Source organism: Doryrhamphus excisus, linkage group LG3, assembly GCF_037039965.1.
Source record: "Doryrhamphus excisus strain RoL-2023G ecotype Guam linkage group LG3, RoL_Dexc_Guam_v1.1, whole genome shotgun sequence".
Classification (NCBI taxonomy): Eukaryota; Metazoa; Chordata; class Actinopteri; order Syngnathiformes; family Syngnathidae; genus Doryrhamphus; species Doryrhamphus excisus.
Genome location: NC_136359.1, coordinates 15,121,829 through 15,243,724, shown reverse-complemented (window position 1 = coordinate 15,243,724; position 121,896 = coordinate 15,121,829). Strand labels below are relative to the sequence as shown.

Below are 121,896 nucleotides of genomic sequence, written 5' to 3'. Positions count from 1 at the left end.
CTGTTAATAAAAGCTCTAAAGCATCTCTATATGCAGAGGTTGGATGACATCAAGATCAAAATGTTATCTGTCTGAAGTCTGTTTGTTGACTGGGAAATCATACAAAGAAGATTGTTTTCAATTGATTTTGTCACGCACTACAATAGGCAGTGCAAGTTTATTATGTTCAGCATTGCAATGGTTACCATGGAGTCTCGCTGCAGTCGGGAACAACCCAAAACTGCAGTTGAACACATTCGGGGTGTAACAGTACAGCCTGTACCTTGGTTTTTGGGCTATGTTTTTGTTGCGTTTTTGTATGTTTTTTGGTGTGTAAAGAGAACAACTTTTTTTCCCGTCAAATTCTCTATTATTTCTTCCTATTATTATTAAATGATTTTCTACTGGCAGAAAATTCTCCTCTACATAAAATTCTCAAATAGAATGTTTACCACTGAACTCTGCACTGTGGCCGGCGACTACGCTACTTTTCACATGCTTTCAACCCTCCGGCTTATACAATCAGTGTTTTTCTTCAGTGAAATTACTTAAATAATTAAATTTCTCCATTTTGCACACCCCAGTGTGACATCCCTGTTTATGTCCAGCATTGGCCATATGCCGAGTGCCTCCCAAAACCCTAGATGACACTTATGTTTCTTTCAGCAGAAGTGAAGGCTTCTCGGATTGATCTGTTACATCACATGGGTGTACACACAAAGTAGCTTAGCCAGTGTTTCCTTATACGTGGCTTGGGCTTGTTGTTTTGTAACGATGCTTGTTGTTTCCTTTTGTTTTTGGCTTGTTTTCAGAGAGCTAGTCTCTGCTGCCAGCAGCTGCATATAGTATGCATGAGAAAGACTCCACATTTTGCCATCAACCACGTCTCAGTTGAAGTGATTATGCAAAACAATTACCTGCCAGACACAACTGTCACCCTCGATTCAATTTAGATAAATAGATAAGAGACTTTTTACATCTCCAAGAGAAATTCACATTTCCAACAGCTCTACAAAAATGTCATAAGAAATTTAAAACACTTAAAAAACAAAATAAACAATGAACGATAGGAGAGATAAGAAAACGAAGAAAATAGGATCACTTCAAATTCAATACTTTATGTAATAAGTCAAGCCTTGTGTGTGTTTTTATTATTTATGACAAGCATATTGACCTGGATGGTTAACAGTTTGCACAGAAACAATATAGGGCGCCGCAGTGTGATGGCGACTCAATTTCATCACAAAGCTTCCTGCATTCATATGTACACATATGAGCTGGAACGGCGACTAGCGAATGTGTGGGGACATTTAGCAATTCCTATGCAATCATGACCTACTTGGCCACATTTAATTCTGAGTTCCATCCCGCTGTGGAGACTAGTGCATGCACAGAATGCTGGCTCCACTCATGCTAGAGAGAACCAATCCCATAATCTAGGTATGTTAGTCTGACTTTTAAAAAGCCAAACACAATCTAATTCAGGTGTTTACATGAATCATTAAAAGCTAGTTTTATGCCAGTTCATACAATAATCTTGTTTGTGCGAATGTAAATGTACTGAAAATGTACTTCAGTAAGAGTTTAAACAAGGCGGAGCTGTGCTACTGCGTCACACGGCGATAACTTCAAGCTATCGTGAGAGCAATAAGCCACTTTAAATATTACTTGTGTGGTATCATATGTTGTAGAGTGGATGGTAATGGATGATAATGCTGATGCTATGTCCCGGCACCTTTGTGCTCTTACCGGCTGTTATTGCGAAAAGAGAGAAGGCCGACAGAAAGAACTGTGTGGAGAGGAACAAGAACCCATGTATGACGGGGATGTCCCTGTGTGTATGGAGGTGCAAATTTTGGACACACCTGATTGGAGGATACAGCAGGAACAGGATGCCGATCTGCATTAAGACCATGGGGTGAGGTGGCACAGTGATTGCCTCCCAATGAAGGACTGTGTGCACAGTTTGGGGCTCTTTGGGTTAAGGATGGAGTACTCCAGAGAGCCTGGAAAGAGCCGGCCACCGGAGAATAGAGGTGGCAGGTGGTGGCCCCCAAGTCTTGGAGACAACAGGTGTTGAAATCCTCCCGTGGGATTACCGGGGCGGGTCAAAAACGCTTTGTTGACTACGGCAAGGTTTCTATTGGGGACAGCTCATGAGAAATGTTGAGGACTTCGGTCGACAGTATGACCATCAGTGGGCGTAAAACAGAAAAGGAATTACGACTTGGGGGCCAGGGGCAAAGACTTGGTTTGGGTGTACAGTTCAAAGAGGAAGAGAGGTAGGTGCCCCAAGTTGGACAGCCACTGGGTAGGGCCTTGTGAGGTTTTGGAGAAGATGGGTGAGGTGCTATACAGGGTTCAACTTCAACCCAGGGGGAAACGGGTGGTCCTCCACAGGGATATGTTGGACACGTACGTAGGCGATGCTCACCTGCACCAGCGCCATAGGCCTCTGGCACCTTCCCGGCAGCACCAGAGAGCCACACCCCCATGTCTAACGTTCATCTCGAGATTTATCACCCAATGTTTTCTTTTTGGTATGTTGTGTTCAAGAGTGAGTTGAGGAAGCGCCTTCGTTGTGGGCGGGTGTTTTTTAATGGGTACGGCGGACATTATTACTATTATTGTGTGCATTAAAAAAGCTTTTAATGTTAAAATGTTAATGACCACAGTCTTGTGACTTCAATAGCTACAATATGAGTTATTGTGCCAACATGTTATACACATCCACTTCCTGCTCCTTTTTGGATATGTTAAATTGAGCATGTGCATTCATGTGATGCTCCCTTGTTTAGCTTGTCTGCAACACTAATATCCAATACATTTATGATTCAGAACCGCTGCAGCAGGAGCACACATCATTTGTGCCAACATATAGAGTGTAAATAATTTCTTTCAGTGCCTGGGATGAGTGATTTAAAGAAGCAGTTTGACATTCTGGCTCTGTCTAGCGGGCAAATATGACGCTACAGCCTGGGAGCCAGTGTGCTTAGATCCTCAATAACCTGCTGTGACCTCTCACTGTTGCAGCTGCTTGCCTGCAGCCTCACCAAGCTAACTAAGGTCAATATTCTGTTCATCTTTTTTTGTGCTATTGCAAATAGTTTCAGCACATTGAGCTGGACTTAGTGGTTTATGTATAAGTGGTGAGACTTTCCCAAAATGCAACGTTGTCCAAAGCTGTAGCACCACCATCTGGATGGAAAGGCTCAGAGTCTTTGGAGGACATTTCTTTTCCTTGCTCAGTTATAGAACCAATGCTTGGTTTCTTTGCTCATTCCAACTCTGAAAATATGAAGCCAGTGCTGCCTTGAAATAAAGCAGGCTTGACAATTCAACTTGACAATCTCATCATGTTTATATTTATACAGTTAGGTCCAGAGGTGTTTCGACAGTGACAGTCTTTATTATTTTTCATTCATAGACAGATTTGAACCAAAATTACAAATACGCAATTCAAGCACGTCTAGCATTTACTGTTTAGGAATTACAGTCAACCCTCATTTAGCACAAAACTGTTTCCAGACCTGACCGTGGTAAGTGAACATCCGTCAAGTCGAATTCCTTAATCATAAATACAATATTTTCATAATTAAAACATAAAAAAAACATGTTTACAACCTTCTGAATACACCTAGTGACCAGTGTGGGATAATTCATAATTCATATCATTAACATCGTCTTCAGAATGCCTTGTAATTTAGTTCATTCGGCCATTTTTATTCTTAAAAAATCTTAATTTACGTACATAAATACATAAAATGATTTTGCGTATTGTTTAACAGAGTGACGTATGAATATATTTTTGAAAAGCCATGACGCCATGAAATTCTAATCACAAAGGTTACATTAATTTTTTTCTGAAAGAAAAAAAAAACTTAATTGATTGTGTGCCACAGACATTTGAAGAAAACCACAACAACCACAACATTTTCATATTTTTATTTGTCAAACTGAACTGAGTTTTTGAGTTGAAGCATCATTTTTTTCTTATTCCATAACTGTACATACCTTCTGTTATTCCTTAGCTGGCTTGAACATAACCAGCATTTATCATAAGTACATTTTCTAGAAGGACACTCAGGCGTAGATGTAGACAAAGATGATTAACTTTTGTTTACAGACCCCAGGTGTACATGTACATCACACAAGACTCACAATGATGAGTACAAAAAGTAAAAGGTTTGAGACGCAAGAACATGATGAGCCTGTAGACATTAATGTACTGTACACTTCAAAGTCATCATGCAAACCTGCCTGCTCACAAGCAATGTGGTTGAAGGGATTTGGATGTAAATATATATTCTTTGTCTTTTTTTATTTGTCAATTTTGAAATTGGCATTTATCTGACTGACAAATAAGAAACAGTCTGCTAAAGATCCTGAAATATAAAATTTTTGTGTCAAGATAGGAGGGCAGTAACTTGTTTTTGTGCTGGACTTAGGTAAATCGTTGAAGCTTTGAATAAAAAGCGAATGAAACAACCATTTCATCATTTGTTGAGCTTGAAGCATTAAATGAAATACTTTTTTTTCTCTTATTTGATTATCATTTTCCATTTCAGGGTCTACTTCCATCTCAGATTGGATGTGTTGCATTTGTACAATATGAAATAATTGGTAGTTGCATTTGTTAAAGTTCATCAGTCATGTGATTCAAGGGAGAAATTTGAATAAATATTCCAAGGAGGAGATCCAATTGTCATCATTGTAGACAATTATTAAAAATGCACATAATGCCATTCGGTAATCAACCAAGCCAACTAGATATGTCGGATGGGATTGGCATCTTTGTTGTTCTTAAGCTTATTTTCGACTGCATAGTACCTACTTTGCTCCACATTAGGAGCACAGCAAACCCTCGTTTAGTGAGGTTAATTGGTTCCAGATCCGACCATAACAAGTGAATTTCCACCAAGTAGAATTCATTGGAAAGGAAACCTGTTTACGGCCTTGTAAATATGGTTTTCAATATTATTAGAGCTTTCTAGACATTAATTAACACCCCTATAGTCTATAATCTATACCCGTATTACCCCAAAAAGTAAACATAATTAAGAGTAAATAAGCCATTTAAGACATAAGAGTCGTGCTCATGTATAATGCTATACAGTAAATATACAGAAAATAAAATGAAGTTATTTGGACATAACAAAGGGCATAGGTATGCATGGCGGATGAACACAGCATTTCAAGGCAAACACTTGCTACCCACAGTAAAATAGTGTGGTGGATCATTGTGCTGTGGGGCTGTGTGGCCAGTGCAGCTTCAAGTTGAAGTTTGCGTGGATTCCAGCCAGTATCAGCAGAATCTTGCCAACAATGCTCAAGAATCAGTGACAAAGTTGGAGTTGCGCGGGGGTTGGAGACTGCCAAGAATACAATGACCCTAAACACTGTTCAAATTCTACTAAGGCAACACAACGTTCTGGAATGACCATCTCAGTCCCCAGACCTAAATATTATTGAAAATCTGTGCTGTGATTCAATGTTGCAACTGGAGATGTTTTGGAAAGAGGAATGGTCAAAAACACCTTGAACCAGAATCCAGAACCCAATTGGAAGCTATCGGAAGCATTTAAGTTAAGGAAGCAAAGGAGGATCTACTAAAATTTGATGTCACTTTTTGTTGGGGTGCCCAAATTCATGCACCTGCCTTCTTTTGTATAAATCATTATTGCACACTTTCTGTAAATCCGATAAACCTTATTTCACTTCTCATCTATCACTGTGTTTGTGCCCAAACGTATTCATAAGTGTTTCATAGGGGAGCAGAGTGAGTGGCAGACAGGAAATGACGTAGGGGGTTCAGGGTTTTTGTTTTAGTTTGCCCTGGTTTGCAACAGAAGCCCCATGTTTGTTAGTGATTATTATGATAGTTCAAATCTGCAAGTAAAGGTTGCTGTTCCGGTGATCAAAGTCTGGTGCTTGTGTGTCTCACCCAACAGTACAGACACCTGGTAACCAGTATGGAATACCACATATCCTTTGCAGCGTCTTTGAATGTGTAAGAAACAATACATAATTCCTTCCATTTCTATACCGCTTATCCTCACTAGGGTCATGGATATGCTGGAGCCTATCCCAGCTGTCTTTGGGCGAGAGGCGGGGTACACCCTGGACTGGTCGACATCCAATCACAGGGCACATATAGACAAACAACCATTCACACTCACATTCATACCTATGGACAATTTGGAATTGATTTTAGGAATGTCCGATCCCATTAACTTTAAGACAGAATTCATAATCGGTTTGAATAAGCAAGAGTGTCCCTTGGTAAGGGATGTGACATCGCATGTTCAGATATAATGATCTATGATAGCGCTCGTTTAAATATACCACTAATTACAGTTCACTTCAATGGTTCAATTATGAAATTTGTCATTACAGCTGTCTATCACAGTCATTAAATGATGCACAGATACAACATATTAAAATACGTGTCCCGAAAGTGTACATTTGTGGGTTTTATGAGTGACATACAGTACTGTATATCCTGAGATTTTGAATAGATGAGCTTACATTTTTGCAACAATGTTCAGGGATCTGAAAAAAAATATTTTAAACCAACAAAATAAATACAAAATGTAAACAAAATGTCATATCTAATGATGATCAAGTGACACTGATGATCAAATGAAAAGAAACGTTAACATCCTAAGTCTCAGTGTCAGTGTTGCGATAATATATGAATCAATGATCATGACTATTTTGCAATTACGCTTTTTGGAGTGCTTCAGAATCATTCAGAAATGTACATTAACATAGTTGCCTAAATCAAAGCCATCACTTTTAGGGCTGGAAGTTTTGAGGTTTTCCTTTTTTTTCTTAAATTCACACACCATGCAATGTTTTAGTCTTTTACATATAATACAAGAGCATTAATAGTGTTTTGATTGAAGCAGTAATGCAAGTGTGCATAAACATGAAAGCTTGGCTTGACAAAGTGGAGTTATCAAAGTAAAAATATTATTTGAATAATATTTGACAACATGAAGGCATGTAGTGGTGTGTAGGTGTGTGTGTGTGTGTGTGTGCATGTGTGTTCGCATCCAATGCAACATGACCCACAGTTTGTTGAAAAAGTGACACTGTACAATAGTTTCCATGGCAAAACCACAGTGCGACCCACCCCCCGCACAAAGCCCTCACATATATATTACAGTTCTCAAGAGCAATAAAAAGACACAAATCACGCTGTAAACAAGAAATTAACTGGCATAAGAAAAAAAAAATCCTTTAAGTTATTGTACAAAAAATAAACTAAAACAAAAACAAAATAGCGACCCTTCACAAGTTTTAAAAAAATCTACAGGGAATCCATTACTTTTTACAGGTTTTGCACAGTTTATTTTTCCACTACCGGGTGACATATTCCAGTATGCCGTGAGACGGTGAGATGGGGCCCGGGGGGGGGGGGGGGGGGGGGGGTGAGTTAAGGACTTCACTCTTCCTCAGTGCAGCCCAATATTTCTGCACGCAGAGTGATCCTGCCATACCACGACCAAGGAAGGATCCGGATGAGACGAGAGTAGATGGGTGGATCTATCACGTTCTTTCTGTGTGTGTCGTTGTCAAAGTTGCCCTGAAAGACCTGCAAACACAAGGAATGGATGAAATCAGGGTGAGCACCAATTGTTCTTGATTGTTTCTTCTATTGTTATTGTTAGTAGTGCAATGCAGGTTGGGTACTGATCAGATAATTGGAAGGAATAACTGAAAAAAATAACTGTATATAGAGTATAGTGGTAAATACAGCATGACACTCAGTGAAAGGTTTTCATTTGATAAACAGTTTGGCCTTGCTGGAGGTGTGTACTCTAAATCAGCATGTTGCTCGGGTGGCACAGTTGGAGATCCCAACTTAATTATTACACAATTTTTGTTTTCCTACACTAGCCATGTTTACTTGAGGAGTTTTTCGCTTTCCGAATGGAATCTTTCCGAATGGAATCTTTCCGAATGACCTTTCCGAAAACAATGGTATATATGGAAAGGAATATTCCAATCTCCTGTCGACATGCGCCGCTATAATCAAACAGAATAGTCGTAAATATCAACATCACCGACTTCCCCAAGTTTTTCTTTCACTTGTTGGAATAACTCCGTATTGCGAGTTTTTCGTTTGTCCAGTCTTGAAATTAGTTTGGATCAAAAACAAACTTTCCGCAGCAGTCCGGTGCCGATTGCTCGCTTCCACTTTTAAAACTGAAGAACATCTCAAGCTGATGTACGCACCCGGGATAAATTTAAACAGGAAAAGATAAAATTCAATCTTGCTAATATTTTATGACTAAACATGTTTTATATAGATATGATTTTTCTTTTTTAATAAAACTGGACTTGTGAATAAAGTATAGAAGGGTTTAGATTCTGTTCCACAGGTGGCGGTAATGCACACAAAAGCTGCTTGCCAACCGGCAATAAACAACAGAAGAAAAACACAACGAAGAAGAACGCACCCTGACAACTTTCCATTTGAGCGCTTACAAGATTCCTAAATCGGATTGGGGAAAGTGAATCCGTCAATCCAATTATATACTCATTCGGATTAGCACTTTTCTTTCGGAATGAGGTGTATACAAAGGTTAAATTCTTAAATTCTCCAAATGCAATTGGAATATTTGGGTCCATGTATACGTGGTTATTGTCATGTATTTTTTCCACCCTTTTCTGTCATGAAACAAAAGCTTTGTTGCCTGCCCAAAAAAATCCCTGTTATTGGCTTAGCAACATAAACATTCAATCAACATAACACTTGGTGCAGTGCAGCCATTGAACTATCCTGGATACAAATGAGAGGCTAAATTAAGTATGGTAATTAATTTATGAACCACTTTTGTTGCAATAAACCCCTAAACAACAGTGCAGGGTCCAAGTAATGGCTACAAACATGCAGGATGTGGCTTTGCTTTTGCATGTGCTTAATTGACAGGAGAATGAAGTATATTAAAATTAATTGAATCAATAGGGGCAGCTCCATAGAAAGATATGATCATTGCAATTAAAATGACATAATTAGGTCTGTGTAATTGGAATGTAATGGGACTCACTGTCACAAAATGAAAGAAAAAACAACGGGCCAAATGCTGATGACTGGAGTGTATGAATGTGTACTGGGATTTCATATATAGTACTTTTTGTAAACATTACCATACAGGCTACTTTTTAACAAGAGATATCATGCACTGAAAAACACATGCACACTTGTAGAGTATATTAATCTCGTTGATTATTAAAGCCTTCCTTCACCTAAACAACGTTAGACAGTTTTAAACACTTAGCCTCGTTATAACATCCAGCATGTAAATGTAAGGGTCATGCCATCTGAAATATAAATATATGTATCATAATTATAGTAATTATTGAGTCAGGCATTGTTAGCATTATTCATTCTCATTTATTCATTGTAGCTGATGCCTGTCTCGTGTTATTATACTTCATGCTATTACTTGACGATCCTCAGTGCTTTGTATTGTGAAAAATGGGAGCAAAATACAAAAGCGATGCATTCACATTTTTGTTGAGTGTAGTATCAAGTCACTGCCACCTACTTTTTATTTATATGTCACATATTGCTTTTGGTTGCCTTGCTTACTGTCAGTGTTGCTGTGTTTATGACGCAAAGAAATAAAATCATGTAAGAGCTGTACTCTTTCATTATTTTCCCATGTCTCATTGAAAAAATGTCTTTTCTCATTAAAGATTCTTTTTCATCATGTTGCCCCTGCAGTGAAAGACTTTCTCACTTGTGTCTGTAAACAATGTTACTTCACACAAACGGTATTTCAACCCTGTGTTTTATTGTTAATGCAATTGTTTTGTGTCACTGTAGACATAAGCTGATTGGTATACGATACTGTTACCACTGATGAATGGTGACTGTGAGTTATACTTATTATTAAGGCTGTATTTGCAGTTTAATGTGCATTATGACATTTTCCTTATGGAGCCGCATATCTGCTGACTGAGTATCTTTAATCAGCCTGAGGGCTGAGACAGAATTTTAATCCTTAATTGCACACCAATTTGCAATCTCTTCTCCAGGGATCTGCAATCTGGAGTAATCAGGACTAGATGGATGATTTAAAAATAGACAATAGTGCAACTTACTCCCGACTGACCCTGGAGCTGCTTTGCTCTACTATTGATTTTGGTGGCTGGTAGAGTCGGGGCTTCACATTGTCAGGAGAGGCCTCACGTGTGCCTCTGGAAATGCTACATTGTCAATTATTTAAACCTCCTGATCAGGTCAAGAGTCGAGGCTAGGCACATTTATCTGCTTGTTAGCCTCAGTATCATCATTGAGAAACACTGGCAAATTCAGGTCTACACTGAAAGGTCAAGAACGGGCACTTTGACTCTATTACATGGACACAGCTATAAATTCTTCACAAAATACGGCCTTCATCTTTGTTTAATTTAGAATTTTTATCCAAAACTGCAAAAAAATGGTAAATTGATAGTTGAAATTGAATTCAAACCATTATCATCCATGCCACCAAAAAAAACCTTATGGCTTTACCTCATTGAACATTGAACACTTGGCGGTATCAAAACCCTTCCTTCTTCCAAGCTTTGGCAACTTCCAGGAGTAGTTAGCGGTAAAAGAAGAAGTAGGAACAGGATGAGGAACATTCATTCATTCAGTCATTTTCTACCACTTATCTTCACAAAGGTCGCGGGGGTGCTGGAGCCTATCCCAGCTGTACTTGAGATGAGGAACAAATAGATGAAAATGGCCGACTACAGCATTCACACAATAAATGTTTCCCTCAATGAACCGTAGCTTCCCAGTGCCGGCAGCTTTTATGCAGCCTCAGACCTTGACAGTATCATGTGTACATGATAAAATGTACACAAAGCACCAAAAAATGTGAACATGAATATGACAAGAGGCTTTGCATATCGGACAAGCACAGGTATCACTCAATTGTGTTTGCAGCTGTGTGTGTCTGTGTGTTGACTTTTTTTTCAGTGCATAGTTCATCTGTACTACTTTGCCAGCTGTACACTGACTACTGGTGATAAACATGTTTCATTTGGGAAGATTTGCAGAAATTGGAGGAATGTGCTCACTACTGTAATTGCTCAAAAGGTCTTGATTAATTAATATTACAGTATGTATGATGTGTGTCCATGCAGTGTACCATCATGGCAATGCGTATGTAAAATGCAAACTGTCTATGGATACGAATATGAGTGCTAGTGAGCTGCCAAGTGACAACATCTGTATTCTGACAGAGGCCCCTCTCTAAATCTCCATCTAACCGCCTGCAGCCGCTGCCACACAAGAGCTGAAGGTGGGAGCTGAGAAGAATACTTACAAGCGTCTAAAACTGTGCCCAAACCAAACACCCAGGCATCCACACACACAAACTATGTATGCCTGTCAAGTCCAGTATTTTGGCATGGCAGGAGGAGCCTCAGGAGCCCAACAGTCAAATGTGTCCTCTGGCATTAATGGGAACTTGAGCTGTCTGAAGGGGGGAACACCTTGAAGACTCATGCTTGTGAACGGTCCCCTGGCTCAGTGTCAGGACAAACTGATTGACATTCTCCACAGGCCCACTAAACAAACCTCTCCTCTAATACAGAGTGCACACTCTCCAGCTGACTGGTTGTCCTTGTTGTGATCTGAAGTACTGTATATTACAAAAACAACAAGGAGCAGATGGAGTATATACTCAAATAAATCACTGTTATCAAAACCTATGACAGTGGTCTATATATATAATCCATGGGTGAAATCGTCTGATAACAATACCAATACCAATTTTTTTCTTGTGAGAGCTATACTTTTACAAAATGAAAATTTGGCATTTTGGTAACATTTATTTTCATAGCTTATTTCAAGCCAAACAAAGAAAATATGCTTGTTTTACCAGAACATAAGCAAAATGTTGATATCCACATGTACTACGTAAAGGGATATGAATGGAACTCACAAAAGGTACGATAATCACTAACAAAAGCCCCCCCCCAAAAAAAAACAAGCACACTTTTGCAGCCATTTCCCACACAAAGCTGAAGATCAACTCTGTACCCTAGACTTCACTTCCTGTCCGCCTCTCAAAGTAAAAGTAAATATCCATCTATCTATCCATTTTCCTCCGCTTATCCGGGTTTGGGTTGCGGGGGCAGCAGTCTTCCCGGTCCCCGGCCACCTCCAGGAGGCCGTGAGGGACACGGTCAAATGCCTTTTCCAAGTCCACAAAGCACATGTAGACTTCCATGCACCCTCAAGCACCCTTGTGAGGGTTCCGCGACCAGGACAAAAACCACATTGGACCTCTTGTGTGTAGCAAAGGTTCGACCAACGGTCGTACCCTTCTGTCCAGCACCCTGGAATAGACTTTCCAAGGGAGGCAGAGGAGTGTGATCCCCCTGTAGTTGGAACACACCCTGCGGTCACCCTTCTTAAATAGGGGGACCACCACCCCGGTCTGCCAATCCAAAGGTTCTGGTTTAAAGTAATATGTATATGGGTAAATATGTATATGTAAAAATCGATCAAATATATGGATGATCAATAGCATCAGCAAGTATTTTCGGCAGAATGATTTAAACATTGTCATGACTTTTTGTTCAATTTGAAAAGGTATTTAAGATTCTCCTGATTTTCACCACAAATAATCCAAAGTAGTGCTTATCTGTCAGTAGGCTAAGTGAGCAAAGTAAACATTTCCACACTTGCAGGCAGTGTCTGAAAGACAAAGGATTTTAGTTTCGGCCTCAGCCCTTGTCCTATCACCAGAGAGGCGGCTGCAGCCCCGCACTGTCTCTGATGTTGAGCCCGATTGGAGGGGACATGTGTACTCTGCTGAAGGGCCGTAAACAAGATTTTCTCAACAGGACTGGCCAAGCTTGGTTGACACAACAGTCTTATCTGATGCTAAAGCAGACAGGCAATATGACAAGCTGGGCAAGCTCAGTTTGAGGCCCAGATAAGGAGATGCTAAAAGGAAAATCTGACAGAGTCCAGAGTGGACATTTTTAGACTGCGTCACACTTCTGTTGTCCCTTCATTTCTTAGTTTTATCTGGAACGTCCACAACCTTAATGTTGTGATACTATATACTAAGATAATTCAAAACTTCATTGTACACAATACAGCAGTGGTGGCCAAACTTTCAAACTTTGTTAATTAACTTGAAATGTTCAACATAATTCAACGGTTGATTCATTTCATAGTAATTCCAGGTGAAAAATGTATATTTTGCATGGTGACATGAGGATAAAGTTTGACATGAGCACTGATAAATAGATAAGTTATCATCCTAGATATATTTTACTCCACTCTGATTCCATTTGAGTCGATTTAATTTGAACTTCACTTTTTTGTCCACTCAGGATGGCTGTTCATTTCATACCAAATTGAAGGGGAAACTTTAACAATCATGATAAAGCATTATCAGTATCTGGTTTGTATTGGTGTCTGTTATAACTATAACATTTTGTAACATTGTCTTATTGTTGTATGAGCAACACGTGGTTGATTTTGTCATTGGCACAATTTGGCTCACGCCATTACATTCCAGTGAATTCCAATAGACGGATTGTTTGTGACATTTAGTTCCACATGGTGGACACTTCACGCCGATTGCTTGATATAAGTGGCGCAACACAGATTTTAAACATTTTGAAATGTTCTTGCCGCCAAACTCAATTTTTGCTGCTGTTACGGGCCACCACGAGCCAGTTGGGAGGCAGTTTGAGCCACTGCATGCCACTAGGCACCTTATTGGCGACACTAGGCGCCACAGCAAATTGCATTGGCGCGAACTGGCACCAACGGGCACCAGCCCAGTGGACTCTTAGCATAAATATCACGTACATGTACTTAGGGCTGTATATGCATGTGTAGGTGTGTTTGCTGTGGTTTACAAGTGTCCCTGAATGCAGCAGAAACTTGTGTCCGTGGAGTTTGTGATGCATAAGAATGCACCATTTTAGAAAAAGCTGGAGCAGCACTGACAAGCAGTTTACTAGTCTTGATCCTTCTTGTTAAGTATGAAGTGTCCATTATCTGACTGGGATTCTTGTATTCTTACGGATACATGCAAAACATTTAAAATTCCATCATGTTTTTTAAATATATGTGTGTATGGTTAGTGTTAAAGGGTGAAAGCTACCGACCTTGTCCTTTCTCTGCTTCTCATCTTGATAGACTTTCCACCGCTCTCCATCGTTACTGTATGCCAGTTTGTATGAGCCAACAAACTGCACGTGACCAAAGTCTTTGGCTCCCTGGGTGATTATACCTGTGATCTTGGTAGGTACCAGCAAGTCCACCTGAGAGGAGCCATGTACAAAAGAGATAGAAAAAGAAGAAATATGAAAAGTTTCCAAGTGAACCACACTTAAACAGCAGACATGCAAAAATGTAATTCTTCTACGCTTGTCAGCATTTTTCCTCCTTTTCATGTAACTAGATAATTTATTTGAATAGAGGCACCATTGCGAGACTTCAATTTCAATTTTTCCCAGATATTCAACGGCAAGCGTGAGTTCATAGGCTTGCCTAAACAATAAAGAACTCACATTACAGCTTCAAAGAGGCACACATTTAAATTTAGCTTCATTTTAAATAGGTTCTTACATGTTTCTAGTGAGTAATATTGTATGTTACAGCATTTGGGGGCTTTGAAATATTTGTTACTTTTATTGACAGTCTATTTTGTACACACTTCCTCTTGAGCTTTAAATTCACACTGAAATAAATTGTAAACTGAAATCAATAACAACAATAATATATTCTCAAAGTATATTCACTGCAGTCATGGCAGGTGAAGTCCCTATTTTTCATTAAGAATAATGTAGACAATGCTATTATAAGAGGGAAGCTTTCCTTTTAAGGCCTGTAATTCAGTAAAGTGGAAAAAAACAGCAACAGCAAAAAACACCAATAGCTCTTTCAAATAAATAACAGAGTGTTGTCCTGGTAATCTTTCCACATACGCGTAACAGCTCCTGTATCAGATATTTATATTGATTAATCTTGTGAATTTAGGGTGGTACATTTAATACAGTAATAAACCAAAATGTACCCACTGGCCACCTGCAAGTACGTAGGACATACGGAATTTTGCTGAACGAGTAGCTGAACGGTTTAAAAGCATAGCGAGAACAAGCAACACAAAAGGTGAGCGTGCAGATGCATCCCTTCTGCTAAATATACACAACAGTCAAGAAACATAGATCACACTAATTGGCCTAGCCTACATAGTGTGTATGATGCTGGAATGACAAAACACAATCTGACCCATGTGTTGATTACAACCAAAGCAAAGCAGGGCTCTACATTAAAAACCAAAATGACTTGCCCATAGAGAATCCTTAAGGTTAAATGAAAAAAACTGCCATAATGATATCATGTAATTTTTTGTGGCATCACATGAGAATCTCAAATAAATAAAATAATAAAATAAATAATACCTTACACATCGTAGTCGTAGTAAGCAGTGATATTTATAAGTTGTGCACCACAATGAAACATTATTGAATAGACACATTTGTGTACTAGTAATGTGTTTTTAATCCAGAAAAAAAGCTCAATGGTCAAACAATAATTTGTGAAGCAAAGGTGAGAAAAATCCACAGAGAAATGGAAGCGCTAGATTTTGTAGCTTGTGCAAAATCAGCACTCGGTATTGGATCTAATCGGTGGTGTTTCATTGTGACCACTTCAAATTGTCACAGCAATGTGATTGACTCCCCTGTGCCATCATTTGATTTGCTGCCGCTAATAAAATACTTGTTTTGGAGGCACTGGTTCATCACTTTTTGGTGTTTCCTTCAGAATTAGACGATGTTGGCCGCAACGCCATGATGGATGTTTTCGTAGTCAAACGATCGCTGATTGGTTGATCGCGAACAACGGGTGTGGGTAAAACGCGGATTGTGGATTACGGACCGCGGTCTAAGTAAACGATTCTGATTGGTCCATTTCAAGATTTGCAAGGATTGCTTTGCAAATTACCACTGGAATTACGCAGTCCGTGTTTTACCAACACCCAACAAGAACCGCTTTAAAAAAAAAAAACTCTTGGCAGTATGGCATGCCAAAGTGCACTTGCCCGACGGGAATATCACTGATTAGATTTACTTGCCCGAATTTTGTTTTAACTTGCCCCGGGCCATCGGTACATCGTTATTGTCGAGCCCTGCAAAGTGTAAGAATACGTGAGAAATTGAAGGCTCCACTTTCAGCTTTCAACACATGACTGAGCACCGTAGTGACTTACATCATACTGCACTTTCATTTCCTGAAGTAGCCTGCAATCTGTGAAATATACATTTTAAGATATGCAAAGCACTCACTATTTTCCTATGAAAAACACTGCTCAAGAAAGACCGTCTCTACTCATGGCTATGAGATTGCTAACTGAAGGTTTTTTCTTAAATGCACACCGAGGCCCTGCTTACATGTGATATCAAACCATGACACATCATGATTCACTTCGTTCAGATATGAATGGAGACCCTACATATCAATATTTTCAACACCTGCACCTATAGATATACTCTATAATGTGTCAAACTTGATAATTTAATTTAGCATAGAACAATTCCAAGACAAATAAAAATAATAATTTCTTTGGAATGTCCTCATTTCCTCCTTTCAAGTTCCATTTGATCTTCCAGAAACTGTTACGGTATCTGCATGTAAATTCAGCAAGCAAATGAGCATCGACGTGGATCTGACAGGCCTAGCATTGGAGGTACTTTGCAGCATCTCTACAATTAAATTTGCAATGTAAACAATGATGTATTTCTCTGCATGCAGAGCAGGTCGGTGTCATCCGATTGAAGAATGTCAGCCAAGAGGAATATCATCACACATTCTAACAGAGCTGTCCACACTGAAAATGATTTGCCACTTGCCAAGATTTAAAATGGTATTTCTAGACAAGTTCGATCATTAGCCTTGTTTTACTTATTGACCTTATAGTATAGCCTTCATTTTAGAATGAGGGATTACTTTTAGTCTACTTTATATACAAGTTAGTCTTTTTTTACCAACAAATAAAATGTTGTAATAAGTTCATACAACATCCACAGGATGCTTCATTTAAGAAGTGCTAAAGGACAATGTCTGAACATTGACTTTATTCAAAAGAACACTGTGAATGGCATACTGTAAACCATCTTTGATGACCAATATCGACCAATGACGAAATGAGCAACTTGGTATTCTGCTTAAGAGAAAATAAATATTGATAATGGGAGGCACGGTTCAGGCGGTAGAGTGGTCGCCTCCTTGTGCCTTTTTGGCCTACTTGTAAGACGAATTTGGGCTTATTCCAACATCAGTCAGTTTAAGGATACTGCGTATTCATATTGCACTAATATGCCATTTCCTTTTGGCTTGTTTTACTTTTAGTTATTAATGTCCAAGGGAAATTCTACATTTCCAGCAGCTCTGAAAAAATGGGCTTCGGTATTTGCGCTGTGCAAAAGGTGACCTCATCAAACCGCCTCTCAAGCATGTAAACAAATAACAGTCACCAGTAGCAGATTAGCTGGCGCCCTCAATCCATCCATCCATTCTCTAGATATGCTGCCTATCCTCGTAGGAATTTAACAATTCCCGAAAGTAAGCAGTGTGTGTGCGCTTGATCAGGAGAATCCATAGGGACTCCTGTGAAAATGCTGTTTGTTCATATGATATGGGGTGTATTTTCAATCCTATATATGTTTGTTAGATAGATTATGTTTCCTCTAAACGTTTGCATCAGATTTACACTGAGAGCTGGACACCTCGAGTCATACGACGGCTTTGAATGTTAAGTCCAACTTTAAGCCTTTCAAACTCATGGATTGGAGATTCAAGGTAGGATAAAAGGTACAGTGAAGAAAATAAGTATTTGAACACCCTGCTATTTTGCTATTTCTCCCACTTAGAAATCATGGAGGGGTCTGAAATTTTCATCGTAGGTGCATGTCCACTGTGAGAGAGATAAACTAAAAAGAAAAATCCAGAAATCACAATGCATGATTTTTTAACAATTTATTTGTGTGATACAGCTGCTAATAAGTATTTGAACACCTGAGAAAATGAATGTTAATATTTGGTACAGTAGCCTTTGTTTGCTATTACAGAGGTCAAACGTTTCCTGTAGTTTTTCACCAGGTTTGCACACACTGCAGGAGGGATCTTGGCCCACTCCTCCACACAGATCTTCTCTAGATCAGTCAGGTTTCTGGGCTGTCGCTGAGAAACACGGAGTTTGAGCTCCCTCCAAAGATTTTCGATTGGGTTCAGGTCTGGAGACTGGCTGGGCCATGCTAGAACCTTGATATGCTTCTTACGGAGCCACTCCTTGGTTTTCCTGGCTGTGTGCTTCGGGTCGTTGTCGTGTTGGAAGACCCAGCCACGACCCATCTTCAATGCTCTGACAGAGGGAAGGAGGTTGTTCCCCAAAATCTCACAATACACGGCCCCAGTCATCCTCTCTTTAATGCAGTGCACTCGTCCTGTCCCATGTGCAGAAAAACACCCCCAAAGCATGATGCTACCACCCCCATGCTTCACAGTAGGGATGGTGTTCTTCGGATTGTACTCTTCATTCTTCTTCCTCCAAACACGCTTATTGGAATTATGACCAAAAAGTTCTATTTTGGTCTCATCTGACCATAAAACTTTCTCCCATGACTCCTCTGTATCATCCAAATGGTCATATGCAAACTTAAGACGGGCCTTGACATGTGCTGGTTTAAGCAGGGGAACCTTTCGTGCCATGCATGATTTCACATCATGACGTCTTAGTGTATTACCTACAGTAACCTTGGAAACGGTGGTCCCAGCTCTTTTCAGGTCATTGACCAAGTCCTGTCGTGTAGTTCTGGGCTGATTCCTCACCTTTCTTAGAATCATTGAGACCCCACGAGGTGATATCTTGCATGGGGCTCCACTCCGATTGAGATTGACCGTCATGTTTAGCTTCTTCCATTTTCTAATGATAGCTCCAACAGTGGACCTTTTTTCACCAAGCTGCTTGGTAATTGCTCCGTAGCCCTTTCCAGCCTTGTGGAGGTGTACAATTTTGTCTCTGGTGTCTTTGGACAGCTCTTTGGTCTTCGCCATGTTACAAGTTAAAGTCTTACTGATTGTATGGGGTGGACAGGTGTCTTTATGCAGCTAACGACCTCAAACAGGTGCATCTGATTCAGGATGATACATGGAGTGCAGGTGGACTTCTAATGGGCAGACTAACAGGTCTTTCAGGGTCAGAATTCTAGATGATACACAGGTGTTCAAATACTTATTTGCAGCTGTATCACACAAATAAATTGTTAAAAAATCATGCATTGTGATTTCTGGATTTTTCTTTTTAGTTTATCTCTCTCACAGTGGACATGCACCTACGATGAAAATTTCAGACCCCTCCATGATTTCTAAGTGGGAGAAATAGCAAAATAGCAGGGTGTTCAAATACTTATTTTCTTCACTGTATGTAAGCATATACTGTAAATTCATCAGTAGATTAAATGTCATTCTAATCTGATCAAAATATGTTAATTTTGGCTAGATGTAGTCGTGACCACCCCGCAGGTTATTATTAGACCAGCCTTGTTTCTTCAATTTCTTGTTAATTGTAATGGCTGGTACCGCTACAAGTGTGTTTCCTGAATATAATGGACATGAAACCATGGAACCATGGAATTATTGGTGTAAGAACTTCTGTGATTTTGGTTATTGTCAAGAAAACCATGGATTATACTCTTGCAAGTAATTTTTGTTGTCATTATATTTGTCAATTTTTTTATTGCCATTATTATTTGGCAATAAAACAAACAAATAACTGAAGAAGGCTTTTGTAAAATTAGTTTTCCATGACTGTATGAGTAATGGTCTCCTTGGCCACCCTAATGAAACATTTCTGGCTACGCCACTGCTGTTGCACGAACTAGGCCTACATGAAAACCTTCCCTGGACATTGTGATGGTCAAAAACAGCCCAAACCTAATGGCAAGTATTTCTCAGATGTGGTACAATGTAGTTTACAGCCACCTTGACAAGATAATCGCTTATGCTCTATCCATTAGCTTCACAATATACATGTGTTCATTCCACCACGGGAGATACAGTATGTCATATTACACATATCAGTGTCAGTATCTGATGATGTTGGTATTGCAAATTGAGAGTTGAACAATATCAGGATATCGGTTATCTGCAAAAAAAAAAACAATGTATATATTGTATATATTGATTTTAAGTAACAAAATGTTCCATCATCATAATATATGACTTGTAGTATGTGATGTATTCCATTGTAACATGCATGTTCAACTAAATTAAACCATTGCCCTTACCATTTCCATAAGCCTTCAGACAATAATAGGGTGAGCCACAAAAAAAAAATGCCAGTTTGGTTCTGTTCCAGCTACACAGGTTGAGCTCATGTTCTACCAAAACAATCGAGTTTGCCATCCAAACAAAGGCACGCTTGAAGTAGAAGCTGTAATTGTTGTCACAGGCAGTGGTCAGATAATCCAAACAGCTTTTGTAACGCAGGTGCTCAGCACTTTGATGGACTAAACTAAATCCAGGTGCAAGATAAGCATGTTAAACCAAGGCTGCTCCTCCTACCCCCCAGCCTCTGTTCTCTTCTCCACTCACTCTTTTAGCATCTGGTGCCAACCAATTATATGATTCTCTCATGCATGGAAAAATTAAAAACTAAGATTCATATGCTTCTTCTCCAAGCTTGTCATTTCCTACAAAATGTGTTGCACAAGCAGAAGAAATCGTATTTGTATTGGCAGAAAGCAAAGGCGCAACATTTGTACACTTGAGCTGAACAAACGCTCATCCCCTCTCCTCATTAGCATGAGATTTGGTGGGCAAACTTTGTGTCCCTATTAGAAGTAGCTTTGCTGGTGCAGAATAAACAGATTAATGCAGCGAGGGCAGCCAGAGGAGGCCCACTTTTCCTATCTTATAAATACAGAGCATGCATGCATAGCATATTGCTGACATTCCCCTCCAGCTGTGCTGCTTTAACTGTATGTGGCGAGGCCTCATTTGGTCTTCCTAGCCTGCAGCAAATGTGTGTGCTTGTGTTTGTTTGTGTGTGTCTGTGTGATGCATACTCGTTGGTGGGCAGTCTACTAAGTCGTAGTGCAAAGTTCAGAATTGTCTGCACACTAAAGTCACTGTAGCATGAAAAGAACGGTGTTACGGACCATCAACCCCACTAACAGGGCATCATTATTGCTTACATCTGACAAGGGGTTGACAAGTTTACAGGTTTTGTCTAAACAGGCAATCTGGAGAACTTCCATTTTTTATAATGCTTATCCAGTTCAGGGTTGACTGGGGTCTACAACATATCCCAGTTGAGATCCAAGGTACAGTCAATCACAGTGGAGACACATAGAATACCTTAACTGACCTTTAGACCGCTTGAGGGCACATGCAATCTATTTTAGAAAAAATATGAGATTTACAAATTCAATAGAAAATGCATTCAAACCTTATGTAACAAAAATAGTTATTTCACAAAGACATTTGAGGTCTGAGTTGTCTTACATGGGTGAAAAACAAAGCCTACTAATTTGAGTGAAAAGTAATGAATTTATTTTGTCTGATTTAATACCATAACAAACATCCAGTGTCCCTCCTCCTGATGGACAACCAAGTCCAAATAATGTATTCATCTGGAAAACCAAGGTACCCCTGATAAGTAACTGTGGGTCTGAAGTTGTGACAGAAAGAACACAAGGTTTTGACAACCTTGTAGATATAAGACTGATTATGACCAAATTCAAAGTATTTTTATAGTGTGCACAATGTCTGTGGCTTTAGTTGGGATAATTTTTAATTTGCATGCAAACAGGGGGAATTACAGCCAAGATAAAATAATAAATTGCATTTATTTAATCGAGGAAAAGCACATAATGCTTTGTGACATAAAGCTTTCGAGGGATGAGTTTTGCATATTCCACCATATGTATATGGTATTAATAATTTCATAAATAATTGAATAGGAACACATGATGCTTTAACAAGAGGCCTACATGGATACGAAATGATTTTCTTTAAATTAGATTGGCTGAATGGCTTCCAACAGATGAAAAAAGGTGTTTGAGAATTGAGAATTCACCATTGACTCTGCATGACAATGAAAATGGCTGCTTTATTTCCAACTATTCCTCCTGTACCACAGACTAATTGGTGAAAACTACGATTATAGCCATCACGTGTTAATAACATGTGAGTTAAAGAAAACTGAGTGAGTGGTATAAGTCTTCCTCTTTGGATTCTCTGTGGACTTTCACCCACCCACTGGCTGTTAACCATTGTCAATCTTCAATCAATTTTCTGTTGCTAGTGATCATACATACAGCCGCAGAGAATATTGCAAATGAAGCAGTAAAATACTACTACAGGAGAAATATGTTTTAACAAGGATACAAAAATGCAACAGTGCAGCGACCAGTCCAGGGTGTACCCCGCTTCTCGCCTGAAGTCAGCTGAGATAGACTCCAGCATACCCACGACCCTAGTGAGTATAAGCTGTATAGTAATGGATGAATGGATGTTTGAGTGCAGGCCAGCGATGCACAGGTAAGAGAGGGATATCCTTGCTTTAGCATGGTGTGAGTGCACCCTAAGTCAGCTGGGATTGACACCAACGTCTTTGTGACTATATGTGTTAAAATGGCCACAAAAACAGTGAATGTATTTTGAGCAGCAGTCTGACTCATTTCTGTAGAGCATCCTCCCCTGCCAGCATCTCATGGAGTTATGCTGATCAGGGTGATGCTGACCAGCCAGAACATTATCTCTGTGAAATGTGAGTGAGGACTGTCAGCCAAATGTGGAATGTGACTACAAGGAGCATCTCCATATAGAGTGACTAGTCCTGACATGAGGATAGACCTATTTGTTACACAGAAACATGACTTGTTTTGGCGGTACATTATAGTGAAGTCGGCTTGTCGACTGGTCAAGGCACATCTCTCTGCCAAAATTGTAAAGGGATAAAAATGAGGAGAAAGCACAGTGGTGAATGGTGGCAAGCACACAAACAGTTTTACATGGCATGGACATCACTATGCATTAGACATCCACTCCCTCCTCATCACTCTGTCCCGAACACTTCCGCTCTCCCTCTCCTTATGCCTGTGCAATGGATGGAGCAATATTGCATGCAATTACTCATATTTCAGACTTCGTAGTGTCGTTAGAATTCTTAAGCAAGCCATTCATTATTGATAACACTCTACTATTTCTAAAAAAAAACAAAATTCAAAAAAAATAATCATAATGTCCAAGGTTTTTCTTCTCTTCCCTCCGATGAACTATAGTCGTGCCTCGCCATTTTGTGGCTTCACTCTATCACATTTAAATAATATATATATACAGTGAAGAAAATAAGTATTTGAACACCCTGCTATTTTGCTATTTCTCCCACTTAGAAATCATGGAGGGGTCTGAAATTTTCATCGTAGGTGCATGTCCACTGTGAGAGAGATAAACTAAAAAGAAAAATCCAGAAATCACAATGCATGATTTTTTAACAATTTATTTGTGTGATACAGCTGCTAATAAGTATTTGAACACCTGAGAAAATGAATGTTAATATTTGGTACAGTAGCCTTTGTTTGCTATTACAGAGGTCAAACGTTTCCTGTAGTTTTTCACCAGGTTTGCACACACTGCAGGAGGGATCTTGGCCCACTCCTCCACACAGATCTTCTCTAGATCAGTCAGGTTTCTGGGCTGTCGCTGAGAAACACGGAGTTTGAGCTCCCTCCAAAGATTTTCGATTGGGTTCAGGTCTGGAGACTGGCTGGGCCATGCTAGAACCTTGATATGCTTCTTACGGAGCCACTCCTTGGTTTTCCTGGCTGTGTGCTTCGGGTCGTTGTCGTGTTGGAAGACCCAGCCACGACCCATCTTCAATGCTCTGACAGAGGGAAGGAGGTTGTTCCCCAAAATCTCACAATACACGGCCCCAGTCATCCTCTCTTTAATGCAGTGCACTCGTCCTGTCCCATGTGCAGAAAAACACCCCCAAAGCATGATGCTACCACCCCCATGCTTCACAGTAGGGATGGTGTTCTTCGGATTGTACTCTTCATTCTTCTTCCTCCAAACACGCTTATTGGAATTATGACCAAAAAGTTCTATTTTGGTCTCATCTGACCATAAAACTTTCTCCCATGACTCCTCTGTATCATCCAAATGGTCATATGCAAACTTAAGACGGGCCTTGACATGTGCTGGTTTAAGCAGGGGAACCTTTCGTGCCATGCATGATTTCACATCATGACGTCTTAGTGTATTACCTACAGTAACCTTGGAAACGGTGGTCCCAGCTCTTTTCAGGTCATTGACCAAGTCCTGTCGTGTAGTTCTGGGCTGATTCCTCACCTTTCTTAGAATCATTGAGACCCCACGAGGTGATATCTTGCATGGGGCTCCACTCCGATTGAGATTGACCGTCATGTTTAGCTTCTTCCATTTTCTAATGATAGCTCCAACAGTGGACCTTTTTTCACCAAGCTGCTTGGTAATTGCTCCGTAGCCCTTTCCAGCCTTGTGGAGGTGTACAATTTTGTCTCTGGTGTCTTTGGACAGCTCTTTGGTCTTCGCCATGTTACAAGTTAAAGTCTTACTGATTGTATGGGGTGGACAGGTGTCTTTATGCAGCTAACGACCTCAAACAGGTGCATCTGATTCAGGATGATACATGGAGTGCAGGTGGACTTCTAATGGGCAGACTAACAGGTCTTTCAGGGTCAGAATTCTAGATGATACACAGGTGTTCAAATACTTATTTGCAGCTGTATCACACAAATAAATTGTTAAAAAAATCATGCATTGTGATTTCTGGATTTTTCTTTTTAGTTTATCTCTCTCACAGTGGACATGCACCTACGATGAAAATTTCAGACCCCTCCATGATTTCTAAGTGGGAGAAATAGCAAAATAGCAGGGTGTTCAAATACTTATTTTCTTCACTGTATATATATTAATAAATCATGCTGTTTTGTGGTTGAATTAGTAAAAAATTGCACATTGATGTGAACTGTATGTAATTATTACCAAAGTCAAGCATTTTAAGCATACAAATGCAGCATAAAAATCACAAATGTGAAGACACATTCAAAGACACTGAATGATATCTAGCATTGTACACTGGTCACGAGGTGTCACTACACACAATCACTAGACTTGATCTCCGGAACAACAGGCTTTTATTCAAGGTTTATTGAATTATCTCAAAACAGGCACAATAATCCTCAAGATAGATCCTTAATTAATTTTATTTCATTTCATTAATTTCAGACATTTCTTGTCTGCCCGCCACTCAGCTCTCCTAGGGAACACATTTATAGTCGCACAAGCCTTATTTATGTCTTACATGATTTACTCTTAGTACATACTATATTGAGTAATACAAGTCTAAACGTGACTATAAAGGTGCTATTTCATATTTAAATGGCTCTAATATAAATAAAACAATAAATAACAATAATAAGGATGAAGATAAGTGGTAGACAATGAATTAATGAATTATGTACACTCCACTCCTGTAAGTTCTTGCCTTTTACATCAATCATTGGGGTCTGACAGTACATAAATGACAATTTATGTACAAATATAACACCATGGACTATTGACAATTTTCATATTTGGAACTCTTTTAGAGCATTTGTTTTATGAACTGTGGACTTCACTATCAACATATTTTACTTAACAAGCTCCAAATTAAAATAGCATATGCATTTACTTGCTACGTATTGCAGTGAAATTGACTTGTTTACTTTGCACACTGACAATATGCGTATCATCTGAATAATTTTCCCATTTGTGACTAGACCGGACAATAAAAATGAATTCTTAGCTAATATTGAATTCATATTTTCTACAACAATAGAGCCAATTTTCAGCACTGTCTGAGATTGTTAGAGCGACTTTAAGCATGCTTGCAAAAAAAAAAAAACAAAAAAAAAAACAGATGGAACCTCAGTTCAGGTTGTCAAATTTACTTGAAATGGCTGCAAGAACAGATGAAGAGAATTGGCCATGGCAACACCAACAGGAAGGAAATCAACCATGATGCCGTGGGTCATTTAAAGCTCTCACAGCAAGGAGAACAACATCTGTGACTTTCATTGTGTGTCAGTATGAGTGAAGAAGAAAAATGGCTTTGGTGCTACCTTTGTACGAGACCTGGTAGATTTCACTCTGCTTAATGTTTACCGTGACTGCACATGTGATGGACACAGTAATGATATTAGCAATAAGGAGCCTGTCTAAGTGCCTAATCTTGCCTGGAATCAAATCTGTAATACAAACACACACACCAACACATAAAGGGAAGTATGCTGCAGCGATACTTGCAGAGAAACCATGCACATATTTTGGATCACTCGGATTGTGATGCTTTTCATACAGTACAAAACATGAGCATTTTGGGGTATTCAACACACACAAACAAAACTGATTAAGGCTCTGTCACCTGCACTTTTGACTATTCCAGCAGATTCCCTGATTAGAGCTCGCACTGCTACAGACTCATGAATCCATCACGGACAGATAAAACCGATACGTGCATCCTAAGTTGGCTGAGAGGCAGCGAGGGGAAGGTAGTGAGGGATGTAAGCAAGATTCAGAATGCGAAGTGGAAAGATAAGATGCTGTTCTTGGATAACGGAAAGAAAGAAACATTACACAGACTCCTCCAGGCATGTATGGAATGTTAAAGAATGACACTTTTGACACCGGGGACGCTAAAAACCACCGAAGTGAATCGAGGAAGCAGATGGAGCCACTGTCTATTTTATAATTTCATTTGGTAGCTAATTCAATCATTATACTAGCTGCAGGTAAATTGAATAAAATAGTAAGAGTAAGGAAGTGTTATATTGAAGAGGAATACAATAAGGCTGTAGCAATAAAGTCTTAATAACATTTTCAACATGCATGTAAAGATACGGTAAGGACCTTCCTGAATGTCCTGTTAGGAAAACAACAACAGCGGCCAAGGGCAATTTAAACACCAATTTATTTTTCAGTATGTTAAATGGATCCAAACAAACAAAGTTGATGGTCTTTTCTCTGCCATCCTCCGCAATACTCTTCTGCCAAGTTTCATAAAAGTCAACATAGTTAATTTGCATAATTCTGTTTACTGAACAATTCCCAACTAAGACAGCACCTGACTTCTGTAGTAAAGGAATCTCTAAGTGGCTAACCAGCATTTAGAGGGCTGTTATCCCATCTGTCTGTTAATGATAATGACCACAATCCCCAATCATAGAGCCTTATAATAATGCACACACATTGCATGTCGGGTAGTGTCCATCTGGGCTGACAATCTTTAACACAGTTGTCACATCTGGATGGCAGAACAACAACATATGTATACATCAGAGAGAAGGATTCAAACTTGGTATCTTGCTTGGAAATGTGTAAGAAACAAGAATTATACATAGTATCTCACAAACGTGAGTATAATCCTCACATGGAGGCAACCTTTTACTATACTGGATATTTTTCAATAATATTTTGTATTAATATTAATTAATTATTCAATATTATATGAATTAAATTTGGATATAACTTAAGAGTAATTGTATCTTAGTCGTAACTTAGAGTAGCCGACAAAATCCAGTATCAGTACCGGGTTCTGATACCAGCGTAATCGGAAATTGCCAATACTACCTGCAGAGGTTTCTGATCCATGAGCCATGTCTGTGCTTTAATGTTGTCAGAAAATGTGAAGAGTTGCTTCTTATTGTTATATATACAGTAACAATACTATAATACCATGCAACAGCTAGTCTGTCCATGCAACAGTCTGCATATATTGCACGCAGTATTTAATATGATGTGAACGTTAAGTAGGCAGACACGCCTTTATCTAGTTCCAACTCGAGCTATACAATGTGACAGCAATAAGAATGCTGGTCTCGGCTGCAAATGTAAGTCATGTTTATTTATTTTATTGGCAGGATGAAGTTTGAAGAAGGCAGACAATGGCTCAGTGATGAAAGTCATGTATATTTTTCACTGTCTATTTCATATTCACAGCAAAGAAAACATATTGTCTCTTGTTTCTTGAAACAAAAAAAACAAGACACTTGTGATTCAATTTGATCAGAATCCACATTGAAGCCTTTTATGCTATGATGTTTTTGTGTTTCATGGCCAGATTTTCTCTTTTAAAAAGTTATGCTTTGTCTTTTCTGCTTTAACAGGAGATGAGAGTTTCCAAATTAAAGGCTTTCGCCTGTATCGAAGGATGAAGGAAACACCCAGCTAATTCTACTGATTAAAAGAAGTTTGTTGTCAGTGGCGCTCCATTTGAGGTGACGATCAGATGAAGAGGACGTGTAAAAGTATCAGCAAACTGATAAAAGCCACAGTTTGATTACAACCAGATGCTCACAGACACAGAACTTGTGATCAGTCACCCATTAAACCATATTGGTCCCGCTGGTCTCTGCAGCAAACGGGACAGAGCTCCATGTGTTGCAATACTGCTTTAAGAGACCACTTGAAAACAGATGGTTTATTTGACAGTTAAAATATATCCATAGGCATGAATGTGAGTGTGAATGGTTGTTTGTCTATATGTGTCCTGTGATTGGCTGGCAACCAGTCCAGGGTGTACCCCGCCTCTCGCCAAAAGGCTTACTTACATTCACACTACAGGTACCTGGACATCAGCTCCTCTGGGGAACACATTTTTGATGGTTTATTTACTCTTATAGTTTAATTCAACCCTCGGCCATCTCTGTGTGGAGTTTGCATGTTCTCCCCGTGCATGCGTGTGTTTTCTGCGGGCACTCCGGTTTCCTCCCACATTCCAAAAACATGTTAAGTTAATTGGCGACTCCAAATTGTCCATAGGTATGAATGTGAGTGTGAATGGTTGTTTGTCTATATGTGCCCTGTGATTGGCTGGTGACCAGTCCAGGGTGTACCCCGCCTCTCGCCCACAGACAGCTGGCATAGGCTCCAGCACCCCCACGACCCTCATGAGGATTCTCATGAGGGTCCTGATCTGGTCACCAGTCAATCACAGTGTAATTAGGCACAATTGTGAAACTAAATGGTAGTCAGGTGAAGTACTACACTACTAATGGATAGTCAATAAAACATTTGCCTCATTGGTTCTTTTGCACATAATCTACTCTTGAATGTTTTGTTTTGTATCTTTATTTGTACTTTTTGCACAAGTGAAACAATTGCACTGCTTTCCTTGAGAGGCGGTATTACTTTCATTCAAAAAAAGCGTTATTTGAATGAACCTAATACTGCCTCAAAAAGCAACACTGTTTCAGGAGCATTTCTGTTGCGGTTCGCTAGAGTGCATCTGAGGGATTCACAGATCCATGGTAATCCATCCAGACCATCCAGTGTGTCACTAATACCTCAATGATCAGACAATCTATGCCACACTTGCAGGCTGACACGATGCTAAAGTACTTAAAGTGTTAGGAGCCTGTTGAGTGGTCCCAGTAGCGTCTAACCTTGTATGCGTTTGTCTCCCCCATCTTGTATTATGCACCTTTCATCTTATATCATATTCAACTCAGTCAAATGGGTGCCAGAGGAGAGGCAGTGCTATTTACTCCAATGCCAAACTCTCCTCTCATGGATGTCATTTGCTTAATTATAGTGTTATCTTTGAGTGTTGCTGAGTGTTGAGTGTGCTGCCAACACAAAAACAGGTGAATAAACCACACATCAGTGGGCGGCTCTGGAACAGCTGCTGCTCTTTTAAACTAAGCATATGGATACAATTCACATCAACACAAAATAGTGTGTAAAAATGTCATATAAACAGATGGATTGCGTCACGTGACACCATTTACTGCCATGGTTCAATATGCAAAAGGAGCCTGTTGCAGCAATGAGAAATATATTTCAGACATTTTGGGATCAAGGACACAATCAAACAGGAGCATGTGAGCAACAAAGTATTCGTACTACAAAAAAAACAAAACAAAACAGTGTTGTACCAGACTGAGTACTAGTGGATTACTACGAGAGTACTTTTTTTTAGATCACTGTTGTTGACCAGAGCTGATTGAGATTGACCTTTAATCAGGACTTGTACTTCGTTCCCAAATACGACAAGTGTCAAGAACACAATTTTTCCATATTTACGAAACATAAAGAAAATCAGAAATTACTGCCACTGCCAGATGCAGAAAAACTTATTGGATTATTGTAACTCTCTGCCCGAATAAATCTTTAAAGACCCTTCAGTTAGTCCAAAAATACTCCTGCACGAATCTAAACCAGAACCAGAAGAAAAAATCATATCTTACTTGGATTAGCCTCACTGCACTGGTTACTTTTGAAATTCAGAATTTTATTTAGAATTCTCATTCTTGGATATAAAGCACAACATGGTCAGGCACCAGCACATCTTAAAACATCCTATCTCTATTTAAGTCAACTCAAAACCTACCTCTTTGCTGATGCACTTAGTGAGAACGGAGCCCTGATACGCTGATATGTATTGGAGACACTCCTAAAGACTAAAACAAAGACTTCTGGCTTGATCTACCATAGATCCTTCTACTCTATTTTTGTATCTTAACCCAACTGGTCGAGACAGAGCCTTGGTTCTTCCCCAGATGGCGTTTTCCTTGCCTCCGTGCTTGCCCATGCGGGCTTTCAGTTGGTTCTTTGTTTTCCGTTTATGAATGTAACTGATGAATGTAAGTGCCATTAGATAACTGGTGTTGTGAATTGACACTATACAAATACATTGAATTAGATTGCCGCGTGAAGTCATTGATTTACTAGATTGCATGCCCAAATTCACATTGTTTGTTATGGGAATTTTTTTTTAATTTTTCGTATGATTCGGTCTTAGACAAACACTTTAGAAAAGAAATGTAAAAAAAAATCTGCAAACCTACAGAAGATGTTTTATTTACAGAGCTGAACCAACAAAAGAAAACATACTCCTGGATTGTATCTTGCATTTGATGATTGCCACATGGGAGTGTCACAATGCAAGAAGGCTTTATGCATTCAGATATCAATTGCACCTATTGACCAAATGGTTTGAATAGCTAGTGAATGCATTGTAGTTAGTTGTAAGAGATAACCTTGGTGTGATGAACTCGCCTCTACAGGCTGTAGAACAGGTGTTCTGCAGTTTTCTATATTAACAGGGATACGAATAAAGTGAAAAGCAGCAAGGAGGTGTTCAAGTGTATAATGAACTAATCTGCTCCTACCAGCTGCAGTTCTTGGCAGTGCAGTCTGACAAGCTTCAGCTTTCCTCTTTAAAACATCTTGAACGATGATTTCCTCTCCTAGCAGCCCAAAATAATTCTGTCTTGGACAAGGCCCAGACAGGCACACTTTCATGTTTGCTTAACATTTTAGAGCTTCCTGGCACCACCGAATTTCAACTCTGATTTGGTTTGGAAATATATGATCAGCTTTTCAATGCATGATTACATTCAGATAGGGAATCACATGCTTGAGCTGTCCTTCCTCCATGATAGAAAGACCTGCTGTGCTGATATCAATTATCACACATATTTAGGCCAGACGTTTACTTTTACTTTTACTTACTGCAATGGGAATGACACATAATTTGGTCTTCAACCAAAATTCTGAGAACAGATGTGCCATGTATGTCTAATAATAATAACTAGGGATGAGCCGTATCCTCGTTATAAACAATTATCCATTACGGATAATGCCTCACCCAATTTTACAAACATTACACCCACTTCTGTTTTATGCTTCGCCCATTCAGATACAGAAACACACAATTTTGATACAGATACAGATAGTGGTGTTGTCACTCATCCCTGCCACCTCACCGAGGGCAATACCACACAAAAATCAGCCCATGATGCAAGAACTCCACAAGTATGAGCCTCTGTGTCTCGAACTCAAGGCCCAGGTGTATAAATAATGCACTTCACCTTTTTCTTTGTAAATGTGTTTGTTCTTTCATTTTGACAGCAAGTCCACCCCTGAAGAAAAACAAAATAAAGACTTCCGAGTGGCTAGTCAAAGTCCTAACCTGAATCCTATTGAGATGCTATGGCATGACCTTAAAAAGGTGGTTCAGGCTTGAAAACACTCCAATGTGGCTGAATTACAACAATTCTACAAAGATGCGTGGGCCAAAATTCCTCCACAGCACTGGAAGACACAAACACTTGACTGCCGTTGTTGCTGCTCAGATATTTTTCCCCTGAGTAATAAAAACGTTTTTTTTAAACTACATTTTGTGTTCAGTTTTGCACTTGACACCACTTCAACCTGCATAGCATGTGTATGTATGTATGTACATAGACAGTTAAAATCACTTTGCACTGCGTCATGACATGAGAGCCTTTAGTGTGCACAGCAATACTCGTGAGCTCCTATGAGTCAGACCTGAAATGCTATTTTTCACCAGTTCAACAGCTGCCATCGTCCAAGTAGAAGCTGTAGTATTTCTGCACTTAATCAAACTTAAGCCTAAATTGCAACAGGTTGTCCGGGCTCCTACAGCTGGTCTACGTGCAAAAACGAAACGCAGAGGTTCCTTGTCATGTCAAACAAACTCTACTCTTTCTGGTTGCAACAAAAATTTACTAGGGTTCACTCTTTTCTGGAGCGGCACTCTTAATATCATGGGAACTGTCGTTTTTTTTAGCCATGTTTTCACCACATCACTGTTTAAACCGCACGGTTCCAAGCAGGAACGAACGTACCACAAACAAACTTATGGACCATCTCATTCATAGTTCAACATGTGTTCAAAAACCCAAAATCCTAAAATGACATTTTATGCCTGTGTGGTTGCCTAGAGTTCACAGGAGAAGCACTGGGTGTCTTAATTAATTGGAATACTTAACTCGTCATTAAGGATGATTTATTCCATTCATTTGTAAAGTTGAAACCAATTTAGTATTGTGGCTTGGAATTAATTATTTGCAAAGACAACAGATGGGCTAACGCTGATCAGTAAGGTTTAACAGCGGTGGACGGATAAATGTTATACCACCACCCAAAATACCAAAGTCTTTATGTCTACTCTTTTAAAACATGATACTGTGTCTGCCTCTGTGCACAAAAAGGTTCCTTGTCAGTAAGCATCGATTTTCTCAGTGCAACTATATAGCGTCTAAAGATTCCTGCAGGCACAGCATGTAATATGAGACAAGTTTTCCTTTACCCACAACAATCAATTTTGCTCAGCCGAGCTCTGTAGCCAAGATGGGGCCTACCAAAGGACCTGTCTCTTTCAGCACACAACCTTCCATAAACCTCACCCTCAACAAAAGCTTTCAGTGTAATCAAAAACATATCTGACTGGAGCCCAACCAATCTAATAACGTCAGTGTGACTATAGAACGGTGTCATTCTTGGGCATGCGCTATGCATGGAGCGGCGAGCCCAGCAGAAAGGCCAATAAATCAAAGAAATCACTCTGATCTTCAGTTCCCTGGGAGGATGATCCACATCACCATTCAATATATGCTATCGGTTTTACTGATTGAACTAAGGGCAGAGGTCTAAGTCGAAAAAGCAGTCAGCATTTTCTGATTTTTAAAAGGCAACACAACAGATCTTATATACAAGACTTAACATGAGGACATGCTGCTAAATGGACACGATTCTTACAATGTACTGGTCTTATCTTGTTAAAGGAATGCAATCATTCACTCAGAGGCAAAAAACCTTCCCATTTTCAGATATAGTTCCAGCTATCAGAAACTGTAATAAAAACAAATGGATTGGCTGCCTTGATGGAGTAAAAACCCTCAGCTGAATCTTATGATAAGAGTCATCATGCAATTGTGGCAAAGTGCAATAAACTGCCAGAAACAAGATGCTCAACACTGGCTTTCCTATCAAAATCCAATATTTACTGATACCGACAGAGGCAGCAGTTTGTAATTTGTACGTTTTTAATGAATCAGCTCAGGATGTATATCTCTTTGTGATAGACGCTTTGATTAAAATCTAGATACACAGCTTACGATGTGATTCAGAAACGGTCCGCTACAATTCGATGCAGTGTACAAACAAAATGATATGGTTTGATTCTGCAGTTAACGTTTGTTGATGTAGACACTAATCTTACATTATGAAATAAAGATGGCAATTATACGAAAGTGACATTCATGCAGTATATTCAGAAAATTGGAATTAGCATAATAGGTTGCTGTAAGTATTACAGAAAGACCCCCCCCCCCCCACACACACACACGTCCAAAACAGTGCGTTCATTGCAAACTGCATATTTCCAATCCAAAGGCTAAACTTGGAAATAATTCCAGACCGCAGACATACTGAGATAGCAAGAGCTTCCTGTATGGAGCACCTCATCACTCGGCAGCCGATATTATTGGACAGCCATAGTTGTAAAGCATTTATATCCCTAGCTACAAGATTCAGTCAGATAGCTGTGCATCATGAGATAGTAATATTTTCAAGGACTTTAAAGTGATCCAAATGCAAATAATTCCCAACAGTAAAGCATTATCATGAATTACAAGGGAAGTGTTATGTGCCGCTTGAGCTCCTCCACTGCCACCTATCTGCCCTGTGCTGCAGTGCACATGAGGTTATTGTCCGAGGTGAAGCCATCTGGTCACACCCGGGAGCAATATTCTTATTAGACCTTCATAAGCCATGCAGCCTATGCCTGCCTACAGCGTGCGGTCCTGTTTTCGTGTTGCTATTGCTTGTGTAGTTTGATTTTTGGCCAACCTTTGTTCCTGGACTTGGTATTATAATATATGTATTATATTATATGCATTTTAGGTTTAAGTCATACTTAATTTATTTTGTTTTAGTCATATACCGCACATTTCACAACATTGTAGTGACATACAATATAACTATGAAGTATAAAGGATGAGGTGTCACGGTCCGGCTTGTGAGTTGTAAAGTTTGACCCCAGGATGCAGAGATTAGGACCCAAATGCAGGTAAATGTATTTATTTTCGCTATGGCGCAGTAGCAAGGCAAACTCAACATAAGACAATGAACCGACAACGAAGGGAGCGTGCACCTGAACTAAATAGCAATCACCGATTGAAAACAGGTGCGGGAGAAAATGGAAAGAAACGGAAAGCAGGACAGAGCAACAGAGGAAGTGAATACAAAATAAGAGCACGAATGAGGAACAGAGAGGAAATACAAAAACTAAGGAAGCTGTCATGAGGCACCTTTTAAATTTCCTTGAAACCAGCTTTATCGAGGTTATCTGCAAAGCATCCCAACAATACAATTCAGAGAAAAAAATAGACTTACTCTCACTGACTAATTCAATAAACCATTCACATTTCACACTAACCATAATTTTATAATTTTTTTAACTGCCAAGAAAAAAAATCTAATTTTTTCAGACGTTGAGTAATCCTATGCGAATAATACGACACAATACAACAACTGTATGAAGCCATAAATCAACTCTACATAATGCACTCGGCATCAATAATGCAACTCTGCTCTTCATCAGCAATAAAACAGCAGTAAACATAACAGATTATTGAGCAAATTGTCATTTCCCTTCATTTCACTTGTAAAGATGAGTCTCATGCAGATGCCTCTTCAAATTAGTTTTGTTTTGAGTGGTGATATCCCTCCACATGGTTTGCACAGTGTGTTTTTCTTCATAGCGTCAAATGTGAAATGTGTCCATATGGTTACTTTTGTCGTTCTCATAGACAGATTGCAGTCTGTAACTTGTTACATTATTGCCGCATATGGTTTTGTTTTTGCTTTGGAAAATCCATTTCATTTCTGTCAGCGTTTTTGTCTCATTTTTATTCATGGATACAACTGTCACTTCATTTTGTCAGCTTTTCTGTCAACATGCATTTGCTTGATTAGTTATGTCTCTTTTTCCAATAGAAAAAAAAAGTAGTTGTTGACACACACATCCTCGTGGCTGTCATTGTGAAAAACAAAACTAAACTAAAGAAGTCGCTCTGGAGTACAAGCCGCAGGACCAGCAAACCATTAAAAAAAAACTGTGACTTAAAGTCTGTAAAATATGGTATTCATCGATTAAACGCATGTAAAGAGAATTGCTGTTGCATAAAGTAAATAAACTAGGGGTAGTTTGTCATTTGTGTCATAAAGATACAAGGTATACTGCAGCCACTAACTGGCATCAAGCATTAATGTAGCTAAAAAGAGGTTCTGGGCATCCCTCACCTGTAGCCATTGTGACTGGTCACTGTGTCCTGCTGTCCAAGCATTCACCTTGCCCTGCTTGTCCAATCGGGCTTTTCCAGGTTCCCAGGTGAACATGTCCATGTTGAGTGTCCTAAAGATGGAAGAAGCTGTGACCTGGTAGTCCTGGACGTGGCCCGACTTCATCCCTAATGGTTCAGAGCAGCCTGGAGACAAAAAACAGTTTGCAACAGTTTTCCCAATCACATTAAGATTAATTTGTGCTCGTCTATCTGCTCACTCACCTGTTAGCTCACATCCAAGCAGTTCCATGCGTAAAGTGCAGTGCCTTCTGCACACTTGGGGATAAATGCGCACATACTGGGCTTCAACAGGAGGGGTGAAGGAGTTGGCTGACGGAGCGTTGTTATCGACATTTCCTCTGAAAATCTGTTGCAAAGGATACAATAACAGCAGATGGAGGTGAGGAGGGCACTGGAACTGATTCGTTTTTACCATAATGTAGCAGCCTATCTGGCTTCATGTCTCTGGTGTCTACTCAACACTCAGCAAATTGCTCTCATTCAAGGTCAATGAGCGCCAAGTACAGCCAAAATAGACAATTTCTCGCACTATTTCAGGCGGTAATTCATAAAGACAGTGGTGTGTTTTAAATTAGTGGTCTGATTAATGTAACTATACCTTCGGAATTGTTTCATCCAAATGTCCCCAGATACTCAGACATATATTTTAAATACATATAATATTAATATATATATTTTTTAAATGCATACATGTAAGAGTGTATGTAATCGTACCCGCCAATAGCACCTGTGTAGAATTACTATTGTTGATTAGAGTAAAAAAAAAATACTGTTGGATTGATGCACAAATAGTTTGATCTTTTGAAAATGCATAATGAAAATGAACATACATGTACATTCAAGTATATTGCATATGTAACCACACTAATTTGACAGATATTTTGTCAGACGATCCTAAAACTCCAGACTTTGTTGCCATGAGCCCTTCATTTTAAAAGTTTCAGGGTTATCCACAGCGCAACAGAGGACAGGGGCGTGTTGTCTGGAATGACAGAGTGCTTTGTGACCTATCTAGTGTCTCCTCATGTCCAAATAGCATAAAAATTCAATATAGAAGTCATAAAAGTGAAGGAGGTAACAGGAAGCAAGATATGTGCGGTGTGGACTAGCTAATTAAACAGACATCTCAGCTTGTTCTCTGCCCTGCCCTTGAGTGAGTGGACAGGTTCTCGCTGCTGTGAGTAGCTACAACAATGGAAGCACGTCATAGTTGTCTGCGACTGCGTTTTGTGTGTTTCTCACCATGTCCTCATCTTTGCCCTTGACTTTGTATGTTCTCCATGTCTTTCCATCGTCACTGTAAGCCACTTTGTATGATTTAACATACTCCGGGCTGCCGATTCGCTTTGCACCCTGGGTAATAAGGCCTGTGACCCTCATTCGCCTCTGCAGGTTAATCTGTGGAAATGAGCAAGAAAAAAAAATGTATCATGTAAATGCCAGAATTGACAAGATTCACAGGGAGCATGCATACGTCTCCAGTGCACTGATGCGAAACATGGGAATCACTTCACCCCCTTGAATCTCTCCTGTCAGGGCCATCCATCTTTTTCAGAAAGTCTGTGATCAGATAGGGCGTTTAATCAATTCTCACATTCCAGATCCAATCTGCCATGTCTGTGTAGACCGTCAATGTAGTGCCAATGTATATCACATGGCGGAAGAAGAGCGTTAAAGAGAGGAAAGTGATGAATACCTGAATACATTTTCTCATTCAATATCAAAGACAGAGTTATACATTTTCATAAACACCAACACCTGATGCCAACAGGTGACATGTACATGTCAACATGTAATTATACGTCTTTTACGTTTTTTTTCACGAGGCAAAACAGCATATTCCATGTTTTGTGGTCTTGGTTTTACTCCTTTTGCTTTTACTCACTTGTTTGCGTTGTTATTCTTCAGGATGGTACTTATTATTAATGACACCTTCCAGTACATACTGGTGAGATCAGCAACATGAACGCCATCTTAAAACTTTGGGACGACTTCTTTCTTGAAATCAATAGTGTCTTCACATTCTTTGCAATGTTGCTGTCACTCACAACCTTCTTTGGATTCGTATTATCTCATTTAGAGTTCATTGCACTCAATTAAAAAATGCACGGACAAGAGGGTACATTGTTTCACCAATGCAGATGCATGATGCCTAAGTATTGTGAAATCCTGACAAACCAAGCATGTAACAGTCTGTTACATGCACCATATTGCATGCTAACCCGTTGGGGGATTGCAAACAAAGGCAAAATTTCAGCATACATTTTTAATATTAAGCAGAAAGCACACTAACATTAACGGGGCGAACGTTAACCAAGGTACCACAGTATAGGAATGACGGCTCCGAGGTCTTTAATGTATTCACATCTTTTCTAGTATGTCCGTCCATCCATCTTTGATCTCAGCTGACTTCGAGTGAGAGACAAAGTACATCCTGGCCTGGTTGCCAGTTAATTGCAGTCTTCTAAAATATTTTCATTGTAAATTAATTTCAACGTTAAAGCTAGACTCAGTGTTCAGAAACATGGTGTTTCTTAAGCTACATCTTTGCGAATATCCAATATCTCGTACTTGCAAATGCTAGATTAGTTCATCAGGATGAAGCACTGTATGACAGTCTAGCAAAATCATGTACAACATTATTCGGTGCTTTGTATAGTGCTTATTAGCTCACTTCAACTGTCAATATTTTGCCTGTATTATATTTGTGGATTTTAGGATTCAACATCAAATCATCAAATCATTCATACCAAAGGTATTTTCACTTACAGGAAAAGATTTTACCAGCTAGACTGCATTTCCACCCTAACCGAGCTATGCCTTTCAGAGCAAATCAGCCTTAGAAACTCGGGTATAATTCCTTGGAGTGCAAAGTCTCCTCCATTCTTATTGACTTAAAGTTATGCCCTACATGAAGACCCATATACAGCAGAGTTAGACAGCTGTACATACTGTACAATGAAGCAAAGGCTTATGTGGAAGTGGACTGTCCCTTATCAATTCAATGAAATTTATCCTCTTACAGTCCTCCCTCACCACATTGTGCTTTGAATCTCATGTGTCACTCTATCACAGTATTCGTGGTTGAATACGACGTATTATTTGTGAAAAAATATGCATGTTGAATTTGATCAATTTTTGCCCAAATGAATCATTTTTAAGCATACAAATAGCTGCTGTCTTACTGTTACTGTCATGTTCGAGGAGACACCCACATGCCAGGCTGTTATCAAAATCCCTCATGATAAAATTTGATACCCTCCCGAGTGAAAAGGCCACAACAATTCCTACAGTGCATGTAGCAACTACCATGCATGCATAATGACATTGTCATTAAGAATTCCCTGACAATACAATGATTCACAGCTGAACACATTGTGAGATTCCAAAGTACACTACCAATGTGACAATTTCTAAGATCTCATTCAGAGATGAGATCATGTTCCAAACTTTTTGCTTGACAGTCAAATTAACCTATTTTCAGATGAAACCGGTGCAAAAATGGCCAATTAACAATGCTACAGTAGACCAGTGTGGAAAGTAAAAATAAGTAACTCTTTATTAGGATTTGAATTCAGTACTGTATTGTGGGGTGCAATTCTTGTCTTGTAGCAGTTATTTCTGCAATTTTCAGTTCAAAAGACAATGATTGAATAGTACACCTTTCCTACCAACTTAAACCAATATATAAAGTTAATTATAAGTAAGGACACTGTTTAGTACCTAAACAGTGCTGCAGTGACCCACTCTTTCTCATTCAGGGCATTTCTTCTCTCACTTCCCTCCACAGAGACAGATACTTCTTCCACTAATTAGACGCCCAGTTACTACAAGGCCACTGCCGAGGTAATTGGGGTGATCCTTCACATTTTTAATGAGCACTCAGAAACACACCTCTGACACTTCAGTACTAATGGTGATGCATATATTTGTTTGAGTGAGACATCTTTGGAAACAGGCTGTTGAGACTTAGCTTAACAGACTTACATGACCCAAATGGACGGAAACTAGTCACTAGGAGGGACAATTAACCTGAAATTTATTCGCTTTTTACCGGATGGGTGAACCTCAATGTACGATTATTGGTGTCTGTGTAGCCTTATAAACACCAAACCTAAAGTATCTTACTGTGATGCAGCAATCTTTAACAATGGTGATGATAACTCAATTGATATTAGTGGAATTCAATTGCTTTTTTTGCCAAATCATTAACATAGTGTTGTATGCCAATATGCCTCAATAAAAGAAGGTTCAAGGTTTGTAGTTGAGTGTCTAAAACATTGCATTGGGTAGCAGTGACAAACGCTTACAGAGTTAATGTGCAGATTAAATTAAATAACACTCACAGGATAGTTAAGAGATGTAAGCTGCCCTTGACACAATGCGTTTTTGTCAATTTATCAGTGGGGATAAGGGAGGCAGGTGGAGAAAAAAAAAAGAAGCAAGTGCAGGCAGGAGACTAAACAGCTTTATATTCCCAAACTGAAACTCTCAAGAGGGAGGAGCAAACACTGAAACTAGTATGACTTTTTGCAATAACAAGTTTCAATGACAACGACAGCAGCAACATTGAAAACGAAAGAAATATTGATTCAATTAGAGAGAACACAATAACACAGTTGAGAAGCTGTTTAGCTGACACAACAGGACTGTTGACTATTTAGCAACATGAAGCCACTAAAAATGCTGCCTAGGGTTTCGACTGTAAATCCAAACATTGATACCCAAAATGTTTTCTTTCTTGTAACCACCAGATATTTATCCAAGAGTTCAGCATGAAAAAAATCCACAATTTTTACATGCATCAAGATCAAGCCTAAAAGGGCTAAATGAACATTTGTATTCACTATTCAGACCGACAATGATGCAAATAAATACAAAGACTACAAAAACATTAAATGCAATAGCTGTTCTGTGAAGTTAAATATAAATAACATTTTTGCTGGATTGTATGAAATTTGGAATTATACAACAATCTAATATGGTATGCTTATATTGCATTGCAAAAACACAATAATATGTCTACATTAACAAGCACTGAAACACAAACTTTCCCATTTTATCACACAGATGTAACACGTTTGTGTCTGGCTATTATTCTATTAACTGCTTAACATCTATTCAATTATGTATGGAGTTTCAAAGGTGATTCATTCCCCCAACAGTGCCAGTTGGAGCCATATTTTACTGATATTGGTCAGACCTGCAGTATATTTCCCTGGAGTGTTCAAATGCAATTTTATGTGTGAGTTAGTTGTAGAGAAGGGTGTTGAGGGAAGAAAAAAAAAAATGACATTCTCACGCCGCACAGATGTGTGAACAGAAACAAGTGCACGAACCAACACAAACAAACAGTGCATGCGAGCTTGTCGGCAACTCTGTGATGTATTATTCAAAGTCTGTTGCTTTTGTGATTCATTTGTTGAGGTTCAGAGGAAAAGCTCCACTGGCTGGTGCCAAAAGATGCATACTGCACCAGAAAAGCCTTTCCAATAGCCTGAAGAATGTGATCTCTTTACGGATATAGTGTCATCTGTCAGTATTACCTGCTTTATATGACAGATATGCAAACACAGTCCCGCCACATCATTCTATACTTCAAAAGCAGCCTGCCAACTGCTTAGAATAATCCCAAACCACTGATATCACTGTACATGGCTGCTCATGTCCCAATTATCTGAGCCGTCGTGAAGAAACACAATGTCTTCAGCATCCTGCTCAACATCCCATATGACATCATTAAAGCCAAACAAACTGCCTGAATGTTTATTGTCCTGTTCCCCTCCACCTCTGCATGTACCAAACAACTCGTCCCTCGCTAATGTTCTCTGTATCTTTGACTTGTGCTTTTCTTTTAAAAATACATTGTTTGCTGTGTCTCATTTGTGTCTACATACAGATTGTTTCTCGATCGTGCAGTAGGGTGTTCAATGTTTTGCATACAATAAGCAAAATACAATAACCGTCACACTACCACCACCAAAATACGGCTAAACTTTTAAGCCAGATGTGTTTTGGCTCGTATTTTCCCAAAGGTCTTGGAGAGCATCCATATGTTTTGTAGCAAAATTCATATGAGCCTTAATGTTCGTTTTTATTCAGAAGGGGTTTTCTTCTATGAACTCTGCCATGCAGGCCGGTTTTGCCCGTCGCTGCACTCTTGGGGTGATTTTGGTTGGCCGTCCACTTCTGGGAAGGTTTACCACTCTTCTGTATTTTTGCCATTTGTGGATAATGGCTCTCATTGTGGTTTGTTGGAGTCCAGATTAATAGATCTCAATTAATCTCAGTGAAGTTATGTTTTAACACAGGCGGGAATCATGTGTGAAAAACACATGGCCATGTAGGTTTGGATTTTAGTCTTGGGGCGCCAGAGGTTTTCATTTGAATGCAGACCTACCAACATGTACAAATTTATAGTATACAACGTATATTCATCAGAGCACTCTTCAATGATGGGTTTTGAAGCACAACAGGAATGGTGAACAGTTAAACTGATATTAAATTTTGATGGATTTGAGTGAAATGGTTGTTGGAATGGAAGCATCAAATTGCTCTCAGCAGGACAGATAAAAAGGAAGTTTGATGTCATAAAAATCTATGACTCCACCACCTATAAAACACACAATTTTGAGAGCAAAAATTATGCCATTGGAGTTACAAGAAAAGTACATCACAACTGTTTCCGGCTTTTTACAGCACAATGAAGAATGAAAGAAAAGATACCTAGTATAAAAGTGTCTCTTCATTTTATCAACTTATCACCAAATTATTTACACCTGATCGGTTGGAACAAAGAATGGTTGCAAATGAGCATCTATGGAGCATGTTGTGCCCCAGGAGCCCAACTTTATGTTTGATATGTGCTGGGTTTAACTGTAGTTAAGTAAGTAAACATACTTAAGTGAGAGAAACATGTTTGTTTTTGTTAAGGTGTCACCACTGAAGCACCATCTATGATTAAAAGGAAATAAAATAATAATAATAATAATACAACACATAATAAATTTTAACTGACCAATTTTGATTTTACATTTTACATCACATTTTACTGTTTGCAGGTACCGTGGCATATTTTAAAAATTTTACTTTTTGTGTACCTGTGCCAAACTTTTCTCTGCCCACACAAATCCAAAAATATTCTTCTCAAATCAAAATACAACAAAAAGTTGATGCATGTGCTGCAGCTATGTGTCAACATAAACAGTGATGGGCTTTTTGTCAATTTTGACATTACCAGTAATTAGCCTCAAACCGTTCCTCGTATAAAAATCTGTCCATAATTGTAACAATTTACCATAGACTACAATACAACCTACGACAGTTAACACAACATGAACAATATCAAACTCGCTACAGATATAAAGTGTTAATAAGTGGTCTCGCCTGGTGTGGGCTGCCAAGTGTATTTACCTGAATCCATGGCCATCTGTCATTTTCAGCTGCAGTCCACGCATTGACCAGACCTTTCCTGTTGAGGCGTGCAAAGTACGGGTACCACTTCTGCAAGCCGAACAGAGCCCGGTGGGTGGAGGAGGCTGTTATCTGCTGGTTGGAGATTATGCCGCCTTCCATGCCCAGTGGTCCAGAGCATTCTGAGCAAAGGAACGCAGAGGAGGATGCTGTTATAGTCCAGCTCTTAAAAGTACAACATGTGCAACTGCATAAAACAAAACAAAACAAAAACAAAAACAGTTGATCTTGGAGACACACAAGACAATGTACCCAATTTGTGAACGTGGTTGGTAAACATTTTTTGCTCCCCATCTTTGTCTTTACACTGAATTTGATGCAAACTTCAACTCATTCATTTTGTTTTCTTTAAGATTTCCAGCTCAGAACTGCAAGCCTCACATCTTTCCATGTCCAAACTGCATTTCAGAGCACATTATTAAATAACTTAGAAGTAAAGTTAAATATTAAAATAGCACAAAATAAGCCTCTACCCACGAGCCTCTGAATACCCATATGACTTTGGGTCACAACCCACCAGTTTCACATCAGGCTGAAGATCAAAACAACAAGACCATTCCCCTCTTGTGCTATCGACAGCTGGTTCATTTTCCACTGTTATGATTTATAGAAAATCACCAGACTTCACCTCTTCTTCAAAATCCTTCACAATCCTTCAAGTGTCCATTCCTTACGAGCATCACAACCAACTTTAACAGGTTTCTGAAGACCCCACAGGCTACATCAAATTAAAGTGAATATAATGTAGATTTATATATATATATATATATATATATATATATATATATGTATATTTATAAACCGGAAGTGGGTGTGATTTCAGCATTGTGACAAACGCCAAGCCTCTTTAAACTTCCCAATATCACCGTGTACGTGAATGAGGCACCGCTGAGCTCTTCTGTCGCTTTCTTTACACGCGAATACGGATAATGACAAGATTTACTCATTTCATACTTATATATGGCAAAAATACAGCTGTAAAAGCTGTAAAATTATATCTGTAACAGTTTCTTTATTTACGTTTTATTTATATACTCGAGTATTTGTTTATTCTATAAACAGCCTCCTCATTTCACATAAAACAATATAGCTATCTTGGTTCAAAAGTCTTTTGTGTCCATATACTGCACATATGCATACCCTATGTGATTTAAAAAAAATGTATTTATTATACTCAATTCAAATCTATGAATATGTATTAAATTTACACTCTGCTTTACAGTATGTGCTGCACAACACACAGAGAAGCAGATCAGAAATGCAAGCATGCAAAGAGAGAAGTTTAAGTGACAAACTGGTGCTTTACTCAAGGGCAGCTCAACAGTAGTCAGGATGCAGACTAGCATCTCTCCAACAACTACTTGCAATTTATTTTTATTCACAGCGAGATTCGTACACTGTGGTTCCAAAGCCCAAGTCCTTAGGAGTGAGCTACTGCTGTCCTGAAGCTCGGGGTTGTGGTCTTTCCAAGAGTGTGATGCTGGTGACACATTTAATTTGCAGGGCTGACACACACACAGACACCCCTACCCAGAACTGCCAGTGCTTACAGCTTTGAGAAGAATTCACCACAGAAGGAGGTGTTTAAGAAGAATGGCCAAATGAAAACAACTCAAGCATGTCTTGTCCAGCTGCTAAAACAATGACTTTCAATGACATGCAGCCAGCAATATCTCAAAATTGTCAAAGGGGACTGAATGGAGACACGAAGTGAGAGGAGCAGCTGTGTGTGCATGCAAAAAAAACCCAAAAACCGCACACGCTCACCTCAGAAGACCTTTATTGTGTGTGTCTGTGTGACTCAACAGTTCCAGATGGATGAGAGAATGTCGGAGGTGGATGTGGGCTTCTAATGCTGGTTTAGTTTTCCAAGTCAATTCATTTCATCGTCTAAACAATTTGGGGACCTCTTTCCAGTCTAGGGGCTTTTTACAAAGCCTCAATCAACAATAACACTGAAAAGGAACTCTCAATAACAAATAAGTACAACTTTGTGCCTGGCAACGAATCCGGGTTATTATTTACTACGCACATCAGTAGCTGGAAACTTAAGACAATATTTTTTTGGATTCTTTGGGGTACATATTCTGGTTCAACAATCAATTCCACTTCACAAGGTGGTGAAGTCATGCTTTCTGTTGCCTTTTAGAAATTACTAAATTAAAGTACACAAGGGACAATTTCAATATCTACATTGCTTCAGTTGATAAACGCATTGTGTGTCAGACCAATTAATTAAAGATATATTCCAACCTTGAAAAATATGGTAGATGGTCTGAATGGCTTTGATGACATGTGCTGCCATAGAACTATTGCAGCTCTTTCAAAAAAACTAATTATTATTATTATTTACTTTTATGGCTATGTGTGTGTGTATGTGAGCCTGAAACTTTCAAGTAAAACCATCTTGCTTTGAACCATGCTATTGATGGCACAGTGTTGTACCCATTGTACATACTGACATGTGAGACATCTCGTATGACTGGTATAGCAACACAATGTTCAACAGCCATGGTCCTCTTCACCTTGCAGAACATGCGTGGCCACTCTTAATGAGCTGCCTGCCCGTCGTCTATCAGAGCAGCAGAGGCAGCCAGCCCCTGAGCCTTGGCCTGCTGGCCTCTGAGCATACATCAGCACGGCGACAGGCCCCATCACTAACGGCAGCACCACCATGCTGTGACAGCTGAATCCATCTCCCACAAGCCCTACCTACAGCCTAAACAAATGAGCATAGCAATACTAATGAGCATGCAGCAGATGATATAAAGAATAATAACGGTATCAACCAGGCAGCAGATGTCAACAGAAGATTCAACATGTGACACATTAGGCTGGGTGAAACACACCTGTATGTGATCATGCATCTTTGAGCTGCCATGCTAAAAGTGTTCAGTATTTGACCATTGAAGAATTTTTGGTCAGTCTGAGAAGGAAAAAAAAAAGTTCCCTCAACAACTGTCAGGTATTTTTGCTTTACATTATTTGATTTTGTTATTTCTGTCATTTTTCACATGACTAAATCATCTACACCTTGCTACTGCATTTTTATCCCAAAAATGTATACCATTTGTCAAAGAACATACTACACTACACTACACACACAGCACTGAATTACTAAAAATACCATATTGACCTGAATATACGACTAGAATAGACCGAATAGACTTTTTTCTCCCAGGGAACAGATATTCTTATATCCTACAGTGTATTGTTTGTAAATTAAAACAATAACAAATAATTAACTTAGTTATTCATAAAAAATAATTATGGCTGCACGTGTTTGATTCCCTGCTCGCTGCTGTGTGGAGTTTGCATGTCCTCTCCTGTGTGTTTTCTTTGGTTTCTTCCCACATTCCAAAAACATGAATGCTAGGTTAATTGGCGACTCAAATTGTCAATAGGTATGAATGTGAATGTGGTATGAATGATTGTTTGTCAATATGTGCCTGTGATTGGCTAGCAACCAGTCCAGGGTGTATCCCGCCTCTCGCCGCCTGTATTTTTAACATGGAGTATGTTAAAAAGGTCATCTAAGCCTTTTGGTACTTCTCGATCTTCTCGATACATTGATGCTTTAGCAATGTGTCCCACATACTGCTTCCGTTGAAGGAGTAAAATTAAAAAAAAACATCAATTTGTTTCTAAATCTTTCTAATTTACACTACCAGTCCAAGGTTAGGACACACTTCATCATGCTATTGAATGACAAAGTGTGTCCAAACCTTGGACTGGTAGTGTATAGTGCATATCATCAAAATTATGTGTGATTGTTATTTTCTCAATCCAAAACAAATTCAAACAAATTACTCAATGTTCCTCTGTAACTCTAAATGTATGTGCCTTAGTGATTAGTTCCTCATTAGTTCATCAGTAACTACTATATTTTTGTGTATCATATTGTATCGTATGAGACCACTCATGGTTGTCACGATGCGGCTTGAGAGCTTTACGGTTCGACCCCAGGATGCAGAGAGCAGGACCAATTGCAGGTAAATTATATTTATTTTGAGCAATAATTGCAGCAAAAGGAAAAAGCAACTCAACTGGCTGACGGACAAATGATAATGATCCCACACAGGGAGACGCACACACCTGAACTAAATAGATACACAAATTAGGGACAGGTGTGGGCAACCATGGCAACAAAGGCAGACAAGGCAACAGAGGAAGTCCAACACAAAAACCAAACAAACTGTCACGCACAAACCCGCACAGGGCGTGACAATGGTAACAGAAAAAAAAAAGCCAAAGTAATGGTTGGATGCCGTGTCCACATACAAAATAGATAGCAATATAGAAATGAGTATCAACATCACACACAAGTAATATTTTTTTCTTTTCTCAAGTATGTAAGTCAAGAACCTTCTCCAAAATATTGCCCAGCCTTCTTTTATTGATTTTTCTTTTTGAATCACACAGTCCAATCACCTCTTACTGGTACTCTCCCACTTACACAGATATGTTCAAGCTGCAAAGGGCTTTTTCCAAAATGAAGGAAGTAAAAGTTCAGGTCAATGCTAGTTGACTGAAATACACCTTCTTGAAAAAAGCCATATATATATTGTAATAGAAACATATCTTCTCCACCAGACGAGCAGGAGACAGACACCTGAAAAATACATCATGGATTCTCTCTGTGTACTGTACACACACTGCAAGATAGAAAAGCAGATGAATACATTTGTGAGTCGCAGTGCAGTGGAGGCTCACTGGAACATTAATCCTAATCTGCTCCTAGACTGAGCAGGAAAAAAATCCTCAGAAAGGCATAATACACACACAAAGTCATTTTTGAGCTCTTGAGCGTTTTGTAAGAGAGAAAAAGCCAAGGGTATACCACTTTTGGTAAAAACAAAGTCAGCATTGTAATGTTTTAATATGTTATCATGAGTCTTGTTATTCTATTGAATAACCCATTTTAGGATTATAGAGCACACTGACCTGAAATAAGATTGGTTACTTGTATTTAAGACATGCAATTACATGCATGTAATTTTTCATTGTCATTTGATTAATAAAATGCCTCAATACCTTTCGTGAAAATGCACAGTGGACATGTAATTACCAGGGGTGCAAAAACACACAAAATTCACAGATTGATTTGGGTCGATACATTTGTGTTACAGTTCGGTATTTTTTGACACACACAAAAAAAAAAATCTTAGAATTAAAAAAAATTGCCAACATTTTTCTCACCTTAAATTTACAGTTCCGCTGCACAGATGTAGCATCTTAAAAGACCAAAAAAAAAGCACCTTGCTATGAGAATATCAACAAATGTGCTAAGAATGTGGTGCATTCTTAGCAGCAGAGTAACTATTACAATTAAGGATGGCCCAATACATATTTTTTGGCTTCTAAGCCAATAGTCTTGCCAATCCAATCCCTTTTTGTTTTTTAATAATAATCAGCTTTTGTTACAAGCATGTCCGATACGCATGCGTACAAAACCATCAAACCATATTGAAAGGTTCGATGCAAATACACAGATTGTTGCAACCCTAATAATTAAGTGTATTAAGTCAATTTAAAAGTCACAGTTTAAAAAAAACGATACATTTGGACAATCTATTCTCGTGGTTGTCGGTCAACATATTACAGTGAGCGGCCACATGTTGAAATGTGATTCAAAATGAGACAGGAGTCGAGGAGTTGTAAATCTTTTACCCTCCACTTAATAAGCAAAAACAATTAACAATATACCCGCCCATGTCTAGTCGCAACTTAATGACCATTTGAAAATGTGGGTCCCAGGTTGAGACCATTTGGGAATCTCTGGTTTAGCATATATAGATCTACTTTGGATTGGTTTTGTCATCTTTAATGCACAAAATGTACTAAAGTGGCCTCCCGCATCCTTCATGCATTTTTCTATATGCTGCCCTCAGTGAAAAGCATTGAAAGCATTAAAAGACACTTACTATGTTGACAGTTCCTCCCCATGTACTCCCCAGGGCATTCACAGGAGTAGTTTGCAACCAGATCAGTGCAAACGCCTCCGTTCTTGCATGGTTCTCTTTCACATTCATTTATATCTGAAGACACAAAAGACACATACAAAAATATAAATTCATTGCAGCAGGTTAATGGACGTTGGAAAATGAAATATAAAAAAGAGATTTAGTGACAAGTGCTGTGTTGCATTTTATTTTATTTACTTTGTTTTGTTTTTTACATTGTCAAGCTTTTCTTTATAAATTATAAAAATAAACAACAAAATCATATTGTTCAGACTGCTATCAGAATTGTGATATAAGAGTAAATTTGCAGGTTTGATTTTCACCTTTTTCAATAAAAAAGAACAGCATGCCTAAATGTGGCTTACCCTATTATCTTTTTCACTACAGAGTACATTGTACTTGGCATTTCCATCCAAGCCAATTACCTATTTAGACCACTCACATAGAATATGATTTACCAGGCCCTTGAGAGTGGTCAAATCCAATCAATTAAAAGTGATCACTGAACCCAACAGTCTTAAAAATATGGCCATGTTCTTCAGCGGGTCTGCCTCTCATATGGCTGCACAACACCAAGACAATGGCATTAATACAATAGGATGTGAAACCATTCACAACTCTTGCAGTTTGGGGGTTGATCATTATCTGATCTAGCAAAAGGCATATTATATGTATATTTATTGAATTTAATGTGTGTTAATGAATGCATGTTGTGTTCTTTGTGTATATGTCAATTGAGTGTATTGTGTATTAAAAAAATGACACTAATGCTTCATCTTTATTGGTGGTTTACATGCCATTGTAATAACAATAATAATCATTAACTGGGTCAACTACTGCGCTCACTCATTTTGAGGTGCCTACTACCAGAGTTCTGCAGCGTTGGAGTACTTTGGTACCACAGATCAAGACAATAAGTCTCGATCTGTGGTACCAAGATGAACTAACTTGCTGAAAAAATTGAGTCACGCTAGCAAGACAAACTAACTGTCTCTAATGACTGGTCTCCAAAGTTATTGCTTACCAACACAATGTAGAAATATGTAAATATGTCCATTGATCACTCAGAGCAGCAAAATGAGACGTCAGATTTTCAACAAGTACGTATAACACATCTTGCAATGGGGTACATAATAAAATACAAATTGTGAATGACGATTTAAAAAAAGCTATCAAAATCTGCAACCTGTCATGTCATGGAATTAAGGAATGAGAGTGTGGTGCTTTGCAAACAAATTGCATAGTTATGAGAAAAAAATGGATGCTTTAAAGGAGCAAAATGATGAGAAGGACCAGATCATATTGCAAATAATGTATAGAGTGGATGAGTTGGATCAAAGCACACTCAAGAACGATGTACTTATGACTTCACATATACATGCAGGTCTTGTGTCAAGGCGCTGATGAAATAGCTGTTGCCTCAAAAGTGCAACAAGCGACCAACGTTTTGCAATCAAAGGAGGTGGATGTGGATCTAAAAATTGATACATGCATTCCACTGTAGGTACATCATGAAAAATTTGAATAAAATGAAAAAGTTCATAATTTTTTGTCACTCATTTCAGAATGTGAAACCCTTATATTATACAGATGATGGTGATTGTGGCTTATAGGTAATGAAAACCAAAAATGCAGTTTCAAAAAATTTGAATATTGTGAAAAACTTCAACCATGGAAAGTCATGGTGTCCCATTCTAATCAACTAATTAACTCAAAACACCCGCAAAGGTACCCTGAGCCTTTAAATTGTCTCTCAGTCAGATGGCTACACAATCGTGGGGTGCCTCCTTCTGCTGACAAGCTTTATGGAGATGCTGATTTCATTTTCCAGCAGGACTGCCAAAGGTACCAACAGCTAGTTCAATGACCATGGTGTTGCTGTGCTTGATTGACCAGCAAACTCAACTGATCTGAACCCCATAGTGAATCTGTGGGGTATTGTCAAAAGGAAGATGAGAGACACCAGACCCAAGGCTGCTATGCAGTCTGCTATCAAAACAACCTGGGCTTCTATTACACCTGAGTAGTACCACACACTGAACACTTCCATGCCACGCCGCATTGATGCAGTAATTCATGCAAAAGAAGACACAAGTATTGAATGCATGGGAATGAACATACTTTTTGAAGAATTCGCCATTTCTGTTTAAAATATATATTTTTTCATTGATCTTATGTAATTTTCTGACACCGTGCATTTTGTTTTTTCATGATCTATAAGCCACAATCATCAAAATTTCAAGAAATAAATGTTGCACTCTGTGTGTAATGAATCTGTATAACATATGGATTTCACATTCTGAAATGGGTGACAAAAAATATTGAACTTTTTCATAAAATTCAAATTTTTTTCGATGTACCGTATGGCTAAAATAATGACACCACACCTATCATCGTAACAAAATAATCCTTGATCAACGTTACTAAAAATGGAACAGAAAAGGAAAGAGGAAAAGGAAAGGAAAATGAAAACGGAAATAAATAAATGTCAAAAGGCAGAAAGTTATCATAATACGTACATAGGTCCCCTTTAAAGTAACTTGTTAAACACGTTTGAAACAAATAAACTTGACCACTCATTCCTCATTTGTATTGCACCTAAATAGTATTGTCAAGACAACTATCAGTGTTTCATGAAAACTATATGCATGAAGCAAGAATGTGCTGCATTGATTTGCCTCTACTCTCCATCCTTGGCATGTATAAGGAAAATAAACAAACCGCCCACCCACAATGTGACAGTACTATTTTACCACAACAATACCACTACTAAACCGTGCTGCGGTTACATCTTTAACTTCATATCACACTTTTTTGTTATTGCTAGGTTCAAATACAGAGGTGCTGGGAAAGTCACTAAAATAGCCCAAAAAAACAATAAAGGAAAGAACAGGCACCATTTACGTCCATTTTATGAGCAGTCATAAGCCCCAAAGGAGATCAGGACCAGGACTTCACTACCGGTAAATCAGATGAGGGGAAAAGAAATTGCCTGAAGGAATGTAGTAAAAACAGTGAGTGAAAAGGAGGAGACAGCGAAAGAGTGACAGCTTGACAGACAAAGATAGGAGATAAGAGGGAAGGCAAGGTGCTAAGCCAGTGATCAGGTAAATAAACCCATTTGGGAGACTTCTTGAACACAGACCTGTTTACAAGCTTGCATACCAATATTTGCTCTGCTATGATGCAGTCAAATACAAACTTGAAGACAAAAAAGGTACATTTTGCAATAGAGCCCATGGGACCATGACTTCATTGTATAAATATAACAAGCAGCGATATTTTAACAATAAAACCTATATGGAACACAACCACTTTTTGTTCTTAATGTGTGTCTGTATTACTGCAACCGTTTTTCCTCACACTGTGTGTTGCGAACAGCCATGAAAATATTTCTGATTGTATGATTTAGCTCTCTGTAATGAAGTACTGTTCAATGTTATAACCACAGGGGACAATGAACCAGTTGTATAGAAGCTGAGATGTAGTGGCACACTGCTTTCTGGGTCTCAGGTCTGAAGCTTTCATCGGTTAACTGGAATGTCTCTTTCTTTGCCTCAGCTCCTATTATTCTCTGAGAAGTGTCTCCGTTGGACAATAATGAGAGCAATGAATAGTGCTGTGTGTCAGGAACTAACACTGGCCCTGAGCGCTAAATTGGCTGTGGTGTGTCCAGGGAGCAGAAACACACCTTCAGGTCTGCAGTGATACGGATCAGTTGTGACCATTCTACTGGGCTGCAATGACCTTTACAGTACCTGCACCTGCTGTGGATGCACGGCCAGAGGAATTCAGTGTCTGGTTCATCCAAACCATTGTAGAAAAGTGGCTATTTGAGATGAACGATTAGCATATTGTGTAGATAGCATTGTGGACACAGCAAAAGTAAGACAAAGCATTCATGTCTTTCATGGTCAGGGAACAAGTTAAAACTTTTCCAAGGGTATTTACTGGATTCATATTTGTTCCCCAGTAGAGGCATTTTTGTGTATGGTGAATTTAAAACTGTATTGTCATCACGATATGAACAGGAAAGGAACATAAGTTTGGACAAACATTACAGAGACCTTGTTTATACAGTCACAGACCACCAGACATGGCGTTTTATGGAAACTATAATATAATGAAATCAGGTTTTTTGTTTTTTTTTGTTTTGTTACCAGCTTATTGATAGGGCACCAGGATCTCAACAAATATTTTATGAAAAACAAACCTTGAGCAAAGAATCAAAAAGTATGCAAAACACTGAAAAAGACAGCTTCTATAATTCAGAGTACCGTCATTTCCAGTGTACAAGTCACTACTTGTTTCTTAAACTTTGAGCCATGTGGCTTATACGATGGTACAATTAATTTCTGACCATGTTCTAATCTCATGACATATCTTATACTTATACAAAACTACTAATAATCATTTAAATACTGTGACACATGCAAGCCAGTGAGGAAACAGTAGGTCTTTTTCCCGTCAATCATGAGCTATAATGGAACACACGATGAGCCAGTCAACCAATCGAAACTCAGGTCATTCGTCAATATAACAGCATAACTCATGGTATAAACTTACATAGAAAGCTAAAATTATCACACAGCATGATGCATTTCTTCCCGGCAGAGAAGTTCACTGGCCACGGATGAACATGAGCATAAGCACATTCTATCTCCATGCTCCTGATGCTGCGTCATCAGTAGGTAAATGACCTAACAGTGCCTTGTAGGTGGAAAAGTGCTATACAAGCAAAGACAATTTACCATTCTTCCGGTCTCCGCTCTGTTGCTGGACTCTTGTACTTGCATAGACTCTGCCTACCCCTTCATTTCAACTCTAACCAACCACACTTGGTTTCTTGGGCTGTACAATCATATCACGTATCCCTTACCTCTTGATTTAAGGAGATTTGGAACACCATTAGATTCTCTTGGAATCTACAAACGTACAAAACCTAGGGGTAAGGAGTAAGATAAAGGGGTAAGGGGCAGAGATCCTTCACTATAGCGATGACATTAAAAAGAATATGACTTTCCCAACTTCTTGAGTTAAATTACATAAAGATTATGGTTAAGTGGAGGCCAACTTCTTGGTTTCATGTCTTACTGTGTGCTAAGAAGCAAGTGGGTCATTTTGACCTCCAGGCAAAGAGTTCCATTGTGACCTCTTTGCTCCATGATTAACATGAATGAAGCCGACAACGTAATTAACCTCCGACCTTGAATGCTCAAACATTGAAGTAATCATCCTGCTTTCTTTTGTGATGAGGGTCTTGCCTGGAAAAAAAAAAAAAAAAACTCCCTGCTGAGATGATTCATGGTGGTCCTGCAGTCAGACATTGGATTGGATACAGAAAAGCTTGCGATTCTTGAGATAACAGCATGAATTCATTAAGGGGCGATATGGAAAAAAAAAGACACCCTGTGATTTACTTTCTTTGAATGGAAGGCAGAGTGGAAGAAAACTACAGTATATCTTTGGTTTATATGCACAACGGCAGACCACTTTGTTAAGTAAAGTTATAAGAACATGATTTATAAGAAGTTTATTTCTGAGGGGTGAAGGTTATTTAATATTTTTATATTGAGTCCACATAAAATACATAATATTATTTTTAAATTCATGTCGTATAGCGACTCTGTAAAAGTAAAAACAAACACTTTTTCACTAACCATTGCTAAGAAGTAGAAATGCTAAAAAATTGTCTTTCTTACTAATATCCTTCATACTGATCTTGTGCAGAACTTCATTACTGTTAGTGAGTTCCTAATGTTCAACGTTAGTAGCAGAAATGTAAGTCCGACATTTCGGTTATTATGTATTCAAAAATAAAGGTGGGTGAAAAGTGGGTGTCTTGCTTCATTCATAATGGTACTGTGGTGACCAAGACATCCGTGTTGACAATATAGCGACATGGTCAAGGTGTGCACAATGTTAATATTATTAATGTTATATTAAAGAAAGTATTAAAGGAAGGCACCTTACCTCACCCCTTTTACAGTCCTTACAAGTCCTTATTATTTAATCTGAAGGTGAAATTTGGAAATCATTCTAGACATACTAAGCAAGCAGGCTTGTTGCCGTGTGGAGCATGATGTCATCAATAATGTGTCAATATCATTTTAGGCAGAAAGAAAATGATACTGATGAACCAAATATACTAGATTGAAATCAGCATTGCATGTTTCACGTAATAGAGACAACATGCGATGGGAGGTAAACGGCCTAACTATGCCCCGAGCTGCTCATAAAGCAGCATCTTCTTAGACCACCATTGATTAATATGCACATCTCCTTCGGGATGCAGTCCCTGTGCTCATTTATTTTCTTTCCATTGTGAATATTTCACTTCCCCACTTTCTTTAAACAGGCTATAATACCAGGTGGTATTAAAAGAGCCATCTGCTCACATTTTAGCATAAAAAAGATCACCTCACAATCAGAATGAAGATTGAGAAAAGACACATCCAATGTTTTTACATACGTATGCATTTTCATTTTTTCATGTCTGCACTACAGCTTTTCCACAAACTTACAAAAACACAACTACAATACGTATGTTGGACAATACCTCAATAGTTCTCTTCTCTTCTTGTGTTTTTACAAGTTCTTAAGAGCAGCTGTGACCATCGTCCATGTGTTCTTGCCATGCACATGCAATTACAATCACGACATAAAATGATGTGCCCACTATATTCACTCCTTCGTCAGATTGCACTGATCACTACAGCAAAAATTGTTATGTAGGTATGTTTTACCCAGCCACAGACTAGTGTGTTTCTAGGGATATGATGATGCATTGAACTATGGCTGCAGGATTAAGACTGGTGTATTCCAAGGACTATGTCTTTTTGAAGTGGGATTAGCCTCCAGAGGAGTTATTCTCAGCAGCACTCCAAGAGCCCTTGAAAAGGTATCTTAGGGGATACAGTGCAGAAAGGTCTGTGTATATGACAGGAATAACACTTCTAATTTCAGAGGAAAAGCAGACAAAGGGACTCTCTGAACCAAAAAAAGGAGAATGTAAAGATCCCACAGCACAGGCGAAGGACACACAGAGGAAAGCCTTCAGTGACATTTTAAACCCACAGATGAAGGTACCACAGTGGGCACGCGCAGAATACCGATTAAAACTAATACATCGTTCTAACGACACTGAGACACAATTTAAACATAGTTTAACAGTTATACAATTTTAGCAATTATTAAATGAGATTGCAAAAGCAATGTTTTGCATTAGAGCTAAAACTTCCATCCATCTATTCTATGCCACTTATCCTCACTGGGGTTGCGGGTATGCTGGAGCCCATTGAAGGCAGTTTTTGGGCGAGAGGTGGGGTACACCCTGGACTGGTCACATACAAACAAAAAAAACATTCACACTAACATTCATACCTATAGATGTTAACATGTATGCTTTTGGAATGTGGGCGCAAACTGGAGTACCCGGAAAAAAACATGCACTAACAGGGAGAACATGCAAACTCCACAAAGAGGTCTTCCTGATCTCATGACTTTGTGGCCTACATGCTAACCACTCGTCCACAGTGCAGCCCAAATAAAAACTTCTTCATTAAAAAGGAAAGAACAGTACTGTTAACTGGTCATACAGTTTGTAGTTCATTGTTGGACTTTAGATGTGAGAACATGTTTACATACCCAAGTCACTTTATCAAATTTTGCTGATCGAACACGCATACATACGCACATGCATAGCAATTTATCAAGGACATCATAATTATCAACCTTTTTTTCTTTTTTATCGTTCAATAAGTCAATGTATCCATTATAGTGGCACGCTTTGTGTACACGTGTTGTGCTAATGCACTCTTCATCAACATTGTAAGAAGAGTTGAATGATTGCAAGAATCGTTGGATCGTTCGATTCTAGGTAGAGATTCAACAAGATTTAACTGAAATAGGCTGTGCCAGATCATCCAAAGTTAGAGGCCATAGCTAAAAAAAAAAAACAAAAAAAAACAGAACAACTTCAATTTGACAAAAGTGTCAAAACAAGACCAAGTAATAAGTACATTGACAATTCTTATTGATTACTTCAAAAATTAGTTTCGGAATGATTGATGCAGCGGGAACGTTGCTGCAAGTGGTTGTGTTATATACACTGGCTGGAACAGATTTTTGTAAATTTCCCTTGCCAGCCATCCCCAAATGTTCTCAATTGGATTCAGATCAGGGGAATATGCAGGATGGTGCAAAATAATGATGTTATTGTCCTGGAAGACGTCCTTTGTCAGGCAGGTATTGTAAACTGCCGCCTGTTGAAAAACCAATCATGACCACAAAAACGAGGGCATTTAGTCATGAGGGATGCATCTCTACATAGCCGGCCATTGTTCAAAACCCCATTCTTAACCCCAACATTTTTCATTTTTGAAGCCTGTCCCTCGCAAATGCCATCTGATGGTTATTAGGCTGCTGTCAGCAAAAGTAATGGCCTTAATTTGGGTTGAGGACCTTCCCTGTGGCTTGACGGTCCTCCGGTTCAGCGACGGTCATCTGTTAATTCTAAAATATTGTCCTCTTGAGTCCAAGCTCAGCAGTAATGGCATGTTGCAACAGGCAGCTGGGCAATCCTACCATAATCATAGAAAGAAAAGCCTGTCTTTGCCTTTGCCACGGGGAGTTCATGACAGTGTGGATTCCGTGTCATCAGATTTGGGCTTTTAAAGGCTGTGATCTTGAACTTTTGATCAGCTGACAAAAGCATGTTTGGGTTTAAATGCAATTTTCAATAGTCTGTTCATTTTTTTCCATGCCTCATCCCCCCATTTTTTTAAGCATTGTAAAACTCTAACTGTAACTTTCTTAAGATCCAACAGTGCAAATTTAATATTTTTGACCATTTTTCATCCACCCTCCGGCAATTCTGTGTGGAGTTTGCATGTTCTCCCCGTGCATGCGTGGGTTTTCCCCGGGTACTCCGATTTCCTCCCACTTTCCAAAAACATGCTAGGTTAATTGCCGACTCCAAATTGTCCATAGGTATGAATGTGTTTGTGGTTGTTTGTCTATATGTGCCCTGTGATTGGCTGGCGACCAGTCCAGGGTGTACCCAGCCTCTCGCCCGAAGACAGCTGGGATAGGCTCCAGCACACCCGTGATCCTCATAAGGATAAGCGGTAGAAAATGAATGAATGAATGAATGACCATTTTTCATGGAATTAATTTGAGAATCACAACAAATTAGAATTCTGTGATTTAGCAACTGTTTATTTATCATTTAAAATTGCCCTGAGTAAGGTCAGAGTCTGAAAGACAACAGTTTAATACGGTTGTCAAATTAAGATACTTCAGCAGTTTCAACTGAGAAAATTCATACTGACTTTATTAATTCATTTCAATGCTGACCTTGTCTTTGAACTCTCCTTCTTCAGTGTCTGCCTAATGATCATAGGAAAAAAGTCATTATTTACACACTGGCTACATTATCACACTGTTTAAAGGTCATTAATGAGTCAATATATACAATTATGGATCCAATTTAAGCATTCTTATGCATTTTTATGTTTAAAAAGTGTCCATTCATATTAGAATATATCTAATCTCAATATCTGATAGTCCTGATTTAATGCAGCTCTGTTTAGTCAAGCTGGACCTAACTCAGCTGTGCCAGCCAAAAGCCAGAGACTTGACTGAGTGTGAGGTTGGCCTTGGAAATGCCTCTCGGATGATTGTGTCACGATATGCCAGCAGGTCTTCCCTTCTGCAGAAACCAAAAAGTCCCAGCGTAGCTAAAGTGAAGCCAAGGGAGCTTTAAATAAGTGAGCTGTGTCTCTTCACATGCAGAAAAGGAAAAGGAGGAGAAACAGTACATAGAGCAATAAGTCATGGCTATTATGTTGCAACAGGTGTTTTTTTGCTGTTGTTAGTTCTTAAAATACTGTACATTTCACTTCCTTCAGAATGTCTTTGTTAATAAAAGTGTTTTACAGCAAAGACAAAATATCCTTGCGATATTTTTGGAGAGATGGTAAAAAAAGCAAAAAAAAACAAGGATGTGTTTCCATAGCAGATTTGGCAAAATCAAGTGCCAATAAGAAAAACAAATAACAGCAACTTTTTTTATTTCTATTTCTATTCTATTTTTAATTATAGGTTACAGATCTGATAAATGATGATGTGCAAACTCAAAACAGGTTAACAGGTACTGTATCAGTGAAAGCAGTATTATTATAACAAATATACCTTAGTATTTCTGCTAATGTACATTAATGTCTGGTATAATTACTGTCTCCAAAAACAATATTCTCCAATGGTGTTTCATATCAACAGGTTCTGATTAAGTCCTGCCATTTGCATAACTGTGCTTCTGTCCTGTCATTTGAGGGGGTAGGGTCACTTGCACACGACTGCTATGGGTCTGTTTCAACTGCCCTCCTCAGTAAATATGATAAAGGACAGCTAATGTATGTTGTTGAGCAGTTTTTTCCTCTCTTTACTGCTGCTAACAGGAATTTTCCCCCACATGTTCCACAATCTGACCAGTCACCTTTACAGTCGGTGTTGCGAGACGGTGTGCAGGGGGGAGGAACCGGTGTAGCATAGCATAGCATTTATTTAGAGATGCAGCAAAGCGTACAACTGTATTCAAGGGTCTAAATGCATGTGGAGTACGAAAATGTGGTTAGTGGTTAGCATGTAGGCCACACAATGGAACCTGAGTTCGATTCTCCGCTAGGAAATATTCATGTGGAGTTTGCATGTTCTTGCTGTGCTTGTGTGGCATTTCTTTTTTCATACACATTCGGAAAGAAGTTGTTTTGCACCATCTTCTGTTTGCATGTACATATCTCTCAACTCGTCTCTCTTTTGTATAGAGAAAAACAGGTCTTATTCGGGTCAGTACCATATGCGGCAACTAAAATCTATGGCGCTTTCAGGCAACTGTGGTTCCGTGCTGAACTTCATAGACTATAAGCACTCACAGAATTTGTCCAATGATGTCTGAAGGTCTGGCTTTGTAATTGTGGTCACCTCTTGAGGTATTTGGTAGATGATGGAACCTTTCACCCGTAAATGTCTTCCCTTCTCTTCCTGTAAATGTATCTGGCCACAGAGTGCAAACAGTGGGTGGGCTATTGCTGCCAGTGAAAATGGATGTGCCCTGTAAACAGCTTTTTTACTCAATAATAGAGCAGTGGTTAGTGTGTGCACATTACCTATAAAACAGAAAGCTCCATTTAATTGATGGGAGCAATAATGTTGTGAGTATAAAACATTATTTCAGTGTCATCTACTGACACATCTTGATTGAATAACAAACTGTGTAAGAAACAATTACTTATTCATTCACTGTTCTGGCCGCACAGGTAATCAGTGTTAATTCTGGGATGCTTTAAACCAGGGGTCTCAAAGTCAATTTACTTGGGGGCCACTGGAGCTAGGATCTGGGTGAGACTGGACCACATCAGGTTTTCAAAAAAAAAAAAAAAAAACACATTTATTAAAAACAGAAAAATATACAAACTTTTCCAGTGCTTTGCTTCCGATTTTCTACAATAAAAGCTCTGATAAAACATTCCACAGTTCTCAAATATATATATATTTTTTTATTTTTCTGCACAAAATAAGATGAAAAATAAACAAATCAAGAATAAAGAAAATCAATCAATCAGGAATAAATAAATATAATAATAATAATAAAACAGCAAATAATAAAAACTTAAGAAACCACATATAGTTGGTGGGTAGACTTTTTTTTCAGATTAAAATTAACAAAGCATTATTAGAATCCTGTAGACATGACAAAACACGACTATAGTCACATTTATACTCTTTTTATTTACAACATATTGCGCAACTGCAGGGTCTTTAGACACATGCTAATTCGCAAACTAGAGATCTAGCGACCTAAACGGTAGCCTCCAAGTTATTTCCTTTAAACTTAAAAAAGCCAAAAACTTACCACTTCCACACGGATAGGGAGGATAACTATTAACAGTTATTTAACCTTTAACATGAACATTAATCAAACGTAATAATTTTTTCTGGGTACATGATACCATATAGCATCAATATCAAACTTGCGCGGGTTGCACTAACATTAAACTTTCATATCAAGGCGGGGGCCTCAAACTAGTGTCCTGCGGGCTACATTTGGCCCGCGGGCCGCGTGTTTGAGACCACTGCTTTAAACTGAGAGCACATGATGTGCTGTCGGAACTTAAGTTCTATTCTGTGGACAGTTTCTGTTGACGACTTAGAGAGACAGTTAGACTATTGGTAGTGCTTTGAAATGCAGGCACCAATGCCTCGAGCAACAGCTGTCACCACTGCAATAGCATAACAAGACTAGTGTGGAGATTAGCACATTATCCATACAACTTTTGTGACCCAAAGTCAGATTTAAACAAACAAGAACAGCCCTGAGGCAGCACGACTTAAACTTTCTCTGGACAAAGTATTTATTTACCATATTTGCTATGGTCCCGTCTCCCTCCCCGAGCAAACATTTCCACAAACTTTCAGCTGTACTTCAATCTTAATCAATTTAGTTAAACTTGCCCCTAAAGAATATTTTTTTGATGGATGAGGTGAAAATCTTCCCTTAAAATGAGTTTATCTATGCTGCTTATAAAAATGGCTATGGGCACATGACTTGAATAGCAAACTTCTTTTGTGGTCACATTGGAGGATATTTTATTGAGTTATTATTATGAATCGACTACGTTTTCTGACTAAGAAGCAGCTGATGGCACAAACATTGTATATATATCAGCAGCTTGGACATAACCAACACCCCAAAAAAAATCAGTATTTATGCTGGTGTGACCATATCTGTCCACATTAAGTTGCTTTCGCAAAGTACAAATTACATACCAATATATTGCTGTTTTTATTATTCCCACATATGTCCTAATATAGTTTGATTTCTTTGAATAAACCTGCCCAATGAAGTTCTATCTGAAACTGTGGCTGTTGTATCCCGACTTCACCAAGTAGAAACCTGAGAGTACATACTGTAGCAATGTCTATTAAAAATATTATATCAACTACTGTTTATTAATCTGTGTTTATCGGTTATATCACACTTTATCACAAGCGATTTTGTACTGAAAGTGGTGAAAATGTGTGAGTTGAGAAAGATGTTGCTCTGACCAAATTGTAAAAAAAAAGCCCAACAACATAAAGATGCATTAGTACATATTGTTGGAAAGTTGCCTGTGATCTGTGGCAAGTACAGACCGATTGTACTGTGACAAGAGGTGTGCTAGCATCTGTCAATGAACAAATTCTCCCTCCATCAGTTCCTCACATGTCCTACAATCTTATGTCATCTACCCTACTGGTGTGTTCCAGAAGGAATGGCAACAATCTGTGGTCAGCAAGTATCATCAAAAAGACACCAATCAACCAAGCAGGTCGCACTGTTCATTTCTTTTCATGGAGCAGAGCACTGCCATGTTGAGCGTGACTAACGGCTAGTGGCGAGACGTGGAAAAATAACATACTTGGCAGTGAAAAATATTGTGAGTTTTATGCTTTATTTGTCCTTGGTCAACTGAAAGCATGCATCCTAAAATGATTTGGAACTCTATGACAAGTGAGACAATCAGTCGCTATCTTTGAGCTGTGACAGTTCATTACGATGGTTGACTCCTTTCCCAATATCAGTACGCTTGCTCTGTTGTAACAGCAGGCTCGTGATGCAACACTATCACAAATGATAAATGACTTTGCGATTGAATGGAAGCTCAAATAAGTTGAGTGCTGGTAATCAGCACGAATGGACATATGTAATAATTGTCTTTTTTTTTGACAACACTCATTATCTCATTGAAACCTCTGTACTCACTAAAGTCGACTAAATATACTCTCAATTTAAGAACCCAGGAAAGAGCCTGTAGATACACTACTTGTCCATGTGCGACACAATCCTGCCAGAGCTTCATAAAACAGCTCTAACAAGCAGAATGTGTAACGCACGTATTAAGGATAATGTTCAAAGGTGTGAAATTGGATTTGGCTCTGACAGAGCAATAAAGTAAATGCAATAAAAAGCCAAGAGATATAGTTTAAAACACTGGATTTGTGTTTGCCTCCATGTTTAACTACTACTACTACTACTAAGTAGTGATGAGTGCTGTTCATTTAATCTGATACCAGTGCCAAATTGGTAATTAAAAAAAAAAACATGTACATTTTAGCCAAAAACAATGCATTTTTTTATTTTTATGGAATTTTGTGACATGGAAGTTGAACTCAATAATTTAATAACAGAAAAGAAATATGCCAATAAGATGTGCCACATTGTCTAATTAGCTGATTGCAGGAGGCCGCGTCACTGTGTGCAAGAGCACAAGGTTGCAGCAATATCTTGCTTTTGCTCAGTTATGTGTGAAAGGCTACAGTGGGTTATTACCAGCCCTTCTGTTGGGGCCCTGAGGGATCTTTTTGTAAAAGAGGCTTATATGTAGGAAAATAATTCTGACTGAGTTAGTGCAAAAAACCTCATAACTCCCAGTTTACTGTTCTAGATAGGACAGCAAAGTCTGATCAAGTTTTTAAGCATTTCACAATGAAGTTTACTCAGATGAGAGGCAAAACCTCAAAACATCAAACTTTAATCTTACCAGTGCCTTGTCTTTAAAAAAAATAAATCCAAAGAATCCAAGGTAATATCCTATTTCTCCTCGCCATTCTGTTTTCACTCATTAAAAGTCAACACACACATTTCAGTTTTGTTGCATTTCTTAACAAACAAGAACTGATGATGTATGTTTATCATTTAATTGCAAGAACTATCCCGGCAGTAGATTTGATTATTCGTCTCTCAAGATGAACAATTCTCAATCTCCCTTTTTCTCACTGAACCATTTTCCCGTATTGAACTGTAATGACTGCGAGGAAAATTGGCAGACGTTAGTGCATTCAGCCCATTTCAAATCAGCTTCCCACAACCCTGAGGGCTTAAAAGGAAACAATAACTGAATTATGACAGGAACGCGTGCCAGTGGCACACAATTCTGGCTGGAGACAAATATAATAATGTGACACTGATAGGTTGACTTGTTCTATTTTCTTTTGTGTTATGTCTTTTAATAAAAGTGTGATTACATGTTAGCAAACAGCTGATCCGATATCACATGTCAATGTTGTTCTAGGAACAGCATCATTATTGTGCGGGGTCGCGGTATGTGGTAAGCAGAGGTTTCAGCAACAACACCTGCACCGTATTTTCATAACCAGTGATGTTGGAAAACAAAAAAATAACACTTCTGACTGATATTAGCGCTTGAATAAACCTTGCATTGCCTTTTTATTGTATTGACTAAGCGTATGAATTGTCAGGCCATCACAAATCCATGTCACTTGGCTCTATTGTATATCAATTTAATTACGTTGTGTTTTCCTCGGTGGAGGGATATCATTTGGATCTGACTTACGTCCTACAAGCACACTCACCCTCACTTGATCATGACACGTTACATTTATTTTTGCTCAGGCTTAGAAATGTCAAGGTCCTTTAAAGTCACAACAACTTACTGTGTTGGCAGTGTACTCCACTGAATCCTGGAGGACACTTGCAGACATAACCAATGAAGGTGTCACCCCTGTAGGTCTCACTGATCTCACATGTCCCCCTGTTGTGGCAAGGGTTTGGGTGGCAGGGCCCTGCATGGAAAAATCAACAACTTTGATAAGAATCATGTTTGGTGCAATAAATAATGACAAAACCAAAAACTTGGGTAAAGAGGCAAATACATGGCCGAGATGTGTTTTCTATATGGGGGAAAAGAAGTGAATGTTAACACATTGTGTTAAGACTGAAGTAACCCGATGTGGAATTAAATGTAATCTAAATTAAAGTTCAGAGGAAAGCTTTCAAGTTTAATGGACTTTTAAAACAAATTTAGCATTTCAAATGGGCAGTCTTTTATGTTTAATGTATCAGTTGTTTGCATATTTTCACTCAAGTGAAATATACAGTACCTATTACAACCCACTTAGTACTTAAAATGTCCGTATGTTTCTGTTCCATACCAAAAAGCATTTTCGATGTTGCACTCTCATTTGTTAAGAATTGATTATCATATTGATAATAGTGCATATGCAGCTCCTCACCCATCACTACCATTTTTTTTTCTTTTTAACAATTGCGATGTCGGAGGCATTTAATCATCTGTACGTGTTTAAAAAGAAGAAGAACACATGTGATGATTAATAACCTACCCTTATCTCAAATTGTGAAAATCAAGAATATTGCTCCCCAAAACTTAGCACCCATGCTAACATGCAGCATGATTTCCCATGACAAAGTCTTTCAAGCAGGGTTATTACATTCATAAGTCAAGGAGAAGCCAATGACTGTCTCATGATCCAAACAATTCCTTAGAGGCTGTCCAAACTTGGCTGTGTTATTTGTGTCATCAGCTGTGCTTGTACAGTGGTCATGTCCACCAGAGGAACCCAGAGTGAGGTTGACGTCATTGCAGCAACACAATAAATGTGTGGCCCAAACGCAATGGATTATGGGAAAACTTTAAAAGAGTTGTTTCTTTTTCCCATTTTAAATTTGTTTTGATACATGTTTGCATATTTATCCAGGATATCTTTTGAGTGTTACATTGCTGTGTGATGAGTTTAGTGTTCATGTTCAAATTACATTAATCATTATATTGTTTATTATATTATTATACTGTCCTGTAAACGGACCTCCTGTGATTTCCAGTGGGCTGACAGGCACATTGTGAGTGCACTGATTGCTTGTGATTGGCTCCTACCAAAGAAATAGTTACCATTTCCTCACTGACTTGCGAGCAGCACAGTATTTAAACAATGTGTACTATTAAGTACTATTACTATTAAGTAAAGAAGATGTCACAAGATTTGAATTGACTGCTGATGTGATTGTAACTCTTCATTTGCTGATCATTTAAAGCAATTCTGTTCCAATAATGGGCTGCTTCTTTCCAGTGCTCTTGCTATTGGACAGCTACACATACAGGTGTACTTAGTGAAGCAAACACAACATCATGGACCACTGTATCTGCACAGAAGATGGAATGTCTCTATAGAGGCCATCAGGATAAATTATGAATTTGAACACCTGATCATGTACCATTGTCTTGAACAATAAATATGGGCAACATTCTTGCCTGTGATTGATAACTTAGAATAAGGGAAAATAAATCGGGCCAATTTGACCGAGCAGGAGCTTTATTAAGGTATCCAAATATGTATAAAGCTAAGCCAGGCTGGAATGTACTATATGCTGAAAAGCATCAGGCTAAGCCTAGAAGAGTTTTTAAAATGTGGGTTGAAGCAAGAAAACCCAAACAACAAATGCGGGCAAATGCGAATTTTAAATATACCCTATGATTTATTAAGAGGAGCAAAAACTGAAATCCTATCGAAGGAGCATCATTGCCAAGTGAGAACCTACATCAGTAATAATAAAGCGAGCAGGGGCTAATCAGTTGAACCGAACAATATATAATCATTTTCACAGAGGCCAGGCCGGCTGAGGGAGACAGTGTGACAGGTCTCTGGACTGTTTTGACGAGACGATCTATAGTGGCACCAAAGCATGCTGACAGTCTCGCTAATGGAGAATGCATAAAGGCAGAAAAAAACAAGGAATGAGAAGGGAACAGGGGCTGACAGAGATACTGAAACATCGTGTTGTGAATGGCAGTGACATTTAAGTTAAGAAAATGTTTTTACACATAAAATATATATTGCCGAGTGCTATATATATATATATATAATATATTATCTACCAACAACTGTGATTCATGGAGCTAGATGACCTTTATAAACATAAACCACAAGGTGAAAAGCTATTTTTCTAAAAAAAAACAACCTACAAATAAAAGACCTATAATAAAACAACAAGGCGCACATACACAAATAGAACTCTAATCTATATTGAAGAGAAAGGATAGCAGTGTGATTTTTCACCTCATTGAACCACATTTGCTAAACATTAGAAACTTGGCAAATAAAATGAAATCAAGGTCAAATAATTGAATTAAATATGTTTATTAATATTGCGCCAATTCCCAACAGAAGTTATCTCAAGGCATTTTGCACATGCAGCAGATCTAAAAAAACCACACTCCTCGTGCATTTAAAGAACCACCTGAACCCATGAGCAAGCACTTGTGGACAAATCGTTCACAGTTGGGAAGAACCCTTAAACAGAACCTACACTCTGTGGGGTCTGTCTTCACCAGTTGGGTTGAGACAGAGAGACCAAATAGAGGGACAGAGGGTTTTAGGGCACAACAGTCCCATGATGACAGCAACCATAGCAATGGTCCACTTCCAGCATCATCGTCACTGACCCCAATAACAAGCAGATAAATGTGAAGGTGCGATGGCGCCTTTGTTTCCCCGAAGGTAAGGTCACAAGACAAATAAATAGAATGCTGTGTTTCTACTTTGATTTGTCATGACAAGCGTCTCACCCTAAAATGGCTGAGAACAAATTTTATCACCATTCTCAGATTGTGGTTACAAGAAAATAATCATAATCTCCCCACGATTTGAAAAGTGGTCACTGGTAGACATATATTTTCTCAACAATGTTTTTTTGTATTACTATTTAGATGTGTTGGTCTTGTCATGCACTCATAAATCAACCAAATCAAGGTGCAGACAACTTTCAGTTATATAGTGGATCACGGGTAGAAGTGACACAGCAGGGATGAAAGGGCGCTTCACATCTCAGACATGCAACTTTTGGACCTTGTACGTGTTGTCTGACAACATCACTCAGCCCTCCCTTCACTGCTCTTTGTTCGTTGCGTGATGCCTGCCTGCTTGATGCATGTCTGGAGGAAAACATCGGCAGCTTTCCTGTCTGAATGTCAGTGGCTCCTCTGCTGCATGAACCATCACTCGCCATGTGATTGATGTGAGTTGGCACCGGGTCCAGCACAAGCAACGTGATTTATTTTCATGGCTGCACCGAGAGTCCAATCAATCAGCTATGGAAACTTGTCTATTGGTTAAACACGGGAAAATAATCTTTGTTTTCTTTAGAGATCCATCACAAAGACGTGTCACTGGGTTTAAACTTTACACTGCATGTATGTACTGCTGCACCTCCTCCCAATACTTGTTAATTACCAATTCTAATATAACGCTAGAATTAACTACTTGAAAAGGAATGCCTGGTGGTTGCAGCCAAGTAGTGACTTCAAGTTACTTGATTTCCTCAGTTGCTTCAAAACGCAATTCATCAATAATAAATTTCAGGCTACTATATTGTCAGAATTCAGAATTACTAGTAAACAGCCTGAAAAAGAGATGACGGTCATCTGATGATGGTCACCGGACTAGCAAGCTGTTGAGCAGCTACGAAATTATTAATAAAATATGAATGAACTGATACTGAAACATCATTAGAAAAAATACTTTCTGGTCATGTACTGTAAATTTTGCAAATTCTTACATGAGCATCCCACTGCAACATGAAAAATATTGATAGATATTTGGAACATGCCTGAAGAAAAGGGGTGTCAAGAAGACTACCACACTCCTGAAGATCTGTTATTTCCTGTTAATGTACATTAGGTTGAGTCATACAGTTGAGGGGACAGACTTAGGAACCAGATTTTTCCTGATTCCTATGAAGTGGGTCAAGATGTTTCGCCAAAGAATGGAGTACTTAGTGTGTTTAATCTTATGCTCCACAAATGGGCACATGGCTGGAAATTCCATCTTCAGTATCACACATACTTCCATCGTAAGGTGTGTTTCACACTACATTGTTGAATGCAAAAAGGCCCACAGTGTTCCAAAGGAACATTTTTCATCGCCCCTGGGGGTGTGAAATTTATATTGGAGCCCCTCTTCTGTGATTGTGCAGCCATCCAAGCTACATCCAAATCTGACATGGCCTAATTGTGTCAAATCTATTTTAAACATGCATTTCTTTACAGATGGGCCTCTGAGGTTCACAAGCTCATGGTCAGTGAACCCATCCTTCACCTCCACCCATCTATGTTGGCACTGTAGCCAATATTACATCTGTGCTCCCAGCAGGGGCTGCCGAGTGCTCAAGCCGTGAGAGCCCTTTGACGATCGCACCGCTGTGCTGCTGCAATTTTGCCATTTCATCCCATCAGGATTTGACAAAGTCAGACAAATGCACTCAGAGTCCAACAAATTAGGAAGCATGCACGCAGAGACTAAATGGCTTAGAATATGTCAAAGAATAATGCAAGTTGAGGGGTCATCATGAAGATGGCCATCTTTCTGAGAGTCTTGTCAGAGACTAAATGTCATCAAAATGTCACAGCACTGTCCTTAAAGGCCTCCTCTGAAGAATGTGTTTCTTCTTGGTTTTTATCAAGAGTAAGAATAATTTGTCTGTAAGAGCACTAGTTGGCATGTGTGACTTTGTGAATTCAACTAACCCTCCTCCAGCCTTTTTAGAAGCAGCATGCAGTCCACTAAACCTGTTTTTTTTTCCTGGAAGTGTGGATACAAGTTGGCGACTAGTCCAGGGTGTACCCTGCTTCTCGCCCATAGACAGCTGGGATAGGCTCCAGCATGCTCGTGACCCGAGTGAGAATATGCGGCAAATTAAAACAAACAATAGAATAAACAAACAAAAGAAGACCAAAAAATCCATGAAAATAGCACAAATTGCATTTAAATAAAAATCACAAAATTAACCCAAAACCATAATAAATCCTGTCTTTGAAGAAAAAACACTAATATTAAAACACACGCACAGTGATGTAGTAGTGTATTGTTAAGCTAATGAAGGGGGTCATATGTGAGCTAGTCTACATACTGTATCTGTGTTGGCAAAATAAAATGTTTCTGATGTTTTCACTCGTTTATGCAATTCAGGAATTGGTGTTTGTCACATGTACATATATGTTCTCGCAGGCAAACATTTATAACATTTCCCAAAATGTTGGCTTTTCAACCGTATAGAAATGCTGCATTTCTTTTGCAATGTAGCGAGGGACACTGTTTCTGTGTTTTGTTATATATTTACTTTGCTCATCAAACACTTCAGTAAGCTTTGACTGTCGGGACTAAGGCTCTTTACACCTTTTGTGGCATTCGGCATAGAAACCATGACTGTTGCGCATTCAATGTTATTCTTGTAAAATTATCTATTTTTCATGTTAAATTACAACAATATCTTGTTATAATGTTTACTACTATTTGTTTACTTTATTCTTGTGAAATTACTGCTGATTTTCCTTTTTGTTTTCTTGTTAAATTCTATTTTTAGAATGTGCTGCAGGCAAATGATGAAAACAGCTGCATGCCAGAAATGGCTCACGGGCAGCACTTTGGACACCACTGGTGTAGATGGCATCCAGGAGCAATGACAACACAAGTCCATTTTATTACTGATTATAACTTCAGATATTACATACTGGTGCCAAATCGGTACTTTTGAAATGGTGCTGGTGCCTAAAAAAGAAATAAATATATAATAAAACAAGAAATAAAACAAGGTAAAAATACACATTTTGCACACAAAAAAACGCCTTTTCTATTGTTACGGAATTGTGTGACATGCACTATGAACAGAATAGTAATTCAAATACTTAAATAATTGGAAAAAAATGAATATGGTTTTGGTATTGAATGAGTTAAGTGCATACATTCTGCTGTCCAAGTACATAAATTCAGCCAAATTCTAGTCAAAAGTAATAATTCATACACAGTTCTGGTGCCATTTGGGTCAGCGCTTGTCACTGAGGGGTGATGGTTGGCCCTGCAGCCAAACCAGTTGAGAATCACTGTCTGTTGCCATTGAGTGAACATGGGAAGGGAATTAGAATGTTTATTTTTATTCATTCATGTTTAAAGTTAAAACACATCAGCTCATGCTCCACCGTCCATTCATCATCATCATTGTTCATTATAATTCATTAGTGGTGAATACCATTTAAAATGTTTTTAATGAGTGTGGGAGGCAAATAATAGGGCTTAAACTTGGATTGTGCTTCTATGCATTTGGCTTAGCTTCCTTCATCGTGAGCTAACACTGGCAATTAAAAAGACCGAGAGGATTACTGGAATCTAATCTAATAATTACAACAGTCACATTTATTGTAAATGCTGATCCAAAAGCAGAAGAAAAGTCAACATCAAGCTAGCAGGAGGGTTGGGAGTGGGAGGAGTGAGCCTGTGTTAGAGGGCATCGATATTTTGCATTTTTTTTCACCGTTCACCTCAACCCACTGAGACACACCAAGGTGCTGAAACCATCGCAGTGAAACCTCTTCCTACTTGTTTGGAAGTGGCAAACAAGGAAAATGCACATTGCAATATATCGACGGCAGCAAAATTACTGTGTTCATTTTCAATTAATGTGTGTCCTAATGCGGGAAATCATGTCACATTTCAATCTTGCAAGATCTTGTGACACAAAATTTTGTAACACCCCTAATTTTAAGTGTAAAGCTTGTATTGCAGAACAGAATTTGTTACCACTCAAAATTAACACAAAAACACAAAAACACTATTATCTGATGTCTAATATTGTGAGACTGTATTAATAGATTATACTGTAAATGCAATGCTTTAACCATATTTGAAGAAAATAAAATGATATATGTGTAACAGAGTTCTTCTAAGGTGAATACATGCCCTGGGTCCTTCTCATTTTGCATGAAACACTCATATGCACTAGACAAGCATCCATGAAGGCTTTGAGTATGTGATAAATTACTCTGCATTGATTCTGAAGAGGAACATTTGATGTGTTCAAATAGTAGCGACTCTTGAGACAGAATAAAAGAAGAGGGCCCATCACAATGACACACCATTCAGCCAAACTGCACACACTTTGTTTTGAGCAGAATCAAACTACATTCAGAAAAAAAATTTAATTACCAAAAAAAAGAGAAAGTGTATTCAACATAACAAAATCTGTGACGCACATTGATCTGTGCCTAGTGTATTCATGTGGCACATTTTGTCTCCATTTCAAAGTGAGTCACAGTAATAAGACATAAAAAAAAGGTTCCATCCATAGCTCAAGGCGATGAAACAGATACAATTTATCACTGTGTCTCTCCAGATTGACAACAAAATGAAATATTCTGTCACATTTTACCGACCCTATGTGGGTGTAGAAAAGTAATGTTTAATGTTGATTGTCTTAATTAGGGATGTGCTGGATACTGGTTATAAACGAGTATCTGTTACGGATAATGCATTTTTGCCGGATATGAGTATGAAACAAGTACATTTTGTCATTATCCCTATTAATATTTTAAAAATATTATGAGCTCATTCACATCCAATGGTGCGATTGTCAAGTTAAAAACGGCTCGTGTTGCGTTGGTCACTCTGTCTCTAGACAACGCAACATGGCATTGTCGTTTCCTATGTGTGTGTTTGCTGGAATATATCTGGCTAATTGAATATACTTATGGCCTTGTTGTGCATTAAAAATAAAAATAATAATAATTGAGTTTTGTAGTATAACAGGAATCTGCTGATTTTACTGCAGGTTATTTTGGCAATTGATGTGTTTATTGGAAGATTTCTCACATAAATACTGTCACTGATACTGAAACGTCCAATGTTAAGCAAGAGAATATTCACTCAGCAATTATTTTCATGTACATCTTCTGTGAAGGTATTTCAGTACACCTTGTAAATGCTTGTTGCACCGCTGTAAGCATACTGCTGTTTATATGTAAACAGTCTGTTTTCAGTCATTACAAACGTGGCCTAAGGAAAGATCGTGTCCTTTTGTCCTGACTCAGTAATTCCCCTTTCTGGGTGTTTACATTAGCACATTTTCTTCTTTCTACCCTCAAGTTTCAATTTAAACGTGAATGTTCTTTAGTAGGATGGTGTGCATGTACTATGTAGTCTCAGGTGCACTTCACCGAAATAATTAAATATTCCCTTCACCAAAGCAGGACGGCAAGAATATGCATATTAGATACATTAAAAGATAAATGCTGATATGCAAAATTGTGTCATGAGCACTGACAAGCTGTGTGGTCTCATGTGTGACTTTCCTTATTATGCTGTCCTATTTTCTCTCCAAGTCCAGTTCCAGGTCAGTGGTTGCAAATCACACCTAATTTGGGTCGATATCACATTTGATAATTGTTTCTCCTGCTGTTCTCACAGCACTGCATTTCAGATGAAATGTGAACATGAAAAACATTTGGACATCGGCTCCAGTGTAGCTGTTCTACAGACAAAGAACAAGACATATTTGGATTTTTCTAATTCATTTACAGTAATTGCAAAAATGAAAATACAAGCAAGTTTAATATCTGATATCGAGGTGAAAAATATTTGAACAAGACAGCAGTTTCTATGTTATAACAATTTGCTTATACTTAATTTTACTTATTTTTGGCCTAAATTAATCATTTTTCAAGCATAAAAATCAATAAAACAACTAAATCAAGTAAAATAAAAATACAAGGTTCTACATTGGTCACTCGGTGTCAGTAATTGTTCGGTGAGACAGGCACTAGACTCGTCATTAAGGCTTCAAAAATAAGCAATAACCAATTAACTAGATTTTGTTGAATTTCATTATGTTCCAAATAAACACTAGAAGACAAGTCCTACAGTGTAGACTTTCATTAAGATGTGTTGGGCTTTTTTAATGAAACACACATTGCATTAATATATACTGTATCACAATGAGACGTTTTTGTATAATTGCTTTCGTAAGAAAAAAAACTCCTACGGTACTGGGTACATTGTGATTGATGATAATGGACTATATTTCAGAAGGCAATACATAGGTGAATAAATGATTACTAAGGTTTTGAGTTAGTGAAATTGATGCTGCTTTTAACAACACCAATAATTGTGTCAATAAAGCAACCCAACTGAATACAAAACACAAAATGGAAGCAAATTGGACTATCGCAAGAAACCTAAGGAGTTGAATTATGAATAGAATTACTCGTGATGCTGACCAGGCAGGATGAGTACCAGCCGAAGTGAAAGAAATAAAATGCATGGTTGAGACTGTGAAACTCTCTATGAGACACAATCATGCATTTCATACAAGACACAAATCAATGGCGATCACGTTATTAAGCATAAAAATCTCCCACCTGCTGAAGTTGGTTCCTCACCATCTGCTGCTGTAGAGACATGAAGCATGGGAGGAGGGGAAAAAGAGAAATTAGCATAATCTCAGATATGTTATGTTCGACATGGCTCGAGACTGACACACCTGCTTCGTTTCAGGTTAAGGATCCTGCCAAAACTGCCCACCCCCCATTTAAACTCCACAATTATCCTTTGTCCTGGTTGGAGGCCTTGGACTAATATGTATTCATCATTCTGGACCGCTGTTGGATTATCCCCTGTGGCACACGAGCTTGCTCGCTGTAACCACTGACTACTAGGCTCCACTCCAGCACAGTGACTGAGATTTGGCTCATCTACCATCATTACCACAGTCCTCCATCACCATCATCGCTTGTAAAATTGCCTTGAAAATGGGCCAGAACACTGGACACAGATGTGAAAGAACAAGGGGGTCCGGCAAATTGGATTGCTATCACTAATTGGGTAGTGAGAAAAAAAAAATCATCTGCATGATCAAAATAAATGTCCTTGATTTGTTTTTCCGATAAAACTCCATGTATAAGTAAAAAAGACAAACAGTGCTATTCAGCACGGATTCTCAACTAGGGAGTGGTGGCCCAAAAGTGGGTTGGGGAGCTGTTTTCAGTGAGTCGTGGGTCTTTGCCCAATGTTGTGTTGCAAACAGTTCCTTTAAATATAAGGTATACGAAGAGTTGGTCAGCACTTGTCATTGAAGGGTGATGGTGGGTCTAAACCAGTTCAGAACCACTGCTCTAAACTCTACTCAAATATGCATGTCGACAATTTCACACCGATTAATGACAGTGCTAATGATACAGGATCCCATAACCATGCTAGCGTAATTAATGTATGCCTCGATCTTAGAGCCAAGTTTCTATGCAGAGCATTGAATACTAATAAGGAATTAACAGACAGCTTTAATGTAGCACTGATCACACAGAAGGTCAGAAGATAATTATAGATGTCGGCATCTCAAGAAGCTACAAATCCATTGCAAGAGAATCAAATTGTGTTCCGAAACATACCTCAATAATCATGTGCAGAGTATATTTACTACTGTTGACAGAACAGACATCAGCCTGCCTGTTTCACAAAAGAATGGGTCATTATAAATATTTATATTGGCAAACCAGTCTGGATGATCAGTGGATCGTTCATGTGAAACAACTACCTAGAATGTTTTATTCTACAATAGCAGTTACAATCTCATAAGGGAAATGAGTCATGCAGACATCGCTGGGACTAAGACACAATTACAGAGTGAACTGCAGTCTTTACCGCCGCTTTAAAATGTGAGCAACCATTTGAATTGAAGTCACAGGCAGTCAAAAGCTGAACACCTTCCCAAATTCTCATCCTTCTGGCAGCAGTGGCTACTCTTTGTACTTTCCAGAGAACATTCCACGCTTCACTTAGTGTCGTTTTCTCTATGCCATTTCAACTGCTTTCGTACCATAGGAGTCAATAGGGAGCACACACGCAAGCGTACCAGCACATCACAGCTACATGCTCGCAAAAACGAAAAAGATATAAACATGCCTTGGAGTGCAGATGACTTATTCACACCCACACATGAATAGAAAGTTTGAGTTTCAATAAATACTGTCTTTTTCCCTTTGATCCAAGTGTTTAAAAGGTAAATCATAAGCATGCATAAAACACTGATGTTCATACAGTGGCCTATGCAAATATTTGTCTTGAAATGTAGATTCTTCCTCTATGAGTGCATAATTCCCATGGAATTTGACATCACAGATGAATAGATGCTCTCTATGTCAGAAACAGTGAAGGGTTGTACTTCATCTTTCATTGAGTCTGTACTTAATAAATTGATTATACAGTTGTCTTGTTGAAATTTGTGGCTTTCATTTATTACTTAAAAAAAAAGTTGCAGAAATTCAGTAACCGTGATAAACGAGGGGTTAATGTCATGTAATGTCATTAACTTGGTCTGGCCTCCTTATTCATAAATAATTTAAATTTTACAAGGCTAGCGCAGCTCAAAAAGCCTTTTTTTTTCTTTTAACAACGAGACTTTTGTAGAGCATATTTAACGCTGTCTTCATGTATTCCAAAACTGTTTTTTGTGGTCTCTTGCTGTCCCATCCATGTTGCGGTGTTGCCAAGAATGGCTTACATTTGATGTGAATGTACACTCATAACAGCATACACAGACATATAGCTACATTTGATCAAGAAAATAAATGCTTCATGTTCCTCTGCATAAAACAATCACTAAACATAGACATAGTGTACATTGAGTATAAAAAATAATTTAAAAACGGAAGGATATGATTTATTTATAAATTGCTTCCCTGGATGAGGTCCACTATGAAGCATGATAAGACTCCATCTTGGGACATATTGCTTTAATCTGACAGCCACCAGGCATTAATAACATCCATAATGTGACCAGCCAGTCTGTCCAACACGGTGCTGATTTGTCTTCAAGGTGTTCAGTGGAGATAGAGGGACTCATACAGCAGGCCCATGTGCACAAAAGCCTACAAAATTAACCCAGGGCACATTCGCACGTCATCGGTGTACTTGATGGGGAAACCTTTAGTGTGTCCAAAATCACACATACACAGACTTTTACAGACAAGGTTCCACTGTAGTTGATTTTGTCATTCACTGATTACTGGAATGTGGCCATATTGATCACCACTTGACACGCAGACTCCCTCATGCTCATCTCTTCCACTGTCATGGCCAGTCAGCACATGCCAAAGTCAAAAACAATGTCGTTAATGGATTGTAGCCCCATTTAGGAGTGTGGCATGAAGAGTGACAGGGGGCTCTCACCGCTAATGCTGGCAGCCGTGACAGCACTCACTGGGGCTGACAAATCCTGTTTGTGTCTGTCAAGATGTCTTCCTTGTTCTGAATCCAAAACAGTGAAACTTTTTTCACACATTTGGAACCCAAATGCAGAAACACATTTCATGCATTGTTATTTGTATACACTGTAGTACATATTTTTGAAAAATGTAACACAGTTGGTCATATATGAGCAAGGAAATTAATCTATATAAAAAGGTTTAATTCAGCACGAAGCTTAATTTACTTATGATGTGTACATGTTTAACATGTTCCATTTTACATTTCAGCACATAAAAGGAAGCTGCAGAATTAGGATGGCTATTATAGGCTGATTCTAATTTATGATGTTTACTCTCCTAAACTATAATGACACAGCCAGAGAGTATTTTAAAGGGGACCTATTATGCTAATTTTCCGGCCCTTTGTATTGAGTTGTGGACTACTATAGAACAGCTACACATGATAATCAGCACAGAAAGTGTTCTAGTTCTTCCAGAATCTGCACCTATTCAGCTGTATTTCTGTATTTTGTGCCACTAACTGTTTATGAGTTAATAATCGTATAAGAGCTGATAATAAACAGCGATTCTGCCCACTGCCGAGTGTATATAAAGACTTTTGCTTTGTATCTTGCTCGGGCAGCGCTATTAGCAACCCCGCTTCCCCGCAACCTTTGTCTATGCTATAATGCTACACAGACAAGCGCTTTTGATCCATGACTTACACAAAGCAACTGTTACTTATTGCTTGCTCTTCCAACTCTTCCACACGACCAAGTAATGTTGGAACGGCGTAGGGCTTCAGCAAGTTTGTGGGCTAGTCCAGCTGCATAGTGGCCCATGTTCACAAAACAGTCCAGTGTGAAATGCCGTTGACAGATTAAACTTACTTGCTAGTAAGGAATCAGGAACTCCAACCATTGTGCCTGATAGTGGCATCTTTAGGAATTGTAAACAAATCCCTTTGGAGGCATTGCTAAGAAGTAAACAGAGGAGCAGCACTTTGGGGACGGCGGGGGAAGCAGAGTTTGGGGAAGGGTAAGAGAGTTTATATATAAGGAAGTCCGCCCCTCTGTGACATCACAAAGGAACAGTTTTACCACTCCTTGTCAAACCAAGCGTTTTGAGCCATCCCAAATGTCTTTTAGGGCTCACTTCCAAATGTGCAAACCTCATTATCTGAAACTTTGGCATCGTTTGGAAAAAGCATAATAGGTCCCATTTAAAGCTTTGTTTGCATATATAGTCAAAACATATTTCAGATGTTTGTTTAAATTATTATTGCCAGTCAGAAAATTGCATTGTCTCTAAATGAGCCTGCTTCTAATGAGGATTTAGTTACGTTGTCACGCATATGGCAGTATGTGTGGATATGCCATATTGCAGCTACAAATATCACTTTTGTGGCCATGACCAGCACACACAAACAAACACTTTTCAATCCCCAGCAGATGCTCAGCGTACATCTATCGCCCACATAATGTCACCCTTCGAGGTGTTTGCTCCATCATAGCAGTGTTTATTAACATTAAATCCCAGTTTGGAGTGGGTGGCTGACTGTGACTCACCCGCACACAAGAGCACCAATAATTAGGAAGGCATTGTTGATATTCTTGTAATTTAAAAAAGGAAGCACAGTATCTCTTTGTATCAACAACATCTTGCATTTGAATAGCTCCTCCATCCTCATTTAAATTCTTTGTGAGCAGAGAAGGTGAAGTCGTTTCTTAAAAGAAAACTTTTTTTGGAATGGGAATTCTTTTTTTTTTTTTTTTGAAATGAGAATACTGTCCAACATCCATAACCCTTATGTAAAATATGAACACATATTTATTTCCCTTTTCTGTGCTTTTTATCGAGAGAGATCAGTTAATATGAGGTGGGTATCATTGCATGTCATTCGGACGTACCTATTTTGACAGCAAAGACCTCTACAAAAACCTCTAACAACATTTTATTGTTGGATGTACATGATAGGATCATGCATTAACAAGTACATTGATGCTAGCATGTAGTACTTAAAGTATTTTGATGATTTAAAACATTATCAAAAATTCTTGGTGCACTGATTTAGGCCAGGAGCTTACACTACTTCCGTCTACAACAGCACCAAATAGCGACAGCACTTACAGTGTCCGCTCTCATTAGGATGGCTGTGTCTTCCAGCAGCAGACCTGTGCTCCAGTCCTCAGGTAAAACATCCTGAATTCCTGATCTTGAAATTGAGACCTTGGTATCCACTCTCCCATCTGTGTTCCGTCTGTGATTGACAGACCACAGACCAGTAGCAAGCAAGGCGTTGTGTTACTCAGCCAGATAAATATAGTTTTTCACGTCCGCTGCTGCAATAACAATATCACTGTAGTTTGGTTAAAATACAAGTCAGTGATGTACATTTGACACCGTTGAAGTTTTTTTTTTTGAGGGTATTCTTTTTTTGTGAGGGTTTTAGCACCAAAATAGGTACGTAGGTCCCATGACATGCATTGTTAGGTAGCTCATACTAACTGGTTTTCTCTGCTTAAAAAAGGGAAAATAAATATGTGTTCAGGTTTCAGGATTATGAATAATGCGCAAAATTGCAAAAAAGGGTAGTTTTCCTTTAATAATGGCAACATACTGTACAAACCTTTTCCATATTTTAAAGATATGCAAAATAAAGTATATGCAGTCCATGTTAGTGCTACATTGCATAGATGTTTACAAATACCCCTTTTCCACTGTGACTGGCTTTTTTGGAGCTGTTTCTCTGAGCTTTGCTTAAGGGAGGTGCAAAATAATGTTCTATGGAGGCTAAAATACTTATACTTAGATACTTATACACAGATTGTAGTCCACGTCTGTCTCTACGTATTGAATCATACAAAAACCTAATGTTAAAATGCTAAATCTACACTGGAATTATTAAGTCAGAAAAGAAGATTCGATAAGATATAAAAAAGCAGCACTTCAAAAAGATGGATAAATCATGGATGACAGAAAGCACGCTAGTCGTTAAAGAGCTTTAAGAAGACATCCAGGTCTTCATTGGAAGTCCATTTGAAGATGAGAGAGAGCCACCCTTTTAAAGTTCTGCCCTCATTAAGTTTGATAGCAATTTGTGTCCATAGATGATTCACACATTTGAAACATTTAATTTCAGTGCAATTGTAAAATATAATGAGGACCTAGCTTTTGTGTTTTGCAATTGCACCACATTATCAGTGGACCTAAAACTATTAAGTTCAAAATGGGGTTAGCTCATGCAAGCTCTATAACGTCATTAAATCATCGTCAAGTACAATATGCTGCTCAAGAACTGAGATTGCTGCTATAATTATCTGGTATAAGTTATTGATCGATCAGTGGTCCTGAACCCACACTGCAATTACCTCAGAGTGATTCCAGAATGAACTTACAAGGACACAAAAATACATTTAGCTGTGCCACTGGTAGGACAAAGACATTTTAAAATTACAAGTAGTTTTTCATCTGGGTAAGCCCCCCTCAAAAAAAAGAAAAAAATCATGGAACAAAATCAATTCCCATAATCACTGTGTTGTGGCTGAACTTTGTATTAGAGACTGCCTCCATCATCATCCTCAGCTCTAAAGCTTTCATACACAAAGTCCTCTGTCTGGAGTCCACACCATGAAAACGGGTTATGTGGCCACAAAATCCGCAAACCACAGCCTTCAAAAATCATACATCCTTATAAGACATTGCTGAAACTTAAACCAAATATTTTGTAATTGTTTAAAACAGGGGTGGGCCATTATTTTAACTGGGTTGATTATAGAAAAAAAAAATGGGCGGGGGTAGGTTGAATAGAACTGAATGTCTTTATTATTGTAAGTGGCACAACTAAATTACATGCTGTTAAAAAAGTATAAAAGCATATCACAAAATAATACAAAACTCACACAGTAATGATTGACAGAATGATGAAAATTACATGACAGACCACTTTAAAAGATGTAATGACACTCACAAAATGTACATAAATAAAGGCTGTAGGATTTACATTCTAGAACACAGATTCAAGAGTAAGTGAACGTCTTGCGTCTACTTCCTGGCAATCTCCTCAACATGTTTGGAAAGCAAGCAAAATACAGCAATAATGCCAGAAATGTAGCAGCACACGTGAACAATGGGTTAAGAAAAAACAAATCTCTGATAAAATATCACTTTTCTGCAGAACTTTGTCGTCACATACGCTGGCGCTGCTTACTCTGTACACAGACCACCACCCACTTCTTCCTGGAGCTGCTGTGCAGCTGTCCCTATGTTACCATAATGACCTGGAAAACTCAGACTTTCTCACTCCAGAAATCGTATTGCTGGCTACATTTTTGATGTTAAATGTTTTAAAAAAATAATTTGAAAATGTGTGGCAGGATGGATTAAAAGCCATAGTTTGCCCAAGTCTGGTTTAATACCATCTCCACTACTTGTCCAACCTCAACCTATTTTTTATGTGAGAATGAGCCATAAGCTGTACTTGAGCCATAGCTGTATTAGTGTGCACACCTCTGCAACTACAAGCTATGATTTTGTCCAAAAAAATAAAATGCAAACCTATGTATAAAATTTGGTGCAGATGTGTTCATTGTGACAGGTAGTGAATTTAATGGGTAAATATGCCACTTTCACAACCTAATAAAGACATCAAATGTAGACATACACCCTCAATTTTCAAATGAAGTGATGTAATCCCCCCTGGTGCTATTCTCCGATGTCAGTTTAGAACAATATCAATGAGCTCATCTTTCATAAGAAACACGCTGCAACTAAAAATACATTCTGGATCCTGACGTGCTGAAAGTCACACACTGACACAAATTTGCATTACAACTCCTGATTTTACTGTTTGTTTTGTAAGGCCAGTGTTGCATGAAGACTGACATACTGTTGGATACAGTCTGTATTATTGGTAAACATCTGGATAATATTGGATCACGTTTGTCTGCAATTGTTGTTGACTACCACAGGTGAATGGGAGGTTGCTGAGTGCAGCTATGGAAACCCAGTTGCTCTGAAACTATTGTGATCTGGAGCTTAAGACCAGAGATGAACCCCCCAGAGGTGGAAGCATTAAGCAACAGATATAATTCAGCACTAATTTAAAACACACTGAGGGTAGAGCTATGAAGACTCAGTCTGAAGAGTCAGTGGAGTAACACCATTTATTTACCAGTTATAAGTAATATATTGGGTATGTGATGGTAATCCCCATTGGCAGACATAAAAGATGTCTAGAACTATTGATTTACACAGCTCCTTCTCTCTGAAGTGTACAGTTGAAGTTACAGCTTGTGGCAACATTCTTGTTCACAACACATCTCCCTATCTCTAAGCCCCCCAACCCCAAGCTCATTACAGATGCCCTAGTTTGCTCGTGAGCCAGGAGAGCCTTTTTAGCCTCATTACAAACTTGGATACCTCCCATCGTTTGTACCTTTTTCCCAGACAAGATCTCCCACATGTATGGTTGTATACCAGAAGTGGTTGAGGGATGAATGCAATACTTGTCAAGAATCCGACTCAACTCTTCACATTAACCACAGAAGACGGTACCGAGGGTGCAAGTGCAACTATACAGGGAGAAAAAAACGTAAAGAAAAAATATTATTTCTTAATTCACATGGTTATTGCACAGCCAACAGCACACAAAAAGAACCTTCTGTGACCTTGTTTTGAAATTCTTCTCCCATTAAATCTCTTGTTTTGTCACATGACTGAACACGCTGCCTGAACTGAACATGTATATGAAATGCAAGGAGGATATGTAAGATTGTCAGACTTACATAGTCAATTGAGTAGATCACAAATAAATAAATCAGGAGATTGCATTCATATGATGGGAAAAAACAATGTTTAGCAGGTGTTCTCTCTGGAAAGAAAGGGCAGACCTACTGATGAAACAGTAAATTGAGACAGCTATAAAATTCCGAGCATGAATACAAAGTAGATCATGGGATGATTGTTATCTGCATACTCAATTTACTATACTATATTTTTTTTGCAACTGCAACTCGATGATGGCCTTACACAGGAATACAATTCAAAGGAACTATGACAATGCCCTTTAATTTGTTAAATTACCCTTCAATCAACATATTTCCAATTCCGCATTATATTTCCCATTACAGTGGGTAACAACAACATATTTAATTTATGCTTTACAAAGGTAGAGTCTCAGCAAGTTTTTCACTCCATTTAACAAAGTTACACATTTCTAACTTTTCAACTTTAGCTGCTAAATCATCATGTGAGAAACTTCAAAGTTTGAGACAAGATTAACAAGCACAGCATTCATCACATTCTTCGATGAGATTCTGCGAGTGTGTGCAGTATTCCGGCTTCCGTGGGTTCACCTTGGTAAATATTTCATACGTCTCAAATAGCGGTAAGTAATAGAAGTCATAATGTCAAACTTGCTCGTCATGATGATGAAGAATATGTTCAGCATGATGAATGATATATTTGATACATTTGAGAGATATATCTCCTTCTGGTTTCTTATTTGTCACCACTTGAAACTGTGCCTTGCCTACATCCTAAATTGACTATGAAAGAGTTAATGTCATAGGTTACAATAAAGATGGATTTCTCAAATGAAGGTCATATTTTCACCGGCATTTTATGTTTGTTACCAGCAAAAGTGGGTGTTTAGCTTCTGCTGTGAAGACTTTCCTACTTTCCGACTTTAACAAAATCACATGCATTTAGAAAATGCAAGGACGTACTTTCGACAGTCTAACACCTCGTGTCATCTTCTATTCATTGAGCCTACCCTGAAAGTCTCCCATGGGGAGCTTTAAAAACTGTGTCTTCATGCAAATCTAAAAACACAGCTCCATTAACTGCAAGATACCAATTTTGGTGCGCTGAAAACTGTAGCCCTAAATCTAAAATATCTTGTCAATTATTAAGCTTTTGACAATTATCCCCCCCAAAAATGGTATGATTATGGTAATGATATATTCCCAGGTGAAATGTGTTCTTATAAAAAATATATTTTTTATATCCTTGTGTAATTTTAAGGCTATTTTGAAGATAATTGTAAGGTATTATTTATAGCATGGGTTTTCAAAATGTGAGGCGGGACTCCCCAAGACTTCAGGGGAGGCACTACTGCTTGGAAAAAAAATTAAAAACTGCTAACCTAACTACAGTGATGTTTAAAGACAAAATAAATGTATTTTTAGATCCAACGTTGCCTAATAAGCGAGAAGGCTGCATACAATAGAAATTATGATATATTTGACAAATTTGAAACATTTGGCCTACGATTGTCGTTTCAATTCTATCAGCCTTTTGTGATAATGTATGTTGACGCAATCTTGCCACGACCCGCAGAGTGTGTGGGCCACTAATTCTTGCAAAGATTGGTTGTTTAACCATCTCCAAGCAAAACACGAGCATTGTTATTTAGCATTGGTGGCAACATTATTACATGCCAGGATCTCTTTTAAGGTGCTGTCTGTCATGGTTAAGGAGAGGAATGGGGGCCTTCGTGTCGAATATCCCGCCCTCGGCCTGCTCAGCCATGACTGCTAATTGTCTATCTTCTCTGAGACTTCGGATATGCATGTGAGTGAGTGACAGCCAAAACTACATACGCATTATGTTTCTTTCTTTATATAATATTTTAACAATTTGTCCTCCATTTGACAATAGGTCATATTGCCCATCCCGAAGTGAGACTAAACAGTCTGTGGCGAGCAGAAGACAAAATATGCTCTTGTTTGCAGAGCAAATTGCCCATTGCGGTGGATCTGAGGAAGCCCCGCCCTTCTCCACTCCTCAACACTGTGTGTTTAATTTAATGGAGCGACAGTTACCATGTGATAGTCCCTTTTAGCCCTGTTTTATACCTGTATTAACGACCCCCAATGCTTGTTAGAACCCTTGGCCTTTACTTTATAATGGAGAGTGATAAGTCAGTGATCATAAATGTTCTTTCCCTTAGTGTTAATTTCGAGCTTGAGGATGAGTAGTTGTTGTCCAATTCATTCCTCATTTTACTTCCCAAGCTCCTTCCGTCTCTTTGTCCTTGTCATGCTGTTCACTCCGAGGGCAATCTAAAACATTGGAGCTGGAGACATTCTGTCTTAATCAAACTGCAATGAATGGCACATGCTGTATTCCGTTACCACCCAAAAAACACTTTGCATATCCATTTTCCAGTGACTGAACAAGCTTTCAGTTTAAATTCTTACAATTTCTGCAATCACTAACCAAATATCAAACACCCCTTTGTTGGCACTATCTGCCAGTTAGTGTAAGCAAATGGTGGCGTGTTTTTTTTTATCATTCACAATTGAGTGAAATATAGATGTGTATCAACACAACGCAAAATACTGAATTGCCTTTGTGGAATTTATGTCATGACAGTTCTGGGTTACCTTTCCCTGCAACTGCAAGCAAACAAACCCACACAAGTGTATCCTATAAGCAAAAGCTGACTACAAACGGTATTCTCTCTACAGGTACACACATGATCAGAGGGTTCTGCAGGATGCGGCGTAACTGAAGCTGTAAATGAACTAAAGCACTCAAAGTAGCAACCTGCAAATATGCCTTAATGGATCCGCTCATAGTCTGAAGAGGAGACATCCAGAAACTGATGACTGGGTTTCAGCTAGCTACAACAAGGTATACAAGTAAATACAACAATATGTTTTCATCTTCCTAGAAATATAGGGTCTGCCTTTTGTGCGAACATAATCCAAACAAAATGTCAATATGTTATATATCAAACAATGTATTAGCATTAACTCTTGAAATTCATCAAAACACCCTCGCTTGTGCACGGATTAACAAGCTGCTGCTGTTTAACACACTATCTACAGCCATTTTATGTTCTTATTGATGTCCTGTAGAGGCACCCATGGCTGACAGTGATAGTGGATGTCTGACACCGAGCTTGCCGAAATAATGGACGGGTGCCGGGTGCTTTGTCACGGCTGGAAAACTGTACTTGGCTCACAAAAGCATTGAAATAATCATTCACCCTTGATAACTTCTGCTCAGTTTGGTGTTGAAAGTCCCTTCCTCAGTATACACACACCATCACAGTAATGTCTTCTGTACACAGTTTATATTTTACCATGTGTAGAATACTTCCTCACTCGGTAAAACAGCACAAACATATTTATCCTGTGAAATGCAATGTATGACATATCAGATATGCAGTTCAATCATAGCATGACTGACATCATGTCACATGCAATTATATTACCAATGGGGTATTGTTTGTACGGCCAGCAAGTGTCTTTCCTACATTTTTCTGGTGTTAGGTTTGGGCAAAATGTATTTTTTTTCAGACACATCCCTGGTTTACAGGTTGCCCTGTCACAGAGAGGGAGTGTTAACAAATAAGTGTGTCCATGCACAATCTACACATTTATCTACAATTTGAATGGAGTGTGGCCCAATCAGGCAGACTCCCACAGCGGACTTCTGGAGGACACCACTTACGTCACAGAAAATAGTCATCTTTCCTGCATTGCTGCAGTATCCATCTGTTAACAAAGCTAATTAGCCGTGTCAGTGAGTGCAGTTGCACAAAACGTCATCAAGCAAGAGTTACCGATGTGTACAAAGAAAAGTTGTACAAGACTTGATGGTGTAAACACACTCACAGAGCATGAGTCGCACACAGCCGCACGAACATGCGCTGCTAAACTAAGCTCCATAAGAGGCATTTTTCTGTCAACTTTTGCTGGTGTTTCAGGCCGCCGTATCAACATGAGAAAAACAAACACACATGCACAACATATCGAGGCCGGATGTTTGTTTTTAGTTACCGTGCAATTAATTCATTTTTTGATTGAGGCAGGCCCAGTAAATTAACTAAAATACAAATATAGACAATACAAAACACAATAGACATTATATGTAGTATTCCACAATGTAATGTTCGCTGACACACAATCACCAGACTTGATCGCCTACACACAAAGCTTTTAGACTTCAAATTAAACTCTGCAATTTTTATTTCTAAATATGATGATATCAGACTTCACCACTAAAGCAATAGACTTAGGAAATGTATTGTTAAGCTCTGCGGTGCTGTCGAGTGTTTGAACCCCGGTATGCAGAGACCGAGGCCGCAGTGGGCAAAATAAAAGTATTTTAATAAAGCAGGGCAGGTACTCACATTTGTGCAGGGAGAAATAAAAGGGCAACAGAGTGGGAAAAAAAAAGTTCAGTGACAGTCTTAAGCAGTAGCAACAGGTAAGACAAAAGTTCAGTCGACAGCCCGGACAGGGTTTTTAAACCCCACTAATTGTAATTTCCACCAGCCATGCACAATTCCACTGGGGTAAAGTGGTGGCAACTTACCCCCAGCAGGAAGTGCAGCACTCCAAAATAAGAGCCCATGACAAGAAGTAATTCCTGTCAGGCGGAACATGACACCTATTACACCTCCTTTCACACAGGCATTCCAACCTTGAATGATCGCAGGTTAGTACACCAAGAAGAGACGAAATGTGTGAAAATGCCAACATTACATGTTCTGGAAGTTACAAAATAGAATCATCACAACAAACCTGAAACTTCTTACAAGGCTCTTTCAGCTCAGTCAAAAGGTATATATTGATAAACCTGAAGTCACCTTGAAATCAAAAAGCCAAGGCCATGCTGGGATCTAATATCTGCTCCGGACGGGTGATGAATCGAGTGTCGTGGGGCAAATGAGATACATAGGCATGACGTATTGCTCTGTTTTGGACTGGACGCTCCCATATGTGCTGGCTCAAAAAACTTATTTCACCCATCCCTCGCTGGGCTATATTAAAGTGATTTGGTAAGCACTTTTTCATGCATGTGCCCTTGCGGCTTCCATAAGTGTCTGTCTACTGTCCTTCCAATCAGCCAAGCTTGAAATGTGGGCAGGACAAAAGAGACCTGAGTGGTGCAAAGACAAATAGCACTGTATCCATTAACTTGTCAGCATTGCTGACAAATACCATCTCCTTCAAATACTAATGGGAATCACGTTCTGTGAGAAGGCAAAAATGAAGATCAACTCATAAACTTTACCATTAAGAATAGTTTGTCGTCCAGTGAGTTGCTTTGATTCCTTTTGGTTGTCATGGTCAATGGTCTTACAGTGGCATGACCTCTGTTGACTGATTGAAGACCGTGACATTTAAAAGCGGAGGGAAGGGCACAGTAGAGGTCAGCCGCAAGCCATTGTTATTTGAAGTCACCTGTACTTCAACCATAACCTTCACTAGCGACTAAATGTAATAAGCTTTCCGATAGATTGCCATCATCAGCATCCATTTAGGCAGTCGGGTCCTTGGTTGTGTGCAGTCAACTACAAACATTGGCTTTTCTTCTCCAGTAAAAACAAGGGCCAAATAAATACCGTCGCCAACCTACTTCGTCTCCACATTCAGAAGCACATTAAAAAAGATTTATTGTTAGCACTACAACATGATGTGTAACATGTATTATAATAAGTTACTGAATGCAAACAAACCATTTACCATTCATGATATGATCACATGAGACAATAATATGACTATTTAAAGAACATATTTATCAACTGCACATATTAGTATATCTAAACCTTTTAAAAAATATTTTTGACATGTCTCAAACTGAGATGCGCGGGTTAAAACTAGGGCATTTCTTCAAATTCAGGCTTTTCAATTGTATTAAAGATTGACATTTCTTTTCACATGTATTAAACTACGCTCCGTGCATGCATACCATTTTGTGTTGCTCCGCTTGCACAGTTACTTTGTCGATCAAACATTTCAGTTAGTGCCGTTTTTTTCCCAGATGGGAAAACTGGGTCAGGTAAATATGTTTGAGGTGGGCAAGTTAGTTTTTGTTGCATTTTATGTCGCCACCACTTTCAAACTTGGACATACTTGGTTCCGTGCTCATTCCCAAGCTGTGGCATTTGGCTTTGCAATCACATTTTCCCCCATAATTTAAACTACATCCATCCATCTTTTTTCTATACCGCTTATCCTGACTTGGGTCGTGGGTGTGCTGGACCCGGCCCGAGTGAGGATATGCAGCATAGAAAATGGATGGACATGATGTATGTGATTTAATTACCAACAATATTACACTAATTTATAACAAAATGAACTTTGCCATTTGCTACAATATTCAGACATGAATAAATGTTTTACTTAACTGCTCATTACAGAAGATAAGATATGCCTTTATTAGCCCCACAAGGCAAAATTTCAGAAGCATAACAATAACAAATACTATGTGGCTTTGCATTTAAGTCATTTAAACAAACTCATTGCAAGGGCATGCTGCTGTTTTGTTACTTATTAGTATTAACAGCTACGGGTCAGTGATGTTATTCATTTTGCCAATTCCAAGTTCCGGAGGTCAGTGAAGGCACCTTCGGCATGACTTGATGTGACAGTTTGGACATTGATGATTGGTGGAGAACAAGGAAGTGTGCACTGTGCTTGCTGTACATGTAGTGGATGATGTTTTGCAAGTCTGTGAATTTTGCTGTTCCTGGCATCAGTAAGTTAAGGCTGGCAGTAACTTGTTAGTGTCTACGTGTCTCTGTTGGGAAGCTATAGTAAGAACGCGGCATCCACTGCACTGTTTTAAGCTCAGTGGGGACTTTGTTTTTTTCACTTTGTATAACTCCAGCATAGCAATCTGACAGGAAATACAGTACACATAGATTACAGTTGGCTTATCTTTAATCGGTCTCACTCACTCGGAACTCGATCCATGTGTTTCTTGTTCATTTATATTATTGGAAGCTTTATCCGATGGTAAAAATGAAATTACATATTACATCGGATTTCATCAATAGTACATTTGTGCAATTCTGATCAACGCGGTTCAGATCGGTGGCAAGCACACTTTAAAGTAATTCCTCAGCTAAACGTTTTGTTTACTGATACCACAAATGTCAAACATATTTAATTACATTCCAGCTGCAGTTAATATTGTTTGTCTGAAAGTATTTATCCTGCTTCTACTAGATTCCTTGTCCAGTTTTGAAACATAAGCAAGCAAGCGCTGCAAGAGAATGCACCCAGCTAAAACCCCACTCATCAATTAAATAACCTTCCGTCCTGTGATAATCATTAGCAACATGAACAGTGAGCAACAGTACAACACTTATTATGACTCACCAATAACAAACAATATCATCATCACCTCTCCAGATGGCCGTCCATTTGCCTAAAAGGCTCTAATTTCACAGCCATTACAAACAAATTGAGCCAGCAAAGAAGATACATAATGTTGTCTAAACGAATACATTTGCATTCGGTGGCCTCTAAGTACAGTCGTATGCTGATACGTGCAGCTGGACGGCTGAGATGCAAACAATGTGTGCAAGTCAGCACCAGGAACCAAGAAGGAGACAAGTGATGTATTGCGACGTTCCCTTGAAACAATGCAGTCTGTTTTACCTGAAGGCGAAGGCTTCCACCCCATCAATTTGTTCCAGTGGACAAAGACACACTGTGATATCCTCCAAAACTGTTTTTTTTGCGGCCGTCTCTCGGAGGACACTTGCCACCTTGAGCAAGGACTTTGAAAAGAATGTGTAGCTTGTCTTATTTTTTTATAAACTACAAGCCAGCACATGGAGATGCACATTTTGGCGCATGTTTACCTCCAACTTTGTCCTCAAGCCAGTTTTTACCCATGGATGGGTTCTACACAGTGATGAGGTAACATTTTAATGGTGAATTGGGCTACTGGTTCTAAGTGTAAGTCCACCCTTAGCCCAAGTCGACCACACAGTTCACACTAAAAGGCTTCAGGAGCATCAGCTTTGGAGTGAAGACTGCAGTAAGAGACGGAGAGAATGCTATGACCCACTTGCACGACTGCTTATGTGTTTTCTTCATCCAAATCCCACAGGTAGGCTTGCCCTGAACATGACTGGAAACTATTAAACCGTTAAACCGAAGACACATTGGGATATTTAATATCTGGCAGACAGGTGAATTTAACTCCAGTTGAGGAACATTTTAAGGTGGGCTCCAGTCATTCTAATAGCACAGGGAAGGTCTCTACCAAAAACACACTGGTTATCCCTGGTTATCCCTTCATCTCTTATCTTTTTTGCCCTTGGCTTTAGTTTGAGAGGGAATGAAAAGTGACGTCTCACTGTCTGATCAGCTTGTTTTCCTGAGGAACAATCACAGAGGAGCTGCTCCATATAACATTTTTATGTAAAAATATGCACCCCCAAGCCACATGGCAGCCGAAAATACAATTACAGTATCGTTGACTTTAAGGGCAAACACTTTAAATGACAGGACAAGGTAGCTGAACATACAGTATTTGCGCACAGGATGTACCATAGACGCAAGTAATTGGATTAAAACTCATCAACAAACCTGGTTATTTACAGTATGGACACTTATGCGGCATCTAAGCTTGATTCAGGGTCAAATATAATGTCAAGTGGAAGGTTTCCCCCACTCACCTTTCACATGCTGCGGGGCAGCAGCGCTCACGCACAAGGCGATGGAGAGGAGGAGCGGTACCATCCTCTCGAACAAGCACGTCTTCAGAAATGAAGCAAAAAAAAAAAAGATGATAATATAAATCACAATAGACAAAAGTTGTCCTCCCGTTGAGACCACCGAAGCTGAGGAATATGTCCTTGTTTGATAAAGTCCTTATCGTCTACGGTGACGTGGGTAGAAAGAAGCGCACTGGCACAAGTGGAGATTGGCGGGTCGCCCTCTGCCGCTTGCCTGCTCGCTTGCCTGCTTGGCCCGCTACTACCGCAGTGGAGACAGCTGTGTGTGCGCTCAAAGCTCCAGGACAAGCATCAAGTGACACAGGATGTGAACACAAAGCTTCTTGTTCAGACCTCCAAAATAAAAGAAGCTCGAACAAAGCCATAATTAGTTAGGTAAGGAGAATGATTTTAGACGCTAAGTTGTTAATTTTTATACGTTTTGTTTCATTATGTGTGTGCATTAAAATAAGGGGATGTGGTTTCAAATCGCACAGCACCATAAAAGTACATTTTGCATATATATTTATTATCCATCCATTCACCCATCTATTTTCTGTACTGCTCATCCTCATTAGGGTCACAGTGGTATGCTGGAGCCTATCCCAGCTGACTTCAGACGAGAGGCAGGGACTGGATACGTGACTTAATGTTTAAAAAATGAAATATCCTGTCATTAATGAATCCATCTCCATGCATCAGGGAGCAACTTTTCAATACACTGGACTCCTACATTAATATGTACGTATATGGTTATGGAACTCAAAGCTGCAACCCTTCAATCACAAACTGCAGTCTAATCTACTTAATCTCAACAGTGGGGGAGGGGGAGCAATCCTGCACCTCATCACTTATAATTGTATTAGATAACCCCCTGCACACACAGCACAATGGACGACTACTTTCACATTTATTTTGAAGGTACACACCTTAACTTCCACAATGTCTGCATGTGTTCTGGTGCAACTTGCATCACAAACAAGTTACCTGTACTATTCACAGGTTAGTTATTGGACTTGCACTATGAGAGGAAAAGTGTCACCTGTGGAAACCGAATGAATACACTCCGATACAAATTCAATTAAATTAAGGTTTTTTTTGCCCCTAAATAATAAAGTCACCCATTTTTCTTTTAATTCAAATTGTATACCGCTAATCAACAGTTAGACTCTAAATTATCCACAGGTGTGAATGATTATAGAATATCACATAATAAACAGTATATGTGGTAAAAAAAATGGATGGATGGATGGATGGATGGATTGACGCATTCTACCAGTAAGTGCAGGCTTAGTTGGACAATCCATTCTAAAAAAAAAAACTCTTGTCCATACACTTCTTCACTAAGCTTCACTAAAACAACTTACACATTTGCATCATGCAATACCACGATAAATGTGGCAACACCATTGTACTCCATTGTTTGCTTACGGTGAACAGAGAATGTACTGTATAATGGTACGCCAGAGGGTGAAATATTCCAGTCTTCCGTAACAGCAACATCACCATCATTGTGTGCAGTCACCTGGCCTTCTATTACAGCTGTATCATTTACACAGATACTGAGTTGTTACTACCAACAGCGTGACATTCTGTTGCACCCTTCCATCTCTGTGTAGTCTATACATCACAGTGAAACCTAACCACAGCGCTATAACTCCCAGAGGGAAACATCAGCGTAGAAGGGGTAAGTGTCTCAATGATGGAGACGACTTCTTCTCATGCTCCTTCTCTGCTGCACACAATGCCTGCTATGTTGGGACTTGAATCAGCCTCTTTAGCTTTGCCCTAACCTCTTTTTATGCCTCATGGTGCCTCATTTTAGCCTATATCACATTATTTTTTCCAACACTAACGTATATGTGATGAAAATTTTATTCATCAAAGTTTACTTTTTACTTTATTATTTCATCATGTCAACAGAAAAACTCAATATTTTCTTAACTTTTGTTTAGAATAGCATCTGTAGCGGTCAGAACACAATGCTAGAGTTGTTATATAAGGAAATTCATTCATTTAAAAATATTTTTGGCTGCAAACTCAAAAGCAAAGCATAAAAAATCTGATTTTCAACAGTAAACCCATCCGTACAGTGACATTGATGATTGCCTGATAAGTTTGGGCACATTTTGGAAAAAAAAAATTGAGGCATATCAGTATGCAGCATATCATTCTATGTCAGATCACTGTCTGCAAAGCAAAGTGAATATGAAGTAACATAAAGTGAACTTTTATCTCGTTGTACTATAGTGACATCAAGTGATCCCAGAATGATGACACGATACAGTATGTCTTCAGATTTGTGCACATATTGGGTCGAAACCCATCTTGATTTTGAAACACAAGCCAATAAGTAGGAATTCAATCCAGCAAAGCACAGGAATAGCAACATGATGTCAACAGACAAACGATAAAACATTGACCTGTGATAACTCACTCTATGACATTATCTATGGTAAATTCAAGTAACACTTTATTGAGTGGCGGTTTGGTGACAGCATGGTTAATTTTAATTTCAGTGTACTTATGATGATAACAACTTCAATTAGCTCCAGAAATGAAATGTTCTGATGATCCATAAAAGGTTCAGAGTAATGGTGCATTGTTATCCACCCATCCATTCAGCTGGCAATTTGTTGAAATTTGTGCTGGAGGAATATACGCTAAGGTGTTATTTTCTGTGATAACATTCATTTGCACAGAGGTGTTTCTCCATGGGTCATTGCGATGCAACCTGGGGTTAAACGACTCTGACAATTGCACTTTGGATCTTTCAAATTTACGCAGCCATTAACCCACTATGGAAACTTGTATTAGGGTGTAGAGCAAGACTATTTAGCAGTTAAACTACTCATGTATTCATTGTCCTTCATTACCTGTCGAATGTGTCATTTAATTACCGAAAAAAGATGATACAGATGATGGTTTACTTAATGCAGAGACAATTGCATTTATGACAAGACAAGTTTTAGTCCTAGTTTGATACTTTAAAACTATGTGTTTCTACAAAAAGAAAGCGCACAAGGCTCCTGCTTTAAGAGGACACCATCATCCAACATCTCATTGTTATCAGTCTGACCTTGAGGTGTTCCTAAGCTCCTCTTCATGAATCATGAAAGATATCAAGTGTCCTTTTGTTTAATGTAGATATAGACCTCTAACTTTATGCACTTGATCAAGTCTAATAAATCATCCCTGGTGGTCACAGCAATGTCCCCTATCACCTTAATGAGATACCGCCTTCTATTCTTCCAATTGCACCTTGCACTGTTTCACATTACCAGCTTTTGCTTTCAAAGAACAGACTCCCATTAGGAATGAAGCAGCTTTATCAATTACAATAAATAACTTTGCCTAAAACCCTTTAATGGGATTGGTTACAATTCATGAATCCACTGAGGATATGCTAATCCTGCATATCAACACTTTCACGAAACAGTATTGCTTCAATGAGCCCAGGTTTTAAAACGAGGCTTAATGATTTATTGCTTACACGGAATAAGCATTTGTTGACTGTGCAGTTACAAGCGATGCAACAATCCTCTTTTCGTTCTGTAAGAATCACAAGGTAAGTCCTTGCTTGCTCCTTTTGTGTGCAGATTTGGGCAATTTTTTTCACAAGTTTGAGAAAGCAGCAAGCAGCATGTCATGCACTGTCTTGACTAAAGAGAAAAATCATAGATTAAGCAACTTTTATCTATCCCTGCCATAGTTTGATCACATGACACAAGCACAGCACTATATGTCGTATATTCATTTTCTACTGCTGGTCAACATATACATTATAAGAGTCAAAAGGAAACCCCTTGCTGCCTTTTGACTGCCTTTTATTCTACTCATAGTCCCTCAGCTATATGGAGAAAATCCCTCATAGGCGTTTGTCTGCAACACCAGTCCATTGTGTAACTCAACTTTTCTCATCTCATTCGCCCTTCGCTTGCTTTGTTGAATGGCTGAACTAGGACCACTGAGCCCCGCACAGCCTCACATCCATCCTAATTAAGATCCACGGGGACCCGTTTAGGATGAGCAACGGGCTGGAAAACACAGTGACCTTCTCATATTTGATTCATTCACTTCTGTTTTTTTTTTTTTTTTTCAGTCGCTGAGATTAGGCGCCAATGTAAAAGTTTTGAGAGGTGATGTGGCAGCCTGCCCAACAGTAAAGCTCTGAAGGGTATAGAAAGACTTTATCCGTTCACCCGAGTGCAGAAAGGGGTTAAGCATCTGCGAGGCAGAAATAATCTCAAATTAAAACTTGAAGGTGAAGTGAGTATGGATTGCGACTGAGCATGTACGATTAGCACAAGGCTTTATAATCTGTCATGCTCTCAGCATTTCCATAAGCACGAATTTATGAGGTTACCCTCTTCAAAACAGCCAGTAAGGGAATCAGCTCTTCACTCCACCCCTCCATTGCTCACTGGGCCAGAATAGCTTTTTCATAACCACTCACTCCCTCTCTCATCTCCCATGTCTCCAGGTTCTGGTGCTCTCCTTCCCAATCAGAGTGCTGGAGTCGTGTTCCTCTCTCTCTCTTTGCACTCGCCACAAAGACAGTCTAACAAAGGCCTAAGGCAGAGAAAGGGGCGGCAAAGGAAAGTGTGCTGCTTCTGCTGCTGCTTGTGGTGGTGGGGAGGAGGGGAGGAGCAGGATAGAAACAGAAAAGATGGATGAAGAAAGTACAAGAGACAGAGAGAGCGAGGGACAGTAAGGAAGGCAAGCAACAATAAATTAGGCGCTCTTGGAGAAAAGACATTGAATTAATTCCAAAGAGAATATTGCATTGTATTTTCCCTTCCTCCCTCAGCACTGAGAGTGGAGTTATGTTCCCCCCAGTAGGCTTCTATATTTCTCTCATCCCTGCCTTTCCACTCATTCCAGACCGCTGAGCTCCCTGGCATCAGCTTAGATGTCTCACATTTTCATCAGCAAACATCTTGGTGCCTTCTCAGTGCTACCATTACACATCCACTGGCAGTGTGTGTGTGAAGTTCAATATAAAAACACTTGGAGGATATGGTCTACATCAACATTGGATCATCTCAGAAATAATAAGCTTTGTGGATATTGCACTGAAGTATTCTTAGTGGTTTATAAAGACATTCAGTGATGTTGGCTGGAACATTTTCCAGAATCCTGTCTCATGTGTGCAACCATATTAATGACGATGATATGCCCCTGTGTAATTCATACAATATTTCCATCACCACTTTGACTAAGCCAACAATCTCTTGGTTGTCTCAAACTGTGGAAACTTTTAATAATTGTCTGGGAATGCTGAAAAGTCAGTGGCAATCCGCTGAAGTTCCATTACATTATTACTGTATTGTGCTGAACGTATGACCGAAGATGTGGACTCAAGTCACATGACCTAGACTTCAGTCAAACTAGAGTCACAATTTTGATGACTTTGGACACAACAGTAAAGACTTGCAACATGACTTGGACTTCACCATCAATGACTCGGGACTTGACTTGAAATTGAGTCTTGTGACTTGTAAGTACTTGAGATCTTAAGCGAATGCTTTAGGTAATTAAAGTACTCCACTAACGTGAGTCATTTCATTTCCATATTTTTCTTTTTGAAGGCAATTTTTAACATCCATTCAGGTTTAAGAACAAAGACACAGGCGACCGGTATGTCTCTGATGTGCCAACTTTGCCACATTCAGCCAAAGCTACTGTTATTTTAATGCTGCATTTACTAAGAGGTGGTGATGCTTGAACGATCCTTGATGCCATATAAGCGGATGGTTATATGAAAATATTCTTACAAAAATAGCAATATATGGTACTATTCTCTTGCATAGTTTATAATAATAAGAGCTCTGATGAAGTCTCCCCATCCTCCAATCCTTAACAAAGGTAACCTGTCACGAGAGACAACACTTGAGGCTTCCACTCTTGTTTCCAATATCACATTCATTCATTTTCTACCGCAAGGGTCGCAGGGGTGCTGGAGCCTATCCCTTCTGTCTTCTGGCGAAAGGCAGGGTACACCCTGGACTGGTCGCCAGCCAATCCCAGGGCACATATAGAAAAACAACCATTCACACTCACATTCATACCTATGGACAATTTGGAGTCACCAATTAACCTAGCATGTTTTTGGAATGTGGGAGGAAACCGGAGTACCCGGAGAAAACCCACGCATGCACGGAGGGAACATGCAAACTCCACACAGAGATGGTCAAGGGTGGAATCGAACTGGGGTCTCCTAGCTGTGTGGCCTGCGTGCTAACCAATCTCCCGCCGTACAGTCCTGAGATACAATAAATGTTGTTGAAATGATAAAAGTAAATTTTAGAAGCTGCCCGAACTATCTTTGAATGAAACATGAACATGGTATTTCTTGACCGGCATATTGAGAAAAAATGAACTAATTGAAGAGTTGTCTACAGAAAAAAAAACAACAATTACTTTTCTGTTCTACAAATACACAGGCTGTCTTTCCCAGTGCTGAGCTATCAGTGTGGGTTTGCTACAGGCCCCCAGACACCATTTTTCAACAACAAACAATCTCGACAGAGATTTATGGGGGGAGGGACTCAAGTCAAAATTGTTTCAATTATTCCAATAGAATGCATAAACATTTTATCTGTTTTATCGTTTATCTGAAGCATTTATACTATACTATGTATGTTTAATGTCATGATCAAAAAATAAGTCATTTGCTTTTTTTTTGACACAGAAAAACAATAGCATCTTTTTGTTAACTGTTGCTTTTATACCAAGTGCGGGGGTGTCATACGTCAAAGAAAACACAAATTAAATGTAAATCGGAGTGAAAATGCCCATAAAGGAATGTATTCTCTCACGATGCTGTCACAATGGCGAGTTAATAGTAATGATAAACGACTGGATTCATATAGTGCCTATCGAGATTCAAGAAATCCATTATTCATTCACTCCAGAGTCACTCTCCTCTCCTCTCCGACCACCAGCAAACATTTATTCGCATTCACAGGCAAGATGGGCAAAGTGTCTTGCTCAAGGACACAGGGACTGGGATGGAGAGTAGGATGTTTGCACCTCCAACTCTACGGTTTCTGGATTTGTCAGATTAAGCTCATTATCCTTTGTAGTAGACCTGAAATGATGAATGTAAATGCTAAATTCAAACCGAAATGCATGGTGGTTCGCATGTTGGCCTCATAGTCATTGGATTGGTGGTTCGTATCGCCATTGGAACATCTGCATTTGGAGTTTGCATGTTCTCCTCATGCTTAAGTTCCCTCTGGGTTCCTCCCACATTCTAAAAATATCCATGCTAGGTTAAATGGAGACTCTAAATTGTCCATAGGTGGGACTCTCCGTGTGAATGGTTGTTTGTTTACATATGTTGGATTGGCTTGCTACCAATCTGGGATGTACCCTGCCTCTTCCCTGAAGACAGCCGGGATAAGCTCTGGTATATGTGGTAAATGTGTCACCAAATGTAAAGCCAAATGTTTACAAAATGTGCAAATAGCCAATGATTCCCAGTGCACACTGACCCACCCAAAGCCCCGACCACCCGTCATTTCAGCATTGCTTCATCTACATGCTGGTAAAATATGTTCATTTTTAGTGTCTACGGTGAGCAAGTCAACAGCATAAAACCTAAAAATTATCCACCAGAAAGGAAAGAGTAGGAAAGGACCCAGATGTATTAGATGGTCTGAAGGGAGGCTCACTGTACCACAATTTGAAAACACCTTTAATACCTGAGACATCATGTTTCATTCCATGTGCTGCCACTGCTTTGCTCCCATCCTTAGTCAAAGACAGAAATAAATGCAAACAGCACACTGACATCACAAGCAACAGTCAAATGTTTATTTTGTAGAAACTGCTCTTTTTAAAGATACTTTTTAAATGGGTTTCTGTTTACAAACTACAACACCGGCAGACAATTTGGGGTGCAAGAAATGAAAAGCATCTTTGCCAGAATGATTGAAGCCAGTGTTTTGTCAGTGTAAACTGCCATGATAGTTTACCTTTCTGCGATAGGCTGCAAAAGCTGGCCCCATATGCCCTTTGCACTTACCTCAGGCGAAGCAAAGGCGGAAATACAAAAGAACTGTAATGTGATTTGGAATTTCTCACCAAGGTAAGTTGTCAAATTCTCAAATTGTATGTATCGGGAGTCATTATTCTTCTTTCTTTTTTTTTTTAAACAGAAGTAATATCATAGGAATTCAAATCATTTCTCATCTGTACGACAGTTGCACCTGAAAATGCATCAGTGATAAAATGCAAATGTGAGAAATAGGTTTGATGCCAGAAAATCTGATGCCTTTGTGAACTGACAACTGATAATATCACTGCATACTCTGCACTCACTGCGGGAGTCCAACTGTGCTTGTAACATACTTTTATTACCAAACTGATGTGCATTTTTTTAAATTCCCTTGCCATCCATTATTAAATGTTCTCAATTAAATTTAGATCAGGGGAAGACATATGACCAACAGAAGGAGGTTGTTCTTCTGGAGGATATCCTGTTCAGGCGGGCATTGTGAACTGCAGCGTTGTCCTGTTAAAAATGCCAGTCATGACCACACAGACAAGGGACTTCAGTCATGAAGCGCATTTTCGAGGGCATTTTTAAACACACTGCTATTATTTTGAACGCAACTGTGAAAATAACCAAGGACAGGCCAACTAAGAAGGCGTTGACACCCTCCTCTCTTTCCGATGCCAAATATAAACAACCGCTAATGGGTGACCCGCAGCTCTTTTGATTCCACAAGTACTAACATTGTTACAGTTCAGGTGGGGGGGTGATTTTTTTTCAAGGGCCTCAGAATTCCTGGCGGTGCATCTGATGAAACATCATAAGCCAAGGCTTCCACAGTCGCTGCGAGGGTGAAAACAGGTGCAAGATTAAACGAGACAAGTGGCACTTCATGTCAAGTTTCCATTCATAGAGCACAGCCAACACCACTGCACTGTTTACTTGCTGGCTTTGCATACAACATTTTTCTTTTCATGAACTTCTGTCAGTAGTAAAGTTGAGTGAAATTTTAAAAATCGGATTAAATGAGCCAATTCCTTTATAATTTGGACTGCATTGGGTAGTTATTTGTGGAATAATACAAGATGAATTCATGCAGTAATTTAGGCTGCAACATGTGTTAATACATAAGTTCATTTGCAAGATCATTGACCTACAACGGAAGCAACAATGACACATGCAAGGCATAATTAAAATAAGAAAGGGCAATGCACTTTTGGGAATGTGTGTAAAAACCACAGTAACTTACTTATAAGAATGTTGTGTTTGACAATCCAATGCCCTTGTAGTAGTAACATGCAGAGACAACCCTTTAACCAGTATTGATAGAGCTTGTTGTCCTAGAGAGAAGCATTTGTACCTTTTCACGGAAGATGAAGCAGAACTAATTTAACAAGACTACTTTTGACTTTAATTTCTTAGGTGAAAACAGCATATTGCTCCACTACAACAGACAGCAGCAGGAAAGTAGATAGAAAAGAAGAGTGCCTGTTTCATTATTAAAGTCTGGGCAAATACTATTAACCAGTCAATAGGTTAAGCAGAGCTAAGACTGCTCCTGACATGACAGTCTCATTGGCTCTTGGGTTCAGATCAATACATTGACACTGGTGGTGAATTTTCTGTGTCTCTTTTCTTCAAGCGTCACACAGTGGGAGTGGAACATGATAGCTGTCGTGGTATGGCTGTGGTCCATTCTGAACCCATCTGGCATTTAACAGTAATATTTAAGGACCCCTGCTGAATTATGTAAATGATTCACATGGCATGGTAGCAGCTAACTGCGCTTATGACAGGCAATGTCAAGAGAGATTTATAATTTTCTCGTCACCATTTTAACAAACCAACTCAAAATTCATCTTCCAAGAGCATTCTAAAATGTGTCATTCTTTTGTTCTTTTCAGTCCCGCCGTTTAGGCAGGAACAAAGGATGATGCAGCATCATTAGCACACTGTGGAGGTGAACATGGTGATAGAAAATTGCTGGTATGTCAGTTGGACACGGGACTACTTTGACCTAAAAAAGTAACACAAGGTTTTAGAAAATTCCTAAAGTTGTCACATGATGGTTTCACTAAACACTAAAACACATAATAATACATTTGAAACATCTGGGCATGAGTGACTTCATTGCATATAGTGTAACATACATAGCACTGTACATTCCATCAATCCCTCCATTTTTTTTCAGATTATTCAGCAGCACAAACAGACTGACTCCAGCAACCTCCTCCACTTCCAGTTTGTTACATAGGGGTTCCCAGACCACCTGTGAGTACCTCCCTGTGAACTACTCACCAAGGTCATGTCTCGAAGGCATCCAAACCAGGCGCTCAAGTGGCAATGTGAAAAGTCCATGTGGAAGAGTGCCTCCCAATTGTCGAAGCTCCTCACCCTGTCTCTCAGGGGCCCAGCCATTCTGCGAAGAAAGCTCATTAGATATACAGTAGCCTTTTGGTAATTTCATAAAGCTTGTAGCCATCGGTAAGGGCAGGAACTAGATCACACTATGCCTCACTGCCATAATACTGTACACCTCAACAATCTATCTAACCCACTGCAGCTCCAGTGTATTGAAAAAGGGCAAATATTTATCTTAAATGTTACTGTGGTCCATTTAAATTTCATATGACTGCACAGAAATGATGCCCACTCATGACAAAGTTTCAGCACAGTGAGCCATGCATTCAAATGGGTTTAAGTATTTTTATTGCAGATTGCTGGGCTTCAAATTACCATCTTTAGATTACTATCTTCATCTTTTTATATATTATTAGTATTTCCAAGAATACACACTGTAACTGTGAATGCGATCCTTCAGGGTTGCAAAGCCCGAGGAAGAACAAGGTTTCCCTCGAGTCCCGAGTAGCATCACCCACATCGGTATCCATGGAAACCATGACTCTCCAGGGGCGTGTAAGTGCTCACCAGAAAAACAAAAGCTGGAGCTATATCTCTGCCTCTTTAACAAAGTTCAGTTGACTCGCGCATTCTATATGACCATTCACAGGTACAATATGACTCTTTGATCATCATTTCGAAAACAGCAGGGCTGAAAGTAGCGATTAATCGAGAGTCGATTAATCTGAAAATTGTTTCAATTGATCAGGTAACCGAGATGAACCAAATCAATATAAACGAAAGGCAAAGCAGTTAGTGGTTTGGTCTGCAACATATCAGAAAAGACTCAAAAGTGTTGATCACTGTATTCCAAATATTTTGACAGCTCTTGTTGGAATGAAGTTTTAAACAAGGTTTTTGGAATAAACAATAATTGTCCTCTATACTCAATGAGCTGCAGATATACAGTACAATACAATATATGTCACATTCATACCTATGGACAATTTGGAGTCACCAATTAACCTAACATTTTTTTGGGATGTGTGAGGAAACTGGAGTCCCCAGAGAGAACCCGGGGAGAACATGCAAACTCCACACAGAGATGGCCGAGGGTGGAATTGAACTTTGGTTTCCTAGCTGTGAGGCCTGCTCGCTAACCACTCGGCCGATGATAAAACAAATGTCATTAAATACAAAAAATAGGTTCAATATTATCATTTCACAATGCCGTAAGGTATAATTCAACATGTTAATGAATTAATTATATTGTCCTACATATTTAATAAGTTAAAAAACAGAATAAACATAAACAGCCGAGTTGTTTCAACGTTGACAACATTGCAACAAACACTTCACTGTACAACCAAAGCTAACTTGTCTAAAGTCAAGATTCTTTAGAAATGCAAAATTAGAATTTTACTTTCAATAGGAATTTAATTTGTTATTTTAAATAAAATGCCCTTCCTGAATTAATGGCAAAAATTGAGTTCTACTACAAGGATGTAAGGTACTGTTCCAAACCCTGAAGCATTGTGTTTCCTGGCCCCATCATCTTCAGTATTGGTGGCCCATTTCCAGCGGGGGATATGTGTAAAACATCCTATTAACAGGATAATCTGGAATTTTCATCTCAATTGTACTGGCACAGGCACATATTAAATTATGTGTGAATAAATTTTGTGTCATTTGCATAATCTGTCTACCTACTTGAAAACAAGCTTCTAATAAGGAGCCAACCCGAGAAAGTTTCCATGCACTAAATTAGTCAAATGAGTGAAATAATTTGGTTTCTCCTTTTTTCTCATCTCAGTGTGACATCCCAGGTTATATGCACGCTATACCTGCATCTCCAATACAACTATTGTACATATACCGTGTCTGCGGTTCATCTGTTACTTCACATACAAACAAAGCATCTTGGCTCTGTGTTGCAGGTCTGCTTATTATAAGCAACGCCAGGCTGTCGTTTTGGGCTTGTTTTCAAAGAGATAGTCTATCTGTTTCTCTTGTGAGAACTGGCAACAGCTCAGCTGTAAATTGAACCTGTAACAATCTGTAACAATATACGCAGGGATGACCATATAAACAGCACAATACATATTGTACGCTTTGATATTGTCTTCGATTAGAAATGCCATGGCTCTTGTGGATACAGTGATATGGATATGACTGCGTCAACAGCGACTCTTCCTCAAGCACTTTATAACATTAACATCAACTATCTTTCATTGATTGCTTATATACCGGAAATCACAGTATATCTTTCATAGTCACTAGCACACAGACACAGACCCAGTAACAATTTATATCATAGTTACCACCAAACCTGGCTTGAACTGCTGCTAGCAATGTGTATTCAATACCTGGTTTTAAGTCAATTTATCTAATAACAGATTTTTTTCCTGCATTTAAATGTACTGCTGGACATCAGATTTACTGGAAATAATAGAGAAAAGTATCTGCTCTCATGCTTGTCAGTGTTAATGCAGTGCAAAGAATCCTTTAGTCACATTTTTTTGGTTCATACCGTCCATGTATTGGGGGAATCTTCTTGGCCTTAAAAGTCTCAGACAGCACTTGGTTTCATGCTGTGAGCTTGTTGGGAGCACTTGACATCCTAAAAAGGAAGCTGCTTTAGAGGCTTAACTCATGAACACTCCCTGTGGCAAGACAAGCCACACGATGCTGAAACTTAATTAAACTGGAACCTCTGCCATTTATGCACATATTTAGGAAACTTTAATTTCAGTGTGGTTTACAATGAAAATCAAACAAATATTCTTTGTTATTCTCAAAGTAGAATAAGTCATTGTGGAGAACAGCAACAAATACAGTGTTTGGATGGTTGACTGAATTAGAATTTCATAACAATTAAATGTATAGGATAGTATATTCAGCATTTATATATATGGCACCAAAATCTTGTAATTTTGCCCGTAAAAATAACATAGAAAGGCATATTTCCTGTGTTCAAATATTGAAATATTTACATTTTTTTTAAATGTTATCACCTTTTCCAGGTTTGGAAGGCGTCTACACCAGACCAGACCGGTTATTATGCTCCAGTTTTCTGTGAATTTTTATTGTTTGCATTTCTGTTTATATATATTTTTTATAATATTATGTCCACTTGTTGTGTTAAAGGATTTTGCTGGAACACTCTCGGAGTCAGAGTAAGCTTGTTCACATTTCTAAAATACACCATTCGCCGAGTCAGATGATCACTAAAGTTTGTTGGACAAAATGTTTCCATACTGGAAATAACATGTCAAATCAAAGCGTAGCAAGGTGGCAGTTCAAAGTTCAGTTTACACAGAATAAATATGTAGAGTTCACCTTCATAGTTGACCATTTCAATGTTGAACTAGTCCAAAGTTCAGTTCATTTAATTTTTTTAAACAACACATCTTTTTAACCCCTTCCTCCTCATCTTTCTAGTTGTGACATCACAGCCAAGATGGTGTTGGTTCAAAAAACTCACTGGGGGGTGTGCCTAAATCACCACTTCATTTCACTCTTATTCCATAGTTTATTTATCCATCAAGATTCCATCAAGGTCAGTATGTGGTTACATCGTCAGGCAATATATATTTTATGTGTTTTTGTTGCTCTGGGATGCTATTGCAGTATTCTGTCTTTGCACATGGGGTTGCTAACAAACACCACTGAGAGTGTGTCAATAAAAGCCCCGAATAAGTGTTGCAGAGTAAAACTCACTTTGGAAGTGCAGCCAGTACCGAATCTGCAAACATAATCAATGCAGTGCACACGCCAATATGACCTATGGCTGAGTTCTGCTTTGGGGTTTGTTGGGACTGTTTGAAATGCTCCAACCATGTTAGGTCGCCTGTTTGTAATTCAGTAGCGGCATCATGTTGTATTTAATCACTTGTATGTACTTGAGAATTTTAATGACGTTGGACCGGAGGCAGGGGTTTGGGTGCTGATCCAAAAACTACATGGCCATCTGCTGATGTGCAGTGATTCTGTTTACACTGCTTCCTAGTGCCTACACACATGCGCACAAAAGGTTGTAATTTGGCATCCAGAAAACAGTAGTACTCTCAAATATGTTTGAGAAAGATCACTATAGAATTCTGAAAAAAATACACTGGCCTATTCACTGATTCTGTCATATAATCCAGTGATAAGCCAGTGAAGCTCACATATGATGGAGGCTTTTGCTGGATCTAGACTGCAGGATCTCTATAATCCACAGTTTTTGTCACACAGCTGGTACAGGTCACAACAACTCTGTGTAGCATCAAGAAAAAAAATGTGATGTGTTCTATGGACCATTGCATTCAAGCACATCAATGCTGGTCACATTATGAAGATGCATAAGCTTTGGAGAGCATGGTTGAATTACAGCAGGACTGGTACGTAATGTCACTTGAAGGAGCATCTGTCTTCACAGTGGTTACCCCCCCGATCGCAGCAGAAATATCGTGTCATTTGATAAAGTAAAATACCTTCACCACTGACAAGATATTTGATGTGGAAAACGACATTACAATTACTCAACTGAGAAATGTAATTCAATCATAGTAACGCCACTACTCAACACTGTGTATTGGAGCAAAGTCAGCAAAAATGACATTGGTCCTACACAGTACATCCCTGACCCCCTCTGGCTTATTGTCTGTCCGCCTTTTAATGTTTCCGTGGTTCTGCTGTCTCCATCCATGCCAAACATACATTAGGTAAAGAAAACGGATTGGGTAATACCAAGTATTCCGGGGCTGAGATTTTTTCATGACACCGTATCCTTTGAGCTTCTGTGAATGTAACCAATCATGAGCACCCCAAAAGTCATCACGGTCAAAAAAATGCAACAGCACAGCATCACAAACATGCAACATTGTATTTAAAATAGACATAAGATAGCCTAAATAGCCTTAACAGCAACGGTAGGTACATTGGTCTTATATTACTCAATGTAGTGGGAGAGCTTGTGTACATTTACATTAAGCGTTGGTCCTCTTTTGTAAAATTTGCGTAATTATGTCAAAATTGACATTTCCGGGATAATTCCATCTCAGATTGTGTTTGACCTTAGAAGTTCAAATGTAGAAGAGAAACCTTTTATTTGCTCAAGCAATTACTTTAGTCCTACTTGAGTGAATGTAATTGTATAACACCTTGGATGTTATCATCTGACTGTTTTCTACTGTATCAATGTCCTGAAAGATATCCTGCCTTTTGGAGCTGACCTTTAAAGACACGTCCAATCACATTGCCGACTGCCATTTTGCTTGGAGCAGAAAGCAGCACTTTGACATTTTCGGACATACAATCACTCCCTTTCATGATGACTTATATAGAAAGATTGATCACACCTTATTGGGGGTTTTGTTCAATATAGGGCTGGAGGTTAGCTTGGAAGAAAAATCAGAAGAGAGATCGGAGATTCTAAATGACACTTTGAACTGAATCAAGTTAAAGTTACTGTAACATGACTTAATATGACTTGATAAACCGAGGCAATATATAGAGTAGAAGCCCTTCATGTGAATAATACTATTAAACTATGCTAAATCACGATGCAGTTTCAAAGTGAAAGCACAGAAATTAAAAAATTGGACTTAGTAACAGTCTGTAACAGTCAGGGTTATGCTTCATTGACTTTGGTATCATGTGTTGACCAAAAATGTTCTGTGTTGTATGGATGAAAAATGGCATAGATTTTCTTTTTCATGCATTCGACCTTGAATTGTTATTGGCCGTCATTTTTTTTTTTACTGTGCAAGGCAATTCTCATTCCTCTGAATGCTATTTTCTTTTCTATTCTTTGCTCCCTTTTCCAGAAGCTTCTCACCCTGGAGAAAACCTGTGAACAACACACCCACTGTTGTGGTTTGTGCTTGGGGGACAGTTGATGGTGTGTATCATATTGCTGCTTGTTTTTGCTGTTAATGTGGGCGTAATTGCTGTTAAGATAATGTGTGATCATGAGTGTTACTGTGTTTTGTATGTCTGCTGTCTTTCTGGCGGATAACTACAAGCAATTTTATAATTCTACTAATATATCGTATTTGTGTGTGATCGATTTTTATCGCAGAGCTCTTATGTGTAATTACTTTCACTTATGGTCCAAAAGGAAAATATAACACTGCTTGATTTTCAGTTTCTCTGATCACATATTGCCTTCACCAAGTGCATGAGTGTGAAGGTAAGAGGTATTTAAAAAAAATTAAAAATAAATAAATAAATAAAACAACTACAAACAGCAATGCCATTGTGTTACATTCTGAAATCTGAAAATAACAGTTTGGTAATTGGTATTTGAGTATGTGTTGCTGAAAAACAAGATAATAATAATAATTTTGGTTGACACATTTCCCACATTTAGCTGACTGACATATTTGGCAGAGCTCCGGGTTTTGTTTAGTGACGCCCTCTTTTTTATACAGTGTTTGTCAAGTGTTGGGAAGGTACATGCTTCTGCATCGTCGGTGGAAACTCGGGTATGGAAAATATTAATGTTTCCTTACCAGTGGTCTGTTTTCTATAAGATACAGTTTTGAATAACAAAAAAAAAAAGAAATAGATCAATCTGTATTTCTAACATGCTTGCTTGGGCAGCTGAGACATTAGTGCGAGAGCAAACAGTAGGCGACGCAACCATTTGGGAAGATTGACAAGTTGAATGGGCAGCCTGCTCTCATCCTCCTCCAACACCCTGTAATTAATTTCAAATTTATTTACATAACATTAGAGCTGCAACTATCTTAAGAGATTAATATGTTAATATAAAGCCTGTTGTTTTGATTGATCAAGTGATGAGGCTGTAGGCCAAGGGTCGTCAACCTTCAACATCGCAACCTTTAAATTAAATTACACTTGGAGCCACAAGAACAAATTGACCACTAAATTGAAGGTGAAAATAGTTTCCTTCATCTTATTGTTATGTTCCTTTTCTGTTTTCCTGGTGGAGTGATGAACCACACCTGTTGCCACCTGGCAATTTGTCATGTTTCTTCTCTATAAATTTTGGATCAACATTCGCATTAACAGCATTGTAACAAATACATTTTTGGTCCATTTTCGGTAACCACCTTCCCTGTTGCTTAAGTTGCCATTGTTTATTAGTGATGAAGGAAGCTCATAAGCAACAGTTGACCAGCATCAAGGTTTCTCAAGAAAACATTGCCACTTCCAATTCAGAGGAGAATTGCTTGGCACAGGCTCAACTCTGACACAGAAATTTGACAAGATTATGATGCCATCGGAAGAGATGAATACAGTGAATACATAGAAGAATAAACCCTGCCGCAGATAGACCAAATTATTCATTCATTCATTTTCTACCGCTTTTTTTTCACGAGGGATGCGGGGGTTGCTGGAGCTTATCCCAGCTGTCTTCGGGCGAGAGGCTGGATACACCCTGGACTGGTGGCCAGCCAATCACAGGGCACATTTCGACCAACAACCATTCACACTCACATTCATACCTATGGACAATTTGGAGTCGCCAATTAACCTAGCATGTTTTTGGAATGTGGGCGGAAACCGGAGTACCCGGAGAAAACCCACGCATGCACGAGGAGAACATGCAAACTCCACACAGAGATGGCCGAGGGTGGAATTGAACCCTGTAGACCAAATTAATATAAACCAAACACAAACAGTGGTTTGGTCCTCAACATATCAGAATAGAGGAGAAAAGTCAAAGCTGATGGATTACATTGTTTCTATGTGATGTATGTGTTTTCCTGGCAAATTCCCTCAAGGACAATCATATACGTAGCTATGGTGTACCTCCCCTTCCAGGTGAGGCACACCATAATTTTCATTTGTTTTGTAGGCATTCAATAAAAAGTCACATTGCTTGCAAATGTATCACTGTGTCCCACCCTAACAGTATACTGTATAATGCAACACATCAGGCAAAGTCAAAGTGCTGAGTCTCAGAAACCTGCTTTGCTGTTTCTGCTTACGATCACACTTTATCTGCACGCAATATTTACCCAGGACACAAGCCTTCAACTTGCAGACAAGAGACAGACAGTCCCACACTTCTGATTTCTGCTGGATCGACCCTTGATTAAAATCAGTCACCTACTGAATAACTATAAAATTATTTTAATGATGAATGGGAGACATGCAAACAGGAAATGTGTTGTATGCAAATGACTGTCTTTAGTGTGCTGTGAGGTCCCTAGTCAGATATCAGTAGGATGACACTTCACATGTTGGATCCAGGAAAGAGGAGAGGGTGGGGGTGGAGGGTTTGTGCTCATGCATGCATGTTTCAGGGGGAATTAGCTTGCCAACTGGAGCAGGAAGTTCTAGGAAAAGAGAATTACACCGCAGAATGATACCAGTGCAAAGAGCTTTTGAGCAGAATGCTGTTTTAATTTCAAGTAATAATCTGATCTCTTTAGGGCCTTCTGCATAATTTGGTGCTAAATGAGCATTCATAAGTACATTTAAGAATGCCTCAAATAACAGCATGTCCAAGTTGCCTGCAGATATTCATTCATTCATTTTCTAATCCTTGTTAGGGTGGCGGGGCGTATGCTGGAGCCTGTCCCAGCTGACTGGTGGGAGTGCACCCTGCACTGGTCGCCAATTGCAGGGCACATATAGACAAATGACTTTTCAGACTCACATTCATAATTTAGAGTCGCCAATTATCCCCACATTTTTAGAATGTGGGAGGAAGCCGGATCACTGTACTACAGGGAGAACTCTCCACAAAGAGACAACAAAGATTTAAAGCCATATCTTGTAGATCTTCTGACTGTGTGGCCAACATGCTAACCTTTAGGTCACTGCGTGGCTCTGCCTGCAGCTATGAAAATTGGAATGATTGGCTTTTTAAAAAAAGTCAACATCAACCAGAGAGCACACACCAAATATATTCCAATCTAAGCAAAGATATCACTGTCAAGCAAATTTATTGTATTAATAGTGTATCTTGAGACGCGTCTATACTTATTTAAGCAGGGATGAAACACCGACTCCACATATTTGCAGCAAGCCACTGTTGAAAAATGGAAACATTCCCCCTGCATATATGAACAGAAAATGCATCTTCTGTGAAACAAGGTATGGACGGTGATTGACTGGAAGGTGTCATGCGGTCAAGATGAAAAAGAGTCCAGATGGGGAAATGAGCTGAGTGGCTAAAACCGGCAAAGAAAATAAATGTTTTATGCACATGCTTAGCTGGATACATGGCTGTATATCAAAGTAAATGGCATAGAAAACTATGTCTTACTTGAAATTCAAACTGATGCCAGGTCAGATATAGGAGTCCTCCTGTGATGTTCAAAGTAAGGATGCTGGACTGGTCATGGGATGTAAATAACTTCACATATGTAAGAACTGCAGGAATTTTACAAAATCACAAAGAAAATCTGGTAACACTTTTTCAATGTTTGAATAAATAATTGAGTTTGGCTATTGTACTGCAGAATATGTAGGACTGTAGCCCATCATTGACAGTTACAGTAAGTCAAAGGCAATGTAATTATAACCATTTTACCATTTCACAGTGTCTGTATGTGGATGTTTTCTTATTTATGATTTTTTTTTTCCGCTGGCTTAACATGCCATTATTATGCAGAATCATGTGAGCATATTTGTCATTCATAGAGCAAAAACTAGGAAACCGAGCATAAACAAGCTCTTCAAATGTTGTCTTCCATGTGGGGAGAGTGACCTAAATGTTACCACCGTCTCTGTTTACAGCATGATATTCCATTTGCAATTCAATTCAGTCCAGTTATAGTTATACAGTGCCGAAGGACGACTCAAGTTGTCTAGTGGCATTTTACAGATGGAGGAAGTCTAGTACCATGCTTCTAATATATTTAGAGAGCCAACAAATCCTCCCCAGTGGCGAGGAACGACTCCCTTGTTGAGTGCAGATTCTGAACTAAATATAGTGAGTAGTATTGCAGGTACAGTGTGTGCATAATGCCTAAAAATGCACCAAACATTTGCAACAAGGAGGACTTAAAGGGTAGCTCTGTGATTGGCCAGTCGCACACAGCGACCGCCTCACCCGAGACGCGGCAGCAGTGCCTCAATTTACGGTGCAATTGGGAAGTTGAAAGCGGCTCACAATGCCTCCACTTTATTAGGATTTCCTCAGCTCGCCTCTATTTTGGTTTATGTCTAAAGCTACTTGGTAAACTTGTTCCGCTGTACAGCGCTGCACAGCAAGCAGACGAAACACCCCTGCTCTCGAAAAAAAAAAACACTGTCAGTGACTGATGCACGATCGTGTCCACTGTCTTGTGAAATGCACTTTTTTACGTTCTGAAACAAGTTAGGATTGCAAGGTGCACACTGCAACATATTGAGAGGGGTGCGATATTTTATCACGCTTATGTCAGCCATACATGCAGAATGTTTGATGCTGCTATTGTGCTACTGTGCAGATGTACCTAATTTTACGGTACAAGTTAACAAAGTAACTTTGGATACAAACCAAAATCGTGGCAAGATGAAGAAACCTTATAAAGTGGAGGCATGGTGACAATCGCCGAGGCCTATTGAACTTCCCAATTGCACCGTGTACATGAATGAGGCGCCGCTGAGCTCATCTGTTTATAACGAGGAAGTCCCACATATGACAGACAGCTGATCAGTGGAGGGGATCGCCGTTTTCAAGCAAGTATCGGACGATGTCGATAGCGTCCTTTTTCACTGATATTAGCCAGTGGCTAATGTATAAATAATACATGTATCTAAATAATACATGTATCTACCATTAATCTACCATTAATATTTCATGTTTTCACTCTTAGCAGCCTATCTGTCTTATGTCATGGAAATGGACACTCTCATATCTGTAATATTGGAAATGCCGGGAACACAATAACAAGTATAGCTGGTATTTTACTGCTGGAAGGACCATTTGAAGATACATTCGACTTTGTTGTCCTACTTTACATACACAAAGTGGTGTGTGTGTGTAAACAGTGTTTTGTTTTAGTGAAATTAGTAATTTACCTTAACCAGACTGACCTAATGGGAATACAGTGACTTACAATCATATAGAATCTTAGGAAAGCAATTTTGGACCAAGGATATTTGTCTCAATGTGTCAATAGTCTCCATTTTGTTTTATTTTTTTTTGTTTGAGAACTGCTTTACTGTACCTGTCTATACTCACAACAGAGGCTTTACTGACAAAGAATGGTGATAGACAACACGGTTGGATGCAGAGGAATGCCTTGTATTACTTGGAATGATTGTATTAGGGTTCTATTTTTTTCCTATTGTTGAATATATATATATATATATATATATATATATATATATATATATATATATATATATATCGTCAGTCAGCAATAATGTTGAATGATTCTTCTATACTCATTGCCTGTTTCACCCTATTCACAGAATTTATGAGCTGATTAATTCATGATACCAATGTCTATTATTCAATAAAAAACTGTGCAGATCATATAAATTCCGACTAAATACGTTCTCACATGACCCATGACAAACACGGGGCTCAAGGCTCTAATATAAGACCCTGCCTTTAAGCAGTGGCATTATTGCATTGATTGCATATGCTTTATATGTAAATACCAGAAGTGAATGAGATTGTAATCAAAACAGACCTTTAATATTTTATATGTTGGGTGGGTGGAAGCAAGAAAATAAACTGCGGCACTAGCACACACAACCTTATTCTTTCAGGCATACTGTGACTTACTCTGCTGCAGAGGTGTACACAATATTATAAGCTTGCCTTTGGTTCCACGTAATTGTCTGTTACCCTCTCTTGAATTAGCATGTTTATTGCTTACTGTGGCCTGGTCACGCATGTTTGCATATTAAGATTGTAGTCCACAGTGTTTGGTTTGAAGTTGTTTAAACGGGTCCCTCTTTTCTCCCAGCATGGCAATTGTTCTTGACTAAATCTTTACATTATGCACTATTGAGCTTTCACATATTGCACCCATGCTCTTGGCCTACAAACAATTTTAATAAGCTTTAACTGTGTGAGTAATACAAATTGGATTAAATTCAACTATGTGCTTGTGGATTTGGGGCAAACGCAACAATATTTCCTGATGAAGCACTGATTAGACTTCTTGAGCATACTACTCAAAGTTTAAACAAAAGCCTCTAACAAAGTAAGTCCCAGTGACATAGCGACAAATAATCAAAATTGTACTTGTTGCCTGCCTGGCAACTTTCAACAGTAACCATCACTATCTCCTATGGCTGGCAGTGGAATTAGGGAATTTGATTTGACTCTCTTGTGAACATTTTGGCTGAATCCCAATTCTACCCCTTTGCCTTTCCACTTTGTCTTACCTCGTCCCTTACCCCTTAAAAGCTAAGACGAAGGGTTCGAAGCCACTAGGAAATGGGACATCATCACCCTTTACCACTTGCTGGCTGTGCAATAGGCAGACAATGAGATATACTGTCATAATTACATTGTTCATTCCTTCCATAACTTCCACTGTAACAAGATTTATAAAAATAGAATGTATCAAATATGCATATGGAATAGAAATAACAACATCACAAACGTCATCAACAAATGTATAAACCTTATCAAGTATCATTTTGTTTAGACTTTGATACGAGCCAGTTCAAAATGGATGGCGGGCTGCATTTGGCCCGCGGGACGTAGTTCCGCCAGTACCTCTGATTTAGAGTGTAGCTTTGAAAGTAGTTATAGTTTCCTGGCCTGTTAAACTATTTATAGTCTGACCTACCCTACAAATATCAGTTCAAAGTCACTCAGGAAGTATAGATTCCACTTTCTTTGCTCATGCCGGGTCCTCTTGAGGCTATGAATGGATTGTACAATTTATGAAACAAACTAAATAGTAGTGATGAGCGAGTATACTATCTGCATCTGTATCTACTCACCCATCGTTGTCTGTAGCTCGAGTCGGAATGAGCAAGGCATGAACCGGAAGTTACTTGGTAAACTTGTCTCATAACATTTGACAAGACATTGCTGTGCAGGCTTGCGTTACATCAATCAGGGGTAGCATGGTCGCTTTTTTCCTTGAAATTTAATTTTGTCCTTTTCCATGAAATCCTCATAAATCTTCATGTGTTCTGAAACCTGAAGTACAAAAGTGTATCGCCCACTTGTCTAATGACTCAGACATTTTGTCTAATGCATACAATTTCCCGAAGGTTCACTAATGATATCTCACCAGACAGATTTAGATCTCAGCTGACCTGCCTTTTACCTTATTTTCTCCATGCGCTCTACCGCAGTGCTCTTCCTTTGCACAGACGTAGGAATATGACATTGGAGGGGGTGTGTGTTCAAGATGCTGTCAGATCCCCCAGGTATAAGAAATTAGGTCATGTTATTGAGAGAAATGAAGAGACTTGGCTGTACAATGTACTGTAGTAATTTATGCAGCTTCTCAGCGCCTCTCTCCCCAAAGACTTGGGTGTTCTATCTCAACATCTTTTTTGGCAGAGCTGTGATACAGTTAATTAGAACAGAGTAACGATTCTTTCTCAGTTTCTGTATGAATCCATTTATTTCTTGAGATCTCAGTTACTGATACAGTGTTACATTATTTATGAGGCCTATATCAGATGCCACAGTCTGGAAAAAGCCTGAAATTATAATGCTAAATAGTATCGTTTTTGTTCCTTTTTTAAAAATTGAATCATTTCGCGACACAGTGCAGAAACTGGAAAATGTCGGGTGATCAATTTGCTTTTCTCCTTTGACGACTCCAGGCTGATAGAAGGCAAGAGGGAGAAAACTGACAACCAAAAATCTGGCTGATGTTTACTTAGATTTATTTAAAAATTGTCTTCCTCATGCTCCTTTTCGTTTGAGATTATATTATTTTCTTGTATAAATGAATGCAATAAATGAATGAAATGAAATTCAAAATTTATTATAATTTGCAATGGCAAATGAATACATTATATTTAGTTTTCTTTACTGGGAACAGTTGGCATATGTGGAAGCGTTTACCACATCAGACAAGTACAACCTTTCTGTCAACACAAACCAAGCAATTTTGAGACTAAAAACAAAATTCAGTGAAGCAACTAACTTCATGTTTCACGATGTAACTCCTTCCAGGTGCACTATCAGGCAATGAGAATTACCATATGGACGATGTTGCCTGGTGTCTTTGATCAGGACTTAACACTTCCCTCAGAAGGCTTTGACCAGGAAGGATACAGCTGTAATTTGTTACATCGGTGCACTTAAATGATTAAGTGGTGTCTGCCCTCGTATTAACCTGATGTCAAGTCCATCAGTGGCATAACTAAAGTGTTGCCGACCAAAGTGAAGCAAAACAATGAATCTGAAAGTCTTCTTTGCTTCCACATCCATTGGAAATTAGGGGAATACAAATGAGTCCGATGGTCAAACTCAGCCATCAGCATAACATTTGACTTCAGTAACATTTAAACATTCTTAATGCTTACATGGGTGTAAAGTACCTAAATAATAATAATAAAAAGAAAATAGCCATTTGACTTCTGTTAATTTGTGTTCATTCTTTTAGTCCTTATGTCAATTCTCTAATTAAGCCAGTTGCGACTATCATGGCTGGATGCACCCTGACTTGCTCCGACCGCCCTGAGATTGCTGAATAGTTTGAACTTGGCAACAGGCAATAGAAGCGTGTGTGTATCAAATCATGCTAACGCGGCATAAAAACACCTGTGATCTGAATAACGGTAGCAGTGTGGTTATCACAGAATTACTGTTGGAAACTGATGAGGATTAAAGCTGCATTACGGTTCAAGATTGGATAAGAAAACTGAGATTGATGACACAACATTGTATATTTATGAGTTTTGTGAGTTTGTGTGTGTGTGTATGTTGCACTACTGTCACTCTATCACACACCTTTTGGAGGGCTTACTTACTGTAGATGTAGTATTACTCCCCCATTGCTCAATCCCCCGGAGCAAAACACATGTTAGAAGCCAGGCAGCCAGCCCTGAAATAGCTAAGATCTTACAGGAAAAGAAAAGAAAAAACAAATGCATGATTGGATGATGCAGTTCAATAGCTTCAGTGATTGATAGATGATTATTTTCATGCACTTCTGCAGTGGAAGCAGTTGCATTTGTATCTTAAAGGGGATAAATTATGTTTTTTCCACGTTTCTGACCTATAGTTAGAATGTTGTATTCTCGTGTTAAATCATGCCAAAGTTTCAGATAATGATGTTTGCGCATTTGGAAGTTTACATTACACTTTACAGATGCCGTACAAAACGCTAAATTGCTAAAGCTATATTACCATTTAGAGAATTTGTGAAGTAGCCTCTTTTCTTGAGAATTTTCGGAATGTCCAGTCTCTACTTCCGGATTGGATTAAGGATCCAACACATATGGTTGTATGTTAAAAGCAAAGATAAATCACCGTTTATTATCAACTCTTACATGGTTAATCAACAAAGTTGGGTTCGGCAGCTAGCGGCACAACACCAGAGGTCCTCTTAAGCCCTTGGGAGTGTGACCAACCACAGCGGAGTGGACATATACCTGGAGTAAGGCCTTGTATAGAATAAATTCAAACCAACCATTTTTGAGGGAAGCATGAAATCCAAAGATATACAGCTGGGATAGTTGCAGGTTCTGGACGATCTAGAAAGCTTCCTATTCTGGTTATCGTGAATGGCTGTTTACAACTCAATACAAAAGAAAAAAGGTAAAATAGGTCCACTATAATATTATTCGAATACTTCCTACATTGTTCTTCATGAAGGCCAAGAGCTGTCTCTCCCATTCCGGAAAAATTTTGGTCTCATTTTTTAGATGATACAGTCGGCGTTGTTTGTGTCACCTCCCAGAATATCAAGTAATCTTATTATTGTTATGATGTTATCGGTTATGATGTAGTATACCAGGTGACAAGAGTAATAACTGACATGTAAACATACAGTGAGTGACATATTACGACCAATCAGTGGTTTTACGACAATGACTGGCTTGCAAAACTGTCAAATGGTTGGGCCAACAGTGCGTGAAAAGCCAACAAATCACGGTACAGCAGTCCATCCTTTATTGTGGTTAATAGGTTCCAGACCCAACTACGTTTTTACGATTTGACATTGGGGTCCTCAGAGTTAAATTTTAGCTGGCTGATGTTTGAAATATGTTTGAAAAACCGTGATAGAGTGAAGCTGCAAAATTTGAACAGCAATGCGGTGAGGGACAACTGCATAGACAAACTGTGCAGGAAGTATTCAAGGAATTATTAGTAACAGGTTGGACTCAGTATGCAGAGGGGAGGCTAAAGTGGTTCTTGAATGAAATTTATATAACTCACAAAAATCCAGCTGGCAATATAGGTCAAAGGTCAAGGTTAGAAACATTTCAGTGGGCGGCCGGCTACCAGGCGAAGCCACGAGACAAATAAGGGGACTATAAAGAGAGCTTCGCAAACACTTAGCGAACTCCCTAAAATTTCAAACTGAGGTAGATGCGTGCAGGCAGGAAAGATCTGGAAGGTGTGACTCAAACAGAGGAACAAACTGGCAAATGCAAACAACAGAAGCAGAATCTCAGAGCTGAGGTAATTAGCTAGAGTGACCAAAGATGTGACTTGTGGCTCCGCCCAGGATCAGGAACACAAGTGTATAGAACAGAGGAAAACATCAGAGGTCAGCAAAAACCACACAAGGTCAACAGGACACAGAAGGTGACAATTGGTATCATGAAAATTTTTTTAAAAGGGGTTGTTTTTAAGATACAATGTGGTCAGAATTCCATAATGAAGGGGGGCACAGTTTTTACATGAGTAACCACATTTTCAATGCATTTATTTTTTATGACTTTCAAACATCCCACTCTTGCACTTTTAGCACTTTCAGTAAATTAAAATCGTTTTTTATAAAAGATTAAGATTATCGATAGCGCCATGCTTATTTAATCCAAGCTGTCTTCTACTGCTTCTTCTTTGTGACATGTGTTGGCATCTGTTAAGCTGCAAGTGCAACGACTGAGACATCATTGCATGTCAACGTGAGAGTTGCCGATGTGAACAAAGAAAAGTTGTAGGAATTGTAGATTTAAGTGCAGATGCACAGAAATGTGACTAGTTTGATTGACTTGGTGTGGATATACAGTATTTCACAAGCAAAATCATATGAAAGACGTACTCGTACGAGGGCTCTCTTTCCTTGTTTTTCTAGTCGCATACGCGCATAGTATACACAGCATTAGAATATTTTTCATGAAATCATAATATACCATAATATACATATTTAATCCAGCACATTATATTTTGTTCATGTAACACAATAGATCACGAAAGCTAGTCCTTACTTTATGCATATGGTCTTTAAGGTTACGTTTAAATAAAACATGGAAGAATGCTTATTCCTCATGAACAAATGACACAAGTAAGCCGGAGACACAGACAAAGCCAAAGGATACAGTTTGAGTGCTGCCTGGTCTAGGACACCTGGAAGTAGCCCTATGAGGCTGCACAGCAAGCATTATCTTTACTTCAGAAGATGGGGGTTAGACCTGATGAGCAAGGGCATCTCTGTGTTTGGTCTGTGACACAGAGAAGATGATTCACTTTCCCAGATCTGACTCTCAAAAACGGCTAAGATTGCAAACAATAGCCATCTGTAGGAGAAAGAAAGGCTTCTTCTACTTTTTTGTTTGTATTTTAAATAAACCCAGTAGCATCATATACTTTCTATCCAAAATAATTATTTCATATAACCTACGTATTTTTTGTCAAACAATGTGATAATGTGAATTATAACTTGACCAAATCTGGGGGTTAGGGGATAGATATGAAATTCCTATTAGCTCTAATTAAGTCTCTCATTTATCCTTGGGAATGACATGAAGATTAATGACACCCTCAACTATTTTAAGCAAGGTTATTTAAATGGGCAATTTTCCTTTCCTTACATATCATTGTATCCATTTTAGGCTCAAGTCAAGTCACACTGCTTTTCCTTTTTGTTCAACTTCCCTCTGAGACTTTTTACGATGACCTTTAAAGAGTGTCCGTACAAAAAAAAAAAGTTGGGGACTGAAATTATGGTAATTTGTGTGCTGGTTGTCATGTGCATACAACCGCAATCACAACCTGGTCAACCAATTAAAGGGAACAGACATACCAATAACAAGTAATAATGGTTAGAAATACAGTACAAAAAGAATATGAAATACTGTAGAATGCAGCGCCATACATCATAGACTATACAGATCTTAGTAATGAAGGGACTCCAGATCTCCACGAGTGGCTGACCCAAAAGTCCCAGAGCTGTTGGATAGTTTATATCCTCTTTGTTCCTTCTCAGCTGGTAAAAATACCACTATAGAAAAAAAGACCAACCATTTTATGTAACCAGAAGACATGATATTTGTTTTGTATGTATATCTGAGTTTTGTTGCACTTTATGGAAATACTTTGCTGAGTATTATTTGGTCCACTGACAAAAATACAACTCACAGTATTTGTTTTGGATCTCAACATGAGTACCAGACTACTGCTCTGTTCTGTTGTGCGTTAGATTGCAAATCAGCCTGTTGGCACTGGCCCGCAGTTGCTTGAACCCAATAATTCACTAATGGTGTTTATCTACAAAGAGCTGTTGTCCTGGTATGGAGCGTTGTGATTATCACATTCTCACCAGCCCTCAGATGAGGAGTTTTCTCTGATGTGCTTGTAATATGGAGATGGAGATTCTTTACGATTCAGAATGTAGTTTTCGTGTCAACCTCGGACAATCAAGTCGCATGGTCGACAGCCTCAGAATATTATACTACAAGTACACATTTTGATGACGCATCAAAACGGTGCAATTAAATTTGCCCTCATAGTACCAGGAGGAGATGGCATCAGAGAAACATTGTCTCCAAGGGACAGATGGATTGATGCTTACGAAGAACAAATCTCATTTAGGACAAACAGATTATAGGGTTTAGTGTAATCTGCATATAATGCATTCTATCCCCTTCTTTATTTCCACTGTAATCCGAAACAATCCCATTTAATTCTATTGGCCAACATATTATTCTGTTTTTAAGAAATGTAACGGTCTGGCTTTGAAAATACATTACATGTATGTTTCTGTGGTGAACCGTACATCATTGTGTAATTTCCTACGGGTATATGCAGTTTTGGCTAATATGGCAGACATTTAATTAAATTTAAAAGGTGAATGGAACGAGTGCTGCATATTCCATGGTTATCCGTCTTATTCTGAGCAGCAAACAGAGCTATTAATGTCAATATTAGGACGGAAGAGCAAAATGTGGTCTGATTAAATTGTTAATTCCATCAGTCAGACAAGATCATTAAGCATGGCAGATTTTTGATTTACTTTCTGTGCAGTGTAATGGAGATGTGTTTCCCGATCATTTAATTTAATTTTGATGAAGTCCAGCCTGCTGTCCTTGCCTTTACAACCTTGTTTCCCCCCTTGTCTTACCGACATCTTGATAGCTTTTCCGACATCTTTCATAGACAAAAACACTTCACAGCTACATCTAAAAAAAAATTCATAAAAAAATTTAGAGGGATATATGTCTTATTTCTAACAGGTGGTGTATAACAAGCTGTGGTAAGGTGGTGACCTGTGCTCTTTTGCTGTG

At 38.8% G+C, this 121,896-nt stretch overlaps 1 protein-coding gene across 2 annotated transcripts; it reads right to left on the bottom strand.

The window, feature by feature from the left end:
* Positions 1-5,740: 5,740 nt before the first annotated feature.
* On the bottom strand, positions 5,741-92,275 carry edil3a (EGF like and discoidin domains 3a). Of its 2 annotated transcripts, XM_078789727.1 has the most exons (11): positions 91,956-92,275; positions 77,502-77,579; positions 74,696-74,722; positions 65,154-65,282; positions 49,620-49,733; positions 43,636-43,817; positions 37,465-37,620; positions 36,424-36,568; positions 36,161-36,345; positions 14,125-14,280; positions 5,741-7,579 (listed from the first exon to the last, which is right to left on the bottom strand). In XM_078789727.1, exons 1-11 carry the CDS (start codon positions 92,017-92,019, stop codon positions 7,430-7,432), a joined length of 1,386 nt encoding a protein of 461 aa, XP_078645853.1. In that variant the 5' UTR covers positions 92,020-92,275; the 3' UTR covers positions 5,741-7,429. The 2 variants fall into 2 exon arrangements, with proteins under 2 accessions (XP_078645853.1, XP_057925812.1); XM_058069829.2 differs by lacking the exons at positions 74,696-74,722; positions 77,502-77,579.
* Between the last annotated feature and the right edge of the window lie 29,621 nt (positions 92,276-121,896).

Coding starts and splice junctions, on each gene's coding strand:
- edil3a (XM_078789727.1), bottom strand. CDS start 92,019: ATGGTACCGCTCCTCCTCTCCATCGCCTTGTGCGTGAGCGCTGCTGCC. Junction 65,283..74,695: donor TGAGGAACCAACTTCAGCAG/GTGGGAGATTTT, acceptor TTTTCCATGCAG/GGCCCTGCCACCCAAACCCT. Junction 49,734..65,153: donor TGGAGTACACTGCCAACACA/GTAAGTTGTTGT, acceptor TTGTGTCTTCAG/ATATAAATGAATGTGAAAGA.